Genomic DNA, 144,179 nt, shown 5'->3' on the forward strand with positions numbered 1-144,179 from the left:
ATTTAACCCTTATTGCATTTGGGGCACTGAGCTACACATTAGAGATCTCTTGCGAACAACACCAGGTTCCTGCCTTCAAGGGCGCTTACAGCCTATGTTACTAAGTGTATCTGGTGTCTTTATACTAAAGTAGCTACATGGTCAGGGGCTTCCCAGGTGGCAGTCGTGGTAAAGGACCCTCCTGCCAATGCGGAAAACAGAAGAGACTTGGGTTTGATCCCCGGGTCAGATACCCTGGAGTAGGGCATGGCAACCCACTCCAGAATTCTTGTCTGAAGAGTCCTGTGACAGAGGAACCTGGCGGGCTACAGTCCACGGGCTCACAAAGAGTTGGACATGACTGAAATGACTTAGCACACACACATTCAGCTACATTGTCATGAAAGAGCAGATACTCTTATAACCAGAGTTGCAGTTCCTCAATGAATGGATTCATCTAAAATCCTTTAAACAAAGAACCATATGTTGAAGCCCTCAATGGAATATCAATCAACATTTTTTTCTGAGATCTGCACCCCTGATTGAAAATGCATATGCACAAGTGGCCTTTTTAGAAAATTACATATCTTACAAAACAAGCAATCCAATCTTGCCCCTCCTCACAATGGAAAAGCAGAGAGGACAGCTAATCCAAGTGAAAAATAGGAGGATTTTAGTCTAATGAGAATGCCGAGCTGGATCAATTACAGACAAGTGAGCAAAGTTAGTTCTTGGGGTTTTCTTATTTCTATTTTGGGAAAGAGAATATCTTCACGTTTTCTTGCTGCCTTGTGAGGATCAGAAACGGCTCTTAATGCACTTGAATGTAATTGTGAGCCCATCTTACAGGATGTTTCCACTTAAAAAAAGGTCTATTCTCAGGAACAGTGAAGACTTGAAATTTGAGAGTCCTGTGGAGAAGCAATACACAGAGGTGGAAACCCGGATGACAGAGACGGTATAGGATGAGGTCACCCAGAACATCGCCTCTCTGCACAGACACCCCTTTGGGTTGTTGTTGCTGTTCAGTCGCTCAGTCGTGTCTGACTCTTTGCGACCCCATGGACTGCAGCACACCAGGACTTCCTGTCCTTTACTATCTCCCCGAGTTTGCTCTAACTCATGTGCATCGTGTCAGTGATGCCATCCAACCATCTCATCCTCTGTGGTCCCCTTCTCCTCCTGCCCTCGATCTTTCCCAGCATCAGGGTCTTTTCCCATGAGTCAGCTCTTCGCATCAGGTGGCCAAAGGATTAGAGCTTCAGGTTTAGCATCAGTCCTTTCAGTGAATATTCAGGGTTGATTTCCTTTAAGATTGGCTGGTTTGATCTCCTTTCTGTCCAAGAGGCTCTCAAGAGTTTTCTCTGGTACTACAGTTCAGCACAAAGCTTAATTTAGCCAAGAACTTGAAGGCTGATGGAAGAGAATTCCACAATCTCAGCTATACTCGCTAAGCTTTATTAAGAATAAAGCTGGTTCACATTTACACCTTCCTTGGCATCCATCTTAGAATATACAACTGCCCATCTAGCTGGTCAGTTGTAGGAGCTGGTTTAGAACTTCCCCTTTTAACTTTGGCCTGTACAAGACAATACAAGACTGGGCAGACACCTAAAATTTTTGGATCTCCTCCTCACCAAAATAGTTTTTTCTCTTTGCTTTTAAATCAGGGAGCCAGTTCAGCTTTGCCCAAGGATTATAAATTGTTACACCTCATTTTCATAACAAATTTACTTCTTTGGCTGGAGGAGAGGGACAGTAAGTAGGGAAGGAGTATGTCGTGTATAAACTGCATAATATTCTAGCATCCGAGAAATGTGTTGGCCAGAACTGAGCGTGAAGCCAAGTATAATAAACTATTTCAGGACCCTGGTGTAAAGGAAGTCCTGAATAAAAGTTGTTGAGTGACCGAATAATTTGAAGATCTTTGGAAATTTAAGTAATTCTTCCTTAGAATTCTGGGAAGAAGCTTGTAAGACATTCAGAACGTCTCATTCTCTTAAAAAAAAAAAAAAGATATCTCAGCATTTGCATGTTTTCTGATGATACCCTAAGTGGTTAAGCATTGATGATAGATGCTATTCATCCGGGTTTATTTACTCATAAGTTGTTGCCATAGAAACAACTAAATTAGATACTGAAGTCTTCTATTGCCAGGAATTCATCATCCCTTGGAAGTTTTAGAAACAACCCATCTAAATAATATCAGTGTTAGTTATATTCAGGCAAATTGCACTACTCACTCCCCACAGTTCCATTTTCCTGACAATTCATGCATTTACATGTAGAATTCTGCCTAAAGAAGGCTACCCCTTTTCTTCATTGCTTTCATAAATAAACTATGTACTAAAGCTCTCTCATTTCACTCTCATGACCATTCAAAGACATCACATCAAGGTCAGCAAATAAATGTGGATCATTAATTCATACTTTTCTCTATGATTATATTATTGTTGAATGTTCCATATCTTTGATGAGAATATAAATTACAAAAAATATGAAATTCATATCTTTCCATTTGAAGCATTCCTAGAATCATCAGCAACACGTGTGCAAATACCTTGCCTATCAAATTAGGTAAAGTTTAAAACACCATCCCCATGGTTGGTGAGGATACGAAGAAACTAGACTTTCTTACAGTGTTAGGAGCTGTTGGGCTGCACCACAGCCTCAGAAAGAGTCCAGAGTCAGCCCCAGAGACATCAACCATTTAATGGGTGGGGGATCTGAAGCAGGGATACTCATCTGAAGCAAGGTCCTGGAGCGACGCCCTACTATGTGTGGCAGACAGCAGGCAGGACGTGGCAGCGGTCTTCCCTCCCAGAGGGAGAGGGAGGTTACAAGTTATACAGGGAGTTGACATCAGGTTGGCTCACAGGTTGCCAGGGAAACCAGGAGAGAAGTCCTCCCCGTTTGATAAACTATCATAGTAAAGATATTCTGATCTAGAGATTAAAACAATCTCTAGCTGAGATCAAGGGTAAGTGTGTAGGCATTTACTGATTAGGCTTTATGATGAAGAGGGATCAGCCAGGAGAGTGGAGTACAGAAGACACAGGGACTGGCCCAGTAGGGGGCTATACAGAGAGCAAGAGAACAGCCATCTTGAGTGGCCTGGTCATACAAGAGTGTACATCTTTACAGATCTTCAGAGAATGACTTTGTATAAAAAAAACTTTGAAAAAAAATAAAAAAATAAAAAAAACTTTGAAGCATGTAAATTTGGAAGAATTTTACTTCTAGGAATTATCCTATATGAGGAACCATGAATCTGCACACAGATTTTAGCTGGTTTCTACAAAATAGTGAAAAATGAAAAATACAAAACATTTAACAGCTGGGAGGGAAACCTTAGGTGTCATTTTCAGGGACTCTGAAGAACTCTGTTCTTTACGTCTCAGCACAGAAAAGAATTCTGTGAGAGGCAAAGTGATAGATAAGTGATAGATAAAAAGTGACTTTTTAGACTAGGTTTACAAGTGGATGGGTGAGAAATGCCATGCCATGCCCTGAGAACTCAGCGGCATGTTTTATAATCAGAGCAGAGAAGGGGAGAAGACCTTCTTTGTCTTTCTTGAGCAAACATCATTCTCCCATCATCAGCTCCTCCTCCAGGTTGAGCAGAGTTTTCTTGTCCCTACATGGTCAAGCTAGGTCCACAAATTGTCGTTTTTCATGTTTTCATGTGTGCAGAGAACATATCCTAAGGATCTTTAACTGCTGAGCTCTCAGGGCAGGCTGTGGGTCCCACGCAGCCACCGTTTTCTTGTTCTGGGGCAGGTCTTGTGCTTCTGCCACCTGGTTTTGTTGCTAAGTAAGCCTGCTTGGTTTTGTGGTTAAGGAAACCTGTTCTCTTAGTAATCATTAACTTATAGGGGTCTCTCATATTTTTCATACTTACAGTCCCCTTTGGGGATTAACTATTTAATCACCTACTTTGTCCCTTTACGCTGTCCCTATTAGAGGATTAAGATAAAATGTAGCAATCCACAGAATGGAACAATTAAAAAATATGCATCAATTAAAAAACAATTCTAAATACATAATGTCATGGAAAATTTCATCAAATATTCATTGCAAAACATAGGTCTCAAACAGTATGACTCTATTTCTGAGAAAAAATTTTCTCTAAGACTAAGATATTCAATAAAATGTTAATAGTACTTGATCTTGTAGGATTCTCAAGGATTTTGATTACTTGCTTTTTTCTTGAATTTTCTATGAAAAAATGGAATTTGCATGTAATTCACATAACTCTTAATTAAACAATTTAATTAAAAATATGCATTCCCAATGGAAGTGCAAAGTTGGATGGAAGATAGTGCTGTGGGTCTGACTGCTGGTGAGAGATACCCTGGGGACAAGAGGGGCCAAGGTAGACTGGACTAGAGTCTCTTGAAGTCTTAGACTTTGAATCTATACATACGGCTCTGTTGGGTCTATTTGAAGTTTAAATGTAGTTAGTGAAAAATGCTGTCTGATTTTTTGGAGGATACAGTATATATCTGTATGTGTGAATGTGCATGCCCCAGAATTAGTGTTAATATTTTAATTATATAAAGGATTAATTTATTGAAATGTATTTTCTGCCCTTGATGTGTGCTGGCTTAGCAGCAGCTAATTCATTTTTTAAGACGCCAAGACTGAATTTTCCTAGGGGAATGGGCCTGCATCTTCAAAAGTGTCAACTTCTAACTACAGAGATTTTAAAAGAAAAAGGGCTGTGATGCTTTTAGTGTTTATCTAAAAGCATTTGTTTTGCATTTCAAGTAACTAAGAGATGCACACTGCCTCTTCCCACCCCTTTTTTCCTATTGATGGCTAAGGAACATGAAACCCCCAAAGTATTCCAGAGAGAGAGAGAGGAGTGGAACTTATTTGCCATAAACCTTTCCAATGCAGAGGAAAAGGCTGTGTTTGGGGATAAAACAAGAGCAGAGACTGCCCATGTGGTCACGCCTCACCAAACCAGGCAAAGACCACAGGAATGGGTGCATTTTACCTGTCCACGATCATTTTGACTCATTGGAAAAGACCCTGGTGCTGGAAAAGATTGAAGGCAAAAGGAGAAGGGGACAGCAGAGGAGGAGATGGTTAGGTAGCATCACTGACTCAATGGACATCAATTTGAGCAAACCCCAGGAGACAGTGAAGGACAGGGGAGCCTGGTGTGCTGCAGTCCACGGGGTCCCAAAAAGAGTCAGACACGACTGAGGGACCGGACAATGACAACAGCATTCCTGCTTCCATGACTGCCCGCCCCAGTCCCTGAATTTGCAATAGTGAAGCCTGAATTAAAGAGACCTGCTGGGCCAGTGCAGATGCTGGAGTCCCACAGGAGGGAGGGAAGGAGGGCGTTTGTCTGTGAACAAGATTCCCACCATCCCAGAGAGAGAGGAGCCCTTGGGGAGCTGCCTAACCCGCCCCTGCTCACTGACACATTACTCCAGCCACCTGGTGAAGACTTCCATGTGCTGCTACAGACTTTGCAAACTTGAAATTCTGGTGTGTGTTGTAAAGTTACCTTGTGGAAGGTGTGAACCAGTTAAAATTGCTCACACCAAAACAGAGCATTATCATAAAAAAAAAACAAAAAACAATTGGTTCATACAGTAGGTAAGACAGAGGAGATGGTGTGCTACAACCCATGGGGTCACAAACAGCTGGGCACAGCTTAGAGACTAAACAATAACCAAAGCTCCTTTCGTGTTTATGGTTTTATCCAACTATTTTCCCAAAGTGTCTGGTTTTGTCCCTTGTAGGTCCACTCTTGCGGTGATAGTCTCTTGGTTATTGATTTGTAAACTTTTCTTATATAAGAAGAATATTAACTTTTGTCACTTTTGTTATAAATAATGAACCATTGATCTTTCAACCATTAACTCTGAGATAGTTTGGTCAGAAATGATTACTATTGAGCTGTTTATGTTTTTAAACATATCCAGCAGGGGTTTCCTTTAAGAGTTTTTGGTTTGGTAGTTATACTCAAAAATTTATCTTACTCTAAAATTATAGAATTATTCACTTAAACTTTCCCCTGATGGTTTCATGGTTTTATCTTTTTGAATACATATGTTCAATTTGTTACTGTCAATGGGCATGAGTTAGTTTAGGATCTAAACTTTTTATTTTTCCTTAAATGATTTTTTAATTTTCCTAATACTGGATTTCTTTCTCATTTTCTTGTTGATTTAAATTCATATGGATGTTTGGGCCATTAGAGGTCCTTCTGTTTGTTCGAGTATTAATAGTGTGTGCACTAAGTCACCTCAGTTCAGTTCAGTTGAACTGCTCAGTCGTGTCCGACTCTTTGTGACCCCATGAACCACAGCACACCAGGCCTCCCCGTCCATCACCAACTCCCGGAGTCTAGCCAAACTCACTGAGTCGGTAATGCCATCCAACCGTCTCATCCTCTGTCGTCCCCTTCTCCTCCTGCCCTCAATCTTTCCCAGCATCAGGGTGGGATGAGTCAGCTCTTCGCATCAGGTGGCCAAAGTATTGGAGTTTCAGCTTCAACATCAGTCCTTCCAATGAATACCCAGGACTGATCTCCTTTAGGATGGACTGGTTGGATCTCCTTGCAGTCCAAGGGACTCTCAAGAGTCTTCTCCAACACCACCATTCAAAAGCATCAATTCTTCAGTGCTCAGCTTTCTTTATAATCCAACTCTCACATCCATACACGACCACTGGAAAAATCATAGCCTTGACTAGACAGACTTCTGTTGGCAAAGTAATGTCTCTGCTTTTTAATATGCTGTCTAGTTTGGTCATAACTTTCTTTCCAAGGAGTAAGTCGTGCCCAGCTCTTTGTGACACTGTGGCTGTAGTCCACCAGGCTCCTCTGTCCATGGGATTTTCCAGGCAAGACTACTGGAGTGGGTTGCCATGCCCTCCTCCAGTGCATCTTCCAGACGCAGGGATCGAACCCACGTCTCTTTATGTCTCCTGCATTGGCAGGTGGGTAAGATACCATGAGCACCACCTGGGAAACCCCATTAATAGTACTGTAGCTCTCCGATTATTTTAGAGATTGTTACAGCATGCCCCAATCACTGCTTTTCTGTTTTGAAATTTGTTTGACTGTTATGTTTTCTTCCAACTTAAATTTAAATTTATATGATCTTTACTTGTTTTCAAGAAGGGCCCTGTTTAGTATATGCTGCTGCTGCTGCTGCTAAGTCGCTTCAGTCGTGTCCAACTCTGTGCGACCCCATAGATGGCAGCCCACCAGGCTCGCCCGTCCCTGGGATTCTCCAGGCAAGAACACTGGAGTGGGTAATAGGTGCTAAACAGAATAATGCGCCCCCAACTCCAAAAAATGTCCGTGTAAATCTTCAGAGCCTGTGAACACGGTAACTTACATGGCAAAAGGGTTTTTGTAAAGGTAATCAAGTTAAAATCTAGATACAGAGAGATTATGGATTGTTTTGGGGGACGCAATGTAATCACAAGGGTCTTTTTAGATGGAAAAGAGGCAGAAAAGGAGAGTCAGAGGAACCGTCATGACAAAAGATGATCAGAGAGATATAACTTTGCTGGCTTTGACGGGGGGGGGGGGGGGGGGGGTGGGAAATCACAAGACCTGGAGTGCAGATGAGTTCTAGGAATTTGAAAATGCAAGGAAAAGGAATCTTCTCTAGACACTCCAGAAGGAATGCAGCCCTGCTGACACCTTGATTTTAGGTCTTGTGATTTATAGGACTGAAAAAGAGGAAATCTGTGTTGTTTTGGCCACTGAGTTTGCAGTAACTTGTTAAAGCAGCAATAGGAAGCTAAAACAATAGGAAGCTAAAACAATAGGAAACTAAAACAATACACCTTCTTGCTGTTCAGTCCCTAAGTCATGTCTGACTCATTGCAACCCCATGGACTGCAGCATGCTAGGCTTCCCTGTCCTTCACTATCTCCCGGAGTTTGCTCAAACTCACGTCCATTGAGTCGGTGATGCCATCCAACTATCTCATCCTCTGTCATCCCCTTTTCCTCCTGCTCTCAATCTTTCCCAGGATCAGAGTCTTTTCCAATGAGTCAGCTCTTCACATCAGGTGGCCGAAGGATTGGCGCTTCAGCTTTAGCATCAGTCCTTCCGATGAATATTCTTTCTCAATTCTGTATCTGAGAATTTATATGTTACTCTCAAAAATAAGCAATAGCTTAAGTTATAGAATACTTGGGTTACAATACTTTGCTTTCAAAATTGTAGATATTGATGTGTTGGTTTTTAACACTTTGTACCAGGAAAGATAAGGTTGATGCTAATCTGACTATGTGATCACTTTTCAAATGTTTTTCTGGATGCACAAAATAAATGCTCTTTACTCTTGAAATACATCATCACTGGGTGTGGATCTCCTTTCATTTATTTTTCTTGGTGTTAGTGGGCCTTACAATTTGAGGATTTGCAACTATCTTCAGCTAAGAGATTTCTTGTATTATTTCTATGAGAATTGCTTCTATGCTCTCAACATTTTCTGCTTCTAAGAATTTCTTTTATGTTTAGAGTTGATTTCTTATCGCTATTGTTTAAATTTTATTTTATAATGAACTGCTCTCATATAGTATTTTATTACAGTTTAGCTCTGATTAACCATGTCTTCCTATACTTTTCAGGGCAAAATGAAGCAAGAAACCACAGAAATAAGAAGCACATAGAGATCACGATTCATGAATTCATAGTACAGATGCTGCAATTTAAGAGATATTAGGCTATTCTCCTACTTTTATACTATCTAAAATTCACTTCATATTTGTGTTATTTTGTATGGACTTATTTCTTATATTTAATTAATGTGATTACTAGAAAACTAATTTCATAATTTGCATTTAATAGCTAAGTGAAAACAAAGATAAATATGATAAAGCTGATTGAGCTATTTTTGCTTTCTGCTTTGGGAACTTCCACCTAAAAGCATTTATAATAAATCATATGTTCAAGTGAAAAGTGAAAGTGTTAGTCATTTTCAGTTATGTTCGACTCTTTGTGACCCCATTGACTGTATCCCACCAAATTTTTCTGTCCATGGGGTACCCCGGGCAAGAATCCTGGAGTTGGTTGCCATTTCCTCCTCCAGGGGATCTTCCTGACCCAAGGATGGAACACAGGTATCCTGCGCTGAGCCACAAAGGAAGCCGTGTCTAAATACACAGCCAAATGAAGGGAGATAGTTAGAAATGAAGACCAACAAAGATATCAGGACTTCCACAGAAAGGACTCACAAAAGGCTTCTTTATATTACAAAGGTCTTCATTACAAAGACAGTTTTGATAATGACTCCTGACTTCCCAGGTGGCGCTAGTGGTAAAGACCTGCCAGCCAATGCAGGAGAACTAAGAGACTTGGGTTCAATCCCTGGGCTGGGAAGATCCCCTGGAGAAGGAAATGGCAGCCCACTCCAGTATTCTTGCCTGGAGAATCCCATGACAGAGGAGCCTGGTGGGCTACAGTCCACGGGGCTGCAAAGAGTCGGACACGACTGAACGACTTAGCACACAGCACACCAACAAGAACAACCAGCCCATGCCTAAGCTTGTTCTGAACCAGACTTAAACACTTACATGATCAGCAGTGTGACTTTCTCGATTCAAATGGTTGCAATTTCTCATCTGGCTTATTATGAGAGACCACTACATGAAAAATTGGTGAATGATTTCAATAGACAGTTCACCAAAGAAGACAGACCATGACCATTAAGCTCATGAAAAGATGCTCAACATCATTAGTGCTCAAGACAATGAAAATTGAAACCACAAAAAACCACTTCAGACTCAAAAGTGAAAAATACTGACAGCACTCGATGCTGACCAGTCTGTGAAGGAACTGGAATTCTGACATGCCACTGGTGAGAGTGTAAATCAATACAACCACTTTGTAGAACTGCGCAGCTTCTTACAAAGTTGAACATAAACTTGCCCTGTTTCAGCGAATCCTCTCCTAGGTATTTACCCAAGAGAAATAAAAACATATGTCTCCAAGAATCCTTGCACAAGGATATTCATAGCAACTTTATTTATTACCGCCCAAACCTGGAAAAAATCCAAATGTTCATTAGCAAGAGAAATGACAAACAGATTGTTGTTTATTCATACAATGGAATATGTCTCAGCAATGGAAAGAAATAAGCCACTGATGAATTGTGAAGACATATGGTGAGCAGAAGAAGCCAGACAGTTACTTACTGTATAGTTCCATTTAGATGAAGTTCAAGTACAGACAAAATTAATTTATGATGAGAGTAATCAGGATGGTTTCCTCTGGAGCAGGGATTGACTAGAAAGGAATACAAAAGAACTTACTAGGGTTTTGGAATTCTTTTCTATCCACTTGTAGGTCAAAACTCATAGACCCCCAAACACTAAAGATCTGTGCATTTCCTTGCAGTTCAGTAAAAATGAACACATTTATACAGAACACACTGTTTAATTTATTGTTTATATTTTTTGGCAATTTTACTCTGTACTTAGCAAAACTTTTCAAGGTGCAGACTCAGATTTTTCTGAAATACGAATCTTTTTCTCATATATTATTACTTCTTTCCCATGGATTCAGACCTCTTCCACAGAAAATCCAATTTCCCATATAGCTTTCACAGTCTCCAGTGTTTGATTTTTTTTTTTGTCCTTCTCATTTGCATTCCGTGAGAACTTCTCAGTTGGTTCTTCACATCACAGATGTTGATTCTTTTTACTGCTTTGATGTACAGATTTTAATTCTGAAATTTTATCTAGAGTTTCTAATAAAATTCTCTCAGTGCAGGCAGCTCCCATTCTATTTCTCTTGCTGACACAGAAGCTAAAAGTACAGGCTTTGAAATCTGACTGATCTTGTTTGTCAATATGGGCTTCAGACTGTATGTATAACTCTGGTCAAGTTAATTCAATTTAATAAGGCTCTTTTTTTCCTCATCTGCAAAATGAGGACCTTAGTTGTAACAGCTTCACAGTGTTCTTGTAACAATTTGGTAGATGATTCTTGTACAACAGCACAACTCAAGGCACAGAACACTGAATAGCTACTAGCTTTCACCATTATCTGAAGCATCAGCATGGCTACCTTTCTCCTGGCAACCACGTTTTGGTCCCAAGCTATTAACTACTCACTTAACATGTGTTTAACACATTGGTTGACACATGATAGCTGTCCAGTGAACATCTGTTGAAAAAAATAGATAAATTTGCTCCTTCACTTTACCATATACCCTGATATTATACTGTAGAGTTACCAAGTTTGGTTGTCAGTGAAACCCAATAAATTAATGCAAAATCTATTCCTGAAACAAGTTTCACAATAACGAAACAATTTCTTTACCCAGGAAAATATAGTGACCATGTTAACCTGACAGTGCTTGAATAATTAACCCATCAGGAATGGAAAACAAATTCCACATTACATTTTTTTTTCAGACATATATACATTTTAACAGTACCACATTAGAATTAATTGTCATGAGATTGGGTGGTGGGAAGCTTTGTGTCAATAAGTTATTAAAATTTTATTTATTTCTTTCAGATTTTTTATATTTTCCAGCTCATTTCATTTTTTTTTAATTAAATCTCAAAATAAATGGTTGAAGACATAATAAAGAAAGGCCCCTCATATTGTAAAGTTTAAGTAAATCCCAATCTCAAAAGGACAGGTACATCTCAGGTTTTAATTTTCAAATTCCAACTCAAATATCCAGTTGTGAGCTTTTGTCTCTGTGGGCAGGAGAAATCAAGATCTCTCCCCATAGACTGATCCATCAGTTGAAGCCCAAAGCATTGATTGGCCAACACCTTTACAAGCTTTCATCTTTACACCCTAAGTGCCAATAACCCCAACACTTGGTCTGCTTGGCAGTGTCTACTGAAGGCCAAGCTTTGGTGGGGCCCACTGGGGTCTTTCCAGTTCCTGCTGACTACCGTATGTACCATCACCAGCCAGCCAAAGCTAACGTTGGCACTCAGGATTGTCCACACCTCTACCACACCAGGGTCTTTCTCTCCTGGAGCGGAGGAGACTGTCCTCAAGGACACATTTACCAGCACCACCTTCACCTCCAACATGTTGCCAACTCCATTACTGTGTCCACGTGGTCAGGATCATACCTTCTGTCTTCCTTCCATAGAGTCCTGAGCAGCAGAGACCATTCCTGTATCTTGAAAACATCTCTCTATCCTTGGCACCTCCCCAGTGATTCATCCATCTGATGAAAAGGATTTCCTTTTCCCCACCAGCCCAGTACAGTGCCAGAAGTGTGGAATAGATACTTACCAGGGATGATTTTGTCACGGCTTCCCTAAGCCCTTAGCAGCTCTGATCACTGGGTATACCAGTTATCTATTGCTGCATTTGGAATATCCCCCAAATTTATTAACTCACTTTCTGAGGGTCAGAAAGCCAGGAAAAGCTTGGCTGGGTGGTTTTGGCTCAGGATAGCATCCCTCCACTTCCCGCACCATGTGGCTGTTGCAGGAGGATTCAATTTCTTGCTGTGTGGACCTCTTCTTGGGGTTCTTATGACATGGCTTCCCCCAAAGGAAGAGATGTAAGAGATAGGTGAGCACACCCAAAATGGAAGCCACAGAGTCTTCTATATCTCATCTCTGAAATTACATCCCTTGACTTTTGCCATATTCTGTTCATTAGGTATGAGTTATTGAGTCCAACCCATACTCATGGGAAGGATAATTAAGCTCCATTTTGTGAAGAGAGGAATATCTCGAATTTTTGGACACATTTTAAAAATCACCATCTTGGGTTAACACGTGTATCTCCTCAGCTGTATGAAAATACTGCCATGTGAACTCATAACATGTGCCTGCTAAGTTGCTTCGGTCGTGTCCAACTCTTTGCAGCCCTGTGGACTGTAGTATGCCAAATTCCTCTGTCCATGGACTTCTTCAAGCAAGAATACTGGAAAGGGTTGCCATGCCTTCCTCTAGGAGATCTTCCTGACCCAGGGATTGAACCCATGTCCTCTGTAGCTTCTGCATCACAGGTGGATTCTTTACCACTGAGCCACCAAGGAAGCCCCACAACGTGTGAGCTTATGTCATATCCTAGAATGTGAGATTCCTGCGTGGAAAAACCCACTCCTCAGAGCTGGGCCTTCCCAGAGGGGGTCCACTGCTTTTTCAGCCTGTGATCCATTTGGGGTCCTCTTTAACATTATACTAATGGGTCCCTGATAGTAGAACTAAATAATTATTTCAGTGCAAAAGGGAGAGACCATGAAAAAGACCAAGAACCAGGCAAAAATAGTGTATTGCTCCAGCGACATAATGGATTAGCTCTTGGTCTACAGAGTGATTCATCACCCTGTCATGGCCTCACTGATCTGGAAAGAAAGTCAAGTCTCTAAACTGTCTAGAAAGTGAGCTGTTTTGGATGCGGGTCAAACCCAGAAGAGACAGGCTGTCCTGACAAGTCTGAGGAGCAGTTGAAAGGATTGTACAGCAAATCTCAGAGTTTTGATGGGGACTAGAGCAGCTGGAGTGTTTTTGAAAAATGAACACAATTTAAAGTATTCCTATTTTCGAATGTCTTCTTCCTGTTGAAATGATTCTTTCCTGGTCATCATAACGTGGTGTATGGAGTCTTGCTCCTCTCATCAGGAGCATCAGTTCATGGTTTTATTAGATACATCCTGGGAGACGTCCTAACCCGCCTTGCAGTTGCTAGGATAAAGTAAATAGGGTTAATAAAAGAGATGGTTTATATGAAGTATGTCTGGGCTTCCCTGGTGGCTCAGTGGTAAAGAATCTACCTACAATGCGGAAGTCGCTGGAGATGCAGGTTCTATCTCTGCGTTGGGAAGATCCCCTGGAGGAGGACATGGCAATCCACTCCAGTATTCCTGCCTGGAGAATTCCATGGACAGAGGAGCCTTTTGGGCTACAGTCCATGAGATCATAGAGTTAGACACGACTGAAGTGACTTAGCAGGCGCAGACGCACATGAAGTATGTCCAGGGGTTGCTGTGGAGAAATGTTTCCTAAAGCATGTTCCACAGAACACTGGTCCCATGCATTACTCCGTGAGTAGAAAATTGTTTGGTACAATAAACACATGAAACATTGCATTAAGCATCTTCTCTTAGAAATGTTTGATCTCATTACCATATTAAGGCATATGGTTACTCTAACAGCAAAAAAACTCCTTCTCCTCTTCTTTGTTATTGTTATTACTGTCATTAAACTTTGTTTTAACCCAGTATTTCTCAAAATTTTTTTTCAATGAAACCACCTTATCTGTGGAATACATGGAACTGTATATTAAAAAAAATACTTATGTTTAAATTCATTTTGAACTGATTACATTGTTGTCAGAAAACATGCTCTGTCAGATGTGGAATGTTTTTGTTTTGAGATTTTCTTTTGGGTCTACAACATGTTCAATTTTTGTAGATATTCCATCTGTACATGAGAAGAATGCCTATTTCCTCCTTGTTGAATGCTAGGAAGAATGTATATTTCCTCAATGCTGAATGCTTTTGAGCTGGGTTTATTAACCAGCATTGAATAGATGTTATACACCTGTACTAATGTTTCTGCCTTTCTGACATATCAGTAATTGAGAAGGATATGTTGAAATCTTCATCCCTGGTGTAGAGTGTGTCCATTTCTTCTGGTAGTTCTACCTATTATTGCCTTATATATTTTGTAACTATTTCAGTTCAGTTCAGTTGCTCAGTCATGTCCGACTCTGCGACTCCAGAAATCGCAGCACGCCAGGCCTCCCTGTCCATGACCAACTCCCGGAGTTCACTCAGACTCACATCCATCGAGTCGATGATGCCATCCAGCCATCTTATCCTCTGCTGTCTCCTTCTCCTCCTGCCCCCAATCTCTCCCAGCATCAGAGTCTTTTCCAATGAGTCAACTCTTCCCATGAGGTGGCCAAAGTACTGGAGCTTCAGCTTTAGCATCATTCCTTCCAAAGAAACCCCAGGGCTGATCTCCTTTAGAATGGACTGGTTGGATCTCCTTGCAGTCCAAGGGACTCTCAAGAGTCTTCTCCAACACCACAATTCAAAAGCATCAATTCTTTGGTGCTCAGCTTTCTTCACAGTCCAACTCTCACATCCATACATGACCACTGGAAAACTGTAACTATTTAGGGTAATACAAATTTAGAATTGTTACACCAATATACAGTTGCCATTCTTATTCCTAACAATAGCTTATGTTGTCTGATGTTTTAACAGCTTCTGCAGATATCGCTAGTATTTGCCTGTATCTTTAATTCATTTGCTTCTGATTTACAGAATCCTCATGCTTTAGGTAGATCAGATCAGATCAGATCAGTCATTCAGTCGTGTCCGACTCTTTGCGACCCCAGGAATCGCAGCACGCCAGGCCTCCCTGTCCATCACCAACTCCCGGAGTTCACTGAGACTCACATCCATCGAGTCAGTGATGCCATCCAGCCATCTCACATCCCCTTCTCCTCCTGCCCCCAATCCCTCCCAGCATCAGAGTCTTTTCCAATGAGTCAACTCTTCGCATGAGGTGGCCAAAGTACTGGAGTTTCAGCTTGAGCATCATTCCTTCCAAAGAAATCCCAGGGCTCATCTCCTTCAGAATGGACTGGTTGGATCTCCTTGCAGTCCAAGGGACTCTCAAGAGTCTTCTCCAACACCACAGTTCAAAAGCATCAATTCTTTGGCACTCAGCCTTCTTCACAGTCCAACTCTCACATCCATACATGACCACTGGAAAAACCATAGCCTTGACTAGACGGACCTTTGTTGGCAAAGTAATGTCTCTGCTTTTGAACATGCTATCTAGGTTGGTCATCACTTTCCTTCCAAGGAGTAAGCGTCTTTTAATTTCATGGCTGCAGTCACCATCTGTAGTGATTTTGGAGTCCAGAAAAATAAAGTCTGACACTGTTTCCACTGTTTCCCCATCTATTTCCCATGAAGTGATGGGACCGGATGCCATGATCTTCGTTTTCTGAATGTTGAGCTTTAAGCCAACTTTTTCACTCTCCACTTTCACTTTCATCAAGAGGCTTTTGAGTTCCTCTTCACTTTCTGCCATAAGGGTGGTGTCATCTGTATATCTGAGATTATTGATATTTCTCCCAGCAATCTTGATTCCAGCTTGTGTTTCTTCCAGTCCAACATTTCTCATGATGTACTCTGCATAGAATTTAAATAAACAGCGTGACAATATACAGCCTTGACGAACTCCTTTTCCTATTTGGAACCAGTCTGTTGGTCCATGTCCAGTTCTAACTGTTGCTTCCTGACCTGCATACAAATTTCTCAAGAGGCAGGTCAGGTGGTCTGGTATTCCCATCTCTTTCAGAATTTTCCACAGTTCATTGTGATCCACACAGTCAAAGGCTTTGGCATAGTCAATAAAGCAGTAAGTCTCATTTAAATAGGCCATAGTAGATTTTGTTTACTTACTGAAACACTTTGTATTTTCAATGGAAAGTTTATTTTTATCTTCTGTGATTATTATGTATGAAGGGTTCTTTTTCCTCTTTCCTCTTCCTCTTCTCCTTCTTCTCCCCTCCCTCATTTTCTTCTTTCATTTTTCCCCTCTTCCAGTTTGAAAGTGCTACTCTTTACTATGTTTTTAGCAGTAATATTTTAAATTCAGGCCTATGAACTTCACATCTGGAGAATTTATTCTGTAGTTTGTTGCTTGCTGCTTCACTCACAGTGGCTTATTTCTTTGCCTTTATGTAACTGATTCTGAATTTATTTTCATGTGCACATAATCTGAGGCAATCCCAGGGATTTCTGTTGGAGATGTTTTTGTCCAAAGAGGACCCTTGGCAGGGAGCTAAGGGCATCACCACTTGGGACCTTGTACCTTCCCACTCACCACTCCTTCCTGAGTCCCAGGCTTGCTCTGCCTCCCTCCCCAATCTTGCAGAATGAATTTCACTGAAAGGAAGCTGAGAACATGAGGGGAGGGGGAAGTCAGTTGTTTCATTGACCAAATCTCCCCCAGTGTGTTCAGTGGTTATAGTGGGTTTTCCAAGACTTTGATGGATTTGGTGCTCAGATGACTTTGCATCTTGGCTAAGATATGATGAGTGAATTACTGTTTTCCTAAGAAAGCCACACTTTCAAGAAGAGCCTGAAAGAATGGGGGGGAAAAGCCATATGTATGGTGAAACCTTCTTTATGTGTGATGATGTATTAACAGGATGACTCACAAACTATGTTTTTTCCAGGAATGTTCCTCAAAGAAGCCAATATCCAGTGGAAAGTCTCAACAGTTTCAATGTGGATTTAAAATAAAGATGTTAAACTAACCATTATCTAACCACTCAAGAGGATCTCAAAAATTTATTATAAACCACTTTAATCTGGGAGACAATGTTATGCTCAATGCATGTTTAAATTCAATCACAACAGATTTAACAATATGACACAAGATGAAATAACCTAATGTAATTTCTGTTTATGCTGAGTAGCTTGATAAGAAAGACCATTTTCCCCCCTATTTGAATAATGAACACAGGAGAGATGAGAAATTAAATAGCAACCTTAATTTTGTCATTCTTGCTAAATTTAAGTGTGTTTCTTAATGAACCAAGTTCAGACATGAGAGTGGCAAAATCCAATAAACCCACATCACGGATTGAAGCCTGTAATCTGATCTCAGCTTTGCCACAGCCTTCTCACGTGACTTAGGAAAGTGGCCTCTGTTTCCGGATACCAGCCGAAGAATGGCAAGATTGTTATGATAAGTATGCATTGATTATTACACATAAGGAGTGATCAAGAATGATCCAAAACCTTTAATTTTATACCTGATGAAATCCAGACTTTAAAAAGTAGAGAGAGTGATTTGTTCAAAGTTTCTCAGCTAGTGTTAACCAAATCTTGCAGTGGTTGAAGCTATTTTGTTGAAAGAAAGAAAGGGAGAATGAACAGAGAGAGGGAAGCACAGCAGCCATCTTGTGATCATGAGACTGAAAGGCACAGGCTGATGATGAAAAAGCATGATAATGAAAATAGCCTGGATTCTCTGAAGCAGCCATAATATTCTTGGATGTCTTACCCTCCATCTTTTCATTACCTGAAAAAAATTCACCCAAGCCTCTACTAAACAGATTTCATTTATTGTATCTAAACAGAATTTCTAACTGATATCTAAAGTCTGCCTTGTGTAGACATGTGTTTGTTATACTGTTTTAAAGATCACTATATGTGGTCGGTCAATTAGTATTTTATTTATAGTGCAGAATAATGGTTAGGAGGCAATTGGCATTCCCATGGTGGTACAGTGAATGACCTCAAAATCCTTTTCTCATGTTAACTCTGCTTGAGAATTTTTCCAAGAAAAAATCCTATCATAGTTAAAACTTATGTATAAATATATTTATTACAAAACCGCTTAAGTCACTAAATTTTTGGAAACAGTTTAATATGTAAAGATAAGACAGTATGGTGCCTCAGTAGAGTGGAATGGGCTATAGTCATTAAGCACTGTGCTTTCAAAAGAGGTTCCTAATGGCAAAGAAAGATGCATGTGTTGCATTATTAAGTCAAACATACACAGTGCAAACTATGGTTTTAATGTGATGACAACTGTTACTGAGCAAACTTGGGTCCACTCGCCCACACCCTGTAGAACCAATCTACTGACTCTGGTTGTGGTGAAGAGAAGTGCAGGGGTTACTGCATGTGCCAAGCAAGGCGTCCAGAGCTTCAAAGGCCCAAACTCCCCGAAGGCTTTCAGGGACAGATTTTCAAAGACAAGGAGGGACTTGTATTATGTATCAGTTCAGTTCAGTCGCTCAGTCGTGTCCAACTCTTTGCGACCCCATGGACTGCAGCACGCCAGGCTTTCCTGTCCATCACCAACTCCCCAGAGTTTGCCCAAACACATGTCCTTTGGGTCAGTGATGCCATCCAACCATTGCATCCTCTGTCATTTCCTTATGTATTATGCATAATCAGCTCATAGACGTTCTTCTGATTGGTTGCTGGTGAGGTAATTAGGAGTCAACTTTATCAGCCTTCTAGCTCCAACCAGCCTGGGACCTAGGTCCTGGTAATCAGCATACAGTTAACTTCTTCCATATGGTAGGGGGTTCCAGTAGCTGCAAAACAGCTCAGAGGATAATGTTCAGAATATTATCGATAGCCCTAGAGGAGGAACCAAAAGTCCTAGACTTTGTTTAATGGCTCAGCTACTATTATTTTGTTTTGCTTAACTTTTTCTTTCTTTCTGCATTTTCTCACTTCTCTGATTAAATTTACTCTTTGGAACTTGAAGAGGGCTTAGGAGGCTGAAATTTTTCTACAGACAAGAGGTAGGGAACATGATTTGGGGAGGGGGTGGTCTGTCCTCACAAGGCCCCATAGGTGTCTGCTCAATTACACAACCGTGTTAAAATTCACGAGACAAGTCATGAAAAATATAAAACTCACTGTCATCGGTTGGTGCATATGTGCCTGTTTTATAGTTCTTCTTTATGTTTTCCTATATTTTGCAAATTGTTTACAATAAGCGCAATTAGAAGGAAAAAGATCATTTTGTCCTTAAGATAGTTTCAATTTCTTCTTCATTTTTTTTCCTCCAGAAGTTCATCTTTAACAAAAACTCTCTAAATCGGTCTTAAACAGGGTAAAATGGACTGTTTTGCAACACATTCGGGAATTCAGAAGGGCACAAACTCTAAGAAGGGCACTAGTTAAGTCCTACACAACACTCACTATCCAGCCTTGCCTTAATAAGCAAGTGTCTTACTAGAGATCACAGCCAGTTTAAGCACCTGAGCCCAGGCCCCTGTGTAGCCCCCTGAGATGTCAGAATCCCATCTAGTCCCATCTGCATCCATCTCCCTTGCCTTCTGGTCTTCAGCAGAGCAGCTCTTTAGCACCCATCACCCTGGGCCTCTTGGACATTGTGGGTCTTGCTCCATCAAGTTTCACCTCCTGACTGTAAATAATGATGCTCTCCTTCCTGGTGCCAACTTCTTGGTCAATGGCTCCAAGTAACCCCAGCCTCTCTCATTCTCTCCCTGGGGCATATACTGGCTGTTTCATGGGTTTTTCACCAGCACAGAGGGTTTGGGGATGCTCATGGCTCTTGCTGGGATCATATCTAGAAGGCAATTTCACACAGATGTACAGAGAAGAAGCAGGGACTGGATGATCCCTGTGGTGGTGATGGTGGGGGAAGGGTTTACTGCAGAGCAGAGTCAACCTCAGGGCACTGACATATGAACTTGGACTTGAATTTGACATATGAACTTGGTGTGATGAGAGCTCACCTGCTGTATGTTACCTCTGCCTGGTTTATACATGGAAACTATCTCAGATTTTTCTTCCTCCCTTTGACCTGAAGACAGGAGATGCCACCGCATTTAAAAAAACGATGCCAGGCAATAGCACGTTTACTCCTTAATCGTTTTTAAACTGACAGCTCATCCCTCACTTATTTAAAAGGTTCGGCCCTGACAAGTAAAAGACATTCAATAGTGAGAAACATTTCTAATAACGGGAAATGGAGAGTGAATCACATACCAGGGCCCCTAGGCTGGTTGGCCATAGAAGCCTCAGAAGCATGTTTCAACTTTGTTATTCATTCAAACTGCCACTGTTCATCCCTTTTGTACCAATTCCAACTCCTATGTTTCAGGTTGATTGTTCTGATGCAGAAGGCTGGCCAGAACCAATAAGAGGCCTGACTTTGGATTCAGACGCCTGCTAAGGCTGGCCCGAAACACCATATTTTTGAGGCTTATTCACAAGTGAAACATACTTGGGGAAGCGACTTATGGAGAAGCACATTTCAGTGGCGATTAGGATTACAGGCTAACTTTAGTCAACTGGTTTCAACACATACCAAGGCAATAGACTTTCTAGATGCATCATTTTCAGTATATTCACTTACCCTAGCGTCTGCCTTTGGCCATGGTTCCTCATCCTAGAAAAGCTGTGGTGAAAAGGTTTCCACAAGGGGTTGGAAGTGGGAAATGTGAGGACTCTGAGAGGTCACGGGATCTGAGAGAGAGAGTCATCAGTCCAAATGGTTCATCAGAGCACGTTCAGCCTCCAGGGGGAACCGTGCCTCTTTTCTGTGAATCCTCTCTACCTCTTGGCCTCCAAGTCTTCCCAAGAGCCCATCTTCTGATCTAAGACTGGGTAGCACATGCCTGTAACCAAGTAAATAAAGCAGAATTAATTAAACCACCACTAGAGGAAGTCTTTGTCAAGTGTGAGTCCATAGTTAACAAAACACTGCACTCAGTATGGCCAGCTTGGCTTAGAAACTATAGATGGAAAACACTCCACATGAAAATCCAGAATGATTAGCTCTGGATGGTGATTTCTATGATATTTTATATTTATTTATTTGTTTGTTTATTTTGATGTAGACCACTTCTAGGGCTTCCCAGTTTGCACTAGTGGTAAAGAATCTGCCCTCAATGCGGACGGTTTGATCCCTGGGTTGGGGAGATCCCCTGGATAAGGAAATGGCAACCCACTCCAGTATTCTTGCCTTGAGAACACCATGGAAAGAGGAGCCTGGCGTGTTATGGTCCATGGGGTCTCAAAGAGTCAGACACGATTTAGCAACTTAGCAGGCACACACACAGATCATTCTTAAAGTCTTTATTGAATTTGTCACAATATTGATTCTGTTTTGGTTTTTTGACTGCAAGGCACGTGGGGCCTTAGCTTCCCGACCAGGGATCCTAGCATTGGCCGGTGTCCTAACCACTGGGCTGTCTGGAAAGTCCCTCTGATTTTGAAAATTGATCTGTGTTTGTTAACTATGTACAATACAATTAAAACACCAAATTCTTTAAAAAGGAGAAAACCTTCTGGAAACTCACATCACATATGGAAACTCACATATGCAAAATAGATTGCCAAGGGGAATTTGCTGTGTGGCTCAGGAAACTCAAACAGGGGCTCTGTATCAACCTAGAGGGACGGGAGGGAGGTTCAAAAGGGAGGGGATATATGTTTACCTATGGCTGACGCGTGCTGAGGTTTGACAGAAAACAACAAAATTCTGTAAAGCAATTATCCTTCAATTAGAAAATAAATGAAATTTTTTTTTTTAAAGGAGAAAACCAGGGCTTCCCTGGTGACTCAGTGGTAAAGAATCTCCCTTCCAGTGCATGGGACATGAGTTCAATCCCTGGTCCAGAAGATCCACATGCTGCGGGGAAACTAAGCCTGTGTGCCACAGCTGTTGCACCTGTGTCCCAGAGCCTGTGCTCTGCAACAAGAGAAGCCCCTGCAGTGAGAAGCCCGTGCACCGTGACTAGAGAGAGCCCCTGATCCTCGTGACTAGAGAGAGCCCCTGATCCTCGTGACTAGAGAGAGCCCCTGATCCTCACAACTAGAGAGAGCCCCTGATCCTCGCAACTACAGGAAAGCCCGTGCAGCAATGAAGACCCAGCACAGCCAAAAATAAGTAAAGAAATGAAATTGTAGAAAAGGAGACAACCAAAAGAGAAAAGAATGCTTCCAGATCACCACTATCGACTTCTGTGCCAGAGCACACGCACGGCCCAAGCAACTGGCTGGATGCCTGAACGATCAAAAGCTCTCCCAGTTCCAGAACTGCATTTGTTCAGAAGGACAAAGGTGGCTCTCATCCCATCTGCGATGATTTGCCTCGGCTTGGCTTCAATTCCGCCTCAGGGCAATAGTGGGGAAAGCAGAGGTCTACAGCAGAGAGGAGGAAAGAGGGAAACACCAGAGGTCCTGGGGGGGGGGCGTCCAGTGACCATCTGACACCCCTAAATGATCACAGGGATGTTAAAGCTGCCATGTCGCAGGTGAAGGGGTGATGACAGCTTGGTGGCCACGAGCCTGCCACCTCTCACGACAACAGGCAGCTCTGCACTTAGTGGGCACCATGGGGAAGCTTTCTGTGAAATCCTGGCCCCATCAAAGAGCCAAGGATGAAGCTCTGAGTAAAGGGTCACCCCCAGCTTTCAGGCCCTGAGCTGACTGGTAATGTCCAATTTTTCCTCATCCCCACTGCCCCCCAACCTCCGCCTTCCTTGGACTGACCTGGAGCCCCTTCTTGAAGGACTTTGTCAGAACCTACGGCGACCTCTGGCAGAGTCTAGCTGAATGCCTACCAGTCTGTAAGTCGAGGCTGTTCAAGCAAAGAACTTGGTCTGACAAATTGGGCAAGGATCCTCAAGCCAAGATAACTCAGCACCATAGCAGAAAGAGAGACTAGTGGGTCCTGGCAGACCCAGAAGGCCTGCCTTCCTCTGAAGTAATATTTCTTCAAAAGGAAGAAAAAGAACAAGCATAGAGAAAACGCGATTTGTGCTGTCAATCAGATTCAAGAAAGATAACACTTAATAAATGATAAGAAATCTCTCTTAAAAGTGCTAAAATACAAAACAAGGAGTGATGGTGTGAAATGGGCAGCCTGATTCTGAACTGGAAGCTTGAGCATCACTGTGGAAAGTGAACCTGGTCTGGCTCCCTTATGATGTGTGGCACTGAGGCTGCTTTTATGAGCTGTGTCTCTGTGGCAAGTACAATCCACTTACTTTACTGTAATGCATGAGATACAAACGTCTGCTTGCTTTTGAAAGGAGAGCATAGTGTGCAGTGATGAGCAAGGTAACTTCTGTTTGGTGTTTCTGAAATTCAGAAAAACCCCTCCCAGCCCTCATCTCTCAATCAGTGGTTCCCCCCAGGAAAATGCCAACATGTGACTACCTTATTTCCTTTGATTCCTTCCTGTGCCCATCACCCACCGAGCACACCCCCTGTGCAGGAAGAGGTTGGATGAAGAAATCGCTGAGGGATGAGTGGATCCCATGTTGCTTCTGCTCATTCCCTACTCACCGGCATCACTCAGGTGGACTTCCCACCCTCTTTTCAACATCATCTTGCCCTTGACGCTCATTATTCTCTTTTGAACACACATTTGTATTCCAGGGGGGCATCCCAGGTGGCACTAGTGGTAAAGAATCCACCTGCTAATACAGGAAACCTAAGAGAACCTGGGTCAGGAAGATCCCCTGGAGGAGGGCCTGGCAACCCACTCCAGTATTCTTTTCTGGAGAATCCCATGGACAGAGGAACCTGGAGGGCTACAGTCCATTGGGTCGCAAAGAGCTGGACAAGACAGAAGCGATTTAGCACTCACTCACGCAGTGTTCTGGGAGAAGAGAGGGCAGGGAGGGAGTAGTAGAATTCCTAAGTCACATGTTCAGAGAATTGAAATGAACTTGCAACAGGATCTGTAATCCCAAGGGATGGTCAGGTGTGGACAGACAGACTAGCCTGCTCACAGCACTGGGTTAGGGAAGACAAGCAGCCCTCCCCCAGTGCCTCCAACCTCCCCTCCTCTCCCAGCCCTGGGGAACCACATCCTGCCGAGAAAAAAAAAATCCCATTGTTTTAGTCTAGCCTCATTCTTGGCAGACGAACATGTGAAAATAGACGTGTCAGTCATTTTCACGATTTCCAGGGTGGCTGCCAAGTTACCAGCAGGACCGCGCGTGGGAACGACGTGGTAAGCAAGCACCTGCTGGCCCCCATTAACGTCCCGTGTGGGGGCTGCAGCTCTGCCAGCTCATCAGAAGACCTTATCTGTTTGTATTATAACACGTGAAATTCATGTTTTCATTGTGAAAGGAAAAGAAAAACACAGATAAGCCCCCTTGATTTTATGGTTTCTGTATTCTTCTGAATGTGCATATCTAATGGCAGGAATGTATGATGGGAGTTGGTGACACATTTCAGCCTCACAGTTCAAGCCTGTGCTCGTCAATCTTCACCAGAGCAGACAGCTTGGCCAATCTGACAGTCATCCTCCTCTCTGCCCGTCAGATTTTAAATCAGTAAAAATCTTGGGTGGGGATTTGCTACTATCATCTCCATTTTACAGATGAAAACTCTGAGGCCCCGAGAGGTTTTTGCTGGGGTTTTGAAGCCTGTAAGTAGTGGGGTCAGAGTGCAGGCAGGGTGTACCAGGGGCCTGCCTTGCTGAGATGGTTCACATGCCATCCCAGGCATTCAAGGGTAAAGTGATTAGCAGAAATGAAGAAACAAACAAAATAAACAGGATGTCCATTTAAATTTGAATGTCACATGGACGACTAATTTTTTTGGTTATAACCATGTCCTGTGAAATCTTGTGGACATATTTTTGCTTTAACATTCTTGTTGTTTATCTGAAGTTCAAATTTAACTGGGCATCCTATATTTTGTCCAGCAGCCCTAAGTGAGAGAAGGGTTGGTAGTGGATTGTCAGTTCTGGGGCCCAGAAGTCTGGTGGTTCCGCTTGCCAGAGTCGGACACGGGGCTCAGCCAGGAGGTTCGTCTCATCCTGACCCTGGTTTGGATCCCTAGAGAGACATTGGTGTGAAGGAAAGTGCTCATGGCCACTACACAGGTGGGCTTGCACACACACACACACACACACACACACCCTGGGTCCTCTGCCTGGGATGCCAGTGCATCAGTAGCAGGCTCCATGACTGGCAGGGTTTCAGCCCTCTGCTGAGCACAAGGGAAGCAAAGTCAAGTTAGGGGACTTTGGAGAACCCAGGCTGCTGTGTAGCCCATCCTCCAAGATCCTACGTCATGCTTTAATTTAATTTTTGTTTTAATTTTCTTTTTTTGGCTGCACTGCACGGTATGTGTGATCTTAGATTCCCAACCAGGGATCAAACCCGTGTCCCCTGTTGGGGAAGCACAGTCTTAACCACTGGGCCACCAGGAAAGTCCCTGAGACCCCACACTTTAAATTGGGACCTAGAATACTTCCTTCACAGGCATATTTACCTCTGAACCTGAAGCATTTCTCAGAAGTCAGTGGTTTTTTTCTCTCTGGTCCTGTCAACACTGTATTTGCAGAAATGCCCCACAGGTTCTGGGAGGTGGCTAATTTTTAACTCCATTCTGCAATTAGGGCATGTAGTGTTTGCATGTACCTATGGACACACAGACAAAGGGATACAGAAGGATGCTTGTTTCAAAAATGACTCAAGGCAACTTATGTCAGTTCAGTTCAGTTCAGTTCAGTTGCTCAGTCGTGTCCGACTCTTTGTGACCCCATGAATCGCAGCACGACAGGCCTTCCTGTCCATCACCATCTCCCAGAGTTCACTCAGACTCACGTCCATTGAGTCGGTGATGCCATCCAGCCATCTCATCCTCTGTCGTCCCCTTCTCCTCCTGCCCCCAATCCCTCCCAGCATCAGAGTCTTTTCCAACTTATGTAGTGGTTGTTAAGTGTGAGTCACGGCCCACCATCTTGCTCAGAAAAGCCATGTCACGTGTCATCAACTGGACTATAAGATTCTTAAACACAAGGACAGATGTCAGTCATCTAATGCCCAGTTTAGAGCCTTGCATACATTTATTTATTTTTCCACTAGTTTATTTGTGAAATCTGATTAAGCAAATACTGTTGGGTCAAACTAATTTATACTGCCCTAGGCAATGGTATTCCTCAGCCAATTAGCTGGATGATTAATAACTATAACACGTAATTGAATCCGAAGTCCCTCTTCACCGTTCCCCAAACAGATGAGGTTTCATTGTTTATTGTTATTGATGGAAAAAATTGAGCTACCTTGGCTAAATAAAAGAGGCTACAGATGGCATTGCCCTTTAACTACACAAAGTAGCCTGTTATATATGTTCACTGCATGCCAATTGTTCTCTTTCATATTTGGTGGAGAAACATTTATTAAAAACATTAAAGTAAACATCAACAAAGTAGCAATTTATACTTAACAGTAAAATTTGGTTTGGAGCACAGTCAGGATCCTGGGTCTGCTTGGGGCTTAGTAGAAATGTATTTGAGGCTAACATATGTACTTCTAGAACTTTCAAAGATACACTGAGTGAAAGAAAGATTAGGACATGATTATCAAGCAGCTGCAAAATCAAAATGATTAGATTTGCTAGAGCATACAATATAAAGAAAAAAATATATGTAACAAATGTAAACCAGGATTGTCTTCATGGTTAAATGTTAACAATTTTTCTGAGAGAGCTTTGGACTTAACCGGTTTAGCAGTTAATTATTGATACTCAGAAGAAAGACTTGTTTGAACAAAGAATCCAGAGTCACTCATTCAAAACAGAAGCATTGATAGGAATTGCATTAGCAGTGCTGGAGCTGCTCAAGTAGGGCGGCCTGGTGACCCCAGCCAAGGTCAAAGGGGAAAACTGTGTCCACAGCATTTGGTGCCAAACACCACCGGGAGTGGCCCTTACAGAGCGAATCAGAGACACCTCTCTATGCCAGACTATTTGGACAGACACTTGAGAAGACCATGATGTTTCTTGCTGAGGAGAGGAGACTCTGAATGCAAAGCAAACGTTGCTGTTAGAAGCAACGCCAGCCCACCAGCCATAGACCACGTGGGGATCGGAGGAGAGGAACGTTGGTCCAGGTGCTGAGGTTTGTTCCTAATCTGGTTGTTCCATGTGTGGATATTACTGACCTTCAGTTATACTGGGCAAAGAACTCTGCGTTCAGTAGGGGTACTTGTGTGTGTGTATAATATCATATATATACACACATACATATTTATGCTAGATAGGCACAGATACTCATCTGTGATAAAATTCATTTGGAAAAATTCTTTATCTGAGTTGAGCCAAGAGACACAGAGATTGCCCACTTGGAGTTCAGAAGACCAAACGGGATGGGGTGCGGGGCACACTTACCCGCACCTGGTGCAGGCTGGGGTCTGGGCAGAGGAATCTCATGACCCCTGAGATGCCTGCACTTCAGTGATGGAGAGGACAGTCTGCGTTCCCATCAAGGTGAGGATCCGGTTCTCTGTGACCTGGTTTCCTGGAATAACTGCTCTTCGGTAGAGTCCTGGTCACGTCCTGTGAGACTGGGGGCTTCTCTATGATACTGTGGGGCTGTGTGGCTTAGATTGGCTGCCCTCATGGGTTTCTTTGTCATTGACTCAATGTCCCAGCAATCTTGATGTGATACCCCTGCATTCCGCCCTGCTGAAACTTGAATGAAATGTCACTTCTCTCTGGTCTCACATGTGTTAGTTGCTCAGCCGTGTCCAACTCTTTGTGACCCCATGGACTGTAGCCCACCAGGCTCCTCTGTCCATGGGCTTCTCCAGGCAAGAATACTGAAGTGGTTTGCCATTTCCTTCTCCACTTGGGTCACATTAAGGTGATTAATCTGACCTGTTGACACACACCTAGGGATGGATACAGCCTCTGCAGTCAGCAGGACCTAGGTTCAAATCCCTGCTCCTCCACTTGTAGGCTGGAGAGCCCAGAATCTTAGTTTCATTGGTGGTAAAGATGCAAATAATAGCAATGCCAACACCATAGAGTCTTGCATGGATTCAGTGAGATGCTCCTGTGTGAAACGTGTAACACTGTGTCTAGCACGTAAAGCGTTGCCATTGTTATCCTGCAGTGAGTCTATGGGTCACTGGGGAAGAAAACAGAGAAGGTCCATTACCTCCCTGAGCTCAGAACATTCTGACATCAATTTTGAAAAATCGGTCAATAAACCAAATATCTGTTGAGCTCAGCATGCGCCAAGCATGATTCAAGAAGTTGGGCCAGATAGTCAGCACTCTGCTTTCTAAAAGCTTGCATGCTAATACAGAAGAGAAAAGGAAAGAAAATAGAAAAAGACGTAAGGGAAAGGAAGAGAAATTTAATCTATGTAGAGGTACCAATTCTTGGGCACTGTGCCAAGAATATTTTCTGCAAATATGCTCTATTAACCAAGCAACTTATGGTTTATCTGGTGGCTCAGACGGTAAAGAATCTGCCTGAAGTGCAGAGACCTGGGTTCTATTCCTGGGTAGGGAAGATCCCTTGGAGAAGGAAATGGTAACCCACTTCAGTATTCTTGTCTGGAGAATCCCATGGACAGAGGAACCTGGCAGGCTACAGTCCATGTGGTCACAAAGAAGCAGACAGAACTTAGCGACTGAACACAGCACACTCAACCAAGTAGCTTAGGTTCCAATTTGTCAGAAATCATCAGCTTGTGAGGGTCTGTGAGATTTCTCACCATTGCAGCTGGACACACGGAGGCAGTGTCTTCAGACCCTGACCAGGTAAGGGGGAGGACCAGGAAAGGTTCACTGTGTTTGAAAAACAATCTAACACCCACAAGAGTTGTTCAACTGCAGGAAGTTCTGACTGCCTTCAGCTAGGAGGGTTGGTGTAAGGATGTCTCTCAACGGGGAAGAGAGAGCTTGAGCAAGGAGACAGCAGCTCTGAGGTCTCTCTCTGCCCAAGGCTTGCTGGGGCACGTCGTAAGGAGTGTGTGTGGGAGGCGCCTCCTGACAAGAAGGGTACCTGGCCCTGGCCAAGCACACTCACTGTGGGGATCTCAGTGACTCACTTGCAGGTCCCGTGAGTCATAGGATGTGAAACAGAGGGGAGATGGAGGGCAGGGGTCTGGAGAGGCAGAGGGCGGGAGCAGAGAGAGAGGGGGTTACATTTTTTCTTTCCATTTTCATCAGGCAACTTTCCAGTGACCGGGATGGGGTACCAAGCGGCTTTCCCTAGAGCTCTGAAGGCACTGAGATGGAAATTCACACGACAATGCTCATTTCAGCCTGTCATTTGTAATTTGTGGTAAGTGGTCTGGGTCGTTGATTCACGGCAAAAAGTGTCTACATATCAGGGAAGTTGTAGTTTCCAGCAAAAGGAAAGGCGCTGTTTGGCAAAAACTTCATGCTCTTCAGAAAGATGTAATTCACCCAGAACCGTCCTTACCAGCAGGCAGGGCAACGTGTCGAAACAAGCCCTGGGCTCGGAGTCCGAACACGCAGAGGTTAGACCTGCCTCAAAGCTTTATCTGGAACAGGAGCAAGTCGAACATCCCTTCCCTTCTGGAAATACCCTGGGGACCAGCTGACAGAGGTTCTCTGAGATCCGCAGGGCACAATAGGAGGGGGAAGGGACCACCATGTCTGAGATGTTGTAACCTCCGCTGCTGGCGCTTTGGTAGGAGCACCTGAGTAGCTCCATAACAGGGACCCCAACACCATGGCTATTAGGGGCTGACTCAGTGTTAGGGATTAATTTATGTCCCAAATGATAGGTTCAGATAAAAAGGTAAACCTGGGCCTTTTGATCACAATAAAAATGAATACATTTGACTGCTAATTACATCTTCTGCATTACGTAAGGTGCTGGGCTGTGTTCTCTGGGGGAGCAGAAACAGGTCCGGTGGTCAAGGAACTCAGGACTTTGTAAGGACTGTAATTTACACCTACAAATGTCTATAACAAAGCAGTGTGACCCAGTTCACTCAGGGCATCACAATTAGGCGATAAAAACTATCACGAGAGGGGTACCTCTAAGTTGTGAGATCTCTGCCTTTGCAACTTCCTCCCACTTGGCTCCGGTAGCCTCCTGCGTTCAGGAAACATGGCCCCTGGTCTCCTTGGGGAGATCCACCACCATTCTTCTCTCCCAATGGGGTCCCAGGGATGTCTCCACTGCAGCTCTGCTCCCAGTGCCCTTGAAGACACCTCCATAGAGCACTGCCCTCCTTGGGTAGTCAGATCATCATTTCCTATGGGAAACACTTCCTCCTCTACTACAACCAGCTCACTGCCATGTGACTACCCATTTATATTCCTGATTCATTCCACTGGCCTCTTTGATTAGTCTGTGGGTGGGCACAGGGGTTCTCCCCAAGCCCAATCCACCTTTGCAGGTACTGAGGTGTGCTCCGGGTAACCAAGTTGGGATGACAGTAGGCAATGCCAATGATGGCCAGGACTATGGCTGCTTAAGGGTGAACCCACTGCACATGAAGGGAACAAGCTCAGAGCAGAGAAGGAAGAGGTAGGGAGCAAAGTCACACCTGAGGGTGTCATCTCCACCCTGGGATCTGGGTTCCCAGAGGCCAACTCTGCCCTGGCCTTCCGGGATGTCAGTCAGGTCAGTTCAGTCACTCAATCGTGTCCGACTCTTTGTGACCCCATGGACTGTAGCACACCAGGCTTTCCTGTCCATCACCAACTCCTGGAGCTTGCTCAAACTCATGTCCATTGAGTTGGTGATGCCATCTGATCATCTCATCCTCTGTCGTCTCCTTCTCCTCCTGCCTTCAATCTTTCCAGGATGTGTGAGCCAATACATCCTCCTTCCTGACTTAGGTGGCTTCAAGTTCACATTCTTCCATTTGCCAACGTGGTCCCTGCTGCCGTCAGATGGCCTGGACATCCTCCCTGGAGCTGCCAACACTGATGTCCAGGCCTCTGAGATCTTATGCAGTCCCTGGGGCTGGTCTTCCCCCACAAGGTCAACCCCAGTGCTGATATCTGTATGGATTCTGGTGCCTAGATGGCTACTGTCTTCAAGTTCATTGTCACTGACCTCCTGCTGGCCTTGGTTTTGTTCCCTCAGGATGAGTTCTTGTCAAGAGGTGCATGGTCTCCCAGGTAAATTGATTCCTGAAAATTTCATCCCGGGCATCCTACAGACTTTCCAGGCTTGGCTGAGTTCCAAATGAAGTGATTTAGGCTCAAGATGGGGATCCTGGTGTTGAAAGAGGACACAAAGTAAGGGTGATGGCAGTTAGAGGAGAATGAAGGTAATTTCTGTGTATGGGAATCCAGATCGTGCTTCGTGGAGGAAGTGGCTTTTGCAATAAATTTGAAGGAAAGAGAGGATCCGACATTTAAGGCATCAACAAAGGAAGTGAGGGCAATATTCTAGCCCCCTAGAGAAAGAGTGTGATGGAAGATCCAGAAGTGTTACCTACAGCTCTGCAGCAGAAGCCCTGGAAAGCCACTGGGAGGGTTTGGTTGTGTTGCACGGGCAATGGAGAGCTATCAGAGGCCTTAGGGGAGGATGAGACTATCAGAGCTCTGTTTTGAGCAGGTGTGTGGGGTTTCTGGTTGCAACTTGACCTGAGTCTACTTCCAGCTGGACTCCTTTCCTCCCATTGCTGGTCTGTGCATCCCAAGCCAGCCAGCTCAGCCCAAGCCAAGTCCAGAGAGCAGCCCAGCAGAGACAATTTACACATGGGAACTCAACATTGTTCCACTTCCTCCTGTAGCACCGGCTGGATCCAGAACACGAGTCAACTTTGGTTGGGTGATGGGGATGGGCAGATGTAGAGGAGAGGGGCCCAGAGCTGGCATGTTTCTTTTTTTTTAGTTGGAGGACAATTGCTTTACAAGGTTGTGGTGGTCCCTGCCATATATCAATGTGAATCAGTTATAATTATATGTATATATGTATATGTATGTATGTATATCCCTTCCCTCTTAAGCCACCCTCCCCTACCATTCCATCCCTCTAATTCATCGCAGAGCACCAGGCTGGGATCCCTGTGTTATACAGCAGCTTCCTGCTAGTTATCCATTTCACCCACTGTGTGTTTAGTCGCTCAGTTCTGTCCAACTCTCATAGGGTATATATGGGCTTCCTTGATGGCTCAGCAGTAAAGAATCCGCTTGCAATGCAAGAGATGCATGGTCGATTGTTGGGTCAGGAAGATCCCCTGGAGAAGGAAATGACAATCCACTCCAGTATTCTTGCTTGGGAAATCCCATGGACAATGGGGCCTGGAGGGCTACAGTCCCTGGGGTCACAAGAGCTGGACACGACTTAGCAACCAAGCCAACCAACCAGTGTGCGCATGTCAATGCTACTTTCTCAGCTTGCCCCAGCCTCTTCTTTCCCGGCTATGTCCACAAGCCCATTCTCTACCTCTGAGCCTCTCTGGAGGCAGCCAAGGCAACATGCTCAGAATGACCATGCATTTGAAAGGAGCCACCAGGGACAGTACTCAATATTCCTACCCTCAGGGCCCGACTCTACTGGCGTCTCTTCCCACTTCTATGCTATCCGTCAATGTTCCCTTCACTGGCTCTTCCCAATCAGCATTTACATGTGCTTAGTTCTTTCTAGTCTCAAGGAGACTCCCCTCCTGACTGCACACTCCTCTCCATCTGCTTCCTCCATGCTCCTTCCCTTTCTGTCTTAAAAGGGTCATCTATACCCATTGACTCTACTTCCTCACCATCCTATTATTTAGAAAATGGTCATAAGAATACTACATATCAAAATAATGTAATTCAGCCAAAGTCATCCCTAGAGATAAATTCATCGCCTTCCACATGTTGATTAATTTAAAAATGCATTAAACACTACACGTGCAATTTAAGAAGTGAGAGGCTGGTAAAAGCAGAACAGAGAGGTTAATATAGAAAATAGAAAAGTAGAATTGGGGAATGTCTCTAAATGGTGCTTCTTTAAAAACAATCAAGAGTAGAAAAACCATTATTCATTCTAACAGAGAATAAATGAAAGAAGAATATTTGGTGGTTATTAAGTTTTCTTGTCATTCTATTTTTTAAATTAATTTGTTTTTGATGCTAATTACTTTACAATATTGTATTGGTTTTGCCATACATTGACATGAACACATACATGTGTTCCCCATCCTGAACCCCCCTCCCACCTCCCTCCCCATCCCATCCCTCTGGGTCATCCCAGTGCACAAGCCCTGAGCACCCTGTATCATACATCGAACCTGGACTAGCAATCCATTTCACATATGGTAATATACATGTTTCAATGCCATTCTCTCAAATCATCTCTCCCTCACCCTCTCCCACAGAGTCCAAAAGACTGTTCTATACATCTGTGTCTCTTTTGCTGTCTCATATACAGGGTTATTGTTACCATCTTTCTAAATTCCATATATATGCATTAGTATACTGTATTGGTATTTTTCTTTCTGGCTTACTTCACTCTGTATAATCAGCTCCAGTTTCATCCACCTCATTAGAACTGATTCAAATGTATTCTTTTTAATGGCTGAGTAATATTCCATTGTGTATATGTACCACAGCTTTTTTATCCATTAGTCTGCTGATGGACATCTAGGTTGCTTCCATGTCCTGGCTATTATAAACAGTGCTGTGATGAACATTGGGGTACATGTGTCTCTTTCAATTCTGGTTTCCTCAGTGTGTATGCCCAGCAGTGGGATTGCTGGGTCGTATGTCAGTTCTATTTCCAGAATAAATGAAAGAAGAATATATGGTGGTTTTAAGCTTTCTTGTCATTCTTAATTGTTTTATAAAGTATTACTTAAGTCTTGCATGATACTACTTCATCAGGAATGCAATGTTTATTTTTAAAACTTATTCATTCATTCTTTCTGTCCAAGAACAAAGAGAGAATGGGGCTTGCACAAAGTTGGAGCTTGGAAATCAAGATTTCAAGCAAAGGAGCACCTCCAACTACTATAGAGGGTGTCTCTGTGTGTAGTTGCTCAGGCGTGTTCGACTCTGTCCATGGGAGTCTCCAGGCAAGACTCTGGAGTGGGTTGCCATGCCCTCCTCCAGAGGATCTTCTCAATCCAGGGATCGAACACAGGTCTCCCACATTGCAAGTGGATTCTTTAACATCTGAGCCACCAGGGAAGTCCAAGAATACTGGAGTGGGTAGCCTATCCCTTCTCCAGGGGAATCTTCCTGACCCAGGAATCGAACCAGGGTCTCCTCCATTGCAGGTGAATTCTTTACCAGCTGAGCTATCAGAGAAGCCAACTATAGAGGGTAGTCAGCCTTAAATAAGACTTTGCTTGAATGAGATGAGCACAGGTAGACAGTCTGCCTGTGCAGGGTGACCCGCTCTGTGGTGTCAGAGACATAGGCATCTACCAACCCCTTAGAGCAAGCGGAGGTACTCAAATCGTAGCTCTCCCTAAGAGCCTAGAACGGGGCTAGAGTCCCAGGGAAAGTCTTTTCATCAAGAGGAAGACTAGGAAGACTAGGAATGTAATATTTAAATAAAATCTGCAAAATTATTTTCTAAAGAACACAAATTTAAACCTCAGTTAAGAGTATATAAGAATACCCATTTGTACAAGGTTTTACCACTACTGGCTATTATCAGTTTTTATTTTTTTTCTAAATATAAGGTAGAAAAATAGTTCCTTCCTGAGTTTTCAATTTTCGTTTTCCTCATTAGCAGACTTGAGCATCTTTTTCTAATGTGTTACGTCTCTGTACAATGTCTGTTAATTATTTGTTCGTATTCTTTTGGTTGAGATGTTTATCTTTGTCTAATAGGAAATCTTTACCTATTGAACACATTTGTTCTTCAGTTCAGTCGCTGAATCGTGTCTGACTCTTTGCAACCCCATGAACCACAGCATGCCAGGCCTCCCTGTCCATCACCAACTCCCAGAGTCCATCCAAACCTATGTCCATAGAGTCAATGATGCCATCCAACCATTTCATCCTCTGTCGTCCCTTTCTCCTCCTGCCCCCCATCTTTCCCAGCATCAGAGTCTTTTCCAGTGAGTCAGCTCTTCGCATCAGGTGGCCAAAGTATTGGAGTTTCAGCTTCAACATCAGTCCTTCCAATGAACACCCAGACTGATCTCCTTTAGGATGGACTGGGTGGATCTCCTTGCAGTCCAAGGGACTCTCAAGAGTCTTTTCCAACACTACAGTTCAAAAGTATCGATTCTTTTGCACTCAGCTTTCTTTATAGTCCAACTCTCATATCCATACATGACCACTGGAAAAACCATAGCCTTGACTAGACGAACCTTTGTTGGCAAAGTAATGTCTCTGCTTTTGAATATGCTATCTAGGTTGGTCATCACTTTCCTTGCAAGAAGTAAGTGTCTTTTAATTTCATGGCTGCAGTCACCATCTGCAGTGATTTTGGAGCCCAGAAAAATAAATCTGACACTGTTTCCACTGTTTCCCCATCTATTTCCCATGAAGTGATGGGACTGGATGCCATGATCTTCGTTTTCTGAATGTTGAGCTTTAAGCCAACTTTTTCACTCTCCACTTTCACTTTCATCAAGAGGCTTTTGAGTTCCTCTTCACTTTCTGCCATAAGGGTGGTGTCATCTGCATATCTGAGGTTATTGATATTTCTCCCAGCAATCTTGATTCCAGTTTGTGTTTCTTCCAGTCCAGCGTTTCTCATAATGTACTCTGCATATGAGTTAAATAAACAGGGTGACAGTATACAGCCTTGACGAACTCCTTTTCCTATTTGGAACCAGTCTGTTGTTCCATGTCCAGTTCTAACTGTTGCTTCCTGACCTTCATACAGGTTTCTCAAGAGGCACATCAGGTGGTCTGGTATTCCCATCTCTTTCAGAATTTTCCACAGTTGATTGTGATCCACAAGTCAAAGGCTGTAGCATTGTTAATAAAGCAGAAATATTGCATTTGCTATTAAATATGCTAAATGATCAGTTTGTCATTTGCCTTTCACTTTGTATGTTTGTGTGTGTGATATGCACAGCATTAATTTTCGTGAAATCAAGTATGTCCATATTATTATGTGTGGTTTATAAGCTTTCTCCTTGTAAAGGCTGGCTTTCCACCCTGTTCCCATCTCCACCCCTCACTCCTCCTTGGTTAGGAAAATAAATCTTTTATATTTTCTGGTAATATTTAAATAGTTGTTATGTCATTTGGATCTCTAATCCACATGGAAATTACTTTGTATGCTGTCTGAGGAATATATCAAGTATATTTTTGCAAATATATGGTTAATTACAATGATATTTATTTGAATTTATACTTCCATTAGCATTTAGAAAATCTACATTTTCTTGATATTAAATTTCTCTATATTAGATTTTTTATTTATTCTCTTCCATTTAATGTCTATTCTTAGGGTATCAACAACACCGTTTTGAATAGGCTAATGGAATACCATACGCTTTGACTCCATAATGACACTGCAGAGCATCCATACTATGGAAATAATAGCACAAATAATGTTCCAGGATGTTCGGTTTGTATTGCTAGAAAATAATTGGGGAAAATAGGGGAAAAGCTGGAAAAACACTTTCATTTGTAGCAAAATAGAATGATGGAATAAATCACTGTAGATTTGAATAGAGGAACTCTAAGAAGCCATTTGGAGAAGGCAATGGCAACCCATTCCAGTACTCTTGCCTGGAAAATCCCAAGGGCGGAGGAGCCTCGTAGGCTGCAGTCCATGGGATCGCTAAGAGTCGGACACGACTGAAGCGACTTAGCATCAGCAGCAGCAGCAGGAAGCCATTAAAAATGAGGTAGTTATACATACTAATCTAGAAATATGTCCATGAGAGTTTTGTTTAAAAAATTATATTTGTATAATAAGAGTTGACACACACACACGCGTGCACACACACACACACTGTTTTATATGAATGTGTCTGCCAATGAATATAAATAGCTCTAAATGAATTAGGAGGAATTCAGGAAGGCTACCCTGGTAAAGAATAGCTACGTACTAGATGACAGGCTGGAGGAGCTGAGTGATTTTTCTTATATTTCTTACCTTCTATAACTAAATATGAAAGCAAGAATGGGTAAAATTGGTGATCTTCAAAATAAAAGAATAAACCAGAAGTAGATGAAGATGGGGTCAGGCTGGGTGAAGAGAGCCTAAAGGGTAAATGCTGCTAAACCTTATGACAGTCGTGGGGGCCACCATCCCTCTTCCCACCCATCAGAGGTGTAGCACTCACAACCCTCACCACCCTGGGCTCCCAGGAACCAAGTGTGGCTTCCCAAGTTGGCCTGGAATATGAGCCACTACAGACCCTCAGTCACAGCCGCGTCCAGAAGGGCCTCAGCCTGTGATCAGGAGAATGGAGGGACCACACCCATGGGCAGGGGCACGGGGAACGGGCAGCACGTGAAACAGGACCTGTTCCCTCCTTAAGCTGCACGCGCACAGCCCCGCCGCCCAAGGTCCCGAAGCTTCCTTCCAGCTCCTGCTTTCAAGTCTCCGAGCATCCTGAACTCTAAGCAGAAGCAGATTTGGATTGTTGGTGAATGTCAGCAATTCTGGGCCTAAAAACCACACATATTTTCTTGGAGGAATTCAAAAACAGTGAACATTTTAAAAGAATCCTTTTCTTATATGCTTTCATGTCACATATTATCACATGAAAAACCTAGAGTTTTCAACAACAGAAGGTTCTTTCTTGGAATTTTTTTTTCCCTCTCAAAAACTATCTTTAAATATCTCATAGCAGCACAAAAACAGAAGAGTAAACCCACACGCTCAGCAATTATGGCTTTCCATCTTCTGGAAGAAAATGGAAGAAAGTGAAAATAAAACAATAGATGAAACTGTGTCTTCCCAGTAGAGCCCAGATGAGAGGTGTTGAGTGTTATCGTCATAGCAGTGAACCTTTTGCTTCTCAAAGAATCAGACTTGCAGGCTGTCTTATGAGCAGGGAGCACTGCTAGGTCAGGGATTCTGTCTGTTCAGGCACCACTGTTACCCCAGCTTCCCTGGAGGCTCTGACTATAAAGACTCTGCCTGCAATGCAGGAGACTCAGGTTCAATCCCTGGGTCGGGATGATCCCCTGGAGAAGGGAATGGCTATGCACTCTAGTATTCTTACCTGGAAAATCCCAGGGACAATTCCATGGACAGAGGAGCCTGGTGGGCTACAGTCCATGGGATCATAGAGTTGGACACGACCGAGAGGCTAACACTGTGCCCCAGCATCCAGGTTGAGTCTCTGATCATGACAGAGTTCAATCTCTTCAGTGTATTTATGTATCTTTGATTCTTTCACAATAAGAATGTATTCATGTATTGCACAGAGAAGGAAATGGCAACCCACTCCAGTGTTCTTGCCTGGAGAATCCCAGGGACGGGGGAGCCTGGTGGGCTGCTGTCTATGGGGTCACACAGAGTTGGACACAATTGAAGTGACTTAGCAGCAGCAGCAGCAGCAGCATGTATTGCATGCGTGTATGCTCAGTTATGTCCAACTTTTTGCAACCCTATGGACTGTATCCCGTCAGGCTCCTCCCTCCATGGGGATTCTCCAGGCAAGAAAACTGGAGTGGGTTCCATGCCCTCCTCCAAGTGATCTCCCCGACCCAGGGATTGAACCTGAGTCTCCTGCATCTCCTGTATTGCAGGTGGATTCTTCATGCACTGAGACACCTGGGAAGCCCATTCATGTATTACTCATGTATAATTTTAAAAACTAGTTTCTTCCCCCCAAATCAAAATCTATTTTCAACACACCCAGGCCAGCTGGGCTGTTTGACATTGATGGGTGAAACACATTGTCACCCCAAGGTCAAATATACATTGGCCCTAGTAAACAGTGGTTGATTATGTAAGGGGTTAAAGAGATGGTAATTACATTAGCAGAGGAGATTGAATTATGCCTCTAGACAGGTTACAAATACAGCTACTGAAATTTAATACAGAGCCCTTCCAGGCCCCAGCGGCCTCTGCTCTGTGTGATCAAAGATCCCTACATGGTTGGTGCCATGTGCCTGAGAAATGAAGGAACGGTGAGTAAACAGGGACTCTGGGGGTAAACCCCAGAAAAGAGCAACTATCAGAGAAATTGTATGGTTAATTAGCCTAAGGAGAATCAGACTTTTTTTTTCCCAAGGTGCTTTGCCTGAATCTCATGTTCAAAACTTCAGTGCTTACAAAACTACTGTTACCTTTGTGAAGCCATCCAGAGCACCAGGTGTAGACTATATCTATTATTCCCCTCGCCTTTTTTATGGTTAAGTTATGCTGTTTCATTTCCATAGCATGATGACAGCAATTCAGAGTAGTGCTGAGGTCTTCTACTCACTCAGTTATGACAGTTTACCAGTTTTATTTTTCTTAATTTTCACATTAAGTTGCATGCTTAGTCGCTTCAGTCATGTCCAACTCTCTGCGACCCTACAGACCATGGCCTGCCAGGCTCCTCTGCCTATGGGATTCTCCAGGCAAGAATACTGGAGTGGGTTGTCCCTTCCTTCTCCATCCACATTAAGTTATTAATCACATAAATATATTTTATGATGTAGCTTAGCCATGGATTTTATCTGAATATAAAATGATTTGGGGACTTCCTTGGTGGCGCAGTGGATAAGAATCTGCCTGCCAATGCAGAGGACATGGGCTCGGTCCCTGATCCAGGAAGATTCCACTTGTCTCAGAGCAACTAAGCCCATGTGCCACAGCTACCAAAGCCCACATGCTATAACTTCCACCGAAGCCCAGGGGTCTAGAGTTTGTTCTCCAAAACAAGGGAAGCCACCACAATGAGAAGCCCACGAACTACAAGGAAGGTAGCCCCTTCTTGCCGCAACGAGAGAAAGCCCTCTTGCACCAATGAAGATCTAGTGCTACCAAAAATAATAACTAACTAAATAAAATGACTTTGGGTCCTGCTTTGTGTTTATTTCCTAAAATTGTCTGATATTAATCTTGCCATACTTATATACATATTTTTAAATTGCTGTTATTGTTGTTTTTGCCCAGAATTTATTTTATATTTAATCATCTATTTCTCTTGCATAGATTTCTTGTAGAAATCTAGTTAATGAATTTTTCAACATATAATACAGACCGTGCTTTTTGATAAGAGATCCAAAACACTTTTATTGGCATAGTATTTTGCTACATCTTATATATCTTCTTGTTTCACCCTCTCATTTCTTTCTCTCTTTTGTTATAAACACTGGCTTTTATTTCCTTTCACTTCTTGAGAAATTGGAGGTTTAAAATCTGAGTTCAGCTTTTACTAGTTTTTATGCTACAATTTCTCGAAAAGTCTTGAACCTATGTTTAATTATTTTCATGCTAAAAAAAAATTAAGTGTGTTTTACTTTTTATTGGAGATGAAGATTACCAATTGATTTATTATTCCAACATCATCCAATCTTCTGCAATTTTATCAGAGATTGTAAACCATATCACATCATTATTTTCATTATTAGTTTTCATATTAGTTTCATTTATTATTATTTGTTATGATTTCAAATTCATGTGCAAATTTAAAAGAATTATTGTGATTATTTGTAGGTTTAACTAATTTAAATCCTTATCACCTACTCAATTTCTTTCAACAAAACTTAGTCATTCTTAAATATGGTTCTGTATATGAAATCTCAAGAATATTTATAAATTATTATGTTAGAAGGAGTTATGATCTTGTATTACAAGGGAAATTATGCATTAAAAATGTTCTTCAGCTTCTTGCTTGCAAATATTAATTACAAATCCTTTAAATAAAAAATTGCTAGGGGCTACATTTTATTGCTTTTTTCAAAGCAAATTAATTTTCTTAGATTGAACTTCTAAAGAAGTTTGTGTTCAATCTGGTTTTTAATTCTTTGAAGGTAACACATTACACATTTGGAGTTATTTTTTATCTTCTGGAAAAATTATTTTTATAGAGTCTGACTGTTTTAAAAATGTAATTCAGGAGATTCACTGGCGGTCCAGTGCTTAGGACTCCATGCTTTCACTGCAGAGGGCATGGGTTCAGTCCCTGGGGGTGGGGGACTAAGATCCCAAGAGCTGCACAGCTCAGCCAAACAGGGGAAATGTAATTCAGATCAGGGTCAGGTATGGCCAGATTTTAATTATGTTTGCTAAGAGTTTGGCCACATTTTTTTTTTACACTGCAGTCTCCATTTCCCTGCAGAAGGAAATGGTAACCCACTCCAGTATTCTTGCCTGGAAAATCCCATGGACAGAGGAGGAGCCTGGCAGGCTACAGTCCATGGGGTCACAAAGAGTCGGACATAATTGAGCGATCGAGCACTTAGTAGGTATGAAAGTTGCTTTTTTCAAAATTCTTTCCTATGTTCAGATAATGTTTCTGCATTATTTTCCCTTTTGGGAGAATATTGTTAGATGGTTGGATTTATTTTTCCATTAAATTCTCTCACATTTGTTATCTATCATCTTTTAACTTCTTTATCCCTTATTCTATGTTCTGAGGCTATTTCTCAAGATTTTGCTCCATGTGAATAGATACGATTTTTTTATAGGGAAATCTGCTCATTGTCTTTGAAGTACATTTTTGTTTAGCTACCAAGCTTTGATTCACATGCAGGTCCAATACCTATCTTTTTATCATCATTGTACTGGATTAACGTAAAAGTCAAATTTTCTTTAAATTTCTTTTAAATTAACATATGTATGCTAAGAGGATGCCCTTTTCTTTGAGAGCTTTGCAGGTGCTACATAGTCACTCTGACTCAGCTTTATCAGGGGCCCCCGATTAAATCACTCCCCACATTCATACCTGCAGGCGAACTACAGAATGGCGGGACCAGACACTCCTGGTCTATTGTCACAGCCCCGTTATAAATGATGTAGTAATTGCAGAGCTCTCAGTTTCGTGTTTTACAATTAATACTTACAGTGCAGGTTTCACAGGCTGTGTTTCCTCCAGCTATTTGTGCTTCTATTTTCGCCTGTGCGCATGAAGAGGACACTGAAATGCAGATGGGGAAATACTTACATGACCTCTACCTGCGCTCACAGCTCCCGTGAAGGAGGCTGGCGCACTGTTCAGTTCTTCCTGCTCTTTCCTCCTTTACTCAGAAAGCACTTTTCTGTTGTCCAAGCACTAGAAACATCTTGCTGTCCCCAACTGCTATATCGAGGGTTAAAACCCTTTGCCCTTCGGCACTGATTCCAGAGAAATGAAAATGTAACTGAATATTCATGAGGGTGAGATGGTTGGATGGCATCACCAATTCAGTGGTCATGAGTTTGAGCAAACTCTGGGAGACAGTGAAGGACAGGGAGGCCTGGCGTGCTGCAGTCTATGGGGTCGCAGTCAGACACGACTTAGTGATGGAACAACAGCAGCTGCACATGAGTGTCCACAGCAGCTTTATTCAAAATAGCAAGAAACCACACAACCCAAATGCCCTTCAAAGAGCAGATGATTAAACACCCCAAGACACCCACACAGTGAAACACTGCTCAGCCATGGAAAGGAAAGAACAACAGATACACTGGACTTCTCAAGAGGCTCGGATGGTAAAGAGTCCACTTGCTGAGATGAGGGTTCAATCCCTGGGTCGGGAAGATCCCCTGGAGAAGGGAATGTCAAACTCGCTCCAGTATTCTTGCCTGGAGAATTCCATGCACAGAGTAGTCTGGCAGGCTGCAGTCATGGGGTCGTAAGAGTTGGACACACACGACTGAGTAACGGAACAACAATTGATACGTTAACAACCTGGGTAAGTCTCCAGAGAATGTAGCTGAGTATCTTTTTTATGACATAAAATGCTCATTTTGCTTACTTGGTTCTTAGTGGAAGGTTGCTGACCACAGGCCTCCGCGAGGTCACTGACCAGCAAACCCAGGGACAGTACAAATCGCGGCGCTCTCAGCAGCCCTGTCTCAGGAGGTGACCTGGGCTCACATTCAAAACATGCAGGTTCCTTCTTGCTGCTGCCTTGGCCTTGGAACTACGGTAGGGTGAGCGAGGTGCCAGATTTAGGGAGGCAGTCAGTCCCTAGCCCAAGAGTAAGCACCTTCTTAAAAGTGGTGCCCCAGGGGCCTCACTCCCCCTCCCCGGTCCCAGCCCAGTTTGTTAGCACGTGTTCCTGTGCCCAGAGGCACAGTGAAGCCAAACAAGCCGAAACGTCTGAGTCTGGAGCAGAGTTTACTGCAGGACCCTGCAAGAGACGGGAGGCTCCTGCCCCCCAAACCTCAAAGTCCCCTAAGGGTTTCTGCAAAGCCTTTTAAAAGACAGCTGGGGAGGAGCAGGGGTCACGGGGTAGGTGACTAGCTGGTGCACGGTTCTTTGACTGACCGATGGTGAAGCAACAGGGCAGGGTCACAAGGGTGAGCATTATGAGTCCTTAGGCGCCAGGAAGCCTGGGGCTACGTGCTCAGGGTCATCAAGGAGTTAACACCTGCCATTGGGGTGGGTGTGTGCTTAGTCACTCAGTTGTGTCCGACTCTTTGTGAGCCCCTGGACTGTAGCCTGCCAGGCACCTTTGTCCATGGGATTTCCCAGGTAAGGATACTGGAGTGGGTTGCCATGCCTTTCTCCAGGGGATCTTCTCAACCAGGGATCAAACCCAGGTCTCCTGCATTGCAGGGGGATTCTTTACCACTGAGCCACCAGGGAAGCTCCCCCACCCCAGCAACAGACAGACACCCCAAAGGCGGCCATGACCATCTGCCCCTACTGGGCTCTGCTAGACCCAGTCCCCTCTGCAGTTCTGGGGAGCCTTATCTCCCCCGTGAGTCTGGCTGGGTGTGTGATTCACAGACTTCACTCAAAGTGATGCATGACTTGGAGGTCAAGTCTGGAAAGAGAATGCAAGTTCTCCCTTGCTCGCTGGACCACTCCTCAGAGCCCACGTGGTGGAGGTCTAGACTGTCCTTGGCTCTAGGGTCACACAGCTACCTGGTCAGGAGCACGTGTCTTCCCAATTGCCCTGCAGGGAGACAGAGAGACTGAAGAGCCTCTCACAGGTGTTTCCTGCTTCTATGTGGAGGCACCCACATCTCAAACGGCACTTTGGTCAGGTCAGGTGATGCTCAAAATATTTGCAGAATGAATAAATGAATTTTCACTTCATTCATGTTAATTTATGAAAAGATTTACTCTTTGATAATTTTTCTTTTTCAGAAATGACCAGCTATTCTACATATATTTTTCCTACAACTAAAGCCTAGAATTACTTGATTACATTTCAAAAATTCTGTTGGACTACAGATTGGATCATTTCTAACATAAATGAGTATGAGAATAATAAACAGTTTTTATAATGATGGGTTTGGTCTGGATCTCTTCCCAGGTGGCTCAGTGGTAAAGAATCCACTTGCCAATGCAGAAGCTGCAGGTTTGATCCCTGAGTCAGGAAGATCCCCTGGAGGAGGGCATGGCAACCCACTCTAGTACTCTTGCCTGGGAAATCCCAGAGACAGAGGAGACAGGTGGGCTACAGTCCATGGGGTCATTAAAGAGTTGGGCATGACTTCGTGACTAAACAACAACAGAACAATGGGTTTTGTCTGTATCTCTTTGTACCGTATTTTTCTTTTGAATACTCATCAGCAGAATTTATATGTGGTTGTTTTCACATGTCTTGCACATTTTTCTGATTTATCTTGTTCCTAATTATTCTGCTTCTTTTGCTACTGTGCCTAGAATTATCTTCTTAATATTTTCTGCCGAGATTCTGAGCTCAGCAGTAAGCTGTTGACTTTTGTGCCTATAAGTGTTGCTTGAAATAAGCACATACAGGAGCTGTAATTACAACACACTTTTATTCTTGTCTCTCCCTGCCCTTTAATATCCATTTAGTGGGGGAAGTTTTTCCTTTGCCTGTGAATAAAAACCTGCATGTTACATGCTCACTCTTCTGTGAAGACAGCCCTGTGGCTGCCTTTAGTCACAAAACATAGCATTAATCCAGAATTTAAAGCAACCAGTCACCTGGAATAGCCAAATCAACTTGACTTAGAGGTAATATCCCCTCATGTAAGCAGGGTGAACTCTGGGTGGGTTTTCTGTTCTGCCATGGGCTGGCTTTGTTCTCTGTCTCATGGGCATTTAATGTTGGCCCTCTCTTGACTATTTTTCCTGAGTTCCCTTGACCAGGGCAACTCTACTGTCGACTTAAAAAATAGTCGCAATCTAAAAGTTGAGAGCTATGTTTTATTTGGTGGGAAGCTTTTGGACTTCAAGCTCAAGAGATCACATCTCAGTAACCCTGAGAGAGCTGCTCTGAGGAAGTGAGTGGAGGAGCCAGGTTATATAGAAGTTTTACAAAAAAAGAGCAGGGAGTCTTAACATCAAAAGATTATTGTTTAAAGAAATCCAGATATTCCAAGTTGAAGAATTTAGTGCTTTTCTATGTATGAGAAGATGCAAGAGTCTGGGCTCACTGAAATCATTCCTTTCATGCATCCCAGCTATCCTGGGTCAGTATCCTGCATTTTTTCACAACCTGAGCTCCCTTGGGGGTCCCTGTAGAGAGTGGCTGCAATCTTATGGGTGCTAGATGGGCAGGTATTTTTCTCCCTCCTGAGTGCTCTTAGGGCTCACCAGCTCACATTGGAGGGCTGGACCACTGATGACTCTGACGTTCTTGTTTTCTGATGTAGCAGGAAATACTCTCTCTCTCCTCTCTTGCCGGTAGTCACTTGTATCTGCTGTTGTTCAGTTGCTAAGTCGTGTCCAATCCTTGCAACCTCATGGACTGCAGCACACCAGGTGCCCCTGTCCCTCACCATCTCTTGGAGTTCACCCCAAGTTCATGTCCATTGAGCTGGTTCATGTCCACTTGTATCTAGGAAGCCGGTATCGTCCCAGCTTCCTGCTGCTGGGGTCCTTGCACCCCTCTGTGTACCCTGTCAGGCAGGACTCATGCTGACTCTCCCTCACAGTCAAGTGAGGCCATTTCTCATGCGTAGACATACCTACACATTCTTGGCTTCTCCACAGCCTAGAAATGAAGTTGAGTGCACTGCAGCAGCAACTCTTAGAGCAGAGAGGCAGCCTGTGTCTTACCATCCAGTCCACAGTCCCATGGGTCCCCCAGCAGCAGTGGTCTCATAAATAGAGCCTATGGTTAGTCTGATTGAAAGCCCCCTCTCTGCTTGAGGTGAGGGCTCGGGCCCTCCTCCACCTCCCTCTCTCTTGGTGAGGGACGGAGAAGCAAAGCACACAGTAGGGTTTTCTCCAAAACCGTCACACGTAGCCTGACCCCCTCCACACTCTCACCACTCCTTGGTTTGGATATTGGCCCCAGAAATCATGGAGTTCTTTCTCAAGGATCGACTATTATGGATTATTATGTATTTTTTGTAGCACTGAGCTTCTCTGGTGGCTCAGTCCATAAAGAATCCAAGGAAATGGCAACCCACTCCAGTATTCTTGCCTGGGAAATCCCAAGGACAGAGGAGCCTGGTGGGCTACAATCCATGAGGTTGCAAAGAGCCAGATGTGACTTAGCAACTAAACCACCACCACCATATACTATTTCTTGGTGACTCAGTCATAATTTCAATTTTCACATCCTTTGCTTGTTCTAGTTTTGCATTTTGTGTAATTTTTATAACCAGTAGTGGACTTGGAAGTGAGGCAGGCAGAATATTTATTGACCAAGGTACAAGAAACACCAATTTGGCCTCAGAATTCAGAAGGATCCAGAGAATAACACCTGAGTGGGCATCAGAAAGACATTAGATAAGCCTGAAACTGCTGTATGCAGCTGTAATAAGCTTGGGGACATATAGTCACACCTCCAGATTTTGAAATCATAAGGCAAAGGGGACAGCTCTCTGGAAAAGACATCATAAACAAGGTTAATAACCACACATGGTCTAGAAGAAAACGTTTGCAGGACATATGGCAGATAAGTTAATAGCTCACATAGAAATAATGCTTTCTTTAATGAATAGAAATGAAAATAAACTCAACTCTGAAAATGGGGCAAATTATATACACAAAGTTTTGGGCAGAGTGCAGTCAGAAACTATTCTAGATGTTTCAAGCTTAGGGAATGTAAGGTGGCTGCAAAGGTTTTGGAAGGGCTGGGAGAGCAAAGAAGAAGGGGGAAGGAAATGATGAGAAAAGGGAGGTGGGGGTGAAGACCAGAGGTCAGAGGCTGGAGCCCGCCTGTTGCTCCTACTCCACGGCTGTTTGAAACTCTGATGGGTGGATTCTGGACCCACCAGAGATGCTGCCTGGACCAAAGATGGAGACGTCCAAGGCCCCTGCCTGGATCAGTGGAATGTGGAATCACCCACTTTTCCACCAGCTCAGAAGCAAAAGCATCTGTCAACTCTGGGTCTTTCTCTACAGTCAGCTGCAGAGACCTTCCCTCCCCCATCCTCCTGATCTGCTTCCAGCATCTCCCAGTGGCTGAATCCAACAGAAAACTGGTCAGCAAGGAGCTGGGAAGCAGATTTTCCAAAATCCCAGAGCAGGGAGGAGAAGAACAAACGTCAGGTTGCACAGGGCAGGTGAACAACCAGCACGATGAAAAGCAGGTGTGTGAAGACGGTCCCCTCACCACTGGCTGTGAGAGTGAAATGAAAACGTTAGTCACTCAGTCGTGTTCAATTCTTTGTGACCCCATGGACTGTAGCCCGCCAGGCTCCTCCGTCCATGGGATTCTCCAGGCATGAATACTGCAGTGGGTTGCCATTCCCTTCTCCAGGGGATCTTCCTGACCCAGGGATTGAACTCAGGTCTTTCAAACTGCAGGTAGATTCTCTACCATCTGAGCAAATGGTACAAATAAAAACAACACAACAGCCAAATTCTCAACCATAGATCTGCAAAATCTGAAAATATTGATAACAGCCAATGCTGATGAGGTCTTCCCTGGTGGCTCAGATGGTAAAGAATCTGCCTGCATTGCAGGAGACCCGGGTTCAATCCCTGGGTTGGGAAGATCCCCTGCAGAAAGGAAAGGCTATCCATGCCAGTGTTCTGATAAGGATGTGGGGAGATGCAAAGCCATTTTTACATACTCACTTAGTGGAATTGTGTCTATTTTTGTGAAATAAATGAGAGTTTAGTTGTTTGCCTTTTTCTTTGGATCTCAGGTGCACAGCTTTGGAATAGTAATAATCCTTAATTCAGACGATGAGATGTTTTCATCATTGGTTTAAGAATAGTCTATTTGTAATTAGTTATTTTACTATCTCAATTTATTACTATCATTTTTGTTATACAGACTGGCTAGGAACACAGTGTTAAATAGAAATCATGACAGAGCATCCTTGATTCATATTTTTCAATTAAAAAAATGCTTTTAACATTCTTCATCAAGGAAGACATTTGTCCTACTTTTCTTATAGGTACAGTTTACCATTCAAGGAAATTCTGTTTCCAAATTTTGAACTTCTAAAAATTGTGGTTGGGCATTTCTTTTTATCACATGTTTTTTCTGAATTTACTGAGCTTATTATATTGTTTTTCTCTTCTGACTGATTAATGTAGTAAATTTTATATCATCAAACAATCCTTGCACAACTGGCAAAATGTGTCACCTCATCTTTATTTAGACTCTGGGGCTATGTTTTCTAATATTTTATATCTATATGCATGAATTACATAGGACCAAATATTTCGTTTCTGTGATGTCATGGCATTGTATTATATCAAGGTTATGAGTTCATATAATGAGTTTGAAAGTAATCCCTCTTTTCTCTTGTCTGACAGAATTTGTTTAAAATTAAAAAGACTTGTTCCTTAAAAGTCTGGTAGAAATAGCTTATGGCCACATGAGACTGATGTGTTAAAATTTTAAATATGCAAGGCTGTTGACACAGCAATTCCAATGTTAGTCATCTAGTCTTTTGATGTAAAAAGCACATTATTTTGATGTAAAAAGCACGAAGTTTTGTGTGTAAGGATACATATTTCGGCATTTATTTCAAGAGAAAACAAATGGAAACAGCCTATGAGTGGTGAAGGGGTTAAATACAGAATATTCAATCACAGACTGTAAGACAACTACTATAAAAGATTCACTGGGTTCTCTGCTTCCATCTGATATGATACCCAAGTATATTGTCAAGGAAAACAAGTGACTTTGCTACAAAGAAAAGAGGAAAAGAAAGACAAGGGGGTGATCTGACCTACATAATGTTCCTCCGTGTTTATCTAAGCAAAGAACATTAACATATGCACCATTTTTGCCGAGGATGGACAGAGTAGAGTAGCTAAGACCATGGCCTCTGGAGCCAAACATTAATGTGGAAGCCCAGCTCTGGCTGTGGGACCCTATGTAACTTACTAAGCTCTCTGAACCTCAGTTTCTTTGCCTGTGAAACAAGAATAAGGGTAGCATTTACCTTAACTTGGATGCTAGGGTAGCATTTACTCGTTCTGCTGAGTAAATGAATGATGCTATATTCCTGTTACAAAAGAAGCATTCCATGAGTGGTGGTACTCATTATTATTGAATTATTAGTTATTTAAGTAATATTATTCCAGTTATTTATTATTCAAGAATTCATCATTTAAACATTATTATTTTAAAAGGTTGATAGAGGAGATAGTGGGCTATTAACTATTTTTAGATACCTTACTGCAGTTTTTGAATAATTTCAATGAATATAATTTATGCATATAAATGAAAAAAAAATGGAAAGAAAGGGGCCACCAACTGTATGAAGTCTGAGACAAGTATGAAAGGATAAGCTTTCCGGGAACAGCTGTGTTTCCAGGCAGACAGATAAATCTGCGGTAGCTTTGATGTTTCTCAAAACACAGTATTAAAATGAGTCACAGCCTCTCCCTGGTCTTTTATCATTCCTACACTGGAATCTGTATCATCCCTACCAAAAATTATCCGTGAAGACAGGCTCACTTCCTGGCATAGGAATTAGGAGCCTTAATGAAAATGAGCATTTTCATTTCCCAAAAGCTCTGAGCCCTGAGCCACCGCGCCTGACTCCAGGTCGACCTGGCCTTTATGGACACAGCAGCTGGCATCCGATCATCCTGGCCCTACCACGCCCACATTACTGGCGGTTCACTGCACCTGGCAAACCTCGGCTTGGAGAATTGCTTCTTCCCCACGGGGGCTGCTGTGAAGATTTCAGGTGGTATATGCACAGGTCTGAGCAGAATGCCTGGCCCAGGGGACTCTCCCAAATGTGGTAGAGATGGGGGTGGCCGATTCCTCGGATGGAAATGATAGATCTGGCTAAAAAATAACGTAAAACTTTCATAGCTCGAAAACACTTTACTTCAGAGGAAAAGACAAAGTAGAAAAAAAGGACTCGACAAGGCACTGGTACAAGTCAACCCAGATGGAAATATGCTGACAAATAAATACTAATAGGAGAAAACACCATTGGCAGATAAAAGCAAAAGAGAAAGGGCTCATTGCCACTCTCCAAACATCCCAATTGGGGGACTTTTCCCCAAATTTACTGGTCTCCCTGCAGCTTCTTCTTTACTTTCTCCTAAGAGGAGTGTGTGTATGTGCTCAGTCCACTCAGTCATGTCCAACTCTATGACTCTTCTGTCCGTGGGATTCCCCAGGCAAAAATACTGGAGTGGGTTGCCATTTCCTCCTCCAGGGGATCTGCCCAACCCAGGGATTGAACCTGAGTCTCCTGGGGCTCCTGCATTGGCAGGTGGATTCTTTACCACTGACTCACTTGGGGAGCCTCTCCTAAGAGAAGAGGGCCTTTCAGAAAAGTAAATAGGGATGCTCACTCATCACTTCCATTTCCCTTCCGAGAGCCAGATGCCTGCAAGGGTGACCCTCCTCTGCTCCCCTAAGCTGAGACTCATGAGGAAGTACCCACATCAGGGAGGGACTGTCCTTGCCAACTGTCCAACCTGCACCACTCCAGAGGCAGAGAAAGGATACAAAGAAAAGATTCAGAGAAAGGATGATACTGAACTCTTACTTTAGTTCATAGGCATTTTGGCTGTCACATGAAGCTGCGTCCTCCGTCTTCATCTTTATTAGGAATAGAGGTGATGTTTCAGCCCTCCGTCCCTCTTTGGTCTGACTTCTGAAATTACTGGACCAAAGGCAGGGGAAAGAACTGTCATTCATTGTCCCCTTCAGAGAGTTTAGCCATCCCCATGGTGAAGATGCTAACTTGACTGATAATCAGACAAATGCATGTTGAAACAGAAGTGAAAGGTCACGGCCATGCGGCCGCTTGATCCAGGGTGAGCAGAAGAAGTGAGAGAGGTCACACCTGCAAAAGTGAGGGTTCAGCTAGGCGGGACTGTCAGGAGCCTTCAAGCTGCTGGGACCCTCTGACTGGTGCTTTCACTTTGGGGATTCTACCCCACGGACAGAAATTCACTGACAAGCTATTATCTATATCATTGTCCCCAAAAGTAAACTTCAAAGCAGTCAGAATATCCAGCAAGGGAGATTTGTTGTTCAGTCGCCAAGTTAAGACTCCATAGACTGCAGCACACCAGGCTTCCCTGTCCCTTACCATCTTCCGGAATTTGCCCAAATTCATATTCATTCTATTGGTGACACTTTCCAGCCATCACATCCTCTGCCCTCTTCTCCTTCTGCCTTCAATCTTTTCCAGCATCAGGGTTGATTTTTTTTTTCCCAGTGAGTCAGTTGTTCGCATCAGGCGGCCAAAGTATTGGAGCTTCAGCTTCAGTATCAGTCTATCCAAAGAATATTCAGGGTTGATTTCCCATAGGATTGAGTGATTTGATCTCCTTGCGGTCCAAGGGACTCTCAAGAGTCTTCTCCAGCACCACAGTACAATATAAATCATGGACCAGTCACAGGATGGAATGTGATAAAGCCATTAAAAAGAGTATTGGAAAACGTTTCGACACACCTGCAGTTACTGCTAAGCAACAAAATAAATTACAAGATTATTTGTAAAGTGTCAATCTAATTATATACTTAAGATTTAGAAGGAAATAACGCAAGCTATCAGGCTTCCCTGGTGGCTCAGAAGGTAAGAATCTGCCTGCAATGCAAGAGACCCCAGTTTAATCCCTGGGTTGTGAAGATCCCCTGGAGAAGGGAATGGCAACCCACATCAATGTTCTTGCCTGCAGAATCCAATAGACAGAGGAGCCTGGCGGGCTACAGTCCATGGGGTTGCAAAGAGTCAGACATAACTGAGTGACTAAGCACACACAATATAAACTATAATGGGATTTATATCGTGGGGGCTGGATTGCAGGTGATGTCTATTTTTGCCTCTGTGTTTTTCTACATTCTCTGCATTCTCCATAAATATACTCTTTTAGTAAAAAAGAAAAATCATGAGCCGGTCTAAAATGAGTCTGGTATGGAATGTAGGATAATAAAGGGCTGAAGAAACACAGAAGATAGAACAGCTGGCCAGGGTTGGTGGCCAGGGAGAAAGACACGTGAACACAAAAAAAGGCAAGTTTTCCAAAAAAGAACTGGTTCGGAAGAAACACACAGAGATGCCCACGGAGCAGCTGTGTGGGAGGACTAGATCTCTGGCACCTTTGGGGACAGAATGGTGCCCAGAGGTTCAGACACTAGTGCTCTGTCGCTGTGGTCAGGGTCTGCCTGTTAGAATGTCTCTTTCACTTTCACCCCACTTCTCTCCCACGTGGCCTGAGTCAGGTGCCCACCCTGACCTGCTCCTTTCATCCTCTGGGAACCGAAGAATTGATGCTTTGAACTGTGGTATTGGAGAAGACTCTCGGGAGTCTCTTGGACTGCAAGGAGATCCAACCAGCCCGCCCTAAAGGAAATCAGTTCTGAATATTCATTGGAAGGACTGATGCTGAAGCTGAAACTCCAATACTTTGACTACCTAATGCGAACAGCTGGCTCATTGGAAAAGACCCTGATGCTGGGAAAGATTGAAGGCAGGAGAAGGGGACGACAGAGGATGATATGGTTGGATGGCATCACTGACTCGAGGGACGTGAGTTTGAGTAAGCTCTGGGAGTTGGTGATGGACAGGGAGGCCTGGCGTGCTGCAGTCCATGGAAAGAGTTGGACACGACTGAGCGACTGAACTGAACTGAACTAAGCCCCAAAACGGAAGTTTCCAGTCTGGCCAGAAGGGAGCGCTGTGGCTCAGGCCGGGCACCTGGAACCAGACTCTTCTGTTCAAGTTCTTCGTGTGTCCTTACCTGTAACTTGCGAAATACACTTGGAGCATGGGGGGGAGGGCGGGGGGCGGACCATGAGCCCCGCGTCTCAGGGATTAAGTAAAACAGGTATCCACACATGTCTGTAACCTGAAAAAGGCCTGCGAATCTGAGGGTCACTAATCCTTTGGAGCTTACTGTCTACATTTAAATGCCTCGCAGCGGCTCTGACTTTCCCCAGGCTGGCACCACCGGCAGAGGTGTTGCCATCCGCCTGCGAGTGTGCACCGCGACCTCTGCCCGTGTGCTCCTTCTGGGCGCCGGGCCTGTTAGTGCAAAGGGCTGCTGGACGTCGCTCCTGACTTGGTTTGACCCCTGGGCTGGGACCCTGGATCCGCGGCCCAGTGTGCATGGGCTCACGGGTTAGCATCTTGGACCCATCAAAGCTCCCCTCAAGACTAAATGCCCAAGGAGCTCTCTGTCTCCGGGAAGGGCCTTGCTGTCAGCTGGCTGCACTCCACCTGCTTTCATTCTCGCTGCCGACCCAGCCGAGTGACGAGGCCTCGTGTCGCTCCCGATCTTCACCCTGACTCTGGCTCTCAGCCTCTCTGTACAGTTGTGTGGTCTGTGCACTGCACACGCCTCGGCGGTGCTGCTTATACTACAGTCTGTAAGGAACAAGCCTAGGCCTGAACAGTTACGAAGAGCAGGCCTGCCCCGGTGTAGTGATCAAGCTGTGATTCAGGCCAGCTGGCCCTGGCTGGTTCACAAAGGTTCCTGCCTGTTCTAGCTGCAAGAGGGGCAGGCCTCAGAATCTCTCTGAACCTCAGTTTCCTCAGTTGTAAAGGGAGGAGCTGGACTGGCTGATGTCCAAGCTGAATTAGCTAGACATGCCAAACTACTACTTCGCTGTTCTTGGTAGCTCAGCTGGTAAAAAATCCGCCTGCAGTGCAGGAGACCCCGGTTCAATTCCTGGGTCAGGGAGATCAGCTGGAGAAGGGATAGGCTACCCCTCCAGTATTCTTGGGCTTCCCTGGTGGCTCAGTTGGTAAAGAATCTGTCTGCAACACAGGAGACCTGGGTTGGGAAGATCCCCTAGAGGAGGACACAGCAACCCACTCTAGTATTCTTGCCTGGAGAATCCCTATGGACAGAGGAACCTGGTGGGCTACAGTCCATGGGGTTGCAAAGAGACACAACTGAGCGACTAAGCACAGCACAGCACAGTACCCCAGTATGTATGGATTCTGGGCAGTGTCCATGATGTTACCAGACATGTATCTGTGCTCAGATTTGGGATCCAGCATCCTGGGTTCAGTCCTTGTCCTGATGCAATCTTTTTTTTTTTTTTCACTTTTTGACTGCACCCCAAGGCACATGGGATCTTAGTTCCCTGAGCAGGGATCGAGCTCACCCCCCATCCCTCCGCCATGCACTGGAAGCTTGGAGTCTTGACTGTTGGACCACCAGCGAAGTCCCCAAATGCAGTCTCCAGCCTCCTGTTGCTCTCGGTCCTGCTCCAGCACCGCCCTTCCCGCTCACAGGAAGAGGGAGGCTTTGTGGATGGCTGCGGAGGTTCGAGAATGCCCAACCAGACTGAATCAGAAAACCCATGAAGAGGATTAGTGGGTATTACAGCTAGAAATCTGTGTTAGGACCACAGAGTGGCTGTTTGCTCTTGTCAAGGTACTTTCTGGATTCGTAGGTCAGGAGGTGAAGCTCTTTGGGGCAGGTGGCCTCTTGGTGCCCTGCAGTCACACATGGGACCTGCCTCGCCAACCCCACAAAGATGCTGACTATCTAAGGTCAACTGTGAAGCCAGGCACACTGCCGTCTAGCAGATATAAGCCCCAGACAGTTTAGGAGGAAGTGGAGTCAGAGCGCAGACACTCTCAAAGTCATGGGACTCTGGCTGGGACCCCAAACCCAGCTGCTCCCAGTTAGGAACCCCTGGGCTCCTAGGTGCCTACAGTTGCTTTGTGGGGCCCTTTAAGTGGGGCCACCCTTCAATGCCTTGTACACAGAGCTGGAGGGTGGCCTGCAGAGCTGGGTGGGTGAGCATAATCAGGTCAGGGACGTCTGTGTGCACCATATTTCATATTTACCCAGAGCTGCTCTGGAGTCCCAGGGACACTAAGCAAGAGAGTAATATTTTAGAGATAGTTCTGGCTGACCACAGAGTTGGACAAGGGCCAAACGGGCACTTAGGGAGCACAGTCTGGGAGGCTGTGCAGTGGTTCCAAAGATGGATGGGTGACTAATGGAGACAAAAGACAGGTCATGGGGCAACAAGAAACTTGAGCCAGCCAGCCAGCATGTGCAGAGTGCCTCCCTTGCATCCAATGCCTGGGGATGGAAAAAGGTTGGGGCTACAAGAGCCTTGAGACCAGAGACATCCTGAGAGTCAAGAAGAGGAGAGTGAGAGAGAGGAAAGCCTGGGTGAGGCTTCTCTCTGTCCCCCAGCTCTCTGCCGTCTCCCACCCCTCAGCTCACCACAAACACACACACAGCCAGGGCTGTGCCTCTGCAGGTGTTGACTGCAATCAGGGGACCACGTTGATTGAACCAGAGCCCTCTTCAAGGGGTCTGGACTGAACCATCTCGAGATAAGCAACGCGGTACCATGCCAGTGCATAGAGCACTCAGAAATGATTCATTTTTGCTCCTTTGAAATGGTGGCAAGTCTTCTACAGAACAAACCACATCCGGAGTGGAAGTGATAAAGCTCAGAAGAGCGGAAGGATAACCATGGTGACACTCTCACAGTTTGGGGGCTGTAAATAAGAGGTGTGTTTACTCTGGAATTGCCACCGAAAACAGAAATGTTGCAAATACAACAGCCAAGCAACAGTCTTCTCTTCTGGGCTCATCGACAGAGAAAGTACAGATAACTCACATTTTCCAGAGGCTGTACGCAAATCCAAGGTTTTCTTTTGGCATTGCTGTGGAAAAATCCTCAGAGAGGAAGATGAGCCTTTCAAGGATGAGTTCTTTTTTTTTTATTTTAAAATAAAATATTCACCTGCAGTTGTAAGAAAGAACAGAGAGATCCCCCTAGACTCTTCACCCACTTTCTCCCATGGATACATTTTGCATGACTGTAGCGGAATATCACAGCTAGGAAACTGGCACTGACACCAATGGTTCTGTGCTGGGGAACTCTGAGTGACATCTTGTACTTTTCAAAATATAAAAATGCAAAATTTCTGTATTAAAAATAAAACCTAAAATTAAATTATAAGACAATGAGGCAAGGAGAAAATGTTTTTTCTGTTAATCCTAGCAAAGGGCTTATGTCCACAGAACGGGTCTGTTCCCTTTTAGAAGAAAAACAGTTAAGTGGCCCTTGAAAAAATTTTGATGGTCTGTAGAATTATAACTAAAATTACTATAATACAATAATATCTCAGGAAGCCTATAAGGCAACATTGGATGAATTTGCTTCTTGACATGATTGTTTGGAGGAATTATTGTTTGATTTCAACCTTTCCTAAAGTTCTCTACCATTATTTCTTACATCTGGAAATTCACCAGTTCTCTCTAGTATTATATTCTAAATATCTAGTGTCTTTTTACTGATTCACTTATACATTCAACAAACATTTATTGATTGTCTGCTATTAGCCAATTATTTTTCTAAGGGGAGGAAACCAGGAGTAATCACAAAAGTCCTTTGAGGAGCTGTCATTCCAAACAGTCCCCCCGCCCCCCTGCAACATTTCAACTTAACTATGACCGTTCTTGTTTAGGATTCCATCGTCTTCCAGAAGGAAGGTTCTAGAAGCTTCTGAATCCATCACCCTCTGTACAGTATCTCCCCTGCCCCCTGTTTATTCTCTGCACTGCTGATCTTCCCCGCAGACACACCTGATTATGTGACGTTCAAGTACAAAATCCATCCAGTGCCCCATCACTCCTATCTCCCTCTATACAGCACAAGTTCAAGTTCAAGATGTTCTTAATGGTCCAGCCTCTCTCTTCCCGACAGTATCTGTCATTCATCCTTTATCGTCCTGCCCACACTTGCGGCTTCAGTCGGGTCCGACTCTGTATGACCGTATGGACTGTACTCTGCCAGGCTCCTCTGTCTTGGGATTCTCCAGGCAAGAATACTGGAGTTACTGAAATGGGTTGCCATGCCCTCCTCCAGGGGATCTCCCTGACCCATGGGTTGAACCCGAGTCTCCCATGTCTCCTGCACTGCAGATGGATTCTTTACTGCTGAGTCGCTGGGGAAGCCCAATTTATATACACACACATATATATACACACATATATACGTACACACACAATTCAAACCTTTGTGTTTTTTCCACTTAAAGTATATTAGAATGTTTTCAGCTTTTGACACAAACTGCTAAACTGATTTTCAAAAAGACTGAATAAATTCAAAAATTTATTCTCCCATCATTAGATGTGAAAACGCACAGCTTATCTAACACACCTTCACAAACGCTAGTGAAAGCAAAAATTGGTCCTTTTCTTCAACTTTACTTTTCTTCATTCTTAGCAAGATTGACTGTATTGTCATTTGTTTATAAAGTTCTTCCATTTCATCTTTCTTGAATTTTTAAAGCTTTTTCTTTGCCTATTTCATTAATAGAACATTTCAGTTTTTCTCACTGATGCTTTGGAACTATCTATTGACATTTAAATTCTTTCTCAGTCATCTTCATCAAAAATTTTTTTCAGCCTATAATTTGACTTTCATGTTTTTTGTGATATTTGGCATAAAATTTTATGTGAATGCCAATATACCATTTCCCTCTTACTGCCTTCCATTGGTTTTAAACTTAGAAGTCCTTTCTCCATACAGAAGCCAAGGAGTTTTCCCCCTCTCTCTTTTCTATTTTTTTTTTTTAATAACTGAGCTCTGATCAATCTACAGTTTATTCTGGTGTGTGGTAAAGTTAGAAGCAGGTATTTTCCTCAAATATCTTGTCAATTACTGGGTCATCCTTGATTGAGAAATCTTTCATTTTCTGTTAATGAGTGATGCCTCATTTAACATATGTTAAATGCAGACCTGGTTCTGGCTGATCTCTGGTCATTGACACACAGCTGCTTCTTGTGCCTGTGGCGCTCAGAAGCACTTGGTGTAGATTGGCATAGCGTACAAACCCGGGGAAGCCCGTATGCCCTCACTTCTCTTCATGGGGACAGTTTTCTTCAGTGTTTCTACTTACTTACTCTGTCAGCTTCATTTGGGAAGGCTATTCACTTTCAAATAGAGCATTTTCCATTCTGACCCATAGCTGCTATGTGTCAGATATACATGTCAAAACTAACTATGTTTTTAGACATAGTTTTAACTATGTTTTAAAAACTAAGTTATTTTTCAGCTTAATTTTTACTTTTAGTTATTTGCCCCCTCATATTTATTAGGAAGGATATCTTTAGCTCTTCTTTTTGTGGGTGCTATTAGAAACAGGATTTAAAACATTTTTTAAACTGGTTCCCCTCCCCCAAGCATGCTAAGTGACGTCTGAGTCTTGCGACTTCATGGACTGTAGCCCACCAAGCTCATCTGTCCATGGGATTTCCCAGGCAGGAACACTGGAGTGGGTTGCCATTTCCTCCTCCATTTAACTGGTTGCTACTGCTGCTGCTGCTAAGTCACTTCAGTCGTGTCCAACTCTGTGCGACCCCATAGACGGCAGCCCACCAGGCTCCCCTGTCCCTGGGATTCTCCAGGCAAGAACACTGGAGTGGGTTGCCATTTCCTCCTCCAATGCAGGAAAGTGAAAAGTGAAAGTGAAGTCTCTCAGTTACATATCTCTAAATAAAAAAGCGACTTACTTTGGTGGACTTATAGTAAGTTTGGTCATTTTATTAACTCCTTTGCTTATTTCTTCTCCTGTTAGGTGGCTCTCTTGAGATTCTAGGTGTACTGCCAGAAGAAACGGAGACAGTAGACCTGGTGTTCTCTCCAGTGCTGGGCACACAGCATTCCACCTACATGAAGTTCAAATGCGAGCAGAGCCAGTGGAGTGACGGAGGTCAGAATGGAGACTGACTCTGGGGAGGAGGGAAGGGGCTGGCGGAGAGGAGGTGTCGGGGGGTCTCTGCAGTTCTGGTGTCATTCTAGGCGGTTGTCACATAGGGGTGTTCAGTGTGTAAAAGTTCATTGAATTATCCACTTATGGTCTGTGGACTTTTATATTTGGATGTCTATACTGGGGTAAATGGTGATCCTCCAAAAGATTTATCTGAGTCCTAACCCCAGGTAGCTATGAATGTGACCTTTATTTGAAAAATGAGTCTTTGTTGATTTACTTAAGTTAAAGATCTTGAGGTGAGATCTTTCTGGATTAGTTGTTTAGTTGCTAAGCCATGTCAGACTCTTTATGACCCATGGACTGCACACCAGGCTTCCCTGTTGTTCACTATCTCCCGAAGTTTGCTCAAATTCATATCCACTGAGTCAGTGATGCCATCCAACCATCTTACCCTCTATCATCCCCTTCTTCTCTTGCCCTCAATCTTTCCCAGCTTCAGAGTCTTTTCCAGTGAGTCAGCTGTTTGTATCAGGTGGCCAAAGGAATGGAGCTTAAGCTTTAGCATGAGTTCTTCCAATGAATATTCAGGGTTGATTTCTTTTAGGATTGACTGGTTTCATCTCCTTGCTGTCCAAGGGACTCTCAAGAGTCTTCTCCAGCACCACAGCTTGAAAGCATCAATTCTTCAATTCTTCAATGTTCAGCTTTCTTTATAGTCCAACTCTCACATCCATACATGACTACTGGAAAAACCATAGCCTTGACTAGATGGATCTTTGTCGGCAAAGTAATGTTTCTGCTTTTTAATATGCTGTCTAGGTTGGTCATAGCTTTTCTTCCAAGGAGCAAGGGTCTCTTAATTTCATGGCTATAGTCACCATCTGCAGTGATTTTGGAGCCCAAGAAAAGAAAACCTGTCACCATTTCCATTTTTTCCCCATCTATTTGCATGAAGTGATGGGACCAGATGCCATGATCTTAGTTTTTTGAATGTTGAGTAATTAAGTGTGGGCTCTAAATCCAGTAACAAGTGTCCCTATAAAAACAGGGAAAATGCAGACACACAGAAGAGAGGGTAATGTGATGATATAGAAGTTGGAGTGATGTGTCCACAAGCCAGGGAATTCCAGGAATGACAACAGCAGAGCTGGAAAGAGGCAGAGCTGTGGCAGGGAGCAATGTGGGCCACCCCAAAAGGTGTCTCTTTGATGTGGGGATTATTTTAGGCTGATTATTTTTAAGAACCGGATGACTCAGGAAGTCTTAATTTTTACCTTTCCCTTGGCTGCCTAAAGAATTTAGACAAAGGGTCTTTTTGCAGAAGAGAGCTATCACCAACGATGCTGGCAAAAAATATGGGCCATGTGAGGTGGGGACACTGGCAGGGCCTGGCGATCAGAGTCCATCTGTGTCCGTTGTCCCTGCAGGCTCAGAAAACACGTGTTTACCAGACATTTGCTTTTCTATCTCTACGAGAATCACTTTCTTCCTCTTTGAAACCCCATATACTTCCCCAACCTCCTCTCTTATCCTTAGCTGAAGATAGCGTTTAAGGGAAGGACTTCAGCCATGTTAGTGAGTTTCAGTTTTCGGGGTCTCTCCCATGGAGATATTATTAAACTTTTGTTTGCTTTCTCTTGTTAATCTGTCTCATGTCAATTTAATTCTTAAACCAGTCAGAAGAACCTAGCAGAGGAAAATGTCTTACTCCACAGCAGAAAGGTCTTCCCCCAGAGCAGCGGTCCCCAAGCTTTTTGACATCAGGTTCTGGCTTTGTGGAAGACAATTTTTTCATGGACTGGGCAGGAGTTGAGTGAGGGCTTGGGGATGATTCAAGTGCATTAGATTTATTATGCACTTTATTTCTAATATATTAAATCAGCTCCACCTCAGATCATCAGGCATTGGATCCTGGAGGTTGGGGAACCCTGCCCTAAAGCTTTAGGAGGGAGCATGGCTCTGCCAAAGTCTGTTCCAGGCCTCCAGAACTGTGAGAGAACACACATCTGCTTGGAGCAAATAATAGCATTCCTAGGAAACTAACACAATGCCATATTTCAATACAAATTTTACTTAAACAAACACAGACAGACAAAAAATCAACTAAAACTCGTGTTGGCAGGAGTGCGTGATCTTCTACATGGTGGCTGAGAGCTCTTTGGAAAGCTATGAAGTTATTGATCTAAATCATTAAACACATACTTTTGTTTTACCCCATTCACAGAACTATTACCTAAGGAGTAATTGTAGGTGACCATGACAATGTTCACTCCAACAGATTATGCCCAGGCCTTTAAGGATACCCATCTGACACCATTTTTCACTTGTCAACAAAACAAAATTATAAAAGTCATTGCTGGTGAAGATATGGTGCATGCGTACTCAGCTGTGTCTCCCTCTTTGTGACCTCGTGGACTGTAGCACACCAGGCTCCTTTGTCCCTAGGATTCTCCAGGCAAGAATACTGTAGTAGGTTGCCATTTCTTACTCCAAGGGATCTTCCTGACCTAGGGATTGAACCTGAGTCTCTGGATTGTCCTGCATTGGCAGGTGGATTCTTTGCCAGTGAGCCACCTGGGAAGCCCAAAGATATAGTAGTTAAAGCAATTTCTCTCCCCTGTAGGAGAGCAAGTATCAGTGCAGCTGTGGCAGGCTGCTTCAGCGAGATAGTAATGTGTGTTCTTTCCTTCTAAACTTTCCCTTTCTCTTTCAAAGAAAGTAGCCAGGCTATATGAGTGTCGTGCTGCTGCTGCTGCTGCTGCTAAGTCGCTTCAGTCCTGTCTGACTCTTTGCAACCCCATAGACCGCAGCCCACCAGGCTCCGCCGTCCCTGGGATTCTCCAGGCAAGAACACTGGAGTGCATTGCCATTTCCTTCTCCAACGCACGAAAATGAAAAGTGAAAGCGAGGTTGCTCAGTCATGTCCGACTCTTCACGATCCCGTGGACTGCATCCTACCAGGCTCCTCCGTCCATGGGATTTTCCAGGCAAGAGTACTGGAATGGGTTATGAGTGTCCTACTGCTATGTAATAAATACCACCAACTTAGTGACTTGAGACAAAAATCTATTTATAGCTTACGGTTCTAGATTTCTGGTTCAGAAATCCAGGCAGGGCTCAACTCATTTCTGTGCTCAAGGTTTCACAAGATTTAAATCACAGTGGTCAGCAGCCTACTTTCATTGCTGGTGGCTCTAGGGGCAAATCTACTTGCAAGCTCATTCTGATTGGTGGCAGAGTTCAATTTCTTGGGACTGAAGTCCCTGTTTCTTGAGGATCATCAGCTACGGGTCATTCTCCACCCATGGAGACCCTCACTTTCCTTGTCTTGTGGACCCTCCATCTCCAAAGCCAGCATTTGGCCCCTTTCCAATCCAGCCCATTTCACACTGTCTCCAGGATGGCCTCAGTCCCTTGTGAGGGCTTGTCTTATTGGGTCAGACCCAAATTGCTGAAAATAATAAACTAATTTAATAAAAGAAATATGTGGAATGATAAGTAAAGCACCCAGTTTGGGCATGATATTTGCACTGTATTTTTGTGGCAGAGGAGAACAGATACAGCCGTCTCCCTATAAGTGAGGAGAAGACAACCTGGCCCCCAAACTCTTGACCTAAATGAAAAGCTTGCAAAGATGGTGGCAGGAGGACTTTTAGTAACTTGAGGATATGGAATTGTTGTCTGGTTGTCGTTTCTTCATCCTTCTGCCTGTCTCCTGAAATGTAATCCCATCTGTGTCCGTCAGTTTCTCCCCCATCTCCACACACACATGTACACGCACTCTTGCCCAGACAGAACACCGAGGACTGCAAATCCCGAAGGCCATGAGCAAACAAGCCAGAGACCAGCATGGGTCGGCACACTCTGGTCTCAGAGGTTAAACTCTTAGATCAGAAAGACACAGGGACTTTGGGGAAAGGGGAAGTCTGGGGACTAAGGCCTCAAATGGGGAACCCAGACGGGAAGTTATTTAGGAAAGGAGCTCAGAGCTGAACCCGCACCTGCTCTCACTTCCTCGTGAGGAAAAGAACCACACTGACCACATGGCACTGGAGCCAGGGCTGTGGTTCCAGCAAATGTCGCAGCAAGAAAATGAAAGACATGTTTTGCTTTGGAATCTAGCATTTTCCTCTCGGAGTGCCTTGCTCTGATGTCCACTTCTGACATGAGCCTTCTGAATGGTGAATTTCTTTATGGTTCTGTTTTTGCTTCTGGCCACACCCTGCATGCCATGCACCCACCCCCAGGACACGTCCGCCTCTACAGGGGCACACAGATATACACCTTATTACACACACACACACACGCACACACACACAAAGTCAGATACACACACAAACACATAGACACTCTCATGTACATACCTACTCACAGGCACACATATTCATATAAAGCTAAGCATGCTCAGTCGCTCCATCATGTCTGACGATTTGCGACCCTACGGACTGGAGTCCACAAAGCTCCTCTGTCCATGGGATTCTCCAAGAAGTAAGACTAGAGTGGGTTGCCATTTCCTCATTCAGGGGATCTCCCCAACCCAGGGATCGAATCTGTGTCTCCCAGTTTTCTGCATTGGCAGGTGGATTCTTTACCACTGGGCCACCTGGGAAGCCCTTAAAGGTAAGCACATACTCTCACACACACACACACACATGAACACATGCAGTGTTCAAATGCACACACACGCACATGACTTTTGGGCAGAAACTTTGCCTAGAGTCTGGAAGGCTTCTTTGGAGTGTTTGCTCCTCAACAAACATCTACTGACACCTATGTACACTTAATCATCGTGTGGGACGTCAGAGGGGAAGTTGCTGGAATACAGAGGCCTGGCTCGTGGACCCAGAACACAGGGCAGATAAGGAGTCAGCAGCTTGCAGCTCTGGAGGTTGCAGCAGAAGATTGCTGCCACGGAGGTGAGCACAGGGATGGAGGTCCACCCCAGCCTATGATGGTGGCCTTCCTGGAAGAGGAGGCTGCGTCTTTAAGCAGAGAGGAAACAGTGCAGCCTGAAGCTGCAGCATTTCCTTCACCTGAGCTGCCTGGGCTGTGTGACTTACCTTTACGTTCCCACCTCCTGGCATCTTCAGAATCACGGGGCGCCCCTCCCACTCCCAAGGCTACACAGGCGGATTGACAGAGCCACGAGCATGAACCACCACGGGACCAGACATGTTTTTTGGGGGTTCTACACACTCAGAGCCAGAAAAAATGAAACTGAGGATAACTGCTTAAAGGAACCAGAATGAGAATTTAAGCCTAGGAAGGCAAGGACTAGAGAGGACTGAGAAAGAGGGGGCATGCTGTGACACATAAAAGGAATCATCCCTTTGTTCTGTGGGACAATTCAGCCAGTCTTCCCAACCTGCTGCTGTCAAATGTAAGATCAAGCAACCACAACAAGCTTATTGCATAAATCCATTCTCCACCCTCTCCACTCCTGACTCTGACTGCAGTGCCCATAGACATGGGAGGATGTCTTGATGTATTAAGGTCTCCTTTACTTCACTGGCCCCATGTACCACCAGGGCAGCCAACCATGGGCTAGTGGTGACTTGGAAACTTCTGGATCAGTGATTCTCAAACTTGAACATGCATCACAATCACCTGAGGGCTTGTGAAGCCACAGGGCTGGACCCCATTTGCAGAGTTTCTGATTCAGTAGGTGTGGGGTGGAGCTCAAGTAATGGAGTGATGCTGGTGCTCTGGGGACCCCACTTTGAGAACTGTTATAGCAACTCCTGAGGGTACAGGCGATCCACCTTCACAATCTCCCTGACACCCACATAGTTAGAACAGGTGTTTGGATGTAAAGGAGGTCAAGACCAACAGAATCCGTAAATGCACCCACTGATATGTGATTCACTCCTCTCTATGATGTCACATCCACAGCCAGTAGTTTTGGGGATTCTTTTATTAACCATTAGAGGAGTCAGGGGATAGGGAAGAGAATTCTAAATCAGACTCCAGAGACTGGTTTTAATCTGGGCTCTGCTGTTTGCCTGTTGGTTGGGGTGATCTGTTACACAGCAGTAGCTGACTAATACAAGTGGCTGCTATGTCAGGTTTGGGAACTCTAGGATGAATTTAGAAAAATATCTATCTGCCAGGAATTTGCAATCTAGTAGAAGAGGCAGTTACAGTATGATGTGCTGAGTAACATGGAAGGAAGCAAAGAGGTATTGTAAGAACTCTAAGGCACAGGGACCTCAATCTACTTTGGAGGTTTTGGGGAGGAAACTTTCTTAGAAATAACTTGTGAGCCAAGCAGTGGGAGGGAAGGCAGATGGACAGCCCTGAGTGTGCCCTACACCAAACTGAAGCAGATGCTCACAGGCAGAATAGCAAAGGGCTGAGATCAAATCCAAGGATGGACTCACAGATGAATGAGTTGACTTGCAGGGCTCCAGGGCCACAGAATGCTGCCTCGACTCCAATCCATCACCTTATAGATGGGGGACTTCCCTGGTGGTCCAGTGGTTAACACTTCACCTTCCAATGCAGGGGGTGCAGGTTCAATCCCTGGTCAGGAAGATACAATCCCACATGTCTCATGACCAAAAAACCAGGACATAAACAACAGTAGCAGTATTGTAACAAATTCAATAGACTTTAAAAACAGTTCACATCAAAGCAAAACAAAACAAACAAACAAAACAGCAACTTACGAGCAGAAGTCATGATTCCTCTACAAGTGTGGATGAATTGATCCACATCCACCCACCACTCTCCTGCTCATGCCAAGATCCCAAACTTCATCCCTGAGCAGATATCTCCTTGCCCAATGACCAGGACTGACATCACTAAGACCCACTGTACTTTGTAAGAGTAAAACAATTTTTCTCTAGAGAAATGATTAAGTTCTGATCCATTTTTCCAATAGTCCTTTACAAGTCCTCTGTACATAATTCAGTCTTTGTTTGCCAACAATTCTATCTGACATGGGCTTCCCAGGTAGACTAGTGGTAAAGAATCTGCTTGACAATACAGGAGACACAAGAGATGCAGGTTTGATCCCTGGATCGGGAAGATTTTCTGGGGGAGAAAAATGGCACCCCACTCCAGTATTCTCGCCAGGAGAATCCCATGGACAGAGCAGCCTGGTGGACTGCAGTCCATGGCGTTGCGAAGAGTCAGACATGACTGAGTGAGCAACTGAGCCCTCACTGAGCATATCTGACACAGGGCTAGTGACGGAAGCACTCATCTGGAAAATGAAGCAAAGGAGAAGAGTCTGCCATTTCTAAGTAACTACACCTCTCTGCAGTTTTATTTGAGCCCCCCAAAGTAGAGGAGTTTAGGCATAAGCGTCAAAATCAAGCCACTGCTGTACTCAGCCTGCCGTCTTGGGAAGCAGCCAACTATGTTATGTGCAAGCTTATTGTTCTAACAGCTTCTTGGGTTGAGTTACAGCTTCTTAGCCAGAGGGGCAGGAGGGGCTCGTGCAGATAAACCAGGACTGTCCTGGATGTGCTGGCCTGTCCTCACCCCCAGGTCCATCTGCAAGTTCAGCTCCCAATCTGAAAAACCCATAGACAGATCTCCCCAGAAAACTGATGCTGTTTTACAAAATCCTTTTCTAGAAGGAGACACAGCAAACTGCTTAATTTTACCCAGTATTGATTTGAACCCTATAACTTTTACAGACATTTCTCAGGGAGTTACTACCGGTCACAATAATATGACTCAGGGGACAGCTGGTTTCCCCTTTTTTAAAAAAATGGAAAAACCACAGCCCAGACGAACAAGGCAGCTTCCCCTAGGGCCATGTGGAATTATCTGCGTCAGAGGCTGCTCAAGGTCGCTTAGGGTCCTAACCTGAAATGGGAACCTCTCCACAAAGCCTGACACAGTCAAAACCCCTGAGGAAGCACAAGAGCTTCAAGGCTCTCACTAGGGAGCCAGCGTCACAGAAGTCCTGGAGTTGGCAGCATCACAGAGAAGGAACCTGTGTTGTCTGCTAAAAGATAAAGCAGTGGGTGACATGGCTTGTATAAAAGTGTGCTGCCTTTCTCATCACTGGTTCACAAGTTTCATGGTAATTAACCAGAATAAAGTCATAAGATGTCCTTCCTGGGGAGTCTCCAAATGCCAGCGTCATGTGACAGCTTCTAGACATTCTGGCCTCCATTTTGCAGACGAAAGGGTGGAACGTGTTAGGATTCTGATATATATTTAAGGCAAAGCAGACATCATTGGAAGACTAGAGATCTCTTCAAGAAAATTAGAGATACCAAGGGAACATTTCATGCAAAAATGGGTACAAAGGACATAAAAGGTATGGACCTAACAGAAGCAGAAGATATTAAGAAGAGGTGGCAACAATACACAGAAGAACTATACAAAAAAGATCTTAATTACCCAGATAACCATGATGGTGCGATCAGTCATCTAGAACCAGACAACCTGGAGTGCAAAGTCAAGTGGGCTTCAGGAAGCATCACTACGAACAAAGCTAGTGGAGGTGCTAGAATTCCAGTTGAACTATTTTAAATCCTAAAAGATGATGCTGTGAAAGTGCTGCACTCAATATGCCAGCAAATAAGGAAAACTCAACAGTGGCCACAGGACTGGAAAAGGTTAGTTTTCATTCCAATCACAAAGAAGGGCAATGACAAAGAATGTTTAAATTACTGCACCATTGCACTCATCTCACATGATAGCAAAGTAAAGCTCAAAATTCTCCAAGAGAGGTTTCAACAGTCTGTGAAACGACAACTTCCAGGTGTTCAAGCTGTATTTAGCACAGGAACCAGAGATCAAATTGCCAACATCTGTTGGATCATAGGAAAAGCAAGAGAATTCCAGAAAAACATCTACTTCTGCTTTATTTGACTATGCCAAAGCCTTTGACTGTGTGGATCACAACAAACTGTGGAAATTTCTGAAAGAGATGGGAATACCAGACCGCTTGATCTGCCTCTTGAGAAATCTGTATGCAGATCAGGAAGCAACAGTTAGAACTGGACATGGAACAACAGACTGGTTCCAAATAGGAAAAGGAGTTCATCAAGGCTGTATATTGTCACCCTGTTTATTTAACTTCTATGCAGAGTACATCATGAGAAACGCTGGACTGGAAGAAACACAAGCTGGAACCAAGATTACCGGGAGAAATGTGAATAACCTCAGATATGCAGATGACACCACCCTTATGGCAGAAAGTGAAGATGAACTAAAGAGCCTCTTGATGAAAGTGAAAGTGGAGAGTGAAAAAGTAGGCTTAAAGCTCAATGTTCAGAAAATTAAGATCATGGCATCCGGTCCCATCACTTCATGGCAAATAGATGGGGAAACAGAGGAAACAGTGAAAATAGTGATGACTTTATTTTTGGGGTCTCCAAAATCACTGCAGATGGTGACTGCAGCCATGAAATTAAAAGATGCTTACTCCTTGGAAGGAAAGTTATGACCAACCTAGACAGCATATTAAAAAGCAGAGACATTACTTTGTCAACAAAGGTCCATCGAGTCTAAACTATGGTTTTTCCAGTAGCCATGTATGGATGTGAGAGTTGGACCATAAAGAAAGCTGAGTGCCAAGGAATTGATGCTTTTGAACTGTGGTGTTGGAGAAGACTCTTGAGAGTCCCTTGGACTGCAAGGAGATCCAACGAGTCCATCCAAAAGGAAATCAGTCCTGAATATTCATTGGAAGGACTAATGTTGAAGCTGAAACTCCAATACTTTGGCCACCTGATACAAAGAACTGACTCATTTGAAAAGGCCCTGATGCTGGGAAAGATTGAGAGCAGGAGGAGAAGGGGACGACAGAGGATGAGATGGTTGGATGGCATCACCAACTCGATGGACATGAGTTTGAGCAAGCTCCAGGATTTGGTGATGGACAGGGAGGCCTGGCTTCTGGCAGTCCATGGGGTTGCAAAGAACTAGACATGACTGAGTGAGTGAACTGACTGAAATGGAATGAGAATAAGACAGTCTTTGCCACAGCCATACACACCCTAGATGGGAGCACAGGTCCCCTGGAAGATACAGTGGCTGGGAGCTGGGGTTTGGGGATAGTGGAGCAATCCCAGGGCGAGGGCTGCTGTTGACTGTGGACAGATTGAGGGGATGTGAGGAGGATATTGTGGTGGGAAGTGACTGTGAAAGAAAGTCAGGCAGTCATGGAAGCAAGATGATACTGCTGAGTCACACGTAGAGGGTGGAGCCATCACCATAGCCTCTCTCTCCCCACATGCTGACACTGGCAGCTGAACAGTAGAAAGGCTAGCCCATCAAAAGCCTGATGTTCTGAACTACAGAGTAGGACCCCAGCCAGGGGGGCCCCTCTATGTGCCTGATGCCCCGATCTACAGAGTAGGACCCCAGCCAGGGTGCCCCTTTAAGTGCCTTATGCACCAAACAACAGAGAAGGACCCTAGGCAAGGGAGCCCTCTAAGTGCCTGAAAGGGCGGAACTATGGAGAAAGACTGCCCGGAGACCTTCTGATCGGCAGCTACAAAAGGCTCGAAAAAAGACTGATAGGGCAGTCCTGCAGCAGAGTCAGTCCTTATCCCTGCACGGTGGGTGCCACCAGGGTTCCCGCAAGCCAAGCATCTGCACCATCTTCACACTCAGCTCTCACTGGGGCAGAGACGTCACAGGAAAAGAAAGTCGAGTTTATTGCCACTTTGAAATCTAGTTAGGCTTTTGAGTATTTAGTTTTTCTCAGTCACATTTTTTATTGTTATAAACCTCTGCCACTACATTGGGCTTTTGTAGTTCTGTGAAATTTTCTTTTCTCTCTCTTTTTTTTAAATTTTAGTTTTTAATTTTTTTTAAACCTGTTATTATTTTTTCTACATTTATTCCTTTGTTTGCTTTTCCTACTGTCCTTTTCCCCTTGCATGTAATCTTTAATGTATATAAATCTTCTTTATCTACCTCTATTTAACTTTGCATATCTATTCTTTCTTTCCTTTCCTCACAACATATTTGTTAGTTTTATTTTCATTGCTTTATTCCCCAATTTGCACCTTGCTTTAGCTTTGTTTTTCAGTTTGTGGTTTATTTAGTTTTGTTCTTAATTGGTAGATATAAGTTTTGGTTTCCTTTGCTCTCTGGGTCAGTCTATCGTACTTTATTTTTGTTGGGCTGCTTTGATTTTGCTTATGGGTGTATATGTGTGTGTGTGTGTGTGTGTGTGTGTGTGTGTGTATTCAGTCACACCTTTTATTGTTGTCATAAACCTCTGCCTCTACGTTGGGTTTCTGCAGTTCTGTGGAGTTTTCTTTTCTTTTTTTTTCCCTGTTTTTCTTTCTTCTTCCTTTTTTCACTTTTTGTTCTTTTCTCCTTTTTGTAATTTTAATTTCTAACTTTTTAAATCTATTATATTTTTTCTACTTTTATTCCTTTGTTTGCCTTTCCTACTGTACTTTTCTCCTTGCAGATAATCTTTAATGTAGATAAATCTTCATCTACCTCTATTTAACTTTGCATATCTATTCTTTCTTTCTTTCCTTTCCTCTCAACATATTCGTTAGTTTTGTTTCATTGCTTTATCCCCAACTTGGCACCTTGCTTCAGTTGTGTTTTCCACTTTGTGCTTTAGTTAGCATTGTTCTTAACTGGTAAATATAATTTTTGATTTCCTTTGTTCACCAGGTCAATCTACTGTACTTTATTTTTGTTGGACTGTTTTGACTTTGCTTATAGGTATATATGTATATGTGTATATTCCATTATTTTAATTATTATTTGCCTGTTTTTTTAACTGCCCTTTGCCTGGGGTTCATCTTTGGTTTCTTGTTTTGGGGTATTTGTTTTGATCTCACTTAATGTTATAGCAACTGTGGAATCTTCATTCCTGACCAGAGATAAAGCCCTGAGCCTTTGGAGTGGGAGCACTGACTCCAAAACCCTAGACTACCAGAGAACTAACCCTAAGGAGTATCAGATGGTGAGAACTCACACAAAGGAAAGCATTTGAATACAAGACTGGGCATCACCCAACCACCAATAGCAGCCTGTGCAGCGTGCCTCATCTGAACAACAAACAAAACAGACAGTCATCAGCAGACAGGATTACCATGGCTTCCCTGGTGGCTCAGAGGTTAAAGCGTCTGCCTGGAATGCGGGGGACCTGGGTTCGATCCCTGGGTCGGGAAGATCCCCTTGGGAAGGAAATGGCAACCCACTCCAGTACTCTTGCCTGGAGAATCCCATGGAGGGAGGAGTCTGGTAGGCTACAGTCCATGGGGTCGCAAAGAGTTGGACATGACTGAGTGACTTCATTTCACTTCAGACTTGCCCATCAGAGGAAAAACAAACAAACAAGCGAAAAAAACAAACAAACAAACTCAGCATATATAGAGAGCTTACACAAACCACTGGACCAACCTTAGGAGGGCAGAAACCAAAAGGAAGAAAGAATTCAACCTTGAAGCCTGGGGAAAGGAGACCTGAAACACAATAAGTTAAAAAAAAATAGTGAAAAGGCAGAGAAATGCTAGACAAATGAATGAACAAACTAGAAACACAGATGTCCAAATAAATGAAGAGGAAATAGGCACACTACCTGAAAAAGAATTCAGAATAATGATAGTAGAGATGATCAAAAACCTTGAAAACAAAAAGGAGAAAATGCAAGAATCAATTAGCAAAAACCTAGAAGAATTAAAGCATAAACATACATAGACAAACAACACATTTACTGAAATTAAAAATACTCTAGAAGGAATAAATAGCAGAATATCTGCAATAGAAGAATGAATCAGTGAGCTGGAAGATAGATGGTGGAAATAACTTCTGAAGAATAGAATAAAGTAAAAAGAATGAAAAGAACTGAAGATAATCCCAGAGACTTCTGGGGCAATATCAAACACACCAACATTTGAATTATAGGGGTTTGAATTATAGAAGAAGAAGAGAAAAAGAAAGGGTATGAGAAAAATTTTGAAGAGATTATAACTTAAATTTTCCCCACCATGGAAAATGAAATAGTCAAGTCCAAGAGGCACAAAGAGTCCTATACAGGATAAACCCAAGGAGAAACATGCCAAGACACATACTAATCAAACTAACAAAGACTAAACACAAAGAAAGAATATTAAAAGCAGCAAGGGAGAAGCAACAAGTAACATACAAGGGAAAGCCAATATGGTTAACAGCTGATCTTTCAGCAGAAACTCTGCAGGCTGGAAGGGAATAGCAGGATATATTCAAAGTACTGAAAAGAAAAAATCTACAGTCAAGATTACTGTATCCAGCAAGGATCTCATTCAAAATTGATGCACAAATCAAAAGCTTTTCAGACAACGCAAGTTAAGAGAATTCATTACCACCAAGCCAGCTTTACAACAAATTTAAAGGGACTTATATAGTCAAGAAATGCAAGAGAAGAAAAAAGATCTACATAATCAACACCAAACAATTAAGAAAATAGCAATAGGAATATATGTATTAATAATTATTTAAAATGTAAATGGATTAAATGCTCCAATCAAAAGACACAGACTGGCTGAATAGATAAAAAAATAAGACCCATATATATGCTGTCTACAAGAAACCCACTTCAGACCTAAAGACACATATAGACTGAAAGTGAGAGGATAGAAAAATTTATTTCATGCAAATGGGAAGCAAAAGAAAGCTGGAGTAGCAATCCTAATAGCAAACAAAATAGACCTTAAAATAAAGAAGATGACAAGAGATAAGGAAGGACACTACATAATGATCAAGGGATGAATCCAAGAGGAAGACATAACAATTCTAAATATCTATTCCACCAACACAGGAGCACCTTGATACATAAGACAAACACTAACAGACATTCAGATCAGATCAGGTCAGATCAGTCGCTCAGTCGTGTCTGACTCTTTACGACCCCATGAAGCACAGCACGCCAGGCCTCCCTGTCCAACACCAACTCCCGGAGTTCACCCAGACTCACGTCCATCGAGTCAGTGATGCCATCCAGCCATCTCATCCTCTGTCGTCCCCTTCTCCTCCTGCCCCCAATCCCTCCCAGCATCAGAGTCTTTTCCAATGAGTCAACTCTTCGCATGAGGTGGCCAAAGGACTGGAGTTTCAGCTTTAGTATCATTCCTTCCAAAGAAATCCCAGGGCTGATCTCCTTCAGATTGGACTGGTTGGATCTCCTTGCAGTCCAAGGGACTCTCAAGAGTCTTCTCCAACACCACAGTTCAAAAGCATCAATTCTTTGGCGCTCAGCCTTCTTCACAGTCCAACTCTCACATCCATACATGACCAAAGGAAAAACCATAGCCTTTACCAGACGAACCTTTGTTGGCAAAGTAATGTCTCTGCTTTTGAATATGCTATCTAGGTTGGTTATCACTTTCCTTCCAAGGAGTAAGCATCTTTTAATTTCATGGCTGAAGTCACCATCTGTAGTGATTTTGGAGTCCAGAAAAATAAAGTCTGACACTGTTTCTACTGTTTCCTCATCTAGTTCCCGTGAAGTGGTGGGACCGGATGCCATGATCTTCGTTTTCTGAATGTTGAGCTTTAAGCCAACTTTTTCACTCTCCACTTTCACTTTCATCAAGAGGCTTTTGAGTTCCTCTTCACTTTCTGCCATAAGGGTGGTGTCATCTGCATATCTGAGGTTATTGATATTTCTCCTGGCAATCTTGATTCCAGCTTGTGTTTCTTCCAGTCCAGCATTTCTCATGATGTACTCTGCATAGAAGTTAAATAAACAGGGTGACAACATACAGCCTTGACGAACTCCTTTTCCTATTTGGAACCAGTCTGTTGTTCCATGTCCAGTTCTAACTGTTGCTTCCTGACCTACATACAAATTTCTCAAGAGGCAGATCAGGTGGTCTGGTATTCCCATCTCTTTCAGAATTTTCCACAGTTTCTTGTGATCCACACAGTCAAAGGCTTTGGCATAGTCAAAGAGCAGAAATAGATGTTTTTCTGGAACTCTCTTGCTTTTTCCATGATCCAGCGGATGTTGGCAATTTGATCTCTGGTTTGTCTGCCTTTTCTAAAACCAGCTTGAACATCAGGAAGTTCACGGTTCACATATTGCTGAAGCCTGGCTTGGAGAATTTTGAGCATTATTTTACTAGCGTGTGAGATGAGCGCAATTGTGAGATAGTTTGAGCATTCTTTAGCATTGCCTTTCTTTGGGATTGGAATGAAAACTGACCTTTTCCAGTCCTGTGGCCACTGCTGAGTTTTCCAGATTTGCTGGCATATTGAGTGCAGCACTTTCACAGCATCATCTTTCAGGATTTGGAATACCTCAACTGGAATTCCATCACCTCCACAAGTTTTGTTCATAGTGATGCTTTCTAAGGCCCACTTGACTTCACATTCCAGGATGTCTGGCTCTAGGTCAGTGATCACACCATCGTGATTATCTGGGTCGTGAAGATCTTTTTTGTACAGTTCTTCTGTGTATTCTTGCCATCTCTTCTTAATATCTTCTGCTTCTGTTAGGTCCATACCATTTCTGTCCTTTATCGAACCCATCTTTGCATGAAATGTTCCTTTGGTATCTCTGATTTTCTTGAAGAGATCCCTCGTCTTTCCCATTCTGTTGTTTTCCTCTGTTTCTTTGCATTGATCACTGAAGAAGGCTTTCTTATCTCTTCTTGCTATTCTTTGGAACTCTGCATTCAGATGTTTATATCTTTCCTTTTCTCCTTTGCTTTTCGCTTCTCTTCTTTTCACAGCTATTTGTAAGGCCTCCCCAGACAGCCATTTTGCTTTTTTGCATTTCTTTTCCATGGGGATGGTCTTGATCCCTGTCTCCTGTACAATGTCACGAACCTCATTCCGTAGCTCATCAGGCACTCTATCTATCAGATCTAGGCCCTTAAATCTATTTCTCATTTCCACTGTATAATCATAATGGATTTGATTTAGGTCATACCTGAATGGTCTAGTGGTTTTCCCTACTTTCTTCAATTTAAGTCTGAATTTGGCAATAAGGAGTTCATGGTCTGAGCCACAGTCAGCTCCTGGTCTTGTTTTTGCTGACTGTATAGAGCTTCTCCATCTTTGGCTGTAAAGAATATAATCAATCTGATTTCAGTGTTGACCATCTGGTGATGTCCATGTGTAGAGTCTTTTCTTGTGTTGTTGGAAGAGGGTGTTTGTTATGACCAGTGCATTTTCTTGGCAAAACTCTATTAGTCTTTGCCCTGCTTCATTCCATATTCCAAGGCCAAATTTGCCTGTTAATCCAGGTGTTTCTTGACTTCCTACTTTTGCATAACAGACATTAAAAGGAGAAATAACACAATATTGACAGTAACACAATAATAATAAGAGACTTTAACACCCCACTCACACCAATGGACAGATCATCAAAACAGAAAATTAATAAGGAAGCACAAGTCTTAAATGATACATTAGATGAGATGAATCTCATTGATATCTTCAGGACATTCCATCCAAATGCAGAAGAATACACCTTCTTCTCAAGTGCACATGGAACATTCTCCAGGATAGACCACAATATTGCGTCACAAATCAAACCTCAGTAAATTTAAGAAAATTGAAATCATATCAAGCATCTTCTCTGACCACAACGCTATGAGACTAGATATCAATTACAAGGAAAAGACTGCAAGAAACACAAACACATGGAGATTAAACGACACGTTTCTAAATAACCAATAGGTTATTGAAGAAATAAAAAAGGAAATAAAAAACATTCTAGAAACAAATGACAATGAAAACACGACAACTCAAAACCTATGGGATGCAGCAAAAGCAGTTCTGAGAGGGAAGTTTATAGCAACACAATCCTGCCTCAAGGAGCAAGAAAAACTTCGAATAGACAACCTAAATTTACACCTAAAACAACTGGAAAAAGCAGAATAAAAAAACAAAAAACAAAATTAGTAGAAGGAAAGAAATCATAAAAATCAGAGCAAAAATAAGTGAAAAAGAAATGAAAGAAACAATAGTAAAGATTAATAAAGCTAAAAGTTGGTTCTTTGAGAGGATAAACAAAACTGACAAACCTTTAGCCAGACTCATCAAGAAAAAAAGAGAGAAGAATAAAATTAACAAAATTAAAAATGAAAAAGGAGGGGTTATAACAGACAATGCAGAAATACAAATGATTATAAGAGACTATTATAGACAACTATATGGCAATAAAATGGATAACCTGGAAGAAATGGATAGATTCTTAGAAAAGTTCAATCTTCCAAGACTGAACCAGGAAGAAATAGAAATTATGAACAACCCAATTACAAGCACTGAAATTGAAGCTGTGATCGAAAAGCTCCTGAAAAACAAAAGCCCAGGACCAGATGGCTCGTCACAGAATTCTATCAAACATTTAGAGAGAGCTAATGCCTATCCTTCTAAAACTCTTTCAAAAAGTTGCAGAGGAAGGAACACTTCCAAACTCATTCTACAAGGCCACCATCACCCTGATACTAAAACCAGACAAAGACAACCCCAAAAAGAAAACTACAGTCCAATATCACTGATGCAAAAATCCTCAACAAAATTTTAGCAAATAGAATTCAGCAGTGTATCAAAAAGCTCATACACCATGATCAAACTGGATTTATTCCAGGGATGCAAGGATTCTTCAATATACACAAATCAATCAATGTCATACACCATAGTAACAAATTAAAAGATAAAAAATCATATGATAACTCAATAGATGCAGGAAAAGCCTTTGACAAAATCAGCACCCATTTATGATTAAAACTCTTAAAAAATGGGCATAGAAGGAACCTACCTCCACATAGTAAAGGCTATATATGATAAGCCTACAGCAAACATTATTCTCAATGGTGAAAAACTGAAAGCATTCCCCCTAAGGTCAGGAACAAGACAAGGGTGTCCACTTTCACCACTATTATTCAACATAGTTCTGGAAGTCCTAGCTACAGCAATCAGAGAAGAAAAAGAAATAAAAGGAATCCAGATCATAAAAGAAGTAAAGCTCTCACTGTTTGCAGATGACATGATACTGTGCATAGAAAACCCTAAAGATAGTATAAGAAAGTTACTAGAGCTAATCAGTGAATTTAGCAAAGTTTCAGGATACAAAATCAATACACAGAAATCACTTGCATTTCTATGTACTAACAATGAAAAATCAAAAAAAGAAATTAAGGAATAAATCCATTCACCATTGCAACAAAAAGTATTAAATTTCTAGGAATAAGCTTACCTAAGGAGACAAAACAGAGAAGGGAATGGCACCCCTCTCCAGTACTCTTGCCTGGAAAATCCTGTGGAAGGAGGAGCCTGATGGGCTGCAGTCCATGGGGTCGCAAAGAGTCAGACACGACTGAGTGACTTCACTTTCACTCTTTCACTTTCATGCATTGGAGAAGGAACTGGCAACCCACTCCAATGTTCTTGCCTGGAGAATCCCAGAGACGGGGGAGCCTGGTGGGCTGACGTCTATGGGGTCACACAGAGTTGGACGTGACTGAAGTGATTTAGCAGCAGCAGCAGCAGCAGCAAGGAGACAAAAGAACTGTACACAGAAAATTATAAAACACTGATGCATGAAATCAAAGATGATATAAACAGATAGAGAGATATTCCATGTTCCTGGGTAGGAAGAATCAATATTATGAAAATGACTATATTACTGAACACAGTCTACAGATTCAATGCAATCCCTATCAAATTACCAATGACATTTTTTCACAGAACTAGAACAAAAAATTTCACAATTGATATGGAAACACAAAGACCCCGAATACCCAAAGCAGTCTTGAGAAAGAAGAATGAAACTGGAGGAATCAACCTTCCTAATTTCAGATTATACTACAAAGCTGCAGTCATCAAGACAGTATGGTACTAATGTAAAAACAGAAATACAGACCAATGGGACAAGATAGAAAGCCCAGAAATAAACCCATGCACCTATGGGCACCTTATTTTTGACAAAGGAGGCAAGAATATACAATGGGGCAAAGATGGCCTCTTCAATAAATGATGCTAGGAAAACTGCACAGCTGCATGTAAAAGAATAAAATTAGAACACTTCCTAACATCAAGATAATACACAAAGATAAAATCAAAATGCATTAAAGACCTAAATGTAAGACCAGAAACTATAGAACTCTTAGAGGAAAACAGGCTGAACACTCGATGACATAAATCAAAGCAAGATCTTCTATGACCCACCTCCTAGAGTAATGGAAATAAAAACCAAAGTAAGCAAGTGGGACCTGATTAAATTTAAAAGCTTTTGCACAGCAAAGGAAAGTCTAAGCAAGGTGAAAAGACAACCCTCACAATGGGAGAAAATAATAGCAAATGAAATAACTGACAAAGGATTAATTTCCAAAATATACAAGCAGCTCATACAACTCAATACCAGAAAAACAAACAACCCAATCAAAAAGTGAGAAAAAGGTATAAATAGACATTTCTCCAAAGAAAACATACAGATGGCTAACAAACACATGAAAAGATGCTCAACATCGCTCATTATTAAAGAAATGCAAATCAAAACTACAATGAGATATCACTTCACACCAGTCAGAATGGCCATCATCATAAAGTCTATAAACAATAAATGCTGGAGAGGGTGTGGAGAAAAGGGAATGTTCTTGCACTGTTGGTGGGAATGTAAATTGATACAGCTACTATGGAAGATGGTATGGAGATTCCTTAAAAAACTAGGAATAAAACCACTATATGACCCAGCAATCCCACTCCTAGGCATATACCCTGAAGAAACCAAAATTGAAAAAGACACATGTATCCCATTTGTCATTGCAGCACTATTTACAATAGCTAGAACATGGAACAGAAAAACATCTATTTCTGCTCTTTGACTATGCCAAAGCCTTTGACTGTGTGGATCACAATAAACTGTGGAAAATTCTGAAAGAGATTGGAATACCAGACCACCTGACCTGCCTCTTGAGAAATCTGCATGCAGGTCAGGAAGCAACAGTTAGAACTGGACATGGAACAACAGACTGGTTCCAAATAGGAAAAGGAGTACATCAAGGCTGTATATTGTCACCCTGCTTATTTAACTTCTGTGCAGAGTACACCATGAGAAACACTGGGCTGGAAGAAGCACAAGCTGGAATCAAGATTGCCGGGAGAAATATCAATAACCTCAGATATGCAGATGACACCACCCTTATGGCAGAAAGTGAAGAGGAACTCAAAAGCCTCTTGATGAAAGTGAAAGTGGAGAGTGAAAAAGTTGGCTTAAAGCTCAACATTCAGAAAACGAAGATCATGGCATCTGGTCCCACCACTTCATGGGAAATAGATGGGGAAACAGTGGAAACAGTGTCAGACTTTATTTTTCTGGGCTCCAAAATCACTACAGATGGTGACTGCAGCCATGAAATTAAAAGACGCTTACTCCTTGGAAGGAAAGTGATGACCAACCTAGATAGCATATTCAAAAGCAGAGACATTACTTTGCCAACAAAGGTCCGTCTAGTCAAGGCTATGGTTTTTCCTGTGGTCATGTATGGATGTGAGAGTTGGACTGTGAAGAAGGCTGAGCGCCGAAGAATTGATGCTTTTGAACTGTGGTGTTGGAGAAGACTCTTGAGAGTCCCTTGGACTGCAAGGAGATCCAACCAGTCCATTCTGAAGGAGATGAGCCCTGGGATTTCTTTGGAAGGAATGATGCTAAAGCTGAAACTCCAGTCCTTTGGCCACCTCATGCGAAGGGTTGACTCACTGGAAAAGCCTCTGATGCTGGGAGGGATTGGGGGCAGGAGGAGAAGGGGATGACAGAGGATGAGATGGCTGGATGGCATTACTGACTCGATGGACGTGAGTCTCAGTGAACTCCGGGAGTTGGTGATGGACAGGGATGCCTTGTGTGCTGTGATTCATGGGATCGCAAAGAGTCGGACACGACTGAGCAACTGAACTGAACTGAGAACATAGAAGCAACCTACATGTCCATTGACAGATGAATGGATAAAGAAGTTATGGTACATATACACAATGGAATACTTCTCAGCCATAAAAAGGAACACATCTGAGTCAGTTCTAATGAGGTGGATGAACCTAGAACCTATAATACAGAGTGAAGTAAGTCAGAAAGAGAAAGATAAATATCGTATTCTAATGCATATATACGGAACCTAGAAAGATGGTACTGAAGAATTTATTTGCAGGGCAGCAATGGAGAAACAGACATAGAGAATAGACTTATGGACATGGGGAGAGGGGAGGAGAGGGTGAGATGTATGGAAAGAGTAACATGGAAACTTACATCACCATATGTAAAATAGATAGTCAACGGGAATTTCCTATATGACTCAGGAAACTCAAACAGGGTCTCTGTATCAACCTAAAGGGGTGGGATGGGGAGGGAGATGGGAGAGAGGTTCAAAAAGGGAGGGGACAAATGCATGCTGCTGCTAAGTCACTTCAGTCGTGTCCGACTCTGTGCGACCCCATAGACGTCAGCCTACCAGGCTCCCCCGTCCCTGGGATTGTCCAGGCAAGAACACTGGAGTGGGTTGCCATTTCATTCTCCAGGATAAATGCATACCTATGACTGATTCATGTTGAGGTTTGACAGAAAACAGCAAAATTCTGTAAAGCAATTATCCTTCAATTAAAAAAAAAAGAAACAAAAACTAAATCATGGCATCTGGTCCCATCACTTCATGGCAAATAGATGGGGAAACAATGGACACAGTCACAGACTTTATTTCCTTAGGCTCCAAAATCACTGCAGATGGTGACTGCAGCAACGAAATTAAAAGACTCTTGCTTCTTGGATGAAAAGCTAGCATATTAAAAAGCAGAGATGTTACTTTGCCAACAAAGGTCCATCTAGTCAAAGCTATGTTTTTTCCAGTAGCCTTCTATGGATGTGAGAATTGGACCGTAAAGAAGGCTGAGCACTGAAGATTTGATGCTTTTCAACTGTGGTGTTGGAGAAGTCCAACTCTCAAGAGTCCCTTGGATAGCAAGGAGATCCAGCCAGTCCATCCTAGAGGAAATCAGTCCTGAATATTCATTAGAAGGACTGATGCTGAAGCTGCAATCCTTTGGCCACCTGATGTGACCTGACTTATCTGAAAAAACCGTTATGCTGGGAAAGATTGAAGGCAGGAGTAGAAGGGGATGACAGAGGATGAGCTGGTTGGATGTCATCACCAACTCAATGGACATGAGTTTGAGCAAGTTCCGGGATTTGGTGAAAAACAGGCAAGCCTGGTGTGCTGCAGTCCATGAGGCACAAAGAGTTGGACACAGCTGAGCGACTGAACAGCACCAGACATCATTTGCATACAGTTTAGAAGCAGAGATGAGAGAGGAACGGAAGGCAAGGATGATGCCAAGGGCTTGGCTGGAGTGCCTTTGTATCTCCAGGTACGTAAGGAAGTGTTTGCCTTCATGCTCACAGCATCCTGCTTCCTACATTGCTGGTAACTCCTTTCCCAGGAGCCCCTTATCTATAGGGGTTTGCCCAGTTCTTCCTCCAAAACCAAGGCAAAGGATGCTTGCAACCCATAATATGAATACTTTTCCATCATGTCGGCCCACACACTCACAACTGAGACCAGTGTGTTACAGAAGAGCACTGCTCTCGCTATCTGTGAAATCAGCCAGCGTTCTGAATTCTCTTCTCTTCCATTCAGTTTCATTTTTTAAATGATGCTGCTCAACACCCACCAAATAGATTCTCTATCCTCTACTGGATCATGGCCCACAGTTTTGAAAATCACTCTTTCAGACAACAGTGGACAAGAATAGATTTCCTGCCTGAAACCAAGAAAGCAATACTCTGCTCCCCACCCCAGCCACGCCACTGGTCCTCTGATGCTTGGACAGGGGAAGCAGGACCAGCATCAGGTTGCCTCCTGTAGGAGAAGCTCATCTCGGGACGTTACTGAGCTTGCCTAGAGCCATGCGGGAGGAACGCTCAGGTCATCTCCTGGGCTTTTCTCCTGCTGAGCCACTGGGACCAGCCCTTGGGCTCAGGCCTCACCCCCAACCCTCTGCAGTGGCCCTCCACTCAGGGGGGCCACACAAAATGCTTTTTGGGATTAGTGTTCTGGGGGCCAAGCAAGACACTTCTTGCCTTGATCTCTTCTTGGGGTGACCAGACCATTTTCTTTTCTTTTAGAGGAGATCATCTCTATGGAACCACAGACAGAGGGCAACAAAACAGCCAACAGAGAGAAAGGTTTCAAATTATGACCAAGGTTTCAACTGTTAGAGTTCATACTGTCTTGGGCTCAGGGCTTCCCTGGTGGCTCAACTGGTAAAGAACCCACCTGCCAATGCAGGAGATGCAAGAAACATGGGTTTAATCCCTGGATCAGGAAGGTCCCCTGGAGAAGGAAATGGCAATCCACTCCACTATTCTTGCCTGGGAAATACCATGGACAGAGGAGCCTGGCAGGCTACAGTCCTGGTGGGCTCAAGGCCATCATGAAGTGACAATTTCAAGCTGCCACCCTCCCACAGTCCCTCCTGTTCATAGAGGTCCAGCAAGACCACATTCTAAACCTTGTTCATAAGCCACTCATAATCTTGAGAATCCTCAATTTAGGCTGCTTTTGTAAGTCAGACTTAGTGTATTTTATAATCATTGATTTGTGTTCATTGTTGAAATCCAGCCTTTTTATGGGCTCTCCTATTAGCTGTGATAGTTTAAAATTTGTGGCTGATGAGTGTTCTAAGTAAGCGATCATATCTCAAAGATAATATTGTCCTCTGAGGTCTTTTTAATAAAAGCTATGCCTCATATTATTGCTAGATTTTCTTGAGCAACGTTAGGTAGTAGAATATGATAGAATTCCATTTTAGATTTTATTGGAGATGCTTCTGGTTCTTCAGTCTTAAAGCACGGTATTGTCTATTTGGTATAAGATATAGTCTTCTAGTACTTAGTTACTTGACAGGTTTTATCCGCCCCCCCACCATAAGAATGATTGTTGAACTTTATTAAATGTCTCTCCAGCATTGATTGCTAGTTTTCTGTTTTTATCTTTTAATCTGAAATTTGTGTTAACAGATTTTCTACAATTATGTTGCTTCTGACTCTCTGGAATAAGACTTACCTGACAAACTGAAATATTGTATGTATCTGTGAATTTATTTGCAGGTACTTTAGGATATTTGAAACTCTATTAGTAACATGCTACCTTTGACAAAAGTATTAATATTAGAAAATAGCTTACTTACATAAAAAGAAAAGTGTCATTTTCTTTGCCTGGAAAAATCTATGAAGGGAGACTCATTTCCTTGAAAATTTAAATGAATTCCCCAGTGAATTTTGGGGTGAGGCAATACTTAAAAAATATTTTTCTATTGTTTGATTTTTGTTTAAAATTGTTTTATCTTTAAAAAATCTATTCATGTTTCTCCTTGGATTAACATTTTTCATTTAACACATGAGCGAGAATGAGATGCCTCTTTACTGACACTTTAAAGTTTATTTGCATGTGATTGTGCCCAGTCCAAATCCTGTTTCCAAATTTCCATCTTTCCAAATCCTGAAAGATGATGCTGTGAAAGTGCTGCACTCAATATGCCAGCAAATATGGAAAACTCAACAGTGGCCACAGGACTGGAAAAGGTCAGTTTTCATTCCAATCCCAAAGAAAGGCAATGCCAAAGAATGCTCAAACTACTGCACAATTGCACTCATCTCACACGCTAGTAAAGAAATGCTCAAAATTCTCCAAGCCAGGCTTGAGCAATATGTGAACCGTGAATGTTCAAGCTGGTTTTAGAAAAGGCAGAGGAACCAGAGATCAAATTGCCAACATCCGCTGGATCATGGAAAAAGCAAGAGAGTTCCAGAAAAACATCTATTTCTGCTTTATTGACTATGCCAAAGCCTTTGACTGTGTGGATCACAAGAAACTGTGGAAAATTCTGAAAGAGATGAGAATACCAGACCACCTGATCTGCCTCTTGAGAAATTTGTATGTAGGTCAGGAAGCAACAGTTAGAACTGGACATGGAACAACAGACTGGTTCCAAATAGGAAAAGGAGTTCGTCAAGGCTGTATGTTGTCACCCTGTTTATTTAACTTCTATGCAGAGTACATCATGAGAAACGCTGGACTGGAAGAAACACAAGCTGGAATCAAGATTGCCAGGAGAAATATCAATAACCTCAGATATGCAGATGACACCACCCTTATGGCAGAAAGTGAAGAGGAACTCAAAGGACTCTTGATGAAAGTGAAAGTGGAGAGTGAAAAAGTTGGCTTAAAGCTCAACATTCAGAAAACGAAGATCATGGCATCTGGTCCCACCACTTCATGGGAAATAGATGGGGAAACAGTGGAAACAGTGTCAGACTTTATTTTTCTGGGCTCCAAAATCACTGCAGATGGTGACTGCAGCCATGAAATTAAAAGACGCTTACTCCTTGGAAGGAAAGTGATGACCAACCTAGATAGCATATTCAAAAGCAGAGACATTACTTTGCCAACAAAGGTTCGTCTAGTCAAGGCTATGGTTTTTCCAGTGGTCATGTATGGATGTGAGAGTTGGACTGTGAAGCAGGCTGAGCACCAAAGAATTGATGCTTTTGAACTGTGGTGTTGGAGAAGACTCTTGAGAGTCCCTTGGACTGCAAGGAGATCCAACCAGTCCATTCTGAAGGAGATGAGCCCTGGGATTTCTTAGGAAGGAATGATGCTAAAGCTGAAACTCCAGTCCTTTGGCCACCTCATGTGAAGAGTTGACTCATTGGAAAAGCCTCTGATGCTGGGAGGGATTGGGGGCAGGAGGAGAAGGGGACGACAGAGGATGAGATGGCTGGATGGCATCACTGACTTGATGGACGTGAGTCTCAGTGAACTCCGGGAGTTGGTGATGGACAGGGAGGCCTGGCGTGCTGCGATTCATGGGGTCGCAAAGAGTCGGACACGACTGAGTGACTGAACTGATCTGATCTGTGCCCAGTCTTCTCATGTAATGTAATATCCACAGATTTTTTTTTTCATTTCTGGTTTTCAAGTATAACTTTTATTGAGGAAGTTACTAGAGCTCTCTCCAGCCCATCCTTAGAGAACCAGCTTTGAGTTTTATGTATTCATTCTCTTTTATTCTCTTTATCATTTTTGTCTTTAAAAAATACATGGATGGAAACATTCTTGTTGGAAAATATTGAAAGACTCAGGAGTATTCTGAACAGGAAGGGACCGTCCCTCTCCACTTTCCCCCCCTCTCCACCCATCCTGATCCTCCTCTTCTTCCAGGGCGGGAGGTAGGGGTGCCTCACTCCCGCCCTCTTCTGAGATAGCAACCCACTCTAGTATTCTTGCCTGGGAAATCCCATGGACAGAGGAACCTGGCAGGCTACAGTCCATGGGGTCACAAAAGGGTCAGACATGACTTAGGAACCAAAAAATAACAACAACCTTATGGATGGTATCTGGATTCCCCCAAGGTTTTTACTGTCACACATAAGACTCCAATGACTATCCTAGAGACATACATCCTGCTGAATGGACAAATATTTCTGAAGGTTGGTGACTCAGAAACAAATATGTTGGAATTAACACAATACTGTAAATCAACTAAATTTCAAAACTAAATATTTAAAAAAAAGAAACTGATTTGCTGGGTATAGTGTCAGTATATTGTTAATTTTGATAAAGATTCACAAACTGCTATTTAGGGGACTTCTAAAAAAATTTCACAACAGTCAGGATGTTTTCTAATGTTATTAATTTTTGACTTAAGGCCCTGGGGTAGAGAACTCTGCCTTCCTGTGTCAGTTTGTTTCTTTGTAAAAGGAATGTCTAAGCTTCTTGGCTGAATGAGTAATAAGCTATTTGTTCTCTATGACATCCCCCCACCCTCAAACCCTTCAGGTGGGAGGAGATTGCTATGGACTGTAGCCCTCCAGGTTCCTCTATCCATGGAATTTCCCAAACAAGAACACTGGAATGGGTTGCCATGCCCTCCTCCAGGGGGCCTTCCCAAACCAGGGATCCAACCCGTTGTCTCCTGAGGCTCCTACATTGCAGGTGGATTCTTTATCTCTGAGCCACCAGGGGAGGAGCTTACTTTCTGCAACTGTTTCTATCTTTCTGACACTTCCATCAGCATCTATGGATTGCCTTTGACCTGTCCACTGCAGGGGCAGGGAGGATCTTTCCTCTCCCCCATCAGCAGAGAAAGGATGATGGAGAACTCTCTTCTATTTGTATCTGTCTCGAGACAAGCAGTCAACCGCATTTTCCTTTGTTACTGTTTTTCTTTATTTGCTTTCTTAGGTTCAACGTTTTCTCCCTCAGAAATAGTAAATAGCCTTATGTTTCTCTTTCAAACTTTACCACACAGCATTTTCTAGTAATTTTGGAAACCATTTCATAGATTTTCACAGAGTTGTGTTTTCTTTTGATGGAATCTAAAATTCTCAACTATAAATGCTACAAAATTACATTTTACTACCTGTTTCCTGTGTATCTCCAGGAGATATCTTTTGCGATCTGTCACTGATTTTTTGGTGGCACTAGTTGTAAAGAACCAGCCTGCCAATGCAGGAGTCATAAGAGACCTGGGTTCAATCCCTGGGTCGGGAAGATCCTTTGGAGGAGGGCATGGCAACCCACTCTGGTATTCTTGCCTGGAGAATCCCAGACAGAAGAACCTGGCAGGCTACAGTCCATAGGGTTGCACAGAGTCAGACACAATTGTAGCGACTGAGCACTTCTAGAAGTGCTCATAGAAGGTTATTAATGGCAAGTATCAAGATTTCTGGGGTCTGATTGCTTGAATTTAAACCCTGATCCACCACTCACTACTAAGTTCTTGATTTGATTCAACCTGGTGACTGTTTGTTGTGTGCTTACGACGTGACATGCATCACTGTAGGTATTGAGACCAGAGTAATAAGCAGAAGGTACAAGGTATCTGCTTTACTGAGCTCACACTGGGGGCCCAGGATGAACTGGAAGAGGGAGTCACTGGGGAAAACGAAGTGCTCGTGGCAGTGAGAATGGCCATCACCAGCAAGTCTGCAAACAACACACGCTGGAGAGAGCACGGAGAAAAGGAGCCCTCCTACACTGCTGGTGGGAATGTAAATTGGTGCAGCCACTGCGGAGAATCATACTGAAAACAGAGTTCCTAAACGACCCAGCAACCCCTCTCCTGGCATATATCTGAAATGACAAAATCTCTAATTTGAAGAGATACATGCACACCATGTTCACAACAGCACTATTTAAATAGTCAAGACGTAGAAACAAGCTAAGTGTCCATTAACAGATGAACGGGTAAAGAAGTTGTGGTATATACACAATGGAATATTACTCAGCCATAAAAAGGAATGAAATAATGCCATTTGCAGCGACATGGATGGACCTAGAGATTGTCACACTAAGTGAAGTCAGTCAGAGAAAAGCACATACCCCACTGTATCACTTACATGTAGAATCTAAAAAAATGATACAAATGAACTTATTTACAAAACAGGAATGGACTCGCAGACATAGGAAAAAAACTTATGGCAACCCAAGGGGAAAAGGAGGGGAGGGAAGAATTTGGAGTTTGAGATTAATAGATACACACTACTATATATAAAATAGATATAACAATAAGGGTCTACTGTACAACATAGGAAACTATATTCAATGTCTTATAACAACCTATAATGGAAATGAATCTGAAAAAAATATATATATGTATAATTGAATTGATTGATTATATTCTTGGCAGCCAAAGATGGAGAAGCTCTATACGGTCAGCAAAAACAAGACCGGGAGCTGACTGTGGCTCAGATCATGAAGTCCTTATTGCCAAATTCAGACTTAAATTGAAGAAAGCACAGAAAGCCACTAGACCATTCCGGTATGACCTAAATCAAATCCTTTATGATTATACAGTGGAAGTGGGAAATAGATTCAAAGGATTAGATCTGGTAGACAGAGTGCCTGAAGAACTATGGACGTAGGTTCACGACATTGTACAGGAGGCAGTGATCATGACCATCCCCAATAAAAAGAAATGCAAAAAGGCAAAATGGTTATCCGAGGAGGCCTTACAAATAGCTGAGAAAAGAAAAGATGTGAAAAGCAAAGGAGAAAAAGAAAGATATACCCATTTGAATGCAGTGTTCCAAAGAATAGCAAGGAGAGATAATAAGATGGGTTGAGGATGAGATGGTTGGATGGCATGACTGACTCAATGGACATGAGTTTGAGCAAGCTCCAGGAGTTGGGGATGGACAGGGAGGCCTGGTGTGGTGCAGTCCATGGGGTTGCAAAGAGTCGGATACGACTGTGTGACTGAACTGAACTGAACTGAATTGAATTATTTCATTGTACACCTGAGACTAACATAATATTTTAAATCAACTATACTTAAATTAAAAAAAAAGTTCTAGTAGGTCAGATGGTGAGAAATTATATAGAGAGATGGAAAGAACATGGGGAATAAGAGGTATGGGAGCTACAGTTTTATGTACGGTGGTCAGAATTATACTTGAGCAAAGATGCTATCAAGTCATATAAATAGCTTGGGCAAAGTGTTCCAAGCCAGTTCAGTTCAGTTCAGTTCAGTCACTCAGTCGTGTCTGACTCTTTGCAACCCCATGAATCGCAGCACGCCAGGCCTCCCTGTCCATCACCAACTCCCGGAGTTCACTCAAACTCATGTCCATCGAGTCGGTGATGCCATCCAGTCATCTCATCCTCTGTCGTCCCCTTCTCCTCCTGCCCCCAATCCCTCCCAGCATCGGAGTCTTTTCCAATGAGTCAACTCTTCGCATGAGGTGGCCAAAGGACTGGAATTTCAGCTTTAGCATCAAGGCAATCCCAAATGCAAAGCCACTCCTATGCCAAACTCAATGGAAAGCACAGAAGGAAAACTGTAAGATTAACATGATCAGGTTTGTGTTTATTTAAAATATCACATAGTTTGTTAGGTTGAGATAAGTAAGGAAGGTCTGAAAAGCCTACTAGGAGGCAATCATAGTAATTTTGCTGAGACATGAACATGGGTGGTGCCTGGAGTCAGAAAAATGTGGAGCAGGTTTGAGAATGTCCCAGAGGCAGACCAAGTGTTTGATCCCATGGAAGGCAGAGCCTTGAAGAAGTGGAAACTGAAAAAGGTGACCCCCCTGTCCTCGTGTTTCTGATTTGAGAAGCTGAGTGATGGGGGTGCTGTTGTAGAAAGACACTTGGAGAACAATTCAGAACACCAGTGATGGCCAGTGAGCTTCTGAGTCTCAGGCCTGGGAGGCCAGTTAATTATAATCTCACCTCAGTACAACAAAGGACATGTGGTTGGGCATCTCAGCAAGTGTTCTGCCTCTCGCAGAATTCAGCACTGGGGCAGGGCCAATTCTGCAGGTGCGGCTTATTAGCAGTCCCAGATACACGGAGGTGGGAATAACAGATACGCGGAGGTGGGAATAACAGAGGCAAAATCCAAACACGGCAGGGACAGGGGATAGGTAAGCTTCCCAGTCTCTCTCTTTCCAAATAGATGCCAAATTTACTTTGGCCAAGGCAACGGCAACCCACTTCAGTACTCTTCCCTGGAAAATCCCATGGATGGAGGAGCCCGGTAGGCTACAGTCCATCGGGTGGCTAAGAGTCGGACACGATTGAGCGACTTCACTTTCACTTTTCACTTTCACACATTGGAGAAGGAAATGGCAACCCACTCCAGTGTTCTTGCCTAGAGAATCCAAGGGACGGGGGAGCCTGGTGGGCTTCTGTCTATGGGGTCGCACAGAGTTGGACCCGACTGAAACGACTTAGCAGCAGCAGCAGCAGCAGCAAAGCTTAACTGTGGAGCTGGCAGTGACAAAATGCACTGTAAAAAACAAGGGAGCAAGCAGAGTGCTTTGTTATCCACAACTGTAAGGGCCTCCAGGACAATGCTCCTGACAAACAGCAAGCAGGTGAGCTGAGCCCCTGCACCTGTTTGGACGCACAGGTTCAGAGATGGAGCAGGGATGAGGGAGAGAAGCCTCGGTTTCCACTGGATGGAGAAGGGAAGAAGGACAAGAAAGAAGGACCAGAAAGATGGCCATGTGTGGGTCACCAGTGGGTCCTCACAGGGCCATTGCATCCTTGGTAATATCTCCAACACTCCCAGGCTTAGAGAGAGAGAGGGTTCTTGAAGGAAGGGTCCGAGTTTCAAGACTGGGTGACATGTAGTAGGTAGATCAGGCCCGGAGGTAGAAAGGGCCGGAAGAATGCAAAAATGGGGACTTCCCTGGTGGTCCAATGCCTAAAACCCATGTTCCCAGTTCCAGGGGCCCTGGTTAAATTATTCTTGGTCAGAGAACTAGATCCCACATGCTACAACTAAGACCCAGTCCAGCTAAAAAAATAAATATTTTTTTAAAAAAAGATTGCAAAAGTGTTTTGGTTTGAATGCCAGGTTTGTGGGATTCTTGATTTTTTTTCACCCCAACTCTGCAAAAATTTCACATGCCATGGCGTTTTAGCAGTAGCCAAGAGGGTTATGTTTGAGACAATATTTTCACTTTTCCTAGGGGTGACCACGCCTCACTGTTTCTTGCTTTCTCCCCCCACCTTTTTTTTTTTTTTTTTGACTTTTTATCTTCTGCTTCTGCGTCTTTGCTTTAGTGCTAATACCTCTGATCCATGTCTGGTAGTAAAACACTTCCTTCTGGAACCACATACCTGCCTCTGCCCAGAACCACACTGAGAGCCGTGGTTGAAGGAGCGATGTAACCTCCACACTCCCTCTGCCTGCCTGTGTGCTAAGTCTCTTCAGTCGTGTCAGACTCTGCGGTGCCATGAACTGTAGCCCTCCAGGCTCCTCTGTCCGTGGGATTCTCCCCGCAAGAACACTGGAGTGGGTTGCCATACCCTCATCCATGGGATCTTCCCAACCCAGGGATCGAACTCACGTGTCTTACTCCTCCTGTGTTGGCAGGCTGGTTCTTTACCACTAGCAGAAGCCCCCACCCTCCCTCTACAGATGAAGAAGCCAAGGTAGCTGAGCTCAAGAGATTTCTTCTTCCTCTCTCTCTCTTTTTTTTAAACCATGATGTAAGCCTTGAAAATATCCTCTGCTGTTTCATCAGTTGATTCTTCTATAGTTTTTCACAGAAATATTTGATCTAAGAACATCTGCTACTTACTGTTGGGAACATATTTCTTTCCTTCGTGCTTGGCTTTGCACTTCCCAGAGCTGTCAGATAAGCGTCGTCTCGCAGACTCTGTGACAGGGCTTGGTTTTCCCGCACAAACATCAGGGACACTCGCGGCTGGAAGCGCGTCAATCTGAACGCACAATGTGCCAGCTGTGTGCCTTGCTCAGACTTCTTAACGATGCTGGCTCAGTTATGCTGATACTGCAAGTGATACAGTTCGTCACCGCTTTGGAAATCAAAACGATGTCGTGAGGTGACTTCTAAGGCTTTTACTCATTGCTCGAGCTTTGGCAGATTCAAAATATTAAGGTGCAAGAATTCTGAGCCCCTCCCCCACAGGGCCCCACTCCAGTACTCTTGCCTGGAAAATCCCATGGGCAGAGGAACCTGGTGGGCTGCAGTCCATGGAGTCAGGAAGAGTGGACACGACTGAGCGAATTCACTTTCACTTTTCACTTTCATGCATTGGAGAAGGAAATGGCAACCCTCTCCAGTGTTCTTGCCTGGAGAATCCCAGGGACTGCGGAGCCTGGTGGGCTGCCATCTATGGGGTCGCACAGAGTTGGACACGACAAGCGACTTAGCAGCAAAAGCAGCCCCCACAGGGTACTGCTGTTCCAGTGGTCTCCCTACATCCGACCTCATCTCTGGGAGCTTCAGTTGGCAGGTCCTTCCCAACTGAATTGTTGGCTTGATTAATTCTGTTGTCAAGGTTCCTTTCGTTAAAACAGGGTTATGGAGCTATGTCTGAGAGGTTGCATTTGAAGAACTTGGTGTGCAACAAAATTGTTTTCAGTGTTTCTCTCTTTGATGTAATTGCTGCTGTTTAAAACCTCTGTGACTGGTGCTTAAAAATGGCTTCATCTGAGCCTTGTATTTATATTCGCCTCCTGGTGGTTAGTATCACTGTTTTGACAAACAATATCTCTCTCTCCCCCTCTTTATCTCTTTCTAAAAAATGTTTAATTCAAGATTGATTTCAACCCCCCAAATATCTAAACACACATAAATATTCCTAGAAAATCCTTTTTTTGATGACAATGAAAATAATATTATCAAAGTATTATTATTTACAATTGTGGTCACAAGGCACCCAGATTGTGATCCTTGTTTTATGTGGGATGCATCATTTGCCACAACAAATGAGATGATAGTGGTTTTTGGTTTTGTTTTTTTTTCCTACAGATCACACCTGGCGAAACCAGCCTTTGGGCACAGGATTATTCTAAGATGATCAACTAATGATAGAGAAGATATTGCATTATTTATGTCCATAGACAGATGAAGGGTTGAAGAAGATGTGGTGCATACATACAATGGAATACTACTCAGCCATAAACAGAATGAAATAATGTCATTTGTAGCAACCTGGATAGACCTAGAGATTATCCAACTAAGTGAAGTAAGTCAGATAGAGAAAGACGAATACCACATGACATCACTTGCATGTAGAATCTAAAATATAACACAATGAACCTGTCTACAAAGTAGAAACCGACTCACAGATGCAGAGCGCAGGCTTTTGGTTGCCAAGGGACTGCAGGGTTGGGAGAGGGATGGACTGGAAGTTTGGGGTTAGCAGATGCAAGCTATTTTATATAGACAGTGGATAAACAACAAGATCCTCCTGTAGAGCACGGGGAACTGTATTCAATGTCCTGGGATAAACCATAATGGCAAAGAAAATAAAAACAAAAGTATCTGCATAACTAAGTCACTTTGCTATAATGCAGAAATTAGCACAGCACTGTAAGTTAACCATACTCCAATGAAAGAAGAAAGAGAGAGAGAAAAAGAAAGACACCATGTTATTTAACATTAAGAACTTTGATTTTCTGTAGGTCCTGAACTCCATGTCCATCACCCATTTGTCCTCACTGGGGACAGAACTGGAGTGATCGTGGTCCCACCTATTCCTTGCCGCTTGGGGCCTGAACCCTCCAAGCTTGTCATGGACACACAAGCTGGCAGATTTGGTCTCTTCTCTAACCACGACTGGTCTCAGAGGAGGGGTGAATACGTGGTTTCTCCAGCTGGTCCTTCAGGGAGAGGGTACCTCATCCCAGAGGACAGAAGGGAAGCAAACCTCTCAGGTACATCCTGGGAAAATGGCCAGCTTCCCTCAACTCCCTGCCACCACTCTCGCGTTCTTCCTCCTCACCTCCATAGACCCCCACTGCGTGCATGCTAAGTAACTTCAGTCACGTCTGACTCTTTGCGACTCCATGCACTGTAGCCCGCTAGGTTTCTCCATCCATGGGATTTTCCGGGCAAGAATACTGGAGTAGGCTGCCATGCCCTCCTTCAGGGGATCTTCCTGACCCAGACATCAAACCTGAGTCTCTTATGTCTCCTGCATTGGCAGGCAGGTTCCTTACTACTGAGCCACCTGGGAAGCCCCCATAGACCCATAACCAATGGGGCTAAAAGCAATATAGGGGGCCAAAAGCCTGGGGGTGGGGGACAAAAATTTCCAACCTTGGCTAGCAATCCCCCTTCCATCCCCTGATGGATCCAGCCAGGGCTCCAAAATGGCTAAAGCAGTAGAATAGTGGCCAAGAAGGTGAAATGATATGCACCGATTACAAATGAGAATTATGCAGACTCTAGTAAAACAGAAGTGGCCTTGATATCACATCATGATAAAAAGAAAATATGAAATTCACTGTGCACTCTGTTGGCTGTTTAAAAAGAGTGCATAATTGTAATAACAGGATTTTTTATTTTCTCATGATAAGGCTTAGGACTAATGTGCTAATGTGAATGTGCTTCATCACTTCAGTCATGCCTGACTCTTTGAGACCCTAAGGACTGAGCCCACCAGGCTCTTCTGTTCCATGGGATTCTCCACAGACCACCCTCAAATATGGCACATATTTGAATATTGGCATATTGAATACTTTAAGGTGATGAAGGGATTTGAGGAAACAGCAGGTTCAGGAAGAACTCTGGGACCTTCCCCAAGAGCCGATCATGGACCCTCCTGAGAGAGGTGCCCTTCCTCTACCTGCAGGAGAAGAGCATCATTATCGCCAAGACCGAGGGACGCCGAGAAGGTTCCACACACACAGCCCTTGCTGTTTCTCCCACTTACCTACTCTTAGCTCGTAGCCTTTGTCCTGGCATGTTTCCATGCTGCCCATTCTTCATTAAACCCAGCATAGAAACACTCAAGTTAAATCGTTCTTTTGGGCCTTAATTTCCTTATAAAGGTTGCCAAGTCATGTAAAACTTACATTAAATAAATTGATATGCTTTGCTTCTATTGATCTGTCTTTGTCAATTTGATTTTCACATCCAATCAGGGACTCTAGGAAGGGCCAGGAAAGCTTTTTCCTCCCCTACACTTGTGTGGTGCAATATTTAGGCTAAAAAGGAAACTGCTTTGTGATGTTTTCTGTAGCATTTGTAATGAGTCACATCATCAAAGAGAATGCTTTTACATCCTTACATGTCTCGTTCCAGACTATAGAAAGTCATGATATGTAAGAATATCTCCAACATAACAACTGCATACAGAGTGTAGAGCTTACAGGGGACTCTGATTGGAACAAACTGGCTGTAAAAAGAGATTTTTGTGAAAACTAGAGACATTTGATTATCGAATGAATATTGTTATTGTTCACTTGTGTCTGACTCTTTGCGATCCTATGGATGGCAGCACATCAGATTTCCCTGTCCTTCACCATCTCCCTGAGTTTGCTCAAACTTGTGTCCATTGAGTCAGTGATGCTAACCAACCATCTCATTCTCTGTTACCCCTTTCTTCTCCTGCCCTCAGTCTTTCCCAGCATCAGTGTCTTTTCCAATAAGACGATATTAAAAAATATTTTTAATTTTTAAAGATGTGCTAATGGCATGGTGGTTATGCTAAAAATATATGTATGTACGTATGTTAAAAACATGATTTAGAAATTCGCTTTAAACTGTTTTTAAATGTGTGGAGAAGACTCTTGAGAGTCCCCTAGACGGCAAGAAGACCAAACTAGTCAATCCTAAAGAAAATCAACCTTGAATATTCATTGGAAAGACATGCTCCAATACTTTGGTCACCTGATGTGAAGAGCTGACTCATTAGGAAAGATCCTGATGCTGGGAAAGATTGAAGACAGGAGGAGAAGGGGGCGACAGAGAATGGGATGGTTGGATGGCATCACTGACTCAGTGGACATGAGTTTGAGCAAAGTCTGGGAGATGGTGAAGAACAGGGAAGCTTGGCGTGCTGCAGTCCATGGGGTCACAGAATCAGACATGACTGAGCAACTGAACAATAGAAACCGACACGAAATGTGACACAATATTAGGAAAGCGCTGATGATTTGAACTTTTAAGCTGGCAAATGGGCCCAGGGAGGTTTTCAACTTTGGGTATGTTTGAGACTTTCATAGTAAAAAGAAAAAAACTGGCTATAGTTATGGAAATGAACATCAGAATAATCTTGGAGCTTAAAGTATTAAATCAGAATAATTCAAGATTTTGTTGACCCTGAAAAATAGACCTTTTTCTTTGTTAACATTACTGTTTGTACTCTTGATTCATGAGTTCATGACACTTGTTTCTAGCGTCTGGACTGGGAAATGTTAGATTTATCTTGACTTCCTTTTCACAAAGAATACATGAAGATAGAGACTGTGACTACTACTCGGTTCCAAAGCGATTCTTAATGGTATAAGAAATAGTCATAAAGTAGAACAGGAGAATTGAGGATTTAAAAGTTCAGAGGTTACAAACTCATGGAAACCTGGGGTAGCGTGATAGCTGCCGGGGCGGGGGTGGGTGGGAATTGAGTGAAGGTGGTCCGAGAGTACAGATCTCCAGTTAGAAGATAGCTAAGCTCCGGGGATCTAAAGCATAGCACGGTGACTGTCGTTAACAGTACTGTATCATACACTTGAAAGTTGCTAGGAGAGTAGACCTTAAAGTTCCCATCACATGTAAATACAAAAGTGGTTACTACGGGAGGCGACAGACACCTAATCTTATCGTGGTCATCTTTTCACACTATGTCAAATCATCACTTTGTACAACTTAGGCTTACACAGTACAATATGTCAGTTACATATTAATAAAGCTGGGGAAAAAAATCAGAGATTATGCCAAATGAACAGAGAAATCCGGTATTTCCAGACAACAGTGAGAAAGTAACTTAGAGAAAGAACACTGTATTTGTTTGAGTTTCCTGGTAACCAAGGCCAAGAGAAAAACACAGATGACCCTCAACAGTTGAAAAGGGAATGAGACACATTTATCTGTGTTTATGATGAAATTGTACTTGTGATGAAATATACCTCCAAAGATTATATTTGCCTATTGAGTAACATAGAAGTCAGCATTTTCAGTTGCTGTTTGAAAACATACTGTTAATTATAAGTCAGTAACACTGGTTCTGTGGAAGGTTAAGAAAACACGCTCTAGGTATATTGGTGTCTGGAGAGCTAACGAATTTGAAAAATTTAGAAGCATCAACAAGCTATGTGCCCTTAGCTAGGCTCCCAGACCAGAGCTTTGGTAAAACTGGGCAGTGGCTAGAGGAGACGGGCTGCCTTCCCACCGTGGGCAGACTCTCTCATGCCCACACTGACCACAGATCCCCACATGTATTCTGGAAATCAACAGTTCTTTTTTTTTTCAAAGTAATCTTTATATTTTAAATTGAAGTATAGCTGATTTGAGCTTCCCGGGTGGCTCAGAGGTAAAGAATTTGCCTGCCAGTGCAGGAGCTGCTGGAGACGTGGGTTCAATCCCTGGGTCGGGAAGATCCCCTGGAGGCAGAAATGGTAACCCACTCCAGTGTTCTTGCCCAGAGAATCCCACGGACAGAGGAGCCTGACGGGCTGCCGTCTGTGGGGTCACAAGCAGTCAGAAATGACTGAGCGTGGACAGGCCTTGGACATAGTTGATTTACAGTGTTAGTTTCTGGTGTACAGAAAAGAGTTTCAGTGTCTATATGTAAATATACATATTCTCTTTCGGATTATTTCCCCTTATAAGTTATTGCAATGTATTGACTCTACTTCCCTGTGCTATACAGTAGATCCTTGTTGCTTATCTATTTTGTATACAGTAGTATGTATCTGATAATCCCAGACTCCTGATTTATCCCTTTCCCCTTTGATAGCCATAAGTTTGTTTTCCATGTCTGTGGGTGTATTTCCGGTTTGCATATCAACTTATTCGTATCTTGTTTTAGATTTCACATATAAACGATATCATATGGTATTTGAATTTCTCCATCTGGCTCATTTTACTTAATATGATAATCTCTAGGTCCATCCATGTTGCTGTAAATGGCATTTTCATTCTTTTTTATGACTAGGTAATATCCCATTGTGTATATGTATCACATATTCTACATCCTTTCATTCCTGGATGGACACTTAAGTTACTTCTGTGCCTTGGCCATTGTAAACAGTACTGCAATAAACATTGGGGAAAAACACCAGTTCTGTTAGACATTACCAGGTGCCCTACCAAAAAGGTTTCAAAGCCTAAACTTGAGATGCGCTGGTCTCGATAAAATGAAATCAGTTTGCTGCAGAATAGCATTAGCCTTTAAGACACTGAGGTATGTCTTGAATGTCCAAGGAACATAGACCATACTGATTCCCCAGGAAGGTTGACCGTGGAAGCTCTCTCCCTCCCCTGCTTTAATTCTTTTCCAAATGCAGCGTGCTTTATTATCTCTTTCCCCTCAACATGTACTTTGGGAAACGCTGAACTGCGGTATCTGCTGAAATGAGCACCATTAGCTTTTGGAGCAAACATTTACAACGTCATGGCTCACTCTGTCACTCAGAGCCAAACCTGAAGACTCCTGGTTGATACGGGAGTTCAGAGCAGGTTCCTGATTTTCCTGATTGCCTGATTCACCCTCTCCCATCCTCCCACTGAAAGACGCATGAAGGCACGTGCGCAAAATCGCAACTGCACCAGAAGCTAAGAATACCCATGAAGCCTGGCCCCAGTTGAGGAGGGATTTCTGCCAATGATGGTGCAGATGAGGACAGATTGAGGAATGCTCATTAGCTGATGCACAATGAGGCTTCTGAAACAGAGCTCTGAGTCAGACCAAAGGGAGCCAGGCCCTTCCCAGACATTGCTCCCCAGGTGAAGGTGATCACTTCTCTCAACCACCAACAGTTCTGCCAGTCTGTATTTTTTAAATTCACCATGAATGAGGCTGCCTGAAACTCCTGGTTCTCTGGAAATACTTCTCCTATTCCATGTGGGAAGGGCCTCATCAAACATCTACTGACCCCAGAATTGTGGTTGATGGTCTTCCCTTCCCCTGAGGCTCCAAGAAGTTTCTGTCAGCACCAGGGCAGTCAGGAAAGGAGTCAGGGGGGTGGATCCTCAGCTTCCACAGCCTGGTTCTAAATGCAGGCAAAAAATGTCATTTTAGTAGATACGAAGTCAGCAAAGAGATGTCAGCTTTGGGCAAAGGGTGAAGCATCTCACAACTTAGAGGTAAAGTTAGTAGAATTTAAATAGGGGCACGAGGTGTTAGCTAAAGCTATTATTGTCATCATCTTGTGATGTATAAATAGATCACCACAAACTTACACAGATAATGTATCAATTATCTGTTAGTTTTAAGGAAGCCTCGGAGAAGGCGATGGTACCCCACTCCAGTACTCTTGCCTGGAAAATCCCATGGATGGAGGAGCCTGGTGGGCTGCAGTCCATGGGGTCGCAAAGAGTCGGACACGACTGAGCGACTTCATTTTCACTTTTCACTTTCATGCATTGGAGAAGGAAATGGCAACCCGCTCCAGTGTTCTTGCCTGGAGAATCCCAGGGACGGGGGATCCTGGTGGGCTGCCATCTATGGGGTCGCACAGAGTCGGACACAACTGAAGCAACTTAGCAGCAGCAGCAGCAGCAGCAGCTGGGGCAGGAAGGTTAGGATATATATCTTCCAAATTATAATAAGAAAAAAAAAAAGATACTCCATAGAGCAAAAGACAGAAAAGGGATATCAAGTGTGCATTTTTAAAAAAGCAAGCAAAAGCATAAAAATAAGATGGCAAAAGTAAGAGCAAACATCCTTTTTGAGACAATTAACAAAATAAAGTTTCCTTTTAAGAGACTCTAAGACTGGATCAAAAGCAAAATTTTAATGTGTTTTGTTATGCTTCTGCTTCTGCTGCTGCTGCTAAGTCTTCTGCTAAGAAGCAGAATTTTCAAATCTTTTATCAGATAAAATAGGATGCAGGGGAAATTATTAAACAAAAAAGGTTATTTCAGGTTGCTAAAGATATAATTATGATGAAACTAGTGATCTTGAATCCTAATGTGCCAAATAAAACAGCACTGACATATTTAAAGAAGAAACTTAAAAATCTAAGATGAAATTCAATACAAAAAATTTTGTAACTGAAAATTTTAACAAACCAAGATAAGATTTCATTTGCAAGTTATGGAATTAACAGAAAATTTTAAGAAGCATAGAAATTTTGGATAATAAAATAATATAATTGATTAAAGGATAATTATTAAAAAGATTTACATGCAAAAAAAATGTAACTTCTTTCAAACATCCATGGGATATTTACAAAAGTGACTATTAAATAGCACACAGGAAAACTGAATTACAAAAGTGGCTCTTTTGTATGAACTTAGCAATTAAATTGAAATTAGTAACTAAAATTTGAAAACACAACAAAAATAATCAGGAAATTTTACACACATTTTTAATCAACTCTGTCTAGAAAGAAATGATTAATTCCTTGAAAATGCCAAGATTTGTAAAATGTTGTTAGTGATGTCAATGCTCTGAGACCATTCATTGCCATCTGCAAGGTAGGACCCTATGTTCATGAAAATCACATTTTCAGAGACTCTAAAATGGCACTGGGAAATTCGAGATTTACAGCTTAGGTGCAAAAACAGGCTACAGAACAACATGGAGCAAATACTCCTATTTTTAAGCTAACAAAACAACGACATGAACTAATTGGCAGGGACTGTGAGGTGAAATTATAGGGGATTTAAATTTGCTTATTTCTATTCTGTACATTTCTCAAAAGTTGGGCAACAAATACGTAGTTATACAGTAAACAAATAATAAACAATTTTTCAAGAAAAAAGTTTAAAATTACAATTAAGCCCAGGATGTGCTCACTCTGATCTGGATCCTAGGTGCCTGCCCAGGTGGGATCTGCCCAGGCATGACCTGCTCAGGTGTCCATTTGCTCAACTCTCATCTCGAGGGACCACCTTCTGCTCACTGGTTACCGATTACTTCATCAGTCACTGACATGGAGGACTCCTCCCTACTTAGCAAGTCAGACAGAATTAATGTTTCTTTCCTTCCAAAACTGTATCTGGACTGAAACCAAATTAATGCATGAGGATTCACGAATAGCCTTCTCTTTGGTACACGCCCCAGGCGAACTTTTGAGCATTTCCAAGGCTCTTCTTTGGAGAGCCTGCCTCCCGCCTCTGCCCTCCCTCCATCCACGAACATGCAAGGAACCAGGGGCTTCTCTCAGTGGGGGATGGAGCACAGGTATACGAATGAGCGTGATGCTGGAAAAACAGCTCGGGTATTAAGTGAGGGAGAGAGGGGCCTGAATGGAGGAGAAGCCGGAGTTGTAAGACTGTCTGAAACTTAAAGACCAGCGCAGCTGAAACGAAGGGTGTAAGACAAGATGGGGCTGGGGATACACGTGCACTTCACGAACAGGGATTTGTGGGCCTTGTGGAATATTTGGGGCTTTGTCTTAAGAGCAACAAGAACCACGGACATATTTTCAGCAGAGGGTGACATGACCGGACTTCTTTTGAGAAAATGTCGACGTTGCTGCAGTAGGAATAATAAAATGTAGACACGCTAGATGGCAACCGTAGTGACCATCTGGGAGACCAGACAGGGTGACAAAGGCAGAGATAAAGGGAAGTGGGCAGACTAAGGGGAGAAAAATAATGCAGTGCTTCTCAACTAGGGATGATTTAGACCCTCAAAGGATGGCTGACAAATCCCTCCTCCAGCCTCAGGTCTGAGAAAGCACGTCTCTGCCTCTTTGGGCCCAGCCCAGCACAGCGTCCTGTCCCATTCATCCTCACGGAATGTATGGATCACAACTTGGAGGGAGGCACTGACTGGCATCTTAGTGGCCAAGGATGTTACTCAGTATCCTACCTGCTCAGGATGGCCCCTCTACAAAAAGTGATGCGAAAGGTCAATAGTGCTGCCGTGGAGAAACCTGGATGAGCAGAACTGAGGTGGGAGAGGCTGCAGGGGAATCCCCTTTCTTGCAAATGACCGATGGTGGTGCTGGCCCCCGAGTGAGGAGACCAGGATGCAGGGAAGGCAGCGAGGGCACCCGTGCCCTCCCGGTGGACCCACTGCTGTCAGGAGTCCCCACTGACACGGTGCACCGGCGCCCCCTCCTCCTCCAGCCTCGGGTCTGAGAGAGCGCTTCTCTGCCTCTTTGGGCCCAGCCCAGCACAGTGTCCTGTCCCATTCATCCTCACGGAGTGTATGGCTGAGCGGGTTTACCTGTGCCTGCTGGGATTCGTGAGAAATCAGGGCTGTGTTCACACTGGGGAGGGACAGGACCAGACGGCCAGGCCCCCATCAAAAGTCTTACCTTTTTGCACTGCTCAGGTCTCCCCAGCCCCCACTACACTGCTCAGTTTTGATGGACTTTTTAGAACCACAGTCCTCAACCTTTTTGGCACCAGGGACCAGTTCTGTGGGAGACAATTCTTCCAAAGACTGGGGTGGGGAGGAGCTGGTGGAAGAGTGGAGAGGGGTAGGGGTTTACGGGAGGCCGGCGGGTGAGGGGGTAGGGGAATGGGAGGGGGAAGGGGGAATGGGGGAGCTGGGCGATGGCAGGTAGGGGGGTAGGGGGGTAGGGGTGTGGTTTTTGTTTCACTTACTGTTCACCTCCTGCCCTGCTGCCTGGTTCCTAACAGACCACGGACCTGTACTGGTCAGGGGCCCAGGGGTTGGGGATCCCTGTTTTAGAACACACTTTTATTCCTTTTTCAAATCTATACATCAAAATATCAAATTGAAAAATAAAGACTTCATATTCTGGCTCCAAACCTACCACTAAAATTTGGGACAACTCAAATCGGTCTCTGATGTGAAAGCTTAGGCACCTGGCCAGGGTCTCCATGTGAACCGAGGCCACGTGCGTGGAGCTGGTCACCCACAAAACTCATGCTTAAGGTGCCAGCCATGCAGGTCTGGTGAATAATGATGGGACTGAAAATGTATGATAGCTGACATTTAATAAAAGCCTTGAGGTCAGTGATATGGAGAAAAGAGATGGAACTCCTAACACTGGGCTTTCTTGCACATGTTTTATGGTTTGGTGCTGTGTGTATCATAAAGAGCATTCTGGGACAAAGGGGTGTTTGGGACCCTCCGAGGGCTAGACTGGACTTGGGGTCCATCCCATAGGGGAAAAGACCTGTGGATTCTAGGAGCTCCTGAGGGGAGGCCAGCTGGGCTGTTCACACAATGAACTAACACCCCCTCGGAAGGCTCAGGAGGTGGGACAGTCCTTTAATCCACAGCCCTGAGGGGAAGGGCCGTTTTGAGCATGGTCTGCCCCGTAACTCACGCTCAGCCCCTTCCTAAGGAAGGACGAGGGAGGCAGGGAGCCATGGTAGCTGCCTCTCTGTAGGGGGTGGGGAAGCAGCGTGCTGAGGTCTTGATGAACCCAGCACAAAGGTGAGTCCCCCTGCCTGAACACCCCATTTCCTATCTGCCTCTCACCCAGATGACTCATCACCCATGCTCACATTCCAGACTCTCTTCTGGGGAGCGTGGGACCCCAGAGCTGCTGTGGACACTCCTCTGATTGATTCTATCAAAGCACTGATGCCACCACATGGGAAATGCTCCTGGGTCCTGAGAGGCCCTTGAGGGTGGGGCTGTGCTTGGAGCTCCACACGGGGCAGTGCCTGCGCTAAGGAGTGGCTGGATGACCCGGAGGCACAGAGCGCCGCCTGCAGCTCATCTGGTACCCGAGAGTGATGGAGGGCTTTGCCCCCAGGGACCTCAGGCAGCCCAGGGCACCCAGCACTGGTGCTGGCAGCCTCGATTCAGGCGTGGTGGGAGGAGAGCAGCCCCCATGCTTCCAGCTTCTCAGCCCAGTGACGGCTCATAGCTTAGGACCTGGCAGGGAGGGGAGCCCCCAGGATTGCTGATGGCAGCAGCCTAGAAAGCACGGGGGTCCTCTCAAAAGAGCTGGGTAGGAAGACTTCTAGAATGTGGGAATGACGTTCCCAGAACAGCAAGTGTCAGCAGCGCCCTAGGAAGACTGCCCATGACCGCTATCCTGACCCTGGTTTTCCCCTGGTCACATGGAAAGCAGGGATCACACCCAAATCGCCTATTAGTCATGTTTCTAGGAAAGAGGCCCTCTATGAGATAAACTGGGTGTTGATCGTAAGAGTGGGATGTTTCCTATATCTCAGCAAGAAGTTAAGTGTCAATCAATAAAAGTAGGCATTCACTGATGATCAGACATCTGGTTTTGATTTTAAAGCTTGGACAAGTGCTTTGTTTTGTGTTTGCATTTTTTTTTTTTTTTTTTTTTTGCTTTGTCATTTTATCTTACACAGCTGGTTTGTGACAGATTCAGAAGTCAGCACTCAAGAGAAGGTCAGGACAACGGCCTCCAGCTCACTGTGGATCAAGACAACAGTGTCAGGGGCTCCGGCCTCCTCAGCAACCTGAAAAGTCCTTCCTTTCTGAAAGATGTGGGAGCCTGTTTGCTGAGCCTCGGCCTGGTGGGCCAGACCCCTTGGCAGGCTTTGCTGGGGGCTTCATCAATTCCCTCTGCACCTGGAATTATACTAGGCCTCCTATGGGATGTGTTTGTAGCTTCAGGGTCTGCTTATCCAAGCCCCGCCCATCTGTTCCGGAAGCCAGAAGCCGCATGAGTAGAGACCCACTAGTGGAGGTGTGTGGGGACTCCTTCCGGGATGGAAGGCAGTGAGGGTGGCGGGGGCGAAGCTGGGGCTTTGATTCTCAGGGAAGCCTCAATGGACTCCACGGAGAGGACTGAAGATGAGATGATTTCTAGAACATTCCATAGACAAAACAGACTCCTGCTTACTCTGGATGGAAAGGAGAACCACAGAGATACAAGGAGCCGTGCAAACAGGAACAGACTGTCTCAGGAAAATGAACTGACACAGGCTCTGGGCAGTGAGGTCTGGAGGAGCTAGAAGTCTGTGCAATCACAGGCCCCCTAAATCTGCCCACCTCCGGCTTTCCAGTTCATTTGACAGTTCCTCTGGGCACCTTTGTACTCATGGTCAAGACCACTAACAGCCTTTGCCTCTTCCCCTCCTTCCCCAGATCCAATCTTCTGGCCAGTCTCATTGGCTCTAACATCAAAAACAAGTTTTAATTTCAAAAGGTCAAGGGCCAATTACTTTAAAATGTACACACATTTTGTCTCCAGTCACCCCACTGATACAGGCATCATCGTCCCCACTTTGGGGGATGCAGGCTCCTGGAGGAGAGTAGCCAACAGAGCCTGGATGTGGCCTGGGGTCTCTGAAGCCACATCTGCATCCTCTTTGAATTACCTGCTCAAGAGGTGTGACGTCTGAGTGGGACAACCCTGCGTTCACATGATGAAGTGAGGGAGCTGAGTCATGTCCAACTCTTTGCAACCCCATGGACTGCAGCACACCAGGCCTCTTTGTCCATCACCAACTCCCGGAGTTTACTCAAACTCATGTCCTTTGAGTCAGTGATGCCATCCAACTGTCTCGTCCTCTGTCGTCCCCTTCTCCTGCCTTCAGTCTTTACCAGCATCAGGGTCTTCTCCAATGAGTCAGTTCTTCCCATCAGGTGGCCAAAGGATTGGAGTTTCAGCTTCAGCATAATCCTTCCAATGAATATTCAGGACTGATTTCCTTTAGGATGGCTGGTTGGATCTCTTATAGTCTAAGGGACTCTTAAGGGTCTTCTCCAACACCACAGTTAAAAAACATCAGTTCTTCAGTGCTCAGCTTTCTTTATAGTCCAAGTCTCACATCCATATATGACTACTGGAAAAACCATAGCCTTGACTAGATGGTCTTTAGCTGCAGGTTTACTCCAGGGAATCCCCTCCCCATGTGACATTCCTCCAGGACACTCAGGACCTCCTGTTCCCTCTCCTGTCCTTCATCACTGCACCAAGCTGTGCCCTTCATCCACCAAGCATGCAAAACAGGTTATTCCCAGTTGTGTGGGGTAAGTGTCCTGGGCTAGGAGTCGGGGGTTTCGGGTCCTGGATCGACGTCTCCACTTCAGTGGCCTCCATGTTCTACTTGTTCCTGTCCTGCTTATGCTCTAGAAATGTGGAGGTGAGGGAGGAATTTGCCATCAATGGCTTTGGCTGAGAAAAAACATGCTTCCTGCTTGGTTCCAAGCTCATTCACTTATAAATCAGATTAATGAAAAATTGGGGAGCACGAACTGTATGCCAAACACAGTGCATGTAAGCAATGTCTTCAAGGAACGCCAGCCTAAATGGTGAGAAGGAGGAAAGTATGACTGGAGAGCAGCGTTCCTCATGAAAGCTTATGTGCTGTAAACCCTGGGGTGTTAACAGAGGGGGAGAATCCAAAATGAGCCTTGAATGACAAAGGCTTGCTCCACCCAATCTCAGAACCACCAGCACTGCGTCCGTGCGGTGTCATTATATGAGATGTTTCCTGGAAGCCACTTTTCCGTGGCCAGAAGGAGCACACCCTCACCCTGGCTTTCAGCAGCATGCGACAGTGGCTTGGAGACCTGAGAACTAAGTGGGGCTGGAAGGACCAGCGTTTGGAGGCGGGTTACTGGGCTGCATCTCAGCATCTTCTGTAAAGACGAGGGAACAAGCAGAGGGGGGAGAAACAAGCTGGGCATGGCCGCAGAGCCAGGATATGCTATCTGCAGTCTGACACCAGTGCCTGAAGCTCACGAACTATCCAGAACTGGTCCCCGAGTTGCTCTCCTCTGCGGGGAGGAGAACACTTGCGTCACTGACTCCCTAAGTCAAGGCTTCTAAGGCCTCAAACCCAGGCAGTTGGAGAGGAAAGGAGCTTGCACAGGTTTCTCCAGACTGATGGCAGTTTGGTTGCCCTATTTCTTCAAAAGGAAGAAAGGCGGGATGCTTTGAAGGAGATGTGGAGGAAAAAGTCACTGGTGGACAAGGAGGGATTGGGGAGGGCAGATTTCTAAGAAGAGAAGCTCTTCTCCAGCAATGCTTCTGGAGCTGCAGTGAAAGCACCTGGAGACTTACCAGGGAGACTGGGTGGTCCCTGCAGCGGGACACCCAGAGTGACATCGTAAGAGGGTCACCAAAGCCCTGAGCTGCTCCTTAAATGTTCAGGTCAGAACCTCAATCACACAGGGACTCTGAACTGGTCCTCCCTGGGGGAATTAATAGCACTGGCTGAGCTCTCAGCAGAGTGTGTGTGTGTGTGTGTGTGTGTGTGTGTGTGTGAAATAAATACAAACATTGAAAGCCAGTAATAAAACAAACACCCGTGCATCCACCTTCGTGATAAAAAGTAAGGCATCAGCAGTCCTGCAGGGCTGCCTGGTGCCTCTCACCAAGAACTTCCTTCCAGTACTTTCAGGCTAGACACACCCTTGCTTTCTTTATTGTTTTACCACCTATGTATATATTTCTGAGCAACGTGTTGTTTGGTTTAGAGAAACGGATAATAAGCACAAATTTAGTGCTTATGACAAAGAAAAGATTGTAACCCTGCTTGGAAATGAAAGCTCCCAGGAGAGTAAATGGAACCATCTCTATTGTAGAGCCTGGCTTCCACTTTGCTGAGAGTTTACAAGAGCCCCTCCTGGGGCAGCCATAAGCAAGATCTTGAGTGGGTTCTGGGGGCCACAGGGACCATCCTAGCTGGGGTATCAGGCAGATGGGATGGGTGGACTGGGGACCACAGGAGGAACAAGGTCAGGGAGCTGCTCACGCTTTCCAAGCTTCTAAGCTTGCTGGCTCACCTCCAGCTGTCAAGGAGGCCAAGTGTGAACACTTTTGTAGGGTAAAATTAGGGACCTCAGGTGGATCAGGGGCCAGTGTATTGAGGGGAGAATAGAAACCCCATCAACACACAAGGAAGACAAGCCCAGATGGGTCAGGCTGACCCAGGAGTTCCGTCCTCAAGTAAAAGACAGTGACTCCGGGACACAGACCTCACCCGGTGGGTCTCCAGAGTCACAGGGTTCCAGCCTGAAAGTACTGTCCTGCGTCAGCACACACAGGCTGCCCTGGGTTCACCACCAGATCCACAGGTACCTAGAGCTGACTCTTCCCAGGGCCTTTCAGAGTCAGATTGGTTCTCAGCTTCCTTCCTGAAAGTGAAGTCAACTTTTTAAGCTCTTCAGTCATCACTGCACCCATCTTCTTTCCAGTTCTCCCAAAGTCGTTGCGGTCATGTTGTCATCTTTGCTCCTGCTCACCCGGGGCCCTGTCTCCATCTCCGTCCTCTAATTCCTCCCCAGTCTTTCATTGATTTAGCAAAATGAGACTAGGTGTTGTTTGGAGAGAACAAAACTAGACTCTGATGGTCAGTCTGCCATCTTAGCCTGGAGCCTCTTTGATTTTTCTTTTTGACTATGGTTCCTGATTCAGGTGGTCAGTAGCCCTGTTGACCAGAGGTCTTCAGCCAGGGGACCACACACCCGCAGAAATGAGAAGAGTTTCCAGTGGGGATCAGGCAGGAGGAACTGAGTCATCTGGACAGTCTCAGTGTCCTCAATGGGTGATGAAGTTGGGGTTCCCCTCTCGCACTCCCCGTTTGGTATATTTCAAAAAGGAACTGCCTCCTACTCACCTACAGGACTCTTTGCGCAAAGACATTTTAATGTTGGTTGTTGTTTAGTTGTAAGTCATATCTGACTCTTTGTGACCCCATGGAATGTTGCCCACCAGCCTCTTCTGTCCATAGGATTTTCCAGTCAAAAATTATTGGAGTGAGTTGCCATTTCCTTCTCCATTTAATGTCAGGGATGGTCTTGAAAATATTGAAAGGCTTTAATGGCTAGATAAAAATCCTTTCACACACCAGGTGGCAGTTTTATGTTTGCTTTCCAAAAAGTCAACAGTTGATTATCATTAAAATTATTCTCTTTCTTGATGAAAAAGCAGTGCATGTTTTTGGCACATAGCTCAGAAAATTCAAAGAATTGAGTGACACTGACTGATTAAAAAATTAAATTTAAAAATTTAAAAAACCAACTTCTGCATGCAAAAGAAAAAACCTTAGTGCTGGTAGTTATAAAAATGAAAAACATAGAAGTAGTTTAATTGTGAATTCTAACTTATTCTAAAAGGAGAATATTCCTACTCATGAAACGATTGAAAATTGAGATAGCATCATTCATCTCGTGAAGAGATAAATTTCTGCTAACATTTCCCCTTTAATATTTATCCATCAAAATATGAAATCTACTTGTATTTTGGTCAGTTCTTTGCTACTAATAATTGTAATGGTAATGTGATCCAGAGGTAATTTTTAGCATCACAATGCATATGGACATGGGATATTAGAAACATATTTTAGCTCCTGCTTATGGGCACATTCGTTTTTGATTCAGAGACATAGAATAAATGGAATACTTTCAAACAAAAAATGTTTCACATCAGATTAAATTCTATAGGAATGGAAATATGAATTCAAAGAGAAAGGGAAGCATGCAAAATTTTCAATGGCTAAAGAATTTTTTCTTGCTGGTTGTCTTTTAATGGATGATCATTTCAGTTCAGTTCAGTCGCTCAGTCGTGTCTGACTCTTTGCGACCCCATGAATCGCAGCACACCAGGCCTCCCTGTCCATCATCAACTCCCGGAGTTTACCCAGACTCATGTCCATCATGTTGGTGATGCCATCCAGCCATCTCATCCTCTGTCGTCCACTTCTCTTCCTGCCCCCAATCCCCCACAGCATTAGGGTATTTTCCAATGAGTCAACTCTTCGCATGAGGTGGCCAAAGTATTGGAGTTTCAGCTTCAGCATCAGTCTTTCCAATGAACACCCAGGACTGATCTCCTTTAGGATTAACTGGTTGGACCTCAATGCAGTCCAAGGGACTCTCAAGAGTCTTCTCCAACACCACAGTTCAAAAGCATCAACTCTATGGCCCTCAGTCTTCTTCACAGTTGAACTCTCTCATCCATTCATGACTGGAAAAACCAGTCATGTATGGAAAAACCATAGCCTTGACTAGATGGACCTTTGTTGGCAAAGTAATGGCTCTGCTTTTGAATATGCTATCTAGGTTGGTCTAACTTTCCAAGGAGTAAGCATCTTTTAATTTCATGGCTACAATTACCATCTGCAGCGATTTTGGAGCCCCAAAAATAAAGTCTGACACTGTTTCCACTGTTTCCCCATCTATTTCCCATAAAGTGATGGGACCAGATGCCAAGATCTTCGTTTTCTGAATGTGAGCTTTAAGCCAACTTTTTCACTCTCCTCTTTCACTTTCATCAAGAGGCTTTTGAGTTCCTCTTCACTTTCTGCCATAAGGGTGGTGTCATCTACATATCTGAGGTTATTGATATTTCTCCCAGCAATCTTGATTCCAGCTTGTGCTTCTTCCAGCCCAGCGTTTCTCATGATGTACTCTGCATATAAGTTAAATAAGCAGGGTGACAATATACAGCCTTGACGTACTCCTTTTCCTATTTGGAACCAGTCTGTTGTTCCATGTCCAGTTCTAACTGTTGCTTCCTGACCTGCATACAGGTTTCTCAAGAGGCAGGTCAGGTAGTCTGGTAGTCCCATCTCTTTCAGAATTTTCCACAGTTTCTTGTGATCCACACAGTCAGAGGCTTTGGCATAGTCAATAAAGCAGAAATAGATGCTTTTCTGGAACTCTCTTGCTTTTTCCATGATCCAGCGCATGTTGGCAATTTGATCTCTGGTTCCTCTGTGTTTTCTAAAACCAGCTTGAACATCTGGAAGTTCACGGTTCACGTATTGCTGAAGCCTGGCTTGGAGAATTTTGAGCATTACTTTACTAGCATGTGAGATGAGTGCAATTGTGCGGTAGTTTGAGCATTCTTTGGTATTGCCTTTCTTTGGGATTGGAATGAAAACTGACCTTTTCTAGTCCTATGGCCACTGCTGAGCTTTTCAGATTTGCTGGCATATTGAGTGCAGCACTTTCACAGCATCATCTTTCAGGATTTGAAATAGCTCAACTGGAATTCCATCACCTCCACTAGCTTTGTTCGTAGTGATGCTTTCTAAGGCCCACTTGACTTCACATTCCAGGATGTCTGGCTCTAGGTCAGTGATCACACCATCGTGATTATCTGGATCATGAAGATCTTTTTTGTACAGTTTCTGTGTATTCTTGCCACCTCTTCTTAATATCTTCTGCTTCTGTTAGGTCCTATACCATTTCTGTCTTTTATCGAGCCCATCTTTGCACGAGATGTTCCTTTGGTATCTCCAATTTTCTTGAAAAGATCTCTAGTCTTTCCCATTCTGTTGGTTTCCTCTATTTCCTTGCATTGATTCCTGACGAAGGCTTTCTTATCTCTCTTTGCTATTCTTTGGAACTCTGCATTCAGATGCTTTTATCTTTCCTTTTCTCCTTTGCTTTTCACTTCCCTTCTTTTCACAGCTATTTGTAAGGCCTCCCCAGACAGCCACTTTGATTTTTGCATTTCTTTTCCATGGGGATGGTCTTGATCCCTGTCTCCTGTACAATGTCACGAACCTCATTCCGTAGCTCATCAGGCACTCTATCTATCAGATCTAGGCCCTTAAATCTATTTCTCACTTCCACTGTATAATCATAATGGATTTGATTTAGGTCATACCTGAATGGTCTAGCGGTTTTCTCTACTTTCTTCAATTTAAGTCTGAATTTGGCAATAAGGAGTTCATGATCTGAGCTACAGTCAGCTCCTGGTCTTGTTTTTGCTGACTGTATAGAGCTTCTCCATCTTTGGCTGCAAAGGATATAATCAATCTGATTTCAGTGTTGACCATCTGGTGATGTCCATGTGTAGAGTCTTCTCTGTGTTGTTGGAAGAGGGTGTTTGGATGACAGTGTATATTAATTCATTCTGATATCTAAAGTCTATTGGATAGTTTAAAGGACTTCCTAGGTGGCTCAGTGGTAAAGAATTCACCTGCCAATTCAGGAGAGGCAGGAAAAACAGTTTCACTCCTTGAATTGGGAAGATTCCCTGGAGAAAGAGATGGCAATCCACTCCAGTACTCTTGCCTGGGAAATCCCATGGACAGAGGAGCCTGGCAGGCTACAGTCCATAGAGTTGCAGAGTCGGATATGATTGAAATGACTTAGCACACATGCATGGATATTAATAATTAAAGGAATGATGATATTACTTTATTTTAAAATAAAAATATTTTTGTTGAGGAAGCTGGGTTTTCCTGAAACAAACTTCCGGAGTACTTCTTAGCTTCCCCAAATCTTTTCCCTGTGGCTTTGTCCTCAAAACCATTCTCTGCTCTGTTCGGAGAGTTACAGACCAACATTTGATGCAGTCTGAAGATTATTGTTATAAGAAGAAGGCGATTATGCTCAGTCATTTGCTAACCAGCCTAAGTTACCGATCCAACCTCAGGGTTTGCATGACCCATGTAATTTCTAAGATCCATCTCTAGTATCCTAACATGGTAGAGACCATGTGGACCAGACCTCCAGAGACCTGGGCTCAGTCCAAGCTCCTGCTCAATTAGCCCAAGGGTTTCAAGTATGTTCTATAACTTGCCTGAGATATTTATCATTTTTGAAGCTTTGTAATGGGCATTATAATCTTACCACCAAGAGGTTTTCTGAGAATTAAATGAGAAAATGAAATTGAAAACACTTCGAAAAATTTATATCAACAAAATATCAGACATGGTTCCATATTTGTGAGCATAAACAATGCTAAAATGAACATCTTTGGTGCAACCTGGGTATACTCTGGTTATCCCAAGAAGAGACATTACATATTGGATAAAAAGTATTATTCCAAAAAGTGGGATTTAGAAGTTGATAGATTTGAATATTTTTAAGACTTTTGAGCATATTGCCAAATCATCCTCTACAGAAGTTATTCAAATTTGCCTCTAACTAGCCTTATATGTGAGTACTATTTCCTACAACCCTGGTCAAAACTGGGTATTATCTTTTCTTTTCATGTTTGCAAATTTGATCTTGTTTAATATTTTTAAGCCCCTAATGATCACTTCATGGGAAATAGATGGGGAAATAGTGGAAACAGTGTCAGACTTTATTTTTTTGGGCTCCAAAATCACTGCAGATGATGACTGCAGCCATGAAATTAAAAGACGCTTACTCCTTGGAAGAAAAGTTATGACCAACCTAGACAGCGTATTCAAAAGCAGAGCCATTACTTTGCCAACAAAGGTCCATCTAGTCAAGACTATGGTTTTTCCAGTGGTCATGTATGGATGTGAGGGTTGGACTGTGAAGAAGGCTGAGCACCGAAGAAGAATTGATGCTTTTGAACTGTGGTGTTGGAGAAGACGCTTGAGAGTCCCTTGGATTGCAAGGAGATCCAACCAGTCCATTCTGAAGGACATCAGCCCTGGGATTTCTTTGGAAGGAATGATGCTCAAGCTGAAACTCCAGTACTTTGGCCACCTCATGCGAAGAGTTGACTCATTGGAAAAGCCTCTGATGCTGGGAGGGATTGGGGGCAGGAGGAGAAGGGGATGACAGAGGATGAGATGGCTGGATGGCATCATCGACTCGATGGATGTGAGTTTGAGTGAACTCCGGGAGTTGGTGATGGACAGGGAGGCCTGGCGTGCTGCGATTCATGGGGTCACAAAGAGTCGGACACGACTGAGCGACTGAACTGAACTGAACTGAAAGATGCTGATATTTAAACAATGTTTATAATCTATTTGCATCTCTTCTTTTGTTGCATATATTCGCTTAGTGAGAGAACATACAGGGTCAGGGATATACTTTGCTTTCTCTAATTATCTCTTGGCATGACCAGCGTTTTTCCAAGTCTGTTACTTTACTCATCATTCTTTATGACATTTCTTGACATATAAAAATATTTTAAATGTTTTGATAGCCAAAACATTTTAAGCATGAGATGTGAGACGGCTAATATTTATAATATTATAAATATGTTCTTCCTCAGTTTATAGCTTGAGTTGTCCTTCCCTTCCTTCTTGCCTCCACACACACTTTTAAAAACTAAATTTTGGAACAGTTTACACTGCATGGATATTGTAGGTTTTTCTGATTTTAAAGTAATAGTCACAGATTCAATTGTCTGGCCTTAGATTCTTATTTGGAGATATTTTAAACAAGTTTCTCATGGATTTTACTTTAGGGTTTTTTTTTTTTTTTCTTGTTGGCTTCCACTGTTTTCTATTTCATAGAGATTTTTAAATTTATGGAAATATTTAAATTTTTAACTTCCCTATCATGCTATCTCCACATTTTTCTTAATTTTCTATGATTAGGTTTTCTGTCATCTTTTCACTATACTTTTAAGTTGTATATCTATTTTTATTCTTTCAAAGGTGGTTTTTGTTGACTTACTAAATTGTAGGCAATCTTTTATGTGTTGAGGATCCCAAGGTCAATGAAATGTGTAGGATTCCTACCCTCATGATACAAGCAGTCTAATGTCATCTGCTTTGTTAATTGCTTCTTAAAGAAGGATTTATTTGTCAAAAGCTGCCTTTAGCTTATTAATACGTGTATTTGTTTCATTATTTTTTTTTACTATTTTCTCAAATTAGTTTTTTTCTGAATTTTGTTATAATTTCCCTTTCTGAATGTTTAGTATCTTTATTTCAATTTTTTCTTAGTTAATTATAATAGAACTTAAGGCTATAAATTTGACCCTGACTATAACATTAGTTCTCATATATATGTTTAATTTGTAACATTCTAATTATCAAAACTTATATGTTTAAAATTTTCTGATTATAGAAGTATTGATCTTTAAATTTGTAAACCCTTGCATTGCACTTGTTCCTAGAAGTTTCTCCTAATGCAGACCAAGAAAGCAGATGTTTTTCATTTTTGTTTTTAAAATTCTTTAACTTGTTACTTTAGTTTTAGACTACATTAGGTAAGGATTGAATTTCATTTGTTTATTCTTAAGATGCTAACCATGTTCTCAGCACTATTTATTAAATGATCCTTCTTTTTCCACCAATGTATTGTGTCACTGTTTTCACATTAAGTTGTGACTGAGCTGTCTCCTTTATTTAGATGTATTCATATTTTAATTACTTTATGTTTATAATATGTTTTAAGGCCTTTATCATTACTCATCTTTAAAAGAAATTATTAGGACTTCCTCCTGTTTATTTTTTCAGATTATCTTTAGAATCACTTTGTCATTATATTAAAGAGAAAAATGGAAGCTCACTGGTCTCTCATTGAACCTATAGCCAATTTGGGGTAAAAGCATTATATTTACAACACTGAAGAGATTTTCCATCCAAGAACACAGTAGGTTTCTCCAAGCCTCTTCAGTTATTTATTGTTAGATGTCTTTTATAGTTTTCTTTTTTCCTTGAATGGATTCTTACACTTTTATGCTAAGTTTATTCCTGGATATACATAAGGCATATTTGTACATATATACATAATCTACAAGGTTGTATATAGTTCCAAGACCTCTGTGGATGGTATGACAATGCTCAAGTCCCATATATAAAATGACATAGTATTTACATATAACTTGTGCACATCTCTTGAATAAGTTAAATGATCTCTGCTGCTGCTGCAGCTCAGTCGCTTCAGTCATGTCCAACTCTGTGCAACCCCATAGATGGCAGCCCACCAGGCTCCTCTGTCCCTGGGATTCTCCAGGCAATAATACTGGAGTGGTTTGCCATTTCCTTCTTCAATTCATGAAAGTGAAAAGTGAAAGTCAAGTTGCTCAGTCATGTCCGACTCTTCCTGACCCCCGTGGACTGTGGCCTACCAGGCTCCTCCGTCCATGGGATTTTCCAGGCAAGAGTACTGGAATGGGGTGCCATTTCCTTCTCCAAAATGATCTCTAGACTACTTAAATACCTAATACAATGTAAAAGCTATATAAATAGTTATAAGCACAATGTAAATACTATGTAAATAGTTCTCAGTGCATAGCAAACTGAAGTTTTGCTTTTTGAAAGCCTCCAGCAATTCTTTTCAACCCTCAGTTTGTTGGATACACAGATACAGTGAATTTTTCTTCCTACTAGATATTGCCATTCATAAGGAGGTTCTCATTTGTTTAGGTACATCTCACAAGCTATTGAGTTCTTTTTAAAATATAGAGCTTATTTTTTAGGGCAGTTTCAGGCTCACAGCAACATTGAGCAGAAAGTCAAGAAAAAGATCTTAAATTTTCCCTGCTCCAACACATGCACAGCCAGCCCAATTGTCAATATCCCAGCCCAGTGCTGTATTTGTTACAAATGACACAGTACGATCAGCCAAAGTCCATAGTTTACATTAGAGATCATTCTTGGTGTTGTCTACTTTATGGGTTTGGATAAATTTGTAGTGATGTGTGAAACTGAGCAACTTCATTTTCACTTTTCACTTTCATGTGTTGGAGAAGGAGATGGCAACCCACTCCAGTATTCTGGCCTGGAAAATCCCATAGACAGAGGAGCCTGGCGGGCTACAGTCCTTGGGGTCATGAGAGTTGAACACGACTTGGCAACTAAACAACTTCCCTATGTAGGCTTTTGTGTGAACACAGCTTTTCAACTCCTTTGGATAAATACCAAAGTGTGGGATTGCTGGATTATATGGTGAGAATATGCTTAGTTTTATTAAAAAAAAAAAATTGTCAGACTTTCGAAGTGGCTGTATCATTCTTCATTCCAGCAATGAATGAGAGTCCCTGTTACTATACATTCAGCACTTGGTGGTGTCGATGTTCTGAATTTGGGCCATTCTAACAGGTATGTAGTGCTATCTCATTTTAATTTTCATTTTCTTATTGGTACACGATATGGAGTATCTTTCTATGTTTGCTATTTGCAATTCATTTTTGGTGGGGTGTTTGTTAAAGCCTTCAGCCCATTTCTAAAATCAGATTGTTTGTTTCCTTATTGTTGAATTTTAAGAGTCATTAGTATATTTCGGATAACGATCAGTAACATATATGTCTTTCTAAGTTCTACTTTTTTAAGTTATAATTCTATTTTTTTGTTGTTGGCTATTTTTGTTCATTATTTCGGGATTTCTAGATAGACAATTATGTAGTCTTCTGGCAATAGGCATTTTCTCTCTCTAAAAAAGCTATTTCTCTCACATGTCTTATTGCATTGGCTATAATTTCTAGAATAAAGTTAAAGAGGAGTGGTGATAAGAGCATCCTTTCCTGTCTTATCTTAAACAGATCTTTCTGGAGCGTTTCAGCTTTAAATATGATTCTAGTTGTTTCTTTGAGATTTATATTAAATGTTCTCTAAAGAAAGTAGCCTTTCTCCCTTCCAGTAAAACTATCATTCCCTATTTAAGACCTCCAAGTTGTTGAGGTCCCAGTATGTGCTGACATTATACTGTAAAGGAAAGAGCCGAGGTGCAGAAAAGTGAGGCTACTGGCCTGCTTCAAGCTAGAGCTAATACTCTCATTTCCTGGGAAAATGAGGTCTACACTTTTCTTTTTTTCTCTAAATTGAAGCCAACTTTGCTGTAATTTTGCCTTCCTTAAAGCTGTCTTCTCTTAATTTTATCTTCACTCAGTTTGCAAAATTTAGCATTGCTCTAATGACCCCTATTTATCACACTTCATTGACCAAGATTCTAAATTTGCCAAATCATTGCCTATAAAAAGGAAAGAAAAATGGAAAAGAAGAAGAAAAAAGGAAAGTACAAGGTATTCTTGTCTGTGCCCATTTTGTCTCCCTTCTCTGACCTCTCTGGACACCGCCCCGACCCCAGGCTCCTGCTGTTGTGGGTGAAGCAGAGCAGTTTGTGCTCTCCTGAGAAGCGGCTGCCTTGCTCTGTGGGGTCCAATTGCTGCTGGCATGACTGTGTCTGATTCCTTGAGGCCCAGTACATCAGAATTTGGACGTCACAGAGGGCCACTGCATTTATTTTTCCTTCATTGAGACTTGCCATTTACTAAACGGGGTCTTTTCTTCTCTTGAGGTAGTGCAATTTCTTTTTGTAATGTGTGCACTACAAATGCACTTGAGTAGGTTTTCATTTTGACTCTTGAGGACACACACAGGTGATTTTCTTTTCTACCTGATATGCTTTCTGGAGAGGCAATTATTTTGTGAGAGGTATGTATGGATTTTTTAACGTTTAGTGTTTCATTTTGCACACCAGCTGCCTGCAGGGTTTTGGACAGCCATCTCTCTTCCCGCTGCACTCACAGCGGCATTTGTGGGCTTTCCCATGTCTCACTTCTCTGTGGGCTGCGGATTGTAAGAGCCAGAGGAGACACTTGGAGCTGTGTGGCCCAGCATTTCCCAGAACCAGTCCAGGAGATACTAATTTTGAAAGATGATCTTTGCCAAAGGGGTCTAGTAGTCAAACCCACAGATCTGCAATGAACAGAGAGAAGTCTTGCCATAAAAAACAAAATCATATTCCACTTACTTTAACCCAGAGTCTTCCGAACATTTTATCCGATAGTCCTTTCCTTGCCTAATAACAGTATCAGGTCTGCAAACACTTTGAAAACACTCCACCCCCTCCCTACTTCTCACAGAAGAGTCTCACCACTTCCCTGGTGAGTAGTGAACTGCACAATATCTCAAAGCCTCAAGTTGACTACTTGAAGTTATTTATAACTGTGAATCCGTTTAGGTTTATGGTGCCATCTCTGTGTAAATATGATCCCATAGACCTCATAATATCTATAGAGATGTGTCTCTTTCCTTAGTGTGATTTCAGCCCACCTCGGCTTTTGTTGTTTTCATAAACCATGAATCTTTCCAGTTACTCTTGTATCTTTGAACTCACGTTGCCTGTGGACACCTGTGCTGTGTGCACCTTACTTGACTCCTCAGCCCAGGTGGGGAGCCTGTCAGAGGCCATCCTGTAAGGCTGTTTGCATCTGGGGGTGGGTTAAACACTGCCCAGGGACCCTGCGGCCATGGTCCTGAGCCACTTACTATGTGGACTGATTCCATTTCCTCCTTCCCAATATCCCAGGCCTCAACCCAGCCGGTCAATCTGCCAAAGTGCTTGGAGCTATTTTTCCAGGAAGGATGAAAAGGTTCTGCTCCTCTTTTATCCTTGGTGCAATCTTCCCTGGTACAGTCCCCAGAGACCTCAGGGGGCGAGGAATCCAGAGCAAAGTAATCATCGCACTCAATGAAGTTACCAGCTGTCTGTGACTTCTGTGTTGTGTTAAGTGAGCCTTCCCAAGGCACCTTGCCCGGCCTCCGAGGGGCCTAGGTTAGAATGCATACTCCTACAGGTATACAGAATGAGCAGTTCCCCTTGGGATGGGCCTTGTAAACCAACTGTGTTTTTAATTTAAAAATTTATGTATATATTTGACTGTGCCAGGTCTTGGCTGTGGCATGTGAGTTCCTAGTTCCCTGACCAAGAATTGAACCCAGGCCCCCTGCATTGGGAGTGTGGAGTCTTGACCACTGAACCACCAGGGAAGCCCTGTGAATCAGCTTTTTAAAGAAACCCATCCAGGTGATTGGTTCATCTGAGAAAGTGTGAGATGATTTATTCCCAGAGGTACAAGCCATCTTTTTCTTTACCAAGGTTTTGAATTCAAGTGTCAGTTAATCTCTCTTACCATTTAAATACAATACCAATTATTTTTTTATCTCCTCTCTCTTTTCACTGTTTCTCAAAAAGCATCATTTTCCACTCACCAACTTCATCCTCCCTTGAATTCTTTAGGACTCTGCTGACCTCATCTTCTGTTCCCAAGAAAGACACTCCAGCTTTGAAGCAATTGGAGCAAACAAAACAAAGAAACAATAAAGAGCCCCTTGAAGCTGTTTAAAATAAACCATAATAAAGAGACAATTCCTTTACCCTTAATGTCTCCCCTATGCCTGCAGAGAGCCCCAAACAGCAACCACAAAACAAAGAGACAGCAGGCTCTTCTCCCTGCCTCTGAAAAAGTCTGCCAACCAGAGGTCTAGTCTTGCCTCCCCCCGGCTGTGTTCACAGGGCGGACAGATCCCCAGGCTCTGCTGTGCTGATGCAGCTGGACACTGGGCTATGCACTCATCAGTTATTCAAGGGTCGTATAAACAACAGAGTAAGTAAGCATAACACTAAGTTCAATGCTGGCTTCCTAAGGGAAAAAGGAGAAAGGATCATTTCATCCATTCATAAGTTAGAAAAACAGAAGTATCTCCCCAAGACAAACAGACCTTCTTTATGGTTAAACTTATTGGTAAGATGGCTGGGAGAGGATTTTGGCTCCTAGTATCTTTCTAAAGGGCTTGCCTGGTGGCTTAGTGGTAAAGAACCCGCAGTCCAATGCAGGAGACAGCGGTTCAATCCCTGGGTCAGGAAGACCCCCTGGAGAAGGAAATGGCAACTCACTCCAGTATTCTTGCCTGGGAAATCCCATGAACAAAGGAGCCTGGTGGGCTACAGTCCATGGGATCGCAAGAGAGTTGGACACGACTTAGCAACTAAATAATAACAACAACAATCTTTCTAAAAGAGTATGAGCATTATCTCACTTACAAACACATAGAAATAAGCATTTGTTGAAGACCTACTCTGTGTCCAATATTTTGGCCACCTGATACGAAGAGCTGACTCATTTGAAAAGACCCTGATGTTGGGAAGGATTGAAGGCAGGAGGAGAAGGGGACGACAGAGGATGGGATGGTTGGATGGCATCACCGACTCAATGGACATGAGTTTGGGTAAACTCCAGGAGTTGGTGATGGACAGGGAGGCATGGCGTGCTGCGGTTCATGGGGTCACAAAGAGTTGGACACGACTGAGCCACTGAGCTGAACTGAACTGTGTCATATACATAGTATTTCTGCAACACTTACACAATAGTTTACATTTAGTAACACTTATTAGGGGACAAGCACTTCTTACTCTAAAATAGTTTATTTATCTCATTTAATTCTTACAACAACCAGAGGAGAAACAAGTGTAAGAGAATATCCTTTAAAAAAAAAAAAAAGAAATAAAGTCACAGATGTAGAAAAACTTATGGTTGTAGGGAAGAAAGCAGGGATGGGAGGGCAGGGATCAACCGGGAGACTGGGAATGACATATAAACAGTACTATATATGAAATAGACAACTAATAAGGATTTACTTCATAGCACAGGGCATTCTACTTAAAAATCTGTAAAGACCTATATGGGAAAAGAATCTAAAAAGAGTGGATATATGCATACGTAGAACTACAGCATTGTAAATCAAGTATACTCCAATAAAAAAACTGTTTTAAAAAAAGAATACTCATCTTAAAGTTGAGAAAACTGAAGCTTACAGTGTTTTGAAGTCATAGATTTATAAGCTCTGAATTGGAAATAAAAACCAAGCCTAAATCAAGACTCTTTTTAAAATCCTGTTTATTATAAATGATTTCTTATAATTTTCCTAAGTAGGGCCTGTTTTCATACCAAGACATTCTGTGGCCTTCGAAAGGGGAAGCAGGCTCCAGGAAACCCTGTCCTGGATATTCCCAACAGAGCTGGGGCTTCTGTCTACCCGTCAGAACAGCTCCCGCTCAGACAAGGCCCCCCGGAGAAGAGCCCAGTAACTCAGTTCTGGGGAGACAAGGAGGCGTCCCAGCCCTGGTGGCCTCTATCTGCCTGGGTCTTTGAAAGTGAAGTTGGATTGACTCTTCCATAAAATTTACCTCTGCTTAATTTTTTCTTTTCATTGGGAGAATCCCCAGTAACAATTACTTTCAAATTTAAGGGTCACCACGTGTCGCCGGACAGTGCTAATCCAGAAACCACCTAAGTCCATTTTCACGAGATCACAGAATGCCTCCGGGGAGACAGTAGCTTTGAGGAATTTGCTGTTACTCCAAACAGACCGAGGGATGAGAAACCTTAGCCTCTGGACACGGGTAGCCTGCACTGCAGTGAGAAAGGCATGAGGCAGTTGACAGAGTTTTGATTAAGGATCCCTGGTCTGTGCTTATGGAAGGAAGTGCAAATAGAAATAGCCGAGTCTTGATGAACAGAGAGTTTCTTCCCCATCCCCTTCCAAAAGCCTTCCCCCACAAACTCCCTCTTCTTTCTGAGAAACTTTAAACAAAAATAATTGCTTTAATCTTTTTCTTTTAATTCTGAGCTCAGATCAAGTGTAGAAACCTTCATAAAGATCCACAGTAACATCTTTTCATCATTGCTCAGAACTGATTAGCCTTTGATACACACACACACACACACACACACACACACACTCACTCCATCAATAAGTCCTCAGTTACCCACTGTCACCTTTACACACAGGCAGGCACACACACACACACACACACTCCTTATTGTTTTAAATTATCCTTTTGCTTCTCAGAAATATAGAGATCATGCATTAGGGACACCAAGAGATCTTTTGATGCTCAGATTTGGCTATTTTCATCATCGACAATTGCTTTAATCTTTATGCAAAGAATCATCTTCTCATCCTAGGACATATTAGCAATCCCATCACTGTGTCCATTTCTGCCCCCTGGGAAGCCCCCTCTCTTGGATCTACCAGGCACAGAAGGCACCGAGCTGCCCAAGCCCCTGGGTTGCCTTTATCTGTCTGAGGGGAGGTCTACTTGACTGCTCTTCCCCCCTGCTGACCATCCTAAATCACACTGCCTTTCCAACCTGTGGGGCTGGAAACTTCAAAGGCCTGGGTCACGGCCCTACTTAGCATCTGTGAATGTCCAGCAACCCAGAAACCTGAAAGAGAATGTCATCAGCTCCCTTAAGAAATCACGATTAATTTTGTAGCTGATGGTCCTGCCTGCAAAGCCTGGGGCAGTGTGTGTGTGTGTGTGTGTGTGTGTGTGCGTGTGTGCTGTTCTTCACTTCTGCTTAGGTTCTAGCAAACACTGGAAACAGCGCTAATGAATTTGACATTCTGGAAAGGCTGCAGTGAATGTCGAATTTTGTCCTTGGAGTCAACCTATATATAATTAAGGAAGGAATCTGGTCCCAAAGGGTGGGGGTGGGGAGCAACTCAGGAAAGACTACCACGGAAAAGAATCAGTGTGAACTCTCTCAGAATCCCAGGTGAAAATGTGTTTCTTTTATTGTCTAGGCAACACAGCAGAAATCTTCAGCAGGTTTAAATATACAGTTTTGGGTGATAAGTTTAATGGACAAAACCTCAGGTTTTCTGTGTGATGGAAAACTTTGTTTTAAGCTCTGTTTCAGTGTGGAAGGGGCTTTTCCTTTCACAGGAAGGATGCAGCCCCATCAGATATCTCATTCCCTAAGGAGGCCGAGGTGAGAGCTCCATGCTTGCAGAATAGAAACCTCTGAGCTGCACTCACTGCTTGGAGGAGACCAGCTTCTCCAACACGGCTGGTGAGGCTCTGCTCTTTGAAGTCTCTGTTGCTGAAAAGCTGACATCTGGGCAACAGCAGGTCAGGATGGAGCACAGGGAGAAAGCCCAGCCATCAGTGATAAGGCCTGGGTCTTGAGAAGGTCCAGACCAGTGCTGCCTGCCCGGCCCACTCCGGGCGCAGGTGAGGAACACTGGTGTTTATCTTTCAAGTCTCTTAATGCAAATTCTTGTCTCGGTGTGAAGATGATCCATCAAGGGGGAGAAGGGGCTTTGACTGCTTTAGGGCAATCTCAAGGACTTTATCTCAAGAAGTGTGGCCGGAGGGTGAGTGCAGGGAGAAAACAGGCATGGGTCCTGCCAGCTCACCTCCCCATCCTGGAGGTGTCAGGGCCCTTATTGGTGAGGGGAGTGAAATTCACAGAGTATTCACAGAGTTCCCAGAGCTGAACCCAGGGAGCGTTTACACCAGAGTTTAAGATATCCGCTCAGGCCTTTCTTAACTTCTCATGTTAACCCTCACTTATAGATGAAGTTTTTCTTTCAGCTTTATTGAGATAATAATTGACTATACAGTACTGTGTGAAGAATACAGCATAATGATTTTTTAAACATTTTTTATTGAAGTGTAGTTGATTTACAAAGCTGTGTTAGTTTTCGCTGTACAGCACAGTGAATCAGTTATATATATATCTCCTCTCTTTTTAAGATTCTTTTGGTTATTACAGAATACTGAATAGTGCTCCCTGTGCTATGCAGTAGTTCTTGTTAATTAACTATTTTATATATAATAGTGTTGCTGATAAAGGTCCATATAGTCAAAGCTGTAGTTTTCCGGTAATCATGTACAGATATGAGAGCTGGACCATAAAGAAGGCTGATCACTGAAGAATTGATGCTTTCAAATTGTGATGCTGGAGAAGACTCTTGAGAGTCCCTTGGACAGCAAGGAGATAAAACCAGTAAATCCCAAAGGAAATCAGTCCTGAATATTCTTTAGAAGAACTGATGCTGAAGCTGAATCTCCAATTCTTTGGCCACCTGATGCAAAGAACTGACTCATTTGAAAAGATCCTGATGCTGGAAAAGATTGAAGGCAAAAAGAGAAGGGGGCATGAGGATGAGATGATTGGATGGCATCACTGACTCAATGGACATGAGTTTAAGCAAATTCTGGGAGACAGTGAAGGACAGGGAAGCCTGGTGTGCTGCAGTCCTTGGGGTCTCACAGAGTTGGACACCACTGAGCAACTGAACAATAACAATTCAGTAGTATATATATGTCAATCCCAATCCCCCAACTTTTTCTTCCCCCTTTGCTTCCCTACTGGTAACTGTAAGTTTGTTTTCTACATTTGTAACTGTTTGTAAATAAGTTCATTGGTACCATTTTTTAGCTTACATACATTAGGAAACAATTACCATAATCATTTCAGTGGAAATCCATCATCTGATATAACATCAAAGAAATAGATTAGAAGGCATTTTTCCTTTGTGATGAGAACGCTCAGCATTTACTCCCTTATCTTCCCTATTTGGCATACAGCAGTGTTATTATCCTTTTCAAGTTGCACATTACTTTTGTAGTGCTTGATTATTTTATAACTGGGAGTTTGTACTCTTAGACTGCTTTCGTCCATTTCCCCCTCCCTGCAACCCCTGCTTCTGGTGACCACAAACCTCATCTCTTTTTCTGTGAGTTTGTCAGTTTGTTTTGAAGTATAATTGATTTACAGTACTGTGTATGCGACATAGGGATTTGATATTTCAAAATGATCACCATGATAAGTCTAGTTGTCATGTGTCACCATATAAAAATATTACATAATTATTGACTACATTCCCCACACTGTACCTTCTACACCTGTGACTCATTTCTTTTGTTACTGAGTATTTGTGCCTCTTAATCTCTTTCCTCTATTTCTCTCCTCTCCCAAACCCCTTTCACTCTGGCAGCCTCCTCTCCATTCTCTGTATCTATGATTCTTCCTGTTTGTTCATTTGCTTCATTTTTTAGGCTTCACATATAAGGGAAATCACACAGTATTTGTCTTTTTCTGACTTATTTCATTTAGCGTAATACCCTGTAGGTCCATCCAAGTTGTCACGAATGGCAAGATTCCATTCTTTTTTATAGCTGAGTAATATTCCACCATGTGTGTGTATATATATGCCACATCGTCTTTAACTGTTCATCTATTGGTGGGCACTTTGGTTGCTTCCATATCCCAGTCATTGTAAATAATGCTGCAATGAACACAGGAGTGCATATAACTTCTCTAATTCATGCTCTTGTTTTCTTCAGATAAATACCCAGGATTGAAATTGCTATGCCATACAGTAGTTTTATTATTAATTTTTGGAGGAATCTCCTTACTGTTTTCCATAATGGCTGCACCAGTTTACATTCCTACCAACCGTGCACCAGGGTCCCTCTTCTCTACACCGATTTGCTGTCTTTTTACAGCCATTCTGACAGGCATGGGGTGCCATCTCACTGTAGTTTTGATCTGCATTTCCTTCATGGTTAATGATACTGAGCATATTTTCATGTATCTGTTGGCCTCCATGTCTTCTTTGGAAAAAAGTCTACTCAGGCCCTGAATATTCAATTTTTAATTGCGAGTTTTAAGTATACGATTTTATTTTCTAAGAAGTTTTTATTTTTTCATTAAGTCCTTTTGTAAACAACCCTGTAAAAATATCCCACTTAAACGGTTCCAGTCATGAATTTTTATTATTGTTATTCTAGCAGGGGACTACAATGTTTTATTTAGTATTATAAAATGCAAGAACATACAAATCAGAAAAAGAATCCTTCTGAATTTCATCCTTCTGAGATAACCACCATTAATCACTGGCAGATAGACCTCATTCCACAAAGTTTTTCTATGCCTGTGGAATCTTTTGTTGAAAACAATCTAGGCAAAGTACATTAGAACTGACTTTAGGTAAGTAAACAATACACACATATTAAAACACACACAGTCAAACTAGTCAGTTTTAAGGGAAATCAACCCTGAATACTCATTGGAAGGACTGATGCTGAAGCCGAAGCTCCAGTATTTTTGACCACCTGATTCGAACAGCTGACTCATTGGAAAAGTCCCTGGTGCTGGGAAAGACTGAGGGCATAAGGAGAAAAGGGCATCAGAGGATGAGATGGTGGGAGGGCAACACCAATGCAGTGTACATGAACTTGGGCAAACTGCGGGAGATGGTGAGGGACAGGGAGGCCTGGTGTGCTGCAGTCCATGGGATCGCAAAGATTCAGACATGACTAGGCGACTGAACAACACCAACACACACACACACACTCAGTACTGCAGGCTGAGCCACACTATATACTAAAATGCAGCTTGTCTTCTTGTTGACAACTCATAGGCATCTCACTGATGTCTGACTTAACTAATCCCCAGCTGATGGACCTTTGGGTGGCTTCTAATTTTTAAAAACAAAGTAATGCAAAAAGCACCAATAAATTTATTACAGAAATAAAGATTGCTGTGAAAAGTTGTTGTTGTTCAGTTGCTCAGTTGCATCCGACTCTTTGAGATCCCATGGACTGCAACACACCAGGCTTCCCTGTCCTTCACTATCTCCCTGAGTTTTCTCAGACTCAGGTCCATTGAGTTGGTGATGCCATCCAACCTTATCCTCTGTCATCCCCTTCTCCTCCCGCCTTCAATCTTTCCCAGCATCAGGGTCTTTTCAAATGAGTCAGCTCTTCTCATCAGGTGGCCAAAGTATTGGAGCTTCAGCTTTAGCATCAGTCCTTCCAATGAATATTCAGGACTGATTTCCTTTAGGATTGACTCGTTTGATCTCCTTGCAGTCCAAGGGTCTCTCAAGAGTCTTCTCCAGCACCACAGTTCCAAAGCATCAGTCCTTGGCCCTCAACCTTCTTTACGGTTAACTCTCATATCCATACGTGACCACTGGAGAAACCATAGCTTTGACTAGACAGATCTTTGTTGTCAAAGTAATGTCTCTGCTTCTTAATACACTGTCTAGGCTTGTCATAGCTTTTCTTTTAAGGAGTAAGTGTTTTCAATTTCATGGCTGCAGTCAGCATCTGCAGTGATTTTGGAGCCCAAGAAAATTAAGTCTGTCACTGTTTCCATTTTTTGTCATCTACGTGCCATGAAGTGATGGGACAGATGCCATGATCTTGGTTTTTTGAATATTGAGCTTTTAATTTCTTAACTTAAAAAAAAAAATGGCAGGTACCCTGACCTTGAAATTCCCAGTCTCCAGGGCTGTGAGACATCAACTTCTGTTTGCTTATACACTGTCCAGTTGATGGCACTTTTTTTATAGTGGCTTGAGTGACTAAAGACAAACATTTCTTAGTACAACTTAGAATATTAATGATATTTCCTTTTTTTTTTGCAATTAAAAATAATGATGCAATGAGATTTCTCCAACTAGTACCTTTGCATATTTATGCCATTATTTCTGTAGGATAAATTCTGAGGAGCAGGGTTGCTAGGTCAAAGAATATGGGTATCTTTCAATTTTGATTTCTTTAAATTTTTTGCTTCCTTGTCGCCTTCCAACATGCCATTTACCCAATGTACAAATCCAACTCCTTGATAGTTTTTACTTCTTACCCTTCATGCATGTGTGCTAAGTCGCTTCAGTCATGTCCAACTCATCATCCTGACCCTTGTCTTCCATCTACATGTGGAGTTCTCCCTATCTGTATATATGCCTCCAAATTTCCTCCTTTGTGAAAACACCTGTCAAACTGGGTTTGGATTCCCTCTCATGACCTCATTTTCACTTGATGACCTCTATAAAGACCCTTTCTTCAAATATGGTCACATTCTGAGGGTCTGGGGGCTAGGGCTTCAGTGTATCCATGGGGTGCGTGTGGCGTGCTAAGTTGCTTCAGTCGTGTCCGACTCTTTGTGACCCCATGGACTGTAGCCCACCAGGCTCCTCTGTCCATGAAACTCTCCAGGCAAGAATACTGGAGTGGGTTGATGTTTCCTCCTCCAGGGGATCTTTCCAATCCAGTGGTTAAACCAGCGTCTCTTATGTCTCCTGAATTGGCAGGTGGGTTCTTTACCAGTAGCGCCACCTGGGAAGTCCTCTCACTCCTGTGCCTACCCTAGAGATTAGCATTCTTTTTAGTCCTTATCAATTATCTGGGGAAAATTCACTAAATGATCACAGTGATTGTCCCCTGAGGGGCAGTTATGCTTCTGAATTTTCATTTTCTCCACAATTCCCTTAAATATCCAGATTTTCTACCTTGATTGTCAATAATCTTATAATTTATTATTATACTAAAGGTGAAATGCTAAATTAGCTTTCGTGGCTGAGAGAAATCACCTATGATTAGAGACTAGAAAAGGTTTAGGAAGATTGCAGTGTAGGAAAAGGCCTGGCTCCTGATGAATGGGTAGAATTTCTGATTGGGCAGGAAAGCTGGAGAGAACTGTTGAGACTCAGGAAAGGAGGTGGAGGTGTTGGTAGACAATAGGGAGCAAGGATTTTCATCCGAGGAAGACTCTGGTGGGGTGAGGTTTAGGAAGAAGACTCTAGTCATGGTCTTTAGGAGAAACAGGGCCTGGAGAAGGACCAGCCCAAAAGCAGTTTCCCAAGTCCAGATAGGAGGTAATGAAGGTGTAAATTCAAGTGCTGGGAGGTGCTGGAGAGGGAGACCATGGCAGCTCATGCTGGACTGAAGTGTCAGTCCTTCCCAGGTCAGCCTCTCTCCCAAAGCAGCAAAGGAAGCTCTTGTTGCCATTCGCAGGAGCAGCTGCAGGTGAAATGCAGCAGGGCCCTCCCATCCTTCCCCCACCATGCCCTCCACCTGCCTTTTGTCTGTAGAAAAACTTCAGTCAAAGAATAACTTTAATCAGGGGAATGAGAAAATACAGACGCAAAGGAAAGCTGTCAAACAGCACAAGATAATCATAGTTTAGTCATTAAGCAAAGTCAAGGACATTTACTTCTTCCTCGACTTCCCTAGTGGCTCAGACGGCAAAGCATCTGCCTACAATGTGGGAGACCCGGGTTGGATCCCTGGGCCGGGAAGATCCTCTGGAGAAGGAAATGGCAACCCACTCCAGTATTATTGCCCGGAAAATCCCATGGACAGAGGAGCCTGGTAAACTACAGTCCATGGGGTTGCAAAGAGTCAGACACAAATGAGCGACCTCACTTCCTCACTTCAAGGGTTATCGATAATATTCTGAGTCATTTCCTTTGAGCTGTCCTGTCGATAATAAAACCTCCACCAGGTAGAAGACATTAACTACATGATGACCAGACTGTAACCATGACTTGTTGTTGTTTTGTTGTTGTTTTAGTCGTTAAGCCATATCTAACTCTTTTGCGACCCTGTGGACTATAGCTTGCCAGGCTTTTTGGTCCATGGGAAGTGCCAGGCAAGAATATTGGAGTGGATTGTCATTTCCTTCTCCAGGGGATCTTCCCAACCAGGGGTTGAACCTGTGTCTCCTTCATTGGCAGGCAGATTCTTTACCACTGAGCCACCAGGGAAGCCTGTGGCCACAGTTCCAAGAGTTGGCCTCAAAGAAATGGGAACAAATTGACCCTGGAACTGAAGAATAAGTGTACTTAAAACAATCAAGATGATCCCTGATCAGACCACGGCAAGACCAGTTTCGAGGTGATTGTCAGAGCTGACTTTGCTGCTCTGTATGTAGCCCCTTCCCTCCACTCTATACACCCCTAAAATTCCCCTTGAAAAACCCTTGCCCCTGATTGTCAAGGGGACTTGGCCTTTGGACACCAGTCCACCCCCTATCCTGGTTGCTGATCTCCAAAATAAAGCTAACTTTCCTTTCCACCAGCCTTGCCTCTCCAGCATTGGCTTTAGAGCGGTGAGCAGTCTGATCCCACTTTCAGTAACATAGGGACATAAGCAGGTTTTTCTAGCTCAGCTATTTGAGAAAAATAAATCTGAGTTTAGAGGCCTGGAAGCATTTTGCAATTTTTCATTCACAAGAGGTCATGCTCAGGCTAGCAAAAAGAGGGTAATTTCAACCACAATGAATGTCTTTTCCCTTGAGAACATTGCATTTCTCCAAAACATCAAAAAAAAATGCATGTGTTTGACCAGTTTCATTTTTAGATCAATATTTTTCAAGGCACAAAAGAAATTTCAATTCACGGGAAAACAATACAGAAGTCGTGGAAACTCTCGCCACAGACCCCTCTTTCAATCACCAGAACAGAGTGTCCAGGAGAAGGCACGGTTCTTATCTCACCTTCATTTCTTTGTTTTAAATGCAGTCCCACCATTCCCCTGTTCATCTTCCAAAGAGCCATAGAAAACAGCCCCATAAAATGCACTGTCAGGGGTTAAGTAACTGGCTTATGGGGATTGAATCTTAAAAGTAACTCTTTGGCAAAAATAATAGTAATAATAATAACTCCACAACCCCTTATAACCGCAAAGTGGGCTTCCCAGGTGGCACTAGTTGTAAAGAACCCACCTACTAATGCAGGACACATAAGAGACGTTGATTTAATCTCTGGGTTGGGAAGATCCCCTGGAGGAGGGTATGGCAACCCACTCCAGTATTCTAGCCTGAAGGAGCCCTTGGACAGAGGAGCCTGGTGGGCAGCAGTCTGTAGGATCACAAAGAGTCAGACACCACTGAAGCACCTTAGCTCACACCCACACAACCACACAGCTTTGTTTCTCGAATAAGTTACACTTTGGCAGAAGGTTGGCTCTGGCTCTATCCTCCCTTGTCCAGAAACACATCCAAGGGGCAGCTGATCTGGGGGCCAAGGTCTTCTTCTCATGGTGAAGGGAAATAGCCAGAAAGCTTAAACAAAACAAAAGAAAAGCAAGCAACAGCCACGGCAACAATCCTGACAATGGATCTTAAAATACCACCTGGTCAGCTGGGGACAGACAGGCTACGTCACTTTTGCTCACATTTCATTGGCCAAAGCAAGTCCCACCCCCAAACTCAGCCAGTGGGATAGGAAGTAGACTCTGCCCAACAAAGGCACCACAGTCACAGGCCAACTGGGCCACCATATAAGCTCCTGGGGGGAGGGGAAACAGGGCAGGCTGTGCCATGGCCAGTGGTTGAGGGGCTGGCATTAGACACCACCTTGTGGGTCCTAACGCTTTGACTGTGCCTACTACTCTGCACTTCCTCTCAATGCGCTTCATGGGCTCATTGATTGGAGCTCTGCTCCCAGACCTGTGCCTTAGATGAGAATTCTGTTTCATGCTGTAAAGGGACCATTTGTATGTGTGCATGCTCAGTCGCTCAGTTGTGTCTGACTCTTTGCGACCCCGTGGACCATAACCCACTAGGCTCTTCTGTTCATGGAATTTTCTAGGCAAGAATACTGGAGTGGGTAGCCATTCCCTACTCCAGGAGATCTTCCCAACCCAAGGATCAATCCACGTCTCTTGCATTGGCAGGTGGATTCTTTACCACTGCGCCATCTGGGAAGCCCAAAGGACCACTTAGGACCACCAAATTTCCCCCCAAACCGTGACCTCTGGACTGTGCCCCAGTGGTGTAAAAGATGATTCAAGTCCAGTTCAAGCTCAACTTTCTTTCATGATACATGAGTTTTACTTGTTGACTTTCATCCTTCCTGTGGACCTACACCAGTCTAGTCTCTCCTACCGTGGTCCTCACTCTTCCCAGCTTCTTCTAATTCTCCATGGCCCCACTGTGAGGTTCCAACAAACTATGCTGCCAAATAGCAAAGACAGGAAAGAAAAGAGGGCGGGTCACTGCCACTAAGGGTGTCTGTCTCACCAGAGTCTTACATAAAGGGATGTGTGCTGGAGGAGAAATCGCCCTCCTCATCCCCGGAGGACCTGCAGGGGTGAGAGATCATTTCCAATCCTGCTCCATCTGGGCTTGTACTTTTTCCAGGTCAAATTAGCAAGAGTCAGTTTTAGGAGTTGCAACAGGGAGGTCTGTGCAAGCGAATTTTCTAAGTGATGATAACCAGCCTAGTTTACAGAAGAACAAACAGTGCTCTGCAATTGATACAAATCAGTCAAGCTTGCAGAAGGCTTCCTGCCGGTGCGTAGAAGTCTGGGCTGACTGTCAAGCGACCTGGTCGTTTAACTCTTTGACCCAACAGCGGAGATTAACAAAACAAACAAACCAAACAGGGATTACTTAAAACAAGCAAGGCAATTTAGACAAGTCAGAAGCCAAGAGCAGGAAGAGGAAAAGCAGCCACCACTATTATTATTTTAACCATTTTCTCCAGTTTTTTTTTCATATGCATATAAAATCTCAATGCCAGTCTCCATAAACTTTGGTACTCAGGTTTTAAAAATTAACATCAATAAATGTTCTTCACAGTTGTTTCTCTTGATGGCTGAATAATTTTCTATTACTAAGTGGGTGCTTTGTATTTTCTGTAGTTTTCTTTTGATTTCAATTTTTCCATTTTTATTGAATCTTAATCAATAATCAATATATTTAATTATCTGCTCTCGCATGCATGCTCAGTCATGTCTGACTCTTTGTGACCCCATAAACTGTAACCCACCAGGCCCCTCTGTTCATGGGATTATCCCTGCAAGAATACTGGAGTGGGTTGCCATTTCCTTCTCCAGGGGATCTTCCTGACCCAGGGACTGAACCCACGTTTCCTGTGGCTCCTGCATTGGCAGGCAGATTTCTTTACCACTGAGCTACCTTAGCCAACCTGCTTAATGCCGAGCTGTGGGGTGATTTTTATTTGCATACATTGGCAATTATAAAGGACATTCCTGTGAAAATATTTATACATTCGCATTTGTGTGCTGTTAAAGGATAAACTGAGAGTTTGAGTAAAAATTGATTTGTGTGGGGTAACCCCAAACCAGAAGTGCTTGGAAACACTCTACTCCTAGGATCTGGGAAGACAGTTCTATAGAGAAAAGTGAAGCAGAAGCAAAGTGAGACAGTGATTGATTGGCTCTGGCTTATAGCTTACCTGGCTGTTGTGATTGGTCATCCTTGGTGTTGAGATTTTGGAAGCTTGGGGCATTTACAGATCCAGATTCTGTTTGCATACATTGCAGCACTGGCATCAGAACCACATCATTCTGATGGCTTCCTTGTTTAATTAGCCGCATCACTATGAGCTCATGACCGTCTGATCTTTTAGGCACAGAAGCTGGACTTCCATGAGTAAGGACAGAAAGGGGTTCCAGATATTTACAAGAAACCTAAGAAAAGCGATGCCCATTTCCTCATATGCTTTGGCAACTGTAGGAAAGATTCACCTCAAGAGCTCATGATACAGCCTACAGTGGGGGAGTTATAAGAATAAAACTTGGATGAAGTGTCTTCCTATCCTTCTGAGCATGCTGAGTGCTAAGCCACTTCATTAGAGTCCTCTTTGTGACCTTATGGACTGTGGCCGCCAGGCTCCTCCGTCCATGGGATTCTCCAGCCAAGAATACTGGAGTGGGTTGCCAGGCCCTGCCCCAAGGGATCTCTTGAGGCTCCTGCATTGGCAGGCGGATTCTTTTGCCACCAGCGCTACCTGGGAAGCCCTCCTATCCTTTGTTCACAAGCTTAATTGTAGGATAAGCAGATCCTCCCTCAAAGGACTCTTGAAAGAAATTCTCCCTGGGGTATCAGTATGGTCCTGGTCTGAAAAGCATGTTATGTTTTATTTAATGAGCATCGTGGATCCTGCAAACTCGTACAGCTTATATTTTTGACTTCACACATTTGAGGCTCACCTCTGGCAAGTATTTAGGATCCTTCATTACACAATTCTCTGCTAAGCTCACCTTCACTTTCATTTCCAGTATGCTGTTGCTATTTAAGGTGATGTTTAAAGAGTTCTTAACGATGTGCAAAAAAAAAAAAAGTGTACACTATACAAAATAGCATTTTTTAAAAACCAAAAAGAAATGTATCTGAGGTTAAAAGTGTTTGGCAGAGTAGAATTATGTATAACATTTTCCAAGCTAGTTTTTGTAAGGTTTTTTTTCTTTTGTTTTCAACATTCAGACTCTTATAAAGCGAATAGGAAGACCCATCAGCTTTGGAAATCACGAAAGAAATGCAAGTGAAGATCCCTCTGCACCATTTAATGACATCAGGAAATTGGAAACAGAAGCCTGAGAGCTCCAACAAGTTACTAATTTCCCTAATTTGCCGATTCCTGTCACACACCGGACTTTAACTCTTTTGTCCACAAAACATTAGCACTCCTTGATGTTGTTAATACAGCCACATTAAACATTTATATAGCATCTATATTCCCAGGGATGGTTTGTTTTCATTTTTCACTTGAGGAGCTGATGTGGTCCAAGTCCCTCATGTGATGAGTAGGCAAAAAAAAAGCCTGCTTTGGTCAGAGAAGGCAGGTGCCAAGAGTTGATGAAACTTCAGACAGAAAAGTCTGCCCGTTTAGTTTTTTCCCATTTCCTTTTCCATCCCCTCTGACTTGGCAGGGCTTTTCCTAGGTACCAGGCTCTCTTCTCATTTTGATGGGTGCTAATAGCGTCATGAAACTGCAGTTTCCCTCGGCTTGCTTCAAAAGATGCTTGGATGTTGCGATGGCAGTGTTTCCAATTAGCACAACACTTTTCACTCCATATTGTCAGTACTTTTCGAGTGGAATGGTTAATTCATGGAAAATGAATTCAAAAGATTTAAGAAACAACTTCCTTCCAAACAGTTGTGCATTGAAACATCATCCAATTCTGAGCTTCTAAATCCACCTTTCATGGAAAATAGCTCCAGGAAACTTAATGGCCCCTCTCGTGCCTCCCTTTTAGAACTGCCAGATAAAATAGAAGAAGCCCAGTTAAATGTGAATTTCAGATAAACACAATTTGTTTAGTATAAGTACATCCCAAATATTGCACACCGATTTCTCCACTAGATGAAGCAATCCTTCACCTCCAGTTAGAAGAGTCTCCAGAAATGAAGCTTGGTCAATGTCTTATCACTGAAGTGGTTGGTATAGATGAGAAGACATTTGGCAGTTTGGACAAATAGCCCGTTAGATGCTTCTTCTGAAAAGACAGGATGCGGTTCACTCTTTTGAGGGTGTCTGGGACCCACAGAGAGATGGCAACCCTGTATCCCACGGCTCATCTTTCTCCACTTGGTAAACATGGAAAAGGGGTCTGAAGAAGAAGCCTGGTGGCTGAGCAGCGGGAGGGCCGGGGGGAAGAGGGAGAGAGAGGAAACGAGCTGAGACCCTAAATTTGATTTAGCTCATGACCCTAAATCTGGCTGCTAGTCACCTAACTAAATCCACAAAATGCTTGGTGTGAAGAGATGTCTTACCTAATTGGAATGGCTGTTTCTCGGTGTTTCTGAATGATGGAACAGAAGCAGCTCACACAGACTCATAGGCACTTAGGCAGTAGAGATGATGAAGAGGAACCCCCTGGGAACTGCAGGAGTGGTGGAAATCCAGAAGGTCTTCTGACATCTGGGGGACACGTTAAGAGCAGAAGGAGCTTTGATTTTGGTATTCAGTTGCCTCAGTTCGAATCCTGTATCTACAACCTACCAGCTGTGTGATCTTAGATAAATAACTTAACTTCTCTGATCCTCAGATTCCACATCTTTAAAAAGAGAATGGTAACAACTGCATCTGGAGGCTGGTCAATGAAAATAATCAATAAACAATTTAGAGTAAGAGTTTGTTGCTCAGTTGCTAAGTTGTGTCTGACTCTTTGCAACCTCATGGGCTGCAACACGCCAGGCTTCCCTGTCCTTCACCATCTTCCAGAGTTTGCTCAAACTCATGTCCATTGAGTTGGTGATACCATCCAACCATCTCATTCTCTGCCACCTTCTCCTCCTGCTCTCAATCTTTCCCAGCGTCAAGGGCTTTTCCAATGAGTCGGATCTTTGCATTAGGTGGCCAAAGTATTTGAGCTTCAGCTTTAGCATCAATTCTTCCAATTAATATTCAGGGTTGATTTCTTTTAGGATGGACTGGTTTTATCCCCTTGCAGGCCAAGGGACTCTCAAGAGTCTTCTCCAGCACCACAGTTTGAAAATATAAAATGTTTCAGTGCTCAACCTTCTTTATGGTCTAGCTCTCACATCCATACATGGCTACTGGAAACACCATAGCTTTGACTGCCCATAAAAGTTTTATTTGAGCTAAACTAAGGATCACAGCCCAGAAGACAGCCTCTCAGGTCACTCAGGAACTGCTCCATTGAAGTGTGGTTTTCAGCATAGCTTTTTATCTTGTCAGAACAAAGAACATTAAACCAAGGTCAGGGATGCATTCCTTCAGGATTTTATTGAGTCAGGATGGCTTTGGCACCTAGGAAGGGAGTCTTACAAAAGGAGGACCAGCATTCAGCTCCCAGGGAGGCACTCAGTGTTTATTTTTAACATGGGCATTCTTTGCTTCTGTGCTTCCCATGCGGCACTAACGATAAAGAACCTGCCTGGCAATGCAGGAGACACGTGAGACATGAGTTTGATCCCTGGGTCAAGAAGATCTCCTGGAGGAGTAAATGGCAACCCTCTCCAGTTATTCTTGCCTGGAAAATTCCATGGACAGAAGAGCCTGGCGGGCTACAGTCTATGGGTCCTCAAAAAGTTGGACACGACTGAGCAACCAAACACACATTCTTTATTTCTGGTCAATGTGCCCTTTTCTTTAATAAAGCAGATGTGTAATGTATATTTGAGAAGCCACAGACAGGCTGCTGTAGTTTGCATAAAACTTAACTTGTGGATAAACCAGAATGGCCTCCCACAGTCAATGTGTGAACATGTCTTTTATCAGGCTCTTTGAGAGTTAAATAAGACACAGAGATGACTCACTCAGTGTAAAGTAGGTGTTCCCAAAAGTGTGTTCTCCTTTTCTCTTATTTCCGTTATTTCTAGGAGATAAATATCCTAGAAAAAAGGTTCACAGAATTGAACAACAAATGACACCCTTGTCCTGCAGTGTGCCACCATTTCTGGCTTCTTCACTGCGTTCAGGTTACACACAAGAGAGAAGAGAGGGCAAGATGACATCATAAGGGCAGGTTCAGATACACAGGGAACTGAGGCCTTTTTTTTTTTCCTGCACAGCAAAACTGCCTTTACATACACACACACACACACAAACACACACACACACGCCCAATTCAATCATCATAGCAACAACGTTATAAAAAGCAGTAATTGAGTTGTTTGGGTTGTTTGGAATTATTCCTAACAAGTCTTTTCTACATTTCTGGCATAATTGAATAATTCAACTACTTAATAAAGATCTAGTATTTTCAACTTCTTCAGAACTATAGCAAGGAGAAGGGTCCCTTCTATCCTTTGGGCTTCCCTGGTGGCTCAGAGGGTAAAGCGTCTGCCCGCAATGCAGGAGACCTGGGTTCGATCCCTGGGTTGGGAAGATCCCTTGGAAAAGGGAATGGCCACCCACTGCAGTATTCTTGCCTGGGAAATCCCATGGACAGAGGACCCTGGTAGGCTACAGCCCATGGGATTACAAAGAGTCGGACATGACTGAACGACTTCACTTCACTTCACTTATATCCTCGGAGGTTCTGTGGTTAATCAAAGAATTAAATTGATTAAGACAGATGAACAAGAGAAAATAAATGACTTGAAATATGTGTCTAAACACAGGAGTTCACAAAAATATGAGATTCGGGGTGATTCTCAGATGACTGAGGCTTATATAACATCCCGAGTTGAGGAAAGAGACAGAGAAGGTGGCACTGGGACTTGGGGTCGGGGGGAAGGAGCCCCAGTTAGGGGGCAGGTGAGGAGAGGACATGGATGTAAATACTGATAAGGTGCTGATAACAGGCTCACATGGACATTTTCTCTCTGGAAGTAGATCTTTTCTGGGTATGCTTGCTAGTGGAAATTTCCATCTAAATGTCCATTTCCTCTCCCTTCTCTCCCCTCTGTCCCCCCTCTTAGGGGAAGGTGAAGAGTTTTTCCTGTGTCTGCTTGTTCTCCCACTGCTTTTAACTTGAAATAATCCATAATCCAAAGTGGCATACTCGGGAGTGGCAAGTTCAGAACTCTTCAAATCCTTCAAAATAAAGCAATACAAGATGATAATTTTAACCAAACTTTACCCAGAAATAGCAGCAGGATTGAAATAAAGACTTCCTCACAAATCCAAAAAAGAGGGGATATATGTAAACACATAGCTGATTCACCAGGGCTTCCCTGGTGGCTCAGACAGTAAAGCGTCTGTCTACAATGCAGGAGACCTGGGTTCAATTCCTGGTTTGGGAAGATCCCCTGGAGAAGGAAATGGCAGCCCACTCCAGTATTCTTGCCTGGAAAATCCCATGGACGGTAGCCTACCAGGCTCCGCCGTCCATGGGGTTGCAAAGAGTCAGACACGACTGAGAGACTTCATTTTCACTTTCACTTTCACTTTCTATAGCTGATTCACTTTGCTGTACAGAAGAAACGGACTCAACATTGTAAAGCAACCGTTGTTCTCGTTCAGTGGCTCATTCGTGTCCAACTCTTTGCGACCCCATGGACTGTAGCACACCAGGCTTTCCTGTCCATCGCCATCTCCCGGGGAGCTTGCTTAAGCTCATGTCCACTGAATCAATGATACCATCTAACCATCTCACCCTCTGTCATCCCCTTCTCCTTCTGCCTTCAAACTTTCTCAGCATAAGGATGTTTTCAACCAGACTCTGATAAAAAGAAGAAAGAAAGAAAAAAAAAAAGACTTTCTCAGGATGATCTGTTAAGTTCACAGCCTCTTCAGACCCCGCAGGGAGACCCGAGAACAGCGTTTCAGTCTATACTGTGAGTGTCAGGACAGCAGGAGAGGCTGGAAGAAAATGTCGTTCAACCTGCTTTAATCTGAATGCCAAAAAGCCAGAACATCTCTGACCTTTCACCCTGGTGAGAGGCTGCCTTGAGAATAGGCCTGACAAGGAAGACCAGTGCACCTGTCTATCTCAGCACCAATGGGTGATGTCCACAGGGAGTGGTCTGCATCGCCAGATGCCGAGAGATGGGGAGAACTCGGTGGGGGCCGGATGTGTGTACACAGCAAACGCTCCCTCTCCGGAGACAAGGGTGTGGCAGTGGGCACAGTGGACAGGGCAGCTTGGACCCCTCTCCCCTCCCCAGAGAACTAGGAACCTGTAGGAGAGCATTGTCATCCCCTAAAGGGAAAAAGAGGGCTTCCCTGGTGGTCCAGTGGTTAAGAATCCACCTTGTAATGCAGAGGACATGGGTCCCATTCCTGGTCTGGGAAGATCCCACTGCAGAGCAAATAAGCCAGTGCCCCGTGACTACTGAGCCTGTGCTCTGGAGCCTTAGAGCCAAAACTACTGAGTCCACGTGTCACCACCACTAAAGCTGGTGCTCCGCAAATACCGAGCCAGCACTTTGGAGCCCAGGGGTCACGACTACTGAGCCCACGCACCCTAGACCCCACGCTCTGTAACAAGAAAAGCCAGTGCAATGAGAAGCCCCCACACCACAAGAAGAGTAGCCCTGCTTTCTGCAGCTGGAGAGAAGCCCGTGTGCAGCAACAAAGACCCAGCACAGCCAAAGTAAATAAATAATAAAAAGAAATGTTTAAAAAACAAACAAGGAAAGAGGAGTGGATGGTGGATCTCAGGTCTGGCCGTGGCTGGGTGACCTGGGTAGCTGATCAAGACATTTGGATTCTAAAAACAACTCTCCGAGCCCGCTGCAGACAAGAGTGCTCCACAAGCAGATTCCACCCAGAAATTAGGACTGCAGATGACTCTTTGTGTTCTCAGCGGTTCTGGCCAGAAACGATTACCCACTTGGCTCATTTAAACAAGTAACAAATGCTAATTGTCCTCACAATTAGCCAAGGACTGTTACAGCGATTTGTGCCTACCAGCTCAGAACTGGGAAGAGTGGTCGGCAGGGACAGAAAAGGAGTGAAAATTCAGCCTCAGTGGGTAGTCCATCCCTTCATTCTGCATTTCTTTCCTTTCCATGTGAAGTGAGGGGTGCAGGGTGTAAAAAGAGGGAGATTGGGCAAGGTGAAAGAAAAGAAAGTGAAGTTGCTCAGTCATGTCTGACTCGTTGTGACCCCATGGACCGTAGCCCACCAGGCTCCTCTGTCCATGGGATTCTCCAGGCAAGAATACTGGAGTGGGTTGCCATTTTCTTTTCCAGGGGGGCTTCCTGACCCAAGGACCATGGAACCCGCATGCTGAACTGTAAATGTACAGAATCCTAGGGGACCTGTGGTCCATTTCCAATCCTTATTATCAGGCTATGCCCTGGAGGGGACAGGGGAGGGGAGTAAAGGAGGAGGAGGGAGACGAGGAGGGGAGAGGCGCTCCCTACATAACACAACATTCCCCCAGTTCTGGAAGTCTCCCAAGGCCCTGTGTGGCTTCTCTGAGGGGGTAGATGAGACCCCGGGGAAGACAGCCAGCCTTGCAGAGTAAAGCTCCATCTTTGAAGACTCCAGCAGAGGGAAGAAGGAGCAGGGGTGTTAGCCCGGGGGCAGTGAAGGGCTGGTTCTCACCTTCCTTCTGAAGTTGTTCACAGGAGGAACTGGAGCCCTGTCTGAGCATCACTCTTTCTATTTGCACTCTTCCGTGTTTATATCTAGCTTTATGCTTTATTTTCCCCAGATTCTCTGAGGACCTTATGCAGCTTTTGCTCAGAAAGGATAGTGCTTATTTATCCTCCACTAGGGACGGCAGGTGGACTCAAGCCCTCTGTCTTTTGGAGCGAAGTTAATAAAAAAACAAAGCAAGGAATAATAAAGCTTTAAAGGAGCTTAGGATTAATACCTACACACAACTATATATAAACTAGATTATCAACAAGAACCTACTGTAGAGCACAGGGAACTCTGCTTAATATTCTGTAATGGCCTATATAGGAAAAGAACCTGAAAAAGAATGGATATGTGTGTGTGTAACGGAACCACTTTGCTAGACACCTGAAACTAACCCAATGCTGTAAATCAACGATACTCCAATATAAAATAAAAGTAAATTTAAAAACTTTAAAAAGAAATGGTACAGAAAGAAAGAAAGGAGACTGAAGGTTGCTGCTCCGTGAAGTCTCCCTGCAGGCAAACACCACCCCCCCATTTACTTTTCTCCATTGCAGGTTTCCCACATTCCAACAGATCTGACTGACAAATTTATTCTGCTATCCTGGTGACTGATGAAAGTTGAAATATTCATCAGCCCCAAGGCATTTATATTACAAAAATGGATACTTGAAAAGTTTCCCGATTACTTTCCCCAAAGAAATTCACAGTAGCAGGCATTTTAGACAATCCAGGGATTGTTAGTGTTTCCACGTCAGTAACACATGAACAATATAAATATCAAATTCGTGCATATATATTATTGATGAGTTTTATGTTTCATGTTATTTTTATCAGGAAATGTATTGGGTGAAATGCACATTTTCTATTCATATACATCTTAAAACTTTTCGTGGGCAAATTTTTGCCACTCACATTTGTTTGAAGAATCCAGATTTCTCTGTAATTGTTTAAGGTTTTTCAGATCTTGGTTGGCAACTGAGAAACCCATTAGGGTTATCAAGAGATCCTTCCCCTGCTATCAGTGAATTCTTGAACGACACTTGAACTCTGGAGAAGACAGATGGTCTCAGTGCTAGAGTGCCTGTGTATGGTGAGGGTCCACTCTGAAAAGAAAAGACAGCAGACACACGGCCAAGGAGGAGATGAGAAATGAAAATAGCTCCTGCCATATCAGTAAACAAGAAATGCCACAGCCATCAATGATTTCTGGCCTCCAAATGTGAATGAGGGCTCCCCAACCTGCGATCCAGCGGATGCTGCCAACTCCTGCGGTGATTGCTGAGGAGCTGGGGAATGCAAGAAACCATGTGAACAAGAAAACAGGATGGGCCCCAGAAAGCTGAGGTGCTTATGAAAGGAATTAATTCAGTGAGCCCAGAGGCCTGCATCTTCCCAAACACAGAATGTTAAATTCCTTAACTTAATACCCGATCTTTGATGTTCAGGCTGTCTGCTCCCTTTGTTGCAAACTTGTATATAGCCTGACTCTCCTTCCTCTTTGGAGCAGTTTTCTCAGAGCTACTGAAATGCTGTCGCCCGAGCTAAGGGTCCTAAACTTTCCCACCAAATAAAATCACTCTCCACTCTCAGGTTGTGACTATATGGTTTCAGTCGACAGAGGAAAAGTCAGTGGTGTGTCAGAAAACGCGTGTCATCCAAGGTTTTAGGACGGGAGTGTTGTATGTTCGAATGTATGTGTTTTGCCGATGCTAACACTGTCAAATCCACAGATGCAGAAGCCCTGAACTCTGCTGGGCTTTTAATCCTAGCAATGCCCAGCAGCACAGACATTTCACAGGCTTTCTCAACACTGATTAACAGGGCTCAGACTGACCCTCTTTGGAACAGCGTTCCTACCTGGAACGGTGGCCCTCCCAGGCCATAAGCAAGGGTGAGCAAATGTGACCAGCTTATTTGGCTTCTCTCCTGGAGCAGAAGAGAAAATTCTGGAATGAGTTGTGATAAGGCAGGATAAGCATGCACCTTTTTGCAGTACCTTTTCCAGGGGGTATATCCACCACCCCCCAACTCAGGGCACTAGAATTTGACAACATTCCATTCTGATTCCCCCCCCGGAAGTCAGCATTCTTAAGTCGCAGCTCCTTAGGACTTGTGAAGGTGAGAAGTCATCCTCAATTTCTTGGGAGGAATTTCGAAGACTAAAAGTCAAACAGCCTCCAACCAGCAGCATGTTCTGGAGCACCTGCCTTTTTTTTTTTTTTTTCTGAAGGCAGCACCTCTCCTGGATCAGGGCAGAGCCCATCTGCTGTGATATCCTGGGATTTGTAAAACAACAGGTCTTGTCAAAGGATGCAGTCAGCGACAGAGCTGTTCCTTACTTTAGCTGCAATGTGGAGAAGTAAGTCTTCTTATCTGATGTACTCAGGGGAATAGCTGATGGTGAAACAAAGTTTGTTAAGGAATCACAGATACAGAATATTTTACTTTAACTTAGAAGATATAGAAATATAATTTCTTGGCCACTCTTGGTTTGAGAGCCAAGTTCTGTCCTTTGAGTGAGGCCTACTGATTGGGGTTCTGCATCATTTTTCTTGCAAAACCACATCTTTATTGCCTCGTGTAAAATTTCCAGATATGATTCTCATGGAGCAAAAACTTTAGAATACTTAGAAAGCACTGTGAGGGTCAAATCCTAGAATTGTACAATTGCCATCCACCCCCCAATTGTTCATCCTTCTCTTGGCCACACTTTTCCAAAAACATTTTAAGAGATTCATTCTTATCTAGTCTTTCCAGAATATTTGTCTTAGTTTTCATCAAAACCATAACTTTTTCTTAGGCATGCATATTTCATAAATTTCATGTAGCATTTATTTAAATTACATAATTACAGAGATGAATGTACTTGAGCTTATCAGAGGACAGCTCACTGGCTTCAGGCTACAGGTCACTTTGAACCTGAGGATCTGCAAATATTGGTTAATCCTGCAAAGGAGCGTCTGCTGTAGAAGCCAGCAAGCGAGCTGAGTCACTTCAGTCGTGTCTGACTCTTTGCAACCCTATGAACTGTAGCCCCCCAGGTCCATCTGTACATGGGATTCTCCAGGCAAGAATACTGGAATGGGTTGCCATTTCCTCCTCCAAGGGATCTTCCTGACCAAGGGATCAAACCCCTCCCTCCTGTATTACAGGCAGGTTCTTTACCCACTGAGCCATCAGAGAAGGCCTCGCTGTAGAAAATACAGTCCACTATAAGATTCTCCAGCTCCTTCCCTCCTGTGTATGTAGAATACATAAACTTCCTCAAGGCTTACCATAGGCTGCAGGAGGGCAGGTGGGTACCATAATATCAGTATTTATACTGTATTGCTCAAAAGTGACTGAGCAGGCAAGACAGTGGTCCAGTTTCACTCTTTTGCACATGGCTGTCCAGTTTTCCCAACACCACTTATTGAAGTCACTGTCCTACCCCTCACTGTGTATTCTTGGTTCCTTTGTCATCCACCATGGAACTGCTCCTTCACAGATGCTGTGATGGACGGTTTCACGAGCGAGGTATCGCCTGAGTGCTGACAGCATCCCATTGCTTTCCCAGATGCTGCTGAAGGATTTTGTTGGCCCTGGCAGGTCAGTCTCAGTAGTGTCAGATCCCAGGTATTTAAGGCAATTGTGTGGCTCCCCTCTTCCCAAACCAGTCTTCCCCTCATGACAGGTACAAGATGCTTCCCCAGAAGACAGATGGAAACCTGCCTAAGGACAGGGCCCTCCAGCTCAGCCAGCCCATCTGGCACAGCATCAAGACAGAGACTGCCTCTAATGCAGCCCGCAGCTGTGTGTGCGCATGCTCAGCCGTGTCCAATGCTTTTCCACCCCATGGACTGTAGCCCGCCAGGCTCCTCTGTCCATGGAATTTTCCAGGCAAGAATACTGGAGCCAGTTGCCCTTTCCTCCTCCAGGGATCTTCTTGACCCAGTGATTGAACCCATGCCTCCACGTCTCCTGCATTGCAGGTG

At 43.4% G+C, this 144,179-nt stretch overlaps 1 long non-coding RNA gene, 1 other non-coding gene and 1 pseudogene across 3 annotated transcripts; 1 reads left to right on the forward strand and 2 right to left on the reverse strand.

Moving 5' to 3' along the window:
* Positions 1 to 27,039: 27,039 nt before the first annotated feature.
* On the forward strand, positions 27,040 to 94,569 carry LOC101904718 (uncharacterized). 2 transcript variants are annotated; one of them, XR_009494037.1, is made up of 5 exons: positions 27,040 to 27,354; positions 29,417 to 29,531; positions 59,112 to 59,246; positions 92,461 to 92,677; positions 93,117 to 94,569. It is a non-coding gene; the product is annotated as an uncharacterized lncRNA (long non-coding RNA). The 2 variants fall into 2 exon arrangements; XR_805845.4 differs by having other exon boundaries at positions 92,461 to 94,569.
* Positions 94,570 to 121,487: 26,918 nt separating this feature from the next.
* Positions 121,488 to 121,551, reverse strand: LOC112446119 (uncharacterized; annotated as a pseudogene).
* Positions 121,552 to 121,707: 156 nt separating this feature from the next.
* Positions 121,708 to 121,787, reverse strand: LOC112446121 (small nucleolar RNA U2-19). Its single transcript, XR_003034192.1, has one exon. It is a non-coding gene; the product is annotated as a small nucleolar RNA U2-19 (small nucleolar RNA).
* Between the last annotated feature and the right edge of the window lie 22,392 nt (positions 121,788 to 144,179).

The sequence above is a fragment of the Bos taurus genome, chromosome 3, assembly GCF_002263795.3.
Source record: "Bos taurus isolate L1 Dominette 01449 registration number 42190680 breed Hereford chromosome 3, ARS-UCD2.0, whole genome shotgun sequence".
NCBI classification, from domain to species: domain Eukaryota; kingdom Metazoa; phylum Chordata; class Mammalia; order Artiodactyla; family Bovidae; genus Bos; species Bos taurus.